At 42.3% G+C, this 113,809-nt stretch overlaps 6 protein-coding genes and 1 pseudogene across 6 annotated transcripts; 5 read left to right on the top strand and 2 right to left on the bottom strand.

Annotated features, from left to right (window-relative positions):
- Nucleotides 1-1,439: 1,439 nt before the first annotated feature.
- On the top strand, nucleotides 1,440-13,301 carry LOC139377095 (pre-mRNA-splicing factor ATP-dependent RNA helicase DHX16-like; annotated as a pseudogene).
- Nucleotides 13,302-16,627: 3,326 nt separating this feature from the next.
- Nucleotides 16,628-18,496, top strand: LOC139380706 (E3 ubiquitin-protein ligase RNF183-like). The gene is made up of 2 exons (XM_071123649.1): nucleotides 16,628-16,796; nucleotides 17,423-18,496. Exon 2 carries the CDS (start codon nucleotides 17,528-17,530, stop codon nucleotides 18,464-18,466), a length of 939 nt encoding a protein of 312 aa, XP_070979750.1. The 5' UTR covers nucleotides 16,628-16,796; nucleotides 17,423-17,527; the 3' UTR covers nucleotides 18,467-18,496.
- Nucleotides 18,497-23,709: 5,213 nt separating this feature from the next.
- On the top strand, nucleotides 23,710-26,717 carry LOC139366022 (alpha-1,3-mannosyl-glycoprotein 2-beta-N-acetylglucosaminyltransferase-like). The gene is made up of 3 exons (XM_071103103.1): nucleotides 23,710-23,936; nucleotides 24,277-25,209; nucleotides 25,359-26,717. Exons 2-3 carry the CDS (start codon nucleotides 24,592-24,594, stop codon nucleotides 26,055-26,057), a joined length of 1,317 nt encoding a protein of 438 aa, XP_070959204.1. The 5' UTR covers nucleotides 23,710-23,936; nucleotides 24,277-24,591; the 3' UTR covers nucleotides 26,058-26,717.
- Nucleotides 26,718-27,539: 822 nt separating this feature from the next.
- On the top strand, nucleotides 27,540-36,156 carry LOC139366012 (SH3 domain-binding protein 5-like). The gene is made up of 6 exons (XM_071103092.1): nucleotides 27,540-28,272; nucleotides 28,462-28,524; nucleotides 28,742-28,870; nucleotides 29,090-29,254; nucleotides 29,798-29,971; nucleotides 34,004-36,156. The coding sequence occupies exons 1-6, from the start codon at nucleotides 28,033-28,035 to the stop codon at nucleotides 34,562-34,564; spliced, it is 1,332 nt and encodes a 443-aa protein (XP_070959193.1). The 5' UTR covers nucleotides 27,540-28,032; the 3' UTR covers nucleotides 34,565-36,156.
- Nucleotides 36,157-36,788: 632 nt separating this feature from the next.
- Nucleotides 36,789-87,799, top strand: LOC139366006 (gamma-aminobutyric acid (GABA) B receptor, 1a). The gene is made up of 24 exons (XM_071103081.1): nucleotides 36,789-37,132; nucleotides 40,444-40,530; nucleotides 40,783-40,847; nucleotides 41,328-41,466; nucleotides 44,839-45,024; nucleotides 47,358-47,375; nucleotides 52,267-52,427; nucleotides 62,570-62,704; nucleotides 64,105-64,275; nucleotides 64,943-65,044; nucleotides 65,327-65,392; nucleotides 65,736-65,927; nucleotides 66,566-66,811; nucleotides 67,176-67,239; nucleotides 68,059-68,136; nucleotides 71,081-71,231; nucleotides 71,721-71,853; nucleotides 72,140-72,256; nucleotides 73,584-73,691; nucleotides 81,810-81,903; nucleotides 82,558-82,685; nucleotides 84,353-84,481; nucleotides 84,777-84,920; nucleotides 85,345-87,799. The coding sequence occupies exons 2-24, from the start codon at nucleotides 40,452-40,454 to the stop codon at nucleotides 85,633-85,635; spliced, it is 2,997 nt and encodes a 998-aa protein (XP_070959182.1). The 5' UTR covers nucleotides 36,789-37,132; nucleotides 40,444-40,451; the 3' UTR covers nucleotides 85,636-87,799.
- Nucleotides 87,800-92,727: 4,928 nt separating this feature from the next.
- On the bottom strand, nucleotides 92,728-94,655 carry LOC139380699 (tumor necrosis factor-like). The gene is made up of 4 exons (XM_071123637.1): nucleotides 94,354-94,655; nucleotides 94,216-94,264; nucleotides 94,019-94,078; nucleotides 92,728-93,622 (listed from the first exon to the last, which is right to left on the bottom strand). Exons 1-4 carry the CDS (start codon nucleotides 94,543-94,545, stop codon nucleotides 93,183-93,185), a joined length of 741 nt encoding a protein of 246 aa, XP_070979738.1. The 5' UTR covers nucleotides 94,546-94,655; the 3' UTR covers nucleotides 92,728-93,182.
- A 12,206-nt stretch (nucleotides 94,656-106,861) lies between these two features.
- LOC139380689 (lymphotoxin alpha (TNF superfamily, member 1)) lies at nucleotides 106,862-112,145 on the bottom strand. The gene is made up of 5 exons (XM_071123625.1): nucleotides 112,023-112,145; nucleotides 111,867-111,909; nucleotides 111,533-111,568; nucleotides 111,292-111,324; nucleotides 106,862-107,619 (listed from the first exon to the last, which is right to left on the bottom strand). The coding sequence occupies exons 1-5, from the start codon at nucleotides 112,143-112,145 to the stop codon at nucleotides 107,243-107,245; spliced, it is 612 nt and encodes a 203-aa protein (XP_070979726.1). The 3' UTR covers nucleotides 106,862-107,242.
- Between the last annotated feature and the right edge of the window lie 1,664 nt (nucleotides 112,146-113,809).

Genomic DNA, 113,809 nt, shown 5'->3' with positions numbered 1-113,809 from the left:
CTATCACAGTTCCTTCCCCATGGTTTAAAAACCCCATCATTTGTTTGCTCTGGAGCTCAATCTCTTTGTAAATGCCATGTTGGTAGATCTCTGTTCTTCATAGATTTCAGTAGCTCAATCTCTTTGTAAATGCCATGTATGTAGATCTCTGTGTTTCACTCTCTCATTGTGTCTTAACCTCTCTTTTGTTTGAGCACCTCCATATCACTTTGTCATCTCCTGTGAGTATTGTTTTTGCTTATGGTGTTTGCTGGTGGGGAAAAGGGGAAACCAAGACAAGTCGCCCATGGGCATACACTACCCGTAGGTAAACTTTGTTAAAAACACTAGTTAGAACTGGGCGGACCACCCACTGTATTTTTGGTTAGTTAGTTAGCTGTTGTTAAAGTAGGCTAGTCTAGCTTAGGGGTGTTTTTGCATATTTGTTTCTTTCCTTGGGTCCAGCTCAGCCCCTTTTCCTGCTCCCCCATTACCGTGTGTTTATCAAATAAACCTTGAGTTTGACGGTAGATTTCAGTTGTCCTGGTTATTACGTTCACACTTTTACTTTGTCACAATTATAATTTGCATGAGTTATGTTACGCGTCTCATTACCATCCCCCCCCCTAGACTGTCGGGCCAAAAGGGATTCGTAACACTATGTTATGAATAGTTTCCTCTTCAGATCGCCAAAGAGAAAATAAAGGAGAGAAAGAAAAGCTACAGGGCTTTTACTGGAAAGTTCCTACTAATGCTCATCCAGCGGATCTTTTCCGTTTTACAATTAAGCAGTGCCGCACGAGGGGGTGTGGTATTGGCCAATTTTCCACCGGTAAGGGCTGTTTACCGCCCTTTGCCGTGTTATATTGGCCATATACCACAAAACCCCCGAGGTGCCTTATTGCTATAAACTGGTTACCAACGTAATTAGAGTATTACAAATAAATGTTTTGTCATACCTGTGGTATATGGTCTAATAAATATATGTTACTGCTCTAATTACATTGGTAACCAGTTCATAATACCTTAAAGTTACCTTGGGGGTTTGGAATATGGCCAATATACCATGGGTAAGGGCTGTATCCAGCCACATCGCATTGCTTCGTTCCATAAGAACAGCCCTTAGCCATGATATATTTTCCATATACCACACCCCCTCCTTCCTAATTGCTTAAATATACCCTTGTGTAGCATAGGAATCTTGCTGTGGCAGCCATTCCCTGCTACATCATCACCATTGCTATAGAAGTTCCCCATTTATATTACATTTTATATACCTAGCACAGGAGGTTGGTGGCACCTTAATTTGGGAGAATGGGTTTGTGGTAATGACTGGAGTGGGATAAGCAATTATTATGAGCCATTTTCCCCTCAGCAGCCTCCTGTGATACCTAGTACTATGCAACTCTCTGTGTACATCTATACCGTAGCTAACTGATTTTGTCTCCCTATTAGTAAAAATGGCAAACCTAGAGCAATGGGTGAGCGACAGTCTGCACGACATCCTCGGCCTTAGTGACAGATGTCGCCCAGTTCATGATCGGCTCTGCACGTAAATCCTTGAGCGCTCAAGACTTTGTGGCCCACCTCAAGTCGACGGGCACTATCGACATTAATCAGAGAGTGATCGCCTTTGCACAGGAACTATATGATAAGGTCAAATGATTTGCTTTCTTTGTATTGAACTGGATGCTTGTTTCCTATTTTTGACCGTGGTTATTATGACCATCTAGTAAGGACTTTCCGTCTGTGTTTCAGATTCCTCGTAAACAAGTCGTTGAAAAGCCAGCCAGAGCGATAGAGCGACGTGTCATGGAGATTGAGAGGAAGAATCGAAATTACACCCTACTGTCGGACAGCGAGAGTGACGGAGAGGCGGTGAGGGAGAAGGAGAAGAAGAAAAGTAAAGACCGAGGCGATAAGAGGAAGCACCTCAGGAAAAGGGAGGAGAGTCAATCATCTAGTGAAGAGGAGACCCGTAAAAGGTAATCAACCTTGAAAGGGGTTTCATGTTGCTTGCTTGTGACACGTTCTACCAGCTTTCCTCTCTCTTGTTGCTTTTTAGCTAAATGTTGACAGCTGTATTTGACTTGTATGGACTTCAGGGAGACAGGATGCAGCTTCTGGAGTCTATGGTCTCATGAACTGAATTGCAACCATAAATACAATACAACAATGAAGCCAGTTACCCTAGAATATTTTGATTGTTTTCATGCTGTGTAGTCTCTAATTTTCAGCTGCTACTCCTCTGTGGCTTCAATGTCTGCTTGAACAAGCCTCCACTTAGATTGTGTGGTTGGAGTTTCTAAAAGGCCCTTCATCTTTCTCAGTAGTAAGCTGGGCCATGGCGACCAGAAGTCCACTAAGAAGGATGAAGAGGAGGCATCTCTCTTACACTAAGGTGCCTCTGCTGACCATCTGTTTAGTGGAATGGCCTCAGGACAAAAGATTGCATCCCCATTCTCCAACCTTCTCCCAAAGTGCGCACTTCCCACCGGGGATTTAACATGGAAACTCCCTCCGGTCAATGTTTAAACCGATCTAGAGCCTTTAAATCTGTGACAGGAAGTGAATAATTTCACTCGTGAAAAGTGCTGAATGATGCTAATGTACATCAAAGATGTAGGCCAATTATCTGTTCTTCTGTTGTACTCTTTGCTCTCTGGTATGGTTTGTTTACGACTTCCCTCTCTCTCAGGCTCCTGAGGCAGACTACCTGGAGGCCTGTGTTGTGTCGGTGCTACAGATCCACGTCACACAGCCCCCCGGAGACTGTCTGGTCTTCCTCACTGGACAGGTCTGACACACTCGCGCCTTGACCCCTCGCTTCAACGCTGACGTTCACATTACGTCAGCTATTACGTCACATCTGCTCTCGCTCAACGTCAGATCCTACATCGGTCACTACACATTAGCTACTACGTCACGTTACATCTGCTCTCGCTCAAAGTCAGATCCTACATCGGTCACTACACTAGCTACTACGTCACGTTACATCTGCTCTCGCTCAACGTCAGATCCTACATCGGTCACTACACATTAGCTAGGCCTACTACAAATCACACTACATCTACTAAATTACACTACATCTACTAAATCACACTACATCTACTAAATCACACTACATCAGCAACCATCTTAAGTCTATTCATTCTGTATGTGACTCTTTAATGTGTAGGGTGCCGTCTTTCAGATACGGGTGTTAAACGGGTGTCCTGACTCTCTGTGGTCACTAAAAGATCCCCTAGCACTTATCGGAAGAGTAGGGGTGGTAACCCTGGTGTCCTGGCTAAATTCCCGATCTAGCCCTCATACCGTCATGGCCACCTAATAATCCCCAGCTTCCAATTGGCTCATTCATCTCTCCTCCCCTGTAACTTTTCCCCAGGTTGTTGCTGTAAATGAGAATGTGTTTTCAGTCAACTTACCAGGTAAAATAAATACATGACACATACATTTCTGCCAAGGTGTCTGTCCTTACCGCTCTCCCGTCTCTCTATTTCCACAGGAGAAGATTGAGACTTGCTGTGAGCTGCTGCAGGAGAGATGCAGGCGTCTGGGCTCTAAGATATCTGAGCTCCTGGTGCTTTCCATCTACGCCAACCTACCTTCCGACATGCAGGCCAAGATCTTCAGCCCCACACCACCTGGCTCACGCAAGGTGAGAGGACCTCTTCTGTCCATTTAAACTTGTGCCACTAGGGGGTGCTCAAGGACCACTTTGGAAATATGTTTTATCCTCTGGGATCAAATAATGTTAGAAAATATGTATGCATTATTTTCCTTACCCAAATGGAAATCTAACCCAACTGAAGGAGATGGCTGCCTTTTTAACGATCCCGTAACCAATTGTGTTTTTTTCGCGTTTTATTTGTGACTTAATTTGTACATGATGTATTTTTTTTATTATGTGTGTTTTTACGTGTTTTATTTGTAACTTAATTTGTACATAATGTTTCTACCACCATGTCTTATGACCGAAAAGAGCTTCTTGATATCAGGGCAGCGATTACTCACCCCATACTGGAGGAATTCTTCTTCAACGAGTCAGACGGGAAGGATTTACTCCAGACACCCGACAAGGCCCCTCGTCCCCGTCATTCGCAGGAGGAAAAAACAGATATCGTGGACTACGGTGCGGGTGCCTTGTAAGGATCCGTTGCCGAGAGGGTAATCAACCTTTACAATCGGTCCTATTAGCCAACGAACAATCAATCAATAATAAAATAGACGAACTACGAGCACGTATATCCTACCAAAGGGACATTAAAAACTGTAATATCTTATGTTTCACCGAGTCGTGGCTGAACGACGACATGATTAACATACAGCTGGAGGGTTTAAGCTTTTTTCGGCAGGATAGAACAGCAGCCTCTGGTAAGACAAGGGACAACGATCTATCTATATTTGTAAACAGCTGGTGCATGAAATCAAAGGAAGTCTCAAGGTTTTGCTCGCCTGAGGTAGAGTATCTCATGATAAGCTGTAGACCTCACTATTTACCTAGAGAGTTTACATCAATATTTTTTTTAGCTGTCTATAGACCACCGCAGACCGATACTGACACTAAGACTGCACTCAATGAGCTGTGTACGGCCATAAGCAAACAGGAGAACGCACATCCAGAGGCGGCGCTCCTAGTGGCCGGGGACTTTAATGCAGGGAAACTCAAATCAGTTTTACCTCATTTCTATTAGCATGTTAAATGTGCAACCAGTGGGGAAACAATTCTAGACCACCTTTACTCCACACATACAGACACGTACAAAGCTCTCCCTCGTCCTCCATTTGGCAAATCTGACCACAATTCTATCCTCTTGATTCCTGCTTACAAGCAACAACTAAAGCAGGAAGCACCAGTGACTCGGTCAATAAAGAAGTGGTCAGATGAAGCAGATGCTAAACTACAGGACTGTTTTGTTAGCACAGACTGGAATATGTTCTGGGATTCTTCCGATGGCATTGAAGAGTACACCACATCAGTCACCGGCTTCTTCAATAAGTGCATCGATGATGTCATCCCCACAGTGACTGTACGTACATACCCCAATCAGAAGAAATGGATTACAGGCAACATCCGCACTGAGCTAAAGGGTAGAGCTGCCGCTTTCAAGGAGGGCGACTCTAACCCGGAAGCTTATAAGAAATCCCACTATGCTCTCCAATGAACCATCAAACAGGCAAATAGTCAATACAGGACTAAGATTGAATCGTACAACACCGGCTCCGACACTCGTCGGATGTGGCAGGGCTTGCAAACTATTACAGACTACAAAGGGAAGCACAGCCGAGAGTTGAGCAGTGACACAAACCTACCAGACGAGCTAAATTACTTCTATGCTCGCTTCGAGGCAAGTAACACTGATACATGCGTGAGAGCACCAGCTGTTCCAGACGACTGTGTGATCACGCTCTCCGTAGCCGATGTGAGTAAGACCTTTAAACAGGTCAACATTCACAAGACTGCAGGGCCAGATGGATTACCACGATGTGTACTCCGATCATGCGCTGACCAACTGGAAAGTGTCTTTACTGACATTTTCAACCTCTCCCTGTCCGAATTTGTAATACCAAAATGTTTCAAGCAGACCACCATAGTCCCTGTGCCCAAGACCACTAAGGTAACCTGCCTAAATGACTATCGACCCGTAGCATTCATGTCAGTATCCATGAAGTGCTTTGCAAGGCTGGTCATGGCTCACATCAACACCATTATCTCAGAAACCCTAGACTCATTCCAATTTGCGTACCGCCCGAACAGATCCACAGATGATGCGATCTCTATTGTACTCAACACTGCCCTTTCCCACCTGGACAAAAGGAACACCTATGTGAGAATGCTATTTTTTGACTACAGCTCAGCGTTCAACAACATAGTGCCCTCAAAGCTCATCACTAAGCTAAGTACACTGGGACTAAACACCTCCCTCTGCAACTGGATGCTGGACTTCCTGATGGGCCGCTCCCAGGTGGTAAGGGTAGGGAACAACACATCTGCCACGCTGATCCTTAAGACGGGGGCCCCTCAGGGGTGCGTGCTCAGTCGCCTCCTGTACTCCCTGTTCACTCATGACTGCATGGCCAGGCACGACTCCAACACCATCATCAACTTTGCCGATGACACAATAGTGGTAGGCCTGATCACCGACAACGATGAGACAGCCTATAGGGAGGAGCTCAGAGACCTGGCCGTGTGGTACCAGGACAACAACCTCTCCCTCATCGTGATCAAGACAAATGAGATGATTGTGAACTACAGGAAAAAGAGGACTGAGCACACCCCCATTCTCATCGACAGGGCTGTAGTGGAGCAGGTTGAGAGATTCAAGTTCCTTGGTGTCCACATCACTAACAAACTATCATGGTCCATACACACTAAGACAGTCGTGAAGAGGGCACGACAAAGCCTATTCCCCCTCAGGAGACTGAAAAGTTTTGGCATGGGTTCTCAGATCCTCAAAAGGTTCTACAGCTGCACCATCGAGAGCAGGTTGCATCACTGCCTGGTATGGCAACTGCTCGGCCTCCGACCGCAAGGCACTACAGAGGGTAGTACATACGGCCCAGTACATCACTGGGGCCAAGCTTCCTGCCATCCAGAACCTTTATACCAGGCAGTGTCAGAGGAAGGCCCTAAAAATTGTCAGACTCCAGCCACCCTAGTCATAGACTGTTCTCGGCAAGTGGTACCGGAGTGCCAAGTCGAGGTCCAAATAGCTTCTTAACAGCTTCTACCCCCAAGCCATAAGGCTCCTGAACATCTAATCTAAGGGCAACCCAGACCCCTATTTTACGCTGCTGCTACTCTGTGTATAATCTATGCATAGTCACATTAACTCTACCTACATGTGCATATTACCTCGACTAACCGGTGCTTTAAGTTAAGAAAACACATTTTCAATGTTGACTCTGTACCGGTACCCCCTGTATATAGCCTCACTTTTTATTTTACTGATGCTGTTTAATCATTTGTTCATTTTATTTTCTGTTTTCTACTTATCTTTTTATTTAAAAAAATGTGTTTTCTTAACTTAAAGCATTGTTGGTTAAGGGCTTGTAAGTAAGCATTTCACTGTAAGGTGAACCTATTCTATTCGGTGCATTTGACAAATATAATTTGATTTGATCACTTAAGACATCATTCTTCAGATTCCTGCCTCCGTGTTTCTCATTGTCTTGTGGATGTTCTGTATAAACACTATCTGATGTACAAAGTGTCCTCTCTGTTTCCTTAGGTGGTGGTGGCCACTAACATTGCAGAGACCTCTCTAACCATCGATGGGATCATATACGTCATAGATCCAGGCTTCTGCAAGAGGAAGAGCTATAATGCCCACACTGGGATGGAGTCTGATTGTCACGCCTTGCTCACGGGTAACACGCTAGCTTTGGTTTTTAAACGAGCCATTGCATGGTCATTGTCCTAGAAAGTATCATTCATGTGGCTCTTGTCGGGGTTATTGTACCGTGGTTGTGGAAGATGCCTCTTGCCAGTATTTCAAACACCCGTTTCTTTGACTGTCTTTTTGTAGATTTTGTTTTTAGTTCTCTGGACAACATTCTGACCATTTTGCTGACTCCATCTGTGTTTTGATTCACCACAGGCCTCAGCCAATCAGCGAGCAGGTCGTGCAGGCAGAGTGGCTGCTGGGAAGTGTTTCCGTCTCTACACTGCGTGGGCGTTTAAACACGAGATGGAGGAGTCCACCGTGCCCGAGATCCAGCGAACCAACCTGGGCAACGTAGTGCTCAAGAGCTTGGGTATGGAAAATATGCTTTATGGAACAAAATCATGTTACAGTGATAAGTCAGAAAACAACATGTTTTAAAAAGCACAGAAGTCCTCTTGAAGTCATCCACTTAAGTATAGTCTGTAGTTCACTATTATGAGTTTGACTTACTTGACTTATTAGTTTGAGCTCCTAGTTGAGCGAATGGCCTGGGCCTCATTATGAGTGTCTTAAACCCAGGTGTCGATATGTTTTACATTAGAGTGGCATATATTTTTTCCTGACAGGAATTAATGACTTTATCCACTTTGACTTCATGGACCCGCCCCCTCACGAGACCCTGGTGCTAGCTCTGGAGCAGCTGTACGCACTGGATGCACTCAACCACCTCGGAGAGCTCACCAAGGTAACTAACGCCGGACTGTCTATCAAAACAACGGCACCATTCCAATACTTTTATATCGCATTGTCACCGTTCCCTCCTCCCTTCCTTGTTAAATCAGTTGAATAAGAAAAAGGCTTCTACGGCTATCCCATCTCCATTTAATGTTGGAAATAAGACCTATAGTGATCCTGATGTTATCTCATGTGAATGTAATAACTTCTTGTGAAGGTGGGTTCCTCTCTGTCAATGAAAATCAAAAACATACGTTAAGGAACATTTCCCTTCTCTGCGTTAGTTTGATCCACCTGGTGTAATGGAGGTGATTGGTAACTTAAAGAAATCAGCAGCAATTAATGATAAGGTGCCTTTTTGGTGAAATCAGTGTCTTCCTCCGTTATTGAGCCTCTAACGTATATATCTTACTTCACCAAATCAATGCAAACTGGTATTGTTCCTAAAGATTTGAAAATTGCCAAAGTTATCCCCCTCTATAAGATCCAAGATCTTTTACAAATTATTGCACAATATCTGTACTACCATGTTTTTCTAAAATCCTAGAGAAACTGGTGTATAAAAGAATGTTGAATGTTAAACCAACACTGTATTATATATAAGCACCAATGTGTTTTTTGTAAAAAAAATTAAAAAACTACTTGATTTGGCTCTGTTATAACTTGAGGATAAAATATCTACAGCCCTGAAGAACAATGAATACGCTCTTAGCATCTTTGTAGATTTATCCAAAGCGTTTGACACAGTTGATCATGACATATCACTTGCTAAATTGTTTTCATGATTATACATGTGGCTATATAATTCCGTATATGATAGAGAACAAGTTGTATATGCAAATGGTTGTGCATCTACCGTACTTCCCATTCTTTTTGCTGAGGATACCAACTTGATTTTATCAGACAAGAATTTTGATTCAATAATCAACGAAGCCAACTCAGGCATGGGCAAATTTTCTGAATTTCCAGATCTTATCTGGAATCTGGATCTTATCTTTAAATGAAAAAAAAAAAATTGGGCTTCATTGTATTTACTGGTAAGAATAAGAAATATTTTTAAAAGAGCCAGAATCACAATTGGTGGGAATGAAATGGACCAGGTTTCATTTACTAAATTCCTAGGTGTTCTAGTTGATGAGAAGTTGTCCTGGAAATATCATATTCACTTTGTGTGCAGCAAAGTGGTGAAGTCCTTTGGTGTCATCAGAAAGGTAAGTGATTTGGGTCATCAGGCTTGCTTCCTAACACTATACTATAGCTTCATTTACCCGTTTCTCATTTACTTCAATTATCATTTACTTCAGCATTAATATACTCAAATGATGCACAGTCATCTACAAATATACATACCTCCCAGACAACTTACCTAAACCCTTCAATCGTTTACAATTTTTAATTGAACCTTTTATTTAACTAGGCAAGTCAGTTAAGAACATTCTTATTTACAATGCCTGGATTCGAACCAGGGCCTCTTGCACTGAGTTAAAGTGCCTTAGACCGCTGCACCACTCAGGAGCCCAAATCAATTCAGGTTAATTCCCAAATCGATAACCTTTCCCCTCCCACTGCCGCACCTCACATAGTCAATTCTCTAGCCGATACAGAGGTTTCATACTCTGGAATTCCTATCTTCACATTGCCAAAACATCATCATCCCTCAATAACTTCAAGCGTAGATTAGGGGTCAGCCCGATGAACCAAACTACCCAGTAGTCTCCTCCTTGTAGCCTAACCCCCACTCTTACACACATACACACACAATCAAACATGTTTTTTCTTGTATACTGAGTATATCATATACAGTTATAATTAGTATACTTTGTTTAACTGATTGAACACACTTTTTTTGTACTTATATTTGTGTATTGGTTTTTGTGATGAGGTTTTATCTGTACTGTTTTGTCTTTCCATTTATTCTTTGGTGCGAATAAATGTAACCTAAAAAGTGAAAATGACCTCTGGGAATTAAGGAAGGCTATATAATAGAGCAAATAGATTCCATCACCATTAGACAAGTGAATGAACATATTGGCTTCTAATACCTTAGAAAGGTGACTATTTGATGTGAAAGGTCATGTAATGTGTGTTGTGTTCCAGTTGGGCCGCAGGATGGCTGAGCTGCCGGTGGACCCTATGCTGAGCAAGATGATCCTGGCCTCAGAACAGTGAGTCTCTATGGCAATCCTGGTACTTGCCTGGAACAAATGATCATCTTGGAATTCATTATTCTTATTGTTCTGTTACCTTGCTCATCTTTCCCCTTTCTCTATCTTTCCCCCTCACTCAATACTATTGAGTGCCAATTATTCAACAGGACATGAAATACCTTTTGTTTTTCACTGAACATTTCCATCTTCCTCTGTCTCTCTAGGTATAAGTGTTCTGAGGAGGTGTTTTGACCATTGCTGCTATGCTGTCTGTGAACAACTCCATCTTCTACCGGCCCAAAGACAAGGTGGTTCACGCTGACAACGCCAGGCAGAACTTTGTGGTCCCCGGAGGAGACCATATGGTGCTGCTCAACGTCTACACACAGGTCAAGAGGATTGGGTTTGATAGTTAGGATAAAGATGTGATACTACCCCACTTTGTTGTTTTCACTTGTTTCATATAAGGTTTCAGGGTAGCAGTTCTGGGTCATGTTCATTTGGCACCAACTGTAAAAAAATAAATAAAAACGGACTGAAACATGGAGGGACTACCTGAACGTGTCCAATAAGAACTGCATTTTTGTTTTTCTGTTGGAAACCATTTTACCATGGTAATGCAGGAGAAGGCATCTAGGTTCAGCAGCGGGCTGATTTTTGTCGGAGCAGCGGGTCGGGGGGCCGGAACATAATGATTTGTACACTGCAAATAAGCAAGTAAGCCCAAAAAGAGGTTGTATTTGAAAATAATCATTTCATACCTTGATTACATTGAGGCACGATCACATGACTCCTTTGTGGGAATACTTGGGAACAGATGATCTATATTTAACTCTTTTTTTTTTTTTTTTTTCTGAATCCCTGGTGATTTTAGTATTTTTTGACCAAAAACTAAAATCCTAAAAAAAACACATTAAATAGTTGGGGGCTGAAAAGCCCCCCCTGTTTTGTCCTGATTTTGGAGCAAAACTCAAAGTTCTATGTCAGGGTTTCCCAAACTTGGTCCTCGGAACCCCAAGGTTTTTGCCCAAGCACTACACAGCTGATTCAAATAATCAACTAATCATCAAGCTTTGATCATTTGAATGAGCTGTGTAGCGTTAGGGCAAACGCTGTTCTATGTTTTGTTTTCAGTCTGTGATATTGACTGCCTCATTTGTCCCTCAGTGGCTGGAGAGTGGCTACTCCACCCAGTGGTGCTATGAGAACTTCATCCAGTTCCGCTCCATGAAGCGGGCGCGGGATGTCAGGGAGCAGCTGGAGGGCCTGATGGACAGGATCGAGGTGGAGGTGTGCAGCTCAGGCGGCGACATTGTGCCCATCCGCAAGGTCGGTGTGACTGTGAATGCACCTTAACCTCATGACAATGAACACACTATAAAATCGCTTCATCTTGTAAACCATACATTTTTTAAAAACACCCTCCTAGAGCGTAGACCAGTGTTTCCCAACCCCAGTCCTTGGGTACCCCCCCCCCCCCAAACAGCACACCTGATTCAACTTGTCAACTAAATATCAAGCCCTCCATGTTGAATCAGGTGCTTTTGTCTGGTGCTACAACTAAACGTGTGCTGTTGGGGGTACTGGAGGACCGGAGCTGGGGAACACTGGCCTAGACCACTTTGTTCCACTTCTAATTTGCTGTGTTACCTGACACCAAGCTCTTTGTTACATGTGTAGCCAATGTGTGAATATGCTTCACACGACATCTGTGTGCATGCCCCTTTAAACCAGTGACTGTGCAAATTTAGCAGCAGATCTGAGGGATTGAATGGACCCCTTTATAGGTGATGGGATTAGTTTTTGTCTGCTCATGAAAACAGTTCTTAAATCATGCCGGTTGTTAAATCATGCCGGTTGGGGAGGCAGGTTGAGTTCACTTAATATGCATCTGAATGGACACTCTGCTTTCCCAATTCCCAACTTCATCATCATAGTCCATCCTCCAGTGAAACTGCTACACAAGGACTCCCCAAAAGGCAGTCCGTGGGTTATTTTAATTGGAAACCCAAGTAATAAAAATAAAAAATAAATATATATATATTGTTTTAATAATTTTGAAAAGACTATTAAATCAACAGGAAATCATTTCAGTGGTTTTAATTATGGAAATCTGTTCCCAAGTATTTCCACGCATAAATAGATTGTATGAAATCAAGGTTTGAAAGGACTCTGTTTTTGTCAAATACTAAATCTGTTTGGGATTTTTGCCGTCAATTGTCAGTGTACAAATTATTTATTTAATAACATGATTTATTACAAATTATTTATTTATAACTGTTTTCCCCCCCTCCCCCACACCATCCACTCAAAGAAAAATTGGCCCATGGCTGAAAGTAATTGGGGACCCCTGTGCTAACCCCTTTCCCCAGTTCAGTAACAACATCACCACTCACTCTCTCACAGCGTGCACACATACATTCACTCATACATCCTCTTTGTCCCTCTCACTGATACTTCATTTAAAAATATGTATTTTGACCTCAAATGGACAACCATGTAAAATAAAGATGAAATAAATAGAAATTATCTCTCTCAGGCAGTGACGGCGGGGTACTTCTACCACACGGCGCGGCTTAGCAAGGGGGGCTACAAGACGGTGAAGCACCAGCAGACAGTCTACGTCCACCCCAACAGCTCCCTGTTCGAGGAGCAGCCCCGTTGGCTCATCTACCACGAGCTGGTCTTCACTACCAAGGAGTTCATGAGACAGGTCTTTGATCAGTACTAGTAGACTTGTGGTCATGTTTGTGTGTATGCTTCTCCGTGTGAGGCAGATCTGGAGTCAGATGGAATCAATCCACCACCGTGAAGGACAAAGTAAAACTTTAGGGGAGAGTTGTTGCTGTCTTGCCACTTGTTGTTGTTGTTGTTGTTGTTATTATTATTATTATTATTATTATTATATCAAGTGACTCCAGGTAGCATTGTCTTTGTATACAGTATTATATACAATGCCTTCAAAAAGTATTCAGACCCCTTGACTTTTTCCACATTTTGTTAACGTTACAGCCTTATTTTAAAATTGATTAAATAAATACAAATTCTCATAAATCTACACACAATACCCCATAATGATAAAGCGAGAACAGGTTTTGAGAAATTTTTGCAAATTTAAAAAATAACCAACAGAAATACCTTACTTACATAAGCATTCGGACACTTTGCTATGAGACCCGGAATTGAGCTTGGGTGCATCCTGTTTCCATTGATCATCCTTGAGATGTTTCAACAACTTGATTGGAGTCCACCTGTGGTAAATTCAATTGATTGGGCATGATTTGGAAAGGCACACACCTGTCTATATAAAATCCCACAGTTGACAGTGCATGTCAGAGCAAAACCCAAACCATGAGGTCGAAGGAATTGTCCTTAGAGCTCCGAGCCACGATTGTGTCGAGGCACAGATCTGGAGAAGGGTACCAAATAAGGTCTGCAGCATTGAAGGTCCCCAAGAACACAGTGGCCTCCATCATTCTTAAATGGAAGAAGTTTGGAACCACCAAGACTCTTCCTAGAGACTTGTCGGGATCGAGACAAAGATGAAAGGAGCAAAGTACAGAGAGATCCTTGACAAAGACCTACTCCAGAGCGCTCAGGACCTCAGACTGGGGTGAAGGTTCATCTTCCAACAGGACAACGACCCTAAGCACACAGCCAAGACAACACAGGAGTGGCTTCGGGACAAGTCTCTGAATGTCCTTGAGTGGCCCAACCAGTGCCCGGACTTGAACCTGATTGAACATCTCTAGAAGGACTTGAAAATAACTGTGCAGCAACGCTCCTCATCCAACCCGGATGATCTGCAGAGATGAATGAAAGAAACTCCCCAAATACAGGTGTGCCAAGCTTGTAGCATCATACCCAAGAATACTCAATGCAGTAATCGCTGCCAAAGTTCGCCTCACAAGTCTTCAACTGGCAGCTTCATTAAATAGTACCCGCAAAACACCAGTCTCAATGTCAACAGTGAAGAGGAGACTCCGGGATGCTGGGCTTCAGAGTTCCTCTATCCAGTGTCTGTGTTCTTTAACCCATGTCATATTTTATTTTTATTGGCGAGTCTGAGATATGGCTTTTTCTTTGCAACTCTGCCTAGGACGCCGGCATTCTGGAGTCGCCTCTTCACTGTTGAAGTTGAGACTGGTGTTTTGTGGGTACTATTTAATGAAGCTGCCAGTTGAGGACTTGTGAGGCGTCTGTTTCTCAAACTAGACACTAATGTACTTGTTCTCTTGCTCAGTTGTGCACCCGGGCCTCCCACTCCTCTTTCTATTTTGGTTAGAGCCAGTTTGCTCTGTTCTGTGAAGGGAGTAGTACACACTTGTTATTCAATACCAATCAAATGTTTGGACACCTGCTCATTCAAGGGTTTTTCTTTATTTGTACTATTTTTTTACATTGTATATAATAATAATGAAGACATCAAAACTATGAAATAACACATATGGAATCATGTAGTTCCCACATATGCTCAGCACTTTTTATCTGCTTTTCCTTCATTCTGCTGTCCAACTCATCTCAAACCTTTTCAGTTGGGTTGAGGTTAGGTGATTGTGGAAGCCAGGTCATCTGATCATCACTCTTTTTCTTGGTAAAATAGCCCTTACACAGCCTGGAGGTGTGTTGGGTCATTGTCTTGTTGGAAAACTAATGATAGTCCCACTAAGCACAAACCAGATGTGATGGAGTATCACTGCAGAATGCTATGGTAGCCATGCTGGTTAATTGTGCCTTGAATTTTAAATAAATCACCAGCAAAGCACCATCACACCACCACCTCCATGCTTCATGGTGGGAACCACACATGCGGAGATCATCCGTTTACCTTCTCTGCATCTCACATGGCGGTTGGAACCAAAAAGCTCAAATTTGGACTCATCAAACCTAAGGACAGATTTCCACCTGTCTAATGTCCATTACTTGTCTTTTTTGGCCCAAGCAAGTCTCTTTTTCTTATTGGTGTCCTTTATTAGTGATTTCTTTGCAGCAATTCGACCATGAAGTCCTGATTCACACAGTCTCCTCTGAACAGTTGGTGTTGAGATGTGTCTGTTACTTGAACTCTGAAGCATTTATTTGGGCTGCAATTTCTGAGGCTGTTAACTCTAAAGACCTTATCCTCTGCAGCAGAGGTAACTCTGGGTCTTCCTTTCCTGTGGCGGTCCTCATGAGAGCTAGTTTCGTCATAGCGCTTGATGGTTTTTGCGACTGCACTTGAAGAAACTTTAAAAGTTCTTGACATATTCCGGGTTGACTGGCTGTCATGTCTTAAAGTAATGATGGACGGTCGTTTTTCTCTGCTTATTTGAGCTGTTCTTTCCATAACATGAACTTGGTCTTTTACCAAATAGGGCTATCTTCTGTAAAGCACCCCTACGTTGTCACAACACAACTGATTGGCTCAAACGCATTCAGATGGAAAGAACTCCCACAAATAAACTTTTAACAAGGCACACCTGTTAATTGAAATGCATTCCAGGTGACTACCTCATGAAGCTGGTTGAGAGAATGCCAAGCCATGTGCAAAGCTGTAATCAAGTCAAAGGGTGGCTACTTTGAAGAATGCCAAATATTAAATATATTTTGATTTGTTTAACACTTATTTTGTTTACTACATGATTCCATTGGACCTCAATGTTGTCATATAAAACCGCATAATGGTGTCGCTGAACCATTGCAGATAGCCTTGAGTGCTTTTGGGTGGATCCTGTTTGTCTTGTCATTATGGTAAACCTGCATGTGAAGCTTTAGTCTGATGCCACAAAAACACTTTAGGTATGACAAGTACGCATCATGACATGAGCTGCAGTGCAGTGGACAGTTAGGTGCACTGCTTCAAGAGTCGAGTGGAGTTTTCCATGCAGCCGAACACTTCCCTGACCCCACAGCAGACAAGGAAACGAACACATTCCACATTGTAGTCTGTAGAATGTCAAAACGCTCATTTGGAATGTGGGATTTAAAGTAAGATCATAAACAACTTGTAGTGGCCATTGGAGATAAATGAGCATTAAGGACATGTTAATACAGTTTATGCAAAGATTGACGTGTCGTGAACTTCAAATGTTTACACACACAGACATGGAAAACACTGTCTGGCAGCGGTACCCAGACTACCCACATTACAGTTCTACAGGTTCCAGAAACTATGTACAAATACACACAATGAGATACAAAAACATCATGCGATAACAGTATTGATTTTACCCTCACATTCCAGAGATGCACACAAACTTGAGGCAGTGGTTTAAATGCCAAATAAACTGGTACGACTGGTCAGACGAGAGGGAGTGAGAGGTCGCAGATGGAAAAGGGAGGAATATAAAGAGGAAATACCGTACACAGATTTACAGATCGAGAGAGAAGGGAAAGGAGAGACAGCTAAGAGAAGAGGGGGAAAACTGGAGGAGTAAGGTCCACTTGGCATGTTATTGTCTCAATGGAGATGCAAGGGACTCACTGAATGGGATTTTCTCCACTGTGAAAGTACTCTATGAAGGAACATCTCTGACGGACAGGTACATGTCAGCTACCGCCACAGGTAAGTGTTCATGATCATGATGAACTTGTCATTGTGAGAACTCAATGTACCACACTCTCCCATACTCTTGCTTATCACTATTTGCTAATAGTTTGCAATGTTGTTGATGACTGTTACAACTAATGCAACTTTTGTTGAGTAACTGATACAAAATCCCATAGTGACTTCCTCTACTAGATAATGTGTTAAAGTATGTGAATTTAGCATTTTAGTAGCTCAAGCATTTTCAGCTCTACCGTTCAGAACACCAAGACTGTTTGAACATGTTCCTGGTCCATAAGTTCAAATGTAATTTACATTTGACACAGTCGTACAGACCATTGGCTGTCTTGTTTGTCAATGGCTCATCCATATCCACAAACGAGCAGAGGACATGGAACCCAGCATGACAACTCAAAAATAGCAATGGCTTGTGTAAATTGACTTCTAGTCAATAGATTGTATGGCAAGTAATGAGTTACAGTATATTCATAGACTAAACTATATTTCCCTGTCTTTACCTATTTGAGCAAGACAAGAGGTACTTTTTGTTGCGTCCTTGCTAGAAATGGAATGTGGTCTTTATGTTGCCTGAACTAAATTAGCTCTGTGACAAACCAATTGCCTTATCTCACATTCCCTCACAGCTCCTCTGGAGAGACGTGAAAAACCAGAACTTCCTGTCACTCTCCATCTGACTCAAGCCATCACAGCTACGTCTACCAGAGCACCTCTGCATATCTCTGTCCACCATGAGTGATGACAGGGAAAGACAGGGTGCCGATGGAGGCTGCGGGGCCAAACAGCCGCCCAACGTCAAACCCAAACCTGACAGCAAAGACAGCATCAAGAAGGAGAAAAAGGAGAAATCCACCAAGGTGCGTAGGTCCATGAGCACTGACTCAGAGAGAGGAGGGGGATCTGGGAGAAGGAGGGAGCGAAAGAGAGACAAAGGTTTGAGGAGAGAGCGTGGTAGAAGCGAGGAGAACAGGAGGCAAGACAGGGATGGAGATGACAGCAACCGGAAGGAGTCTGACCCCCAGGAAAATGACATGGAGGACACTGAGTGCGTGGTTTGCTTCTGCGAATACAACAACGTCTTTAAAACCCCCAAGCTGCTCTCCTGTGGGCACACCTTCTGTCTGGAGTGCCTGGCCCGGATCAACGTGACCTCCTTAGAGCTCAAGTCTCTTTCCTGCCCTGTGTGTCGAGAGCTCACCAAGCTGCCCCATGGCCGCAACCTGCCCCAGCTGGGCAACAACCAGGACATCTTCCGCAAACTCCCTCCAGAGATGCAGAGGGCGCTGTCCGTGCGCTTCAAGCGCAGCAAGGGCAAGCTGGTCCTCAAGAATCCCCCTCCTGGTACTACTAGCCTGGCCAAGTCCAGCCTCACCCTGCCCACTCTCAAGAAGCAGGACCGACAGGCCTCCAGCGACCTCCAGCTGGGCACCATGGACCAGGGCCTCGCCACTGTTGTGGATGTGGGTCGCCCCCCTAGCAGGGTCAGAGGTCGCCTGCGTAGGATGTTCCGCTCGGACCAGTGCTACTACACCGTGATGGCGTCCATCATCACCATCGCCGTGGCGCTGATGCTGATGGGCATCCTGGCCTTCATGGTCATGCCCAATGTGGTCCTCCACAACGGTAGAAAACCGCAGGAGGGGAATTCCAGCCAACCACAGGCCGGTTAACCAGGGGGTCAAATACCCTGAGGAAAAGAGGGGATGAGAGAGAGCGAGCACACTCAACTGGGGTCAATACATAACAAGGACCATGTTGTTTATGAAGGACTGATGCACAAGAACTACTAATGGGAAAAGTGTATCAAGAGTTATTTTTTTATCTACCATTTTGTCTTCCTTCCTGCAGTATACACATGAACAAGGAACATTTACCCAAATGTGAACGGGACAGCTATTGCAGTGAAGTGAGAGTGGACAATGGATGTTGTCTGGGGAAATGTAATTCATTAAAAAGTTGTGTATTATGTAATTGCACTGAAGTCTGCCATGGAGAATTATTTGATTACACTGAGCATTATCTTATTCTTTACATCGCAAAGTAAATATGTTCCGCTCATGATTTTGTTTTACATTCATTGATGTCTAACTAATGTGTGTTTACGTACAAAATATGAATATACATATGGAGTTCAAATAAGAATAATATATTTGTAAAAAAAAAAAAAGATAAAAATAACAATGGAATAGGTCTCTCTTGCCATAGCAGAGGTATCCTACCACCCTGAAAAAAACGATTACATTTCCAATAGGCCCAGTGCCATGTTACATGCCTTACAGTAAAACCAAATGTGCTGATTTGATTTCTGATAAGATCTTTGTCTGGAGTAACGTTCCATGACATGTGCACCTTGGTCGCACCTTCCTCTTTTAGTCCCATTAGAGAATCATTTTCTTTTAGTTTTCTTTTCTTTTTCTTGAATATACTATTTCCTGACAGGTTCAGTGTGTGTGTGTGTGTGTGTGTGTGTGTGTGTGTGTACTGTTTTAACATTTTACTGAAAGCTATGAGTATACAAAACATTAAAAACACCCGCTCTTTCAATGACATAGACTGACTAGGTGAATACAGGTGAAATCTATGATCCTTTATTGATGTCACTTGTTAAATCCACTTCAATCAGTTTCGATAAGTGGAGGAGACCGGTTAAAGAAGGATTTTTAAGCCTTTAGACAATTGAGACATGTATTGTGTATGTGTGCCATTCAGAGGGTGAATGGGCAAGACAAAAGATGTAAGTGCCTTTGAACTGGGTATGGTAGTAGGTGCCAGGCGCACCAGTTTGTGTCAAGAACTCCAATGCTGCTGGGGTTTTCACACTCAACAGTTTCCTGTGTATATCAAGAATGGTCCACCACCCAAAGGACATCCAGCCAACTTGACACAACTTTGGGAAGCATTGGTGTCAACATGGGCCAGCATCCCTGTGGAACACTTTCAACACCTTGTAGAGTCCATGCCCTGACGAATTTAGGCTGTTTTGAGGGCAAAAGGGGATATTAGGAAGGTGTTCCTAATGTTTGGTATACTCAGTGTATGTATCAGTGAAACAGTGTCACTCATGACTAGTTCTAGTTGTAGTAGCTATGTTTTCATTTCTATGGTTGTCAGTGTGACAGACAAGCCTCTTACCGTGCACCTTGCATGCAAGTCATTCAAAATGGAAAGTAGGCGGTGACATTTGACAGCATGATTAAGCGCATATGTTGTAAAACATGCAAGCGTTTTATTAATTGTTTAAGGAATATGCTCTTAATCATTAAAATATCCAATTTGTATGGTTACCTAAAAGTGAATATTGTGGTGAGGGCAGAAACAAGACTCATTTTGAAACAACGAAAAACTTTACTGATGCTTGGACCATCACTTGACCTAATCTGGCTATGCTAGTATGTCTTTGCCTTCTTTACAAGCAGGTGTTGGCATTGACATAAGTCTATTTCAACCACTGTTCACCAGTCCAACCTATAGTTAATTTTATGTTCTTATGGTAAATTCATCATGGTAAGTCATTATTACGGTAAACATATTCATTATAAGGTTCCCACTTTATAGTTCTATTTAGTGATGCTAAAGCAAGTAACTCTATGCACATACTGTAGGCAGGTACATTTTAATTACATAGCATTGATGTCTCCCTCTCTCTCTCTGTGTGTGTGTGTGTGTGTGTGTGTGTGTGTGTGTGTGTGTTTATAGGAGGGACATACAATAGGGCCAACTATTTCAGATTAGCTGTGTTTACATCTTCCCAGAAAGATAACACAACAATCCTTATTAATGTATTTTCAAATCTTTGACATTATGTAAGCCAGAGAGAATGCTATAGGTGTATAAATTGTCCATAGGCCATTCTATTCTAATCAATTTAAACCCGTTTTATGCAATCTATTTCAACTTTGTGCAGGGACCAAACCTCGTTCGCCATTCCTCGCAAAAAAAGTTTGTAGCCTATGGACATTGACCCACCCTCATTGACAAAGTATACTCACGACCCCGGCCCGGCAGAAGTGAACCAGACCCCGGTCCAGAAAGACCCGTGGCGCAAACTGGATATTGGCCTAACCGTGTGAGTGTTCGGGTTGAATAACTATGTCGTCAAACATGGATATGTTTTCCTCTTGAATTACAGTGCTTGCATAAGTTAATGGTAGATGTGTGACTGAATAGAATTAACATTGCGGACAGTCACCACTAGAATATCGGCAACGATGGCTTCTATCCCTTCTGCTTCTGCTTTGTCCGCTGTTCTACGGTGTCGTGGGAATATCCTAGCCAGGAATCAAGCAAACAAGAAGCGGCCTGCCACCTCCGGATACAACCTCGGATTGGCTTGTGGAGCGGTATGCGACTCCGTGCGGCCAAAACGAACTCCCTCAATATGGAAGTCCTTTTTTCAAGAACAACGACTTGAGTTTGGAAATTTAGTGTTCTTGGAATATAAACCTGAGTCGAACACCAAGACGAGAGATTATGAGTCGGTAAATTAGAATTGTCAACCAAAGATTTCGGAGCCAAGAATTTGTGCGCCAGGGGTCCCGTGCTCCTTGAATATGCCAAATGCCCAAAATAAAAAAATTACCCAATGTGAAAGAATTTTAAAATGACATTACTCGTAGGAACTATGAGAAAAAAAATTGGGACAAAATCATAGAAACCTCCCCTGCCGTTTTGAATGTGTCCATAACTTGGCACAATAAGGAAATAGAGGAAAATATGATCCCTGCTTTTATCCTAAATGGTTGGTCTACTCTGAAGAACAGATGCATATTTTTCACCGTGTTTGTGTCTGAAATTATGCACGTGAAACTGGGAGTGTTCTGCAGGTCCAGGCCAAATGATGTAGGTGAAGCTGCCATGGAAGGACAGACCACGATCAGAGGAAAAAGCACCTCTGTCAAAAGTATTGCTCAACAGGTGAGTGAAGAACATTGAGATTTCATAATTATGCCTCTGCCATAGCTTACTGTGCCTGAACCAATGAAAAGTGGTGTGCTATACCCAATGAAAACCATACCCCAATGTAATGACAAATATGTCCAAAACAATAGGCTTCACAATGTAGCCTATTTTTGTATGGTTTTGCAGGGTGAGTCATTGAATGGACAAAGTGGAAGTCCATTTGATTAACAGCCTTTGATTGACACCAATCTCCTGAACAATGGACCTCAGAGGGCAGTGCACACCCATACAGACACACACACACACACACACACACACACACACACACACAAATATGCATAGGCGACTCTTCCAGGCCCCAGGGTGGAATGTCCAATATGAAAACACACTGTAGTGTACCTGCTGTTTTAATATTTTCAAAGCCCTTTGTATGGGACTTCCAGAAAGGCGATGAACTGTGAGCACCTGACTTTGAGACACGCAGCACGATGACATGTTTTCTTATCAGTTGATAAGTCACTCAGTTGTTTTGACAATCACTTTGCTGTATGAAAGCCAAAGATTTCTGTTAGCTCTGAAGATTATTAGAAATTAACAAAAAATCTGATAGATTTTTTTCAATATTGTTCAGGAAATAATTATGCTATGAACTCCATCAAATCAATCTAACCCTCTTTTGATTTAACCTGATGCTCTAAATTGTTTGTAGTCTTTTATTGATCCTCAGGTTGCAGTGTATGTACACTGAGTGTACAAAATATTAGGAACACCTTCCTAATATTGAGTTGCAATCCCTTTTGCCCTCAGAACAGCCTCAATTAGTCAGGGCATGGACTACAAGGTGTCAAAAGTGTTCCACATGGATGCTGGTCCATGTTGACTCCAATGATTCGCACAGTTGGCTGGTTGTCCTTTGGGTGGTGGACCATTCTTGACTACACACGATACACACGGGAAACTGTTGAGCATGAAAAACCCAGCAGCATTGCAGTTCTTGACACACTCAAACCGGTGTGCCTGGCACCTACTACCATACCCAGTTTAAAGGCACTTAAATATTTTGTCTTGCCCATTCACCCTCTGAATGGCACACAATCCATGTCTGAATTGTCTCAAGGCTTAAACATCCTTGTTTAACCGGTCTCCTCCCCTTCATCTACACTGATTGAAGTGGATTTAACAAGTGACATCAATAAGGGATCCTAGATTTGACCTGTATTCACCTGGTCAGTCTATGTCATGGAAAGACCAGGTTTTCCTAATGTTTTGTACACTCAGTGTATAATTTCACACCTTATGAAATACAAAATGTTCCATGTATTGTCACGGACACAAAGGAGTTAGGAATCTATTATCACATGACTAAAGGTGCAAACAAATGGGTGTGTGATAGACTATATAAGCCTATCCTGTTGCATAACTATGCCAGGTTGCCTTACAAGAATGAGATCTAAGTCCAGTGACAACTTTCTTCTTTTGATTCTAGACAGGTGTCAACTGTGATTGTATAGTAACATTATATGTATCTTTATTGGCCTGAAGCCACATTTTGCCTTTTTGATGAATAACCAAGAATAATGGTATATTTTGTTATCTAGAATGTGATAGCCTATGCACGTTTAGAAGATCCTGAAATGTATGATAATTGATTGCATGTTGTTTCCATTAGTTACTGCAATGGTAAGTAGGCCTATGACCAATAAAGGCCTACAGCCCTTGTGCTGAATGGAATATTTTTGCATTTGTAAACACGAAAAACTCCTGTAAAAATAAACGATTATATTTTTTACCATGTAAGACACTCATGAATTATGAAAATATCTGGACTATAAATATTTTGGGGGAAATAAATTAACATTAAGAACACGATAAAACCTTGCTCCAAAATATATGTATCTAAAATAGGCTTAAGACTAGTACACAGTGTGATACAGTTTGATTATGAATTATACTGTATTCGGTCAGCCCTATTTGGTACAGTTGGATAAATTCTCAAGGTGACGGTTAAGGCGGGGCTTCCGGTAAAAATGTGCTATCCGGAAGTCTGCAGTCTTGTGAAAACATATGGCAAGAAATGAAGTTGATTTGATAACAAACACAATCAAAATTAAAGTGTGACATCGATACATTATTTCCCATTCACTTGCTTATTGATCCTGCATACTGTCATCGAAGAGGTTAGTGAAACGAAGGAAGAAATGGCTGCAGAGACCGAATGTGTTCTACGTTAAGAAGCTGGAGGTAAGTGCTAATTTCTGGGAACGAAATGTTCTGTCTAACATTAGCTTCCAAGCAATTCGGTCGAAAGATTACCTAGGTCCAATATAGTTCTTAAACAATGGATGGATTACTCAGAAAATAAAGTACGTCTCGCATTCCGGGGGTGCGTGACGAGAGCTAGCTACAGGTGAAAAAAAAATCAATTAGCCTAAGAATATCATCTTCCTAATGTGGCTTTCCCTCCAACTATCTACAGTGGGCCTATAGTTCATAGTTTTATACTCGATTAATGTAAGTGACAAGGACTTTGTTAAATGACTAGCTCTTGAACCCTGTGCTTTATCTATATCCATCATTTCAGATTGACATGGAAGGTATGAACTGAAGAACAGCACTTTCATCCCCTAACCAGCTCACCCACCTCCTGTCCAAGATGAATCCAGCTCTCCCTCAATTTTTCCCTCATACCTTATACATCTTCCTTGTCTTTTTTTGACTCCGGCTTTACCTCATTCTATTTACTTGCTTATGTGTTCATTACTTTACTACAAGAATATTTAAACTAACTAAGTGACCTCTCCACATGTCCTTTTTGCGTTCTGCATTCCTTTGGCGCAACTTGTTTTTTACAAACCCAGTCCTACAAACTTCCTTTCCCTCCTAAGTTGTTTGGGCCATGCTCCGTAAGAGAGGTTCTGCTATTCTCTGTGGTGTTTTTCTCTTTGTCGCCTGGAATGCCATCGTGGTCCTCTATCTGTGGGGCCGACCCCTGTCTGGTCGAGAGGAGAGGGAGATGGATGGAGGACGAGGAGGGGCTGATTTGGCTGGGGATGTGATCCACATGGCAGAAGCCTTTGAGGCAGAGCTTGAAATGCAGAGAAAAATCCTGCTTCAGATACAGGGTCATCGGTCACTATGGGAACAACCCAATGAGAATGGTGCCAGCAGAATTGGCCCCCCTCAAGTGGTCATTCCTATCTTAGTTATAGCCTGTAACAGGGTTACTGTCAAACGCTGCCTGGACAAACTCCTAGAGTACCGCCCCTCAGCTGAACTCTACCCAATTATAGTCAGCCAGGACTGTGGGCATGCAGAGACTGCACAGGTGATTGGTTCTTATGGCAGTCGGGTAACTCACCTGAAACAACCAGACCTGTCAGATATTGCCGTGAGACCAGAACACAAGAAGTTCCAGGGCTACTACAAAATCTCTAGGCACTATCGCTGGGCTCTCAACCAGGTGTTCAACTCTCTTTCACATTCCTCTGTTGTTATTGTGGAAGATGATTTGGAGGTAATAACTTTCTCTACTCTGACATTAAATATGTACAGAATGTGATAAAGTGAAATGTTAAATCCACTTGTTTTATGCTCATCATTGTTTACATCCTCTAGTTGCCAGTTGAACAACAAAAAAAACATTGTTTTTCATTCTCTCACTAGGTGGCACCAGACTTCTTTGAGTACTTCAGATCCCTTCACCCAATCCTGAAATCTGACCGGTCTCTGTGGTGTGTGTCTGCCTGGAATGACAATGGCCGAGACGGCTACGTCGACCCTGGTAAAGCAGACCTCCTGTACAGGACAGACTTCTTCCCTGGGCTGGGTTGGATGATGCTCAAGGAACTCTGGGTAGAGCTGGAGCCCAAGTGGCCTGGTGCATTCTGGGACGACTGGATGCGTCAGCCAGATCAGCGCAGAGATCGAGCCTGTATTCGACCCGAAATATCCCGAACTTTAACCTTTGGGCGGAAAGGTGTGAGCCTAGGCCAATTTTATGACAAGTACCTACGCTACATTAAACTGAATAGTGAATTTGTGCCTTTTACCAAGCTGGATCTGGCTTACTTGAAGGAGGAGAAATACAAGGAGATCTTTGAGAAGCAGGTTTACAGTGCGCATTTGGTCAAATATGAAGAGGTCCAACGGGGACAGTTAAAAGGAGCGGGTCCATTTTGTCTGCACTACTCAAGTAAAGATGGTTTCAAAGTGTTGGCCAAAAACCTGGGCGTGATGGAGGACTTGAAGTCAGGGGTCCCACGGACAGGGTATCGGGGAGTAGTCAGTTTCCTGTCAAGGGGAAGGAGAATCTTTCTGGCACCCCCTCCGGGATGGAGCAAATATGACCCAACCTGGAGTTGATGACAAACACAAAGGACTGAAGAGGAAAGGGCTCTGTACGTTACATCTAGTACTATGGCAACAGAAGTGAGACCAATGAATGCCAGATGTGGACCTTTGGCTTTAAGCTATAGTGAGACCGTTATGACAGATGTCTATCCTTTGTCTTCCATTTCTGATGTTTGATTTTCTCCTCATACTTCTCAGGTTTTTTCATACACTCAAATGAATATATTTTTGCAATGTGGGGTTGGGATAGTAGGGTAGGTAGAGAGATATGTCATTATTTTCAGAGATTTCTTTTTTTTATATACTCTAATCATGCACATGAAATTCAATGCAACATCCACTTTGATTATTCTCAATCTTGTATGCAATTTCTGGCAGCCTATCTGTTACTAATTTATGTCAGATGAAAAATATATCTGTGATGTGTTCAATAATGGTGGTGGTCAACTCGTGATTTGTCCTAAAGTATAATTGCTTCACAATATTTAGTTCATCTTTTGGAGAACTGTTTTTTTTTGTCATGTTTTGACTATTTTAACCTGGTTATTATAGTGCTTAATGTTTTTCCCAAAGAGATGGCTACTGAAGTATGTATTTATTTAAATGCAAGACACACATCACAAATGCTGTATGTTATGTAATTTTGGGAATTAAATTCTACCAATCACCTCTGATGTTTGCTGTTTCTTTGCCATATTAATATACTGTATATACACACCTGCTTTTTCCATGACCGACTGACCATTTCGGTACATCCGCAATAACATCTGCTAAATATGTGTGTGACCAATACATTTTTATTTGAATCCAGGTGAAAGCTATAATCCCATTCAGCTTGTGAATGGGCAAGACAATGGTTAAGCGCCTTTGAACGAGGTATGGTGGCAGGTACACCGGTTTGTGTAAAGAACTGCAACGCTGCTGGCTTTTTCATGCTCAACAGTTTCCTGTGTGTATCATGAATGGTCCACCACCCAAAGGACATCCAGCCAACTTGACACAACTGTGGGAAGGAGGGGTGCAACTCAATATTAGGAAAGTGTTCGGTATACTCGGTGTATATATTTTTCAAATGAATGATCTCCACCTCACATAAGGCAACTAAATACTGAACAATTTAAACAATTGCCCCACCCTTCCCCCAAAACACGTAAATATTTTACTATAAATTGTGCCTTCCTGTATTATACTTGTGTTAAAATGTTAATTATATTCTACTTAGCCATTTACTTTATGGTCGTATTATTTGTTATTGTGCATTGTCGAGAAGGAACCTGCAGGTAAGCATTTCGTTGGATGGGGCATACCATGTGTATCCCGTACATATGTCTAATGGTTTACCATATAAAATGAATGAATTACTTAATTTGTTATTACGATAGAAATTGACTTACAAACAAAATGTTAACAGACTGCCTGGGCAGGTTGGAGACTTCTAAAAGCAAGTCTGGCTACGGAACCCTTATGAGTTCAAACCTAAGATGAGGCATGGCTACGGAACCAATAAGAGTTCAAACCAAAGGACGAGGGAAGCGTTCTCTATTTACCTTTTGTTTTGCTAGCTAAGAACAGAGCCGAGGTTAGCTAGCAAGCAAACAGTGGAGGGAGAGATGGAGAGACTACTGGTGATGAAAAAACATTATTTGTTGTCAATTAGATTTCATTTCAATGTCCATTATTTGCAGTCAATTTATTTTAAATAATGTTTTGTTTTCATGCAACGTAAGGTAGCTTTATAGAGCTAGCTACTGTACTGGTAGTATCGTCACGTCGTTAGTCTCCTGTGTTGTGGCTAAACGAGCGGGATTGAATGATAGTCTGGCTTTGCTGTCTCTCAAACTAGTTTTCCCCCTATGGTCCTAATCAAATTCTCACACATACAAAACGCAGTTAGTAACTGGCTAGAACACATAGCTAGTTGGCTAAAAAGAGAAGCAACTTTACCGTTATTTGGCTAGCTAACGTTAGCTTGCTAACTGGGCCTGGAATGGAGCCAGGTGATTTGCGTGTGAGCCCAGCCGGCTCCGGAGACCCCGAAGTGGGCGAATTGAGGGAAGAGACGCCTGGTGCGGATGCTGAGGTGAAGGGCGGGAAACCAAATGACAAGGAAATTAATGGAGATACAGCTGAAACGGTGCTAAAAGAGAAAGACGAGTGTACAGAGAAAGAGAAGAACGAAGGTGAACTACACAGCCCATATGAAGAGGAATTGGACCCCAGAATTCAGGTGGCGAAAAATTGACCGAAACCTTTTATAATACATTTTAATCTCAATGGGATTTCCTGGTCTATGAGACGTAGCCAACGTTTTACAAAATTAGTTGCATGTATGATATTAACTGATTGTGTTGTTACAAACCAACTAATCAAAGTATCTGCTTCCTTCTGTGCTCCCTCATATATTTTCTGTTTCCAGGAGGAGTTGGAACACCTCAACGAGGCCAGTGTAAAAATCAACCAACTAGAACTGCACTTGGATGTAAGTGGATATCATCACTTCTCCCATGATAAATCTGGCCCCAGACATCGCCCCTTTCCGTACTGATCAGTTTTTTTCCAAATAATCAATCGTCAGTTCATTTTCAATTCTAATAATATGCTGTAAACCCATTGTTAATCTGGAAAATATGCTTTAAATTATCAGAAATGCCCATTACAATGAAATCTGATTAGGAATTCCTTTTGTATATGTGTAGGATGCCAGATCGGGTTATAGGAAGATCCTCACAGACTCAGCCAGAAAACTGAACGCCCACAGCTCCCAGCTTGGTACCTGCATCGAGAAGGCCAGGCCCTACTATGAGGCTCGTCGACTTGCCAAGGAGGTACTGTTGTACATGCACTGTGGTATTTGCAACAACAAATTTCAAGAGTTCTTTATCACTGAATCAAAATATGGGACTCGGTGCAGTATTTGCCATTCACCTGCTTGTCCCACTTTTCTCAAATCTCAACAACAGTTTGATCGTTTGTCCCACGTGGTTGGTTGCTGTGCAACTGCATGCACTGTTTTCTCAGTATCTGATTGGCTGTCCCTCTCACAGGCTCAACAGGAGACCCAGAAGGCGGCGCTGAGCTATGAGCGGGCCGTCTCCATGCACACGGCTGCCAGGGAGATGGTGTACGTGGCAGAGCAGGGCCTCATGGCCGATGGCAGGAACACCCTGGACCCCACCTGGCAGGAGATGCTCAACCATGCTACCTCCAAGGTAACAGGGGAAATCCCAGATACCGCTATAACTGCATCAATACAAAATAAAATGCTAAATATGTTCATCAGTTATGTGAGCGAGTTGATATGGTATTCATTTAATCAGTATTTCCCTTACAATCCCCACCCCACTGCCAAGTAGCTATGTTCCCCCATGACTAAAACTGGTTTAAAATTAGTTTGGCAGTTAGCCTTGTTTGGCAGGATACTGGTCAACTATGCTACCTCCAAGGCAACATGGGAAACCGCAACTACCAGTGTAAGCAGTATTCCAGGTTATGTGTTGCATTCTATATCATTCCATCAAACGTGATCAATGTATAGGCTATTTGAGGTGGCTGATATGGAATACATTGAATCAGTATTTTCCTTACCATTCCCCACCCCCTGGGTACTGTAGCTATTTTCTCCTATGCCTAAACTCTATTTTTAATTGGATTGCTTTCAATTAGTTAGGCAGTTTATTTTGTTAGGTTGGTGGGGTTTAGGATACTGATTGTTGTGTTTTCCCGTCTTAACATTTTGTATGGTTGTGTGCAAGGTGAACGAGGCAGAGGAGGAGCGCCTACGCAGCGAACGGGAGCACATGCGTGTCACCCACTCTTGTCAGACGGCAGAGGCTCGAGTCCAGACCCTGCAGAAATCTCTCAAGAGGGCCATCGTTAAGTCCAAACCTTACTTCGAGCTCAAGGCCCAGTTCAACTACATACTTGAGGTACATAGATATATAATATACAGTGCATTTGGAAAGTATTCAGACCCCTTGACTTTTTCCACATTTTGTTACATTACAGCCTTATTCTAAAATGGATTAAATTAATTAATTCTACACACAATACCCCATAATGACAAAGTGAAAACAGGTTTTTAGAAATTTTTGTACATTTTATAAAAAACAGAAATAGGCACACACCTGTCTATACAGTGGGCTCCAAAATTACTGGCACCTCTGACTGGCAATGCACAAACAATACATAATCAAATATAAACAATATAAATATAGAGAGAAACTCGAAATACTGTACTTTATTAATGTTTCAATGGAACCCACCAAAATCATTTGATTTTTAATTAAATCAATGTCCTCCAAATCAAGGTTTCACAATTAATGGCACCCTTAAAGATTATTGTAAATAACATCTACCAAAATTTAAACCAGGAATTAAATTCCACTTATTTAAGGTGATCAAAGTCTTAAGGAACTATATTGAGCTATTACATCACTTCCTGTTTCACTAGGGTATAAAAATGAGGTAACACGCATGCAATATCCCTTTGTCATCCAACACCATGAAGGAAACAAAAGAACTGTCAGTTCAAAAGAGACAGATGTCGTGGACCTTCGTAAATCTGGTAATGGCTACAAGAAGATCCACAAATGATTGAATATACCACTGAGCATTGTCAGGGAAATTATACAAAAATGCAAAAGATATGGAACAGTTGAAAACCTCACAGGTAGTGGACGCAAATGCATTTTCCCCCCAGCATAGGGAGGAGGATGGGGAGCGAAGCAACAAAATCCCCAAGAATCACTGTGAAAGAATTGCAGGCCTTGGTGGCGTCTTGGGGTCACTAGGTTTCAAAAAGCACCATCCGACGCCACGTCCACAGGCTCTTTGGAAGGTTTGCCAGAGGAAAGCCCTTTCTGACCCCAAGACACAGATGCAAGTGCTTGGAGTTTGCCAAACGTCATTTAAATTATGTCTGGAAGAAGGTACTCTGGTCAGATGAGACCAAAATTGAACGTTTTGGTCCGATACAGCATTGGCATGTTTGGCGTCGAAACAGAGATGCATACAAGTAGAGGCAACTCATACCCACGGTGAAATATGGTGGTGGGTCAGTGATGTTTTGGGGCTGTTTTAATTCCAGAGGTCCAGGGGCACTGGTTAAGATTAATGGCATAATGAATTCCACCAAGTTGCCTCTGCCAGAAGGCAGTAGGTGGACTTTCAGACAAGACAATGACCCAAAACATACCTCAAGATCCACAGAAATGGTTCTGTGACTACAAAATCAATGTTCTGCCATGGCCATCTGTCGCTGGACCACAATCCAATCAAAAACCTGTGGGCTGAGTTGAAGAAGGCAGTTGATAAGCTCAAACCCAAGAATGTGAAGGATCTTGAAAGGATCTGCATAGAGGAATGGTCCAAAATCCCTCCAAATGTGTTCCTTAACCTTGTCAAACATTACAAATTGACTCCATGCTGTTATCCTTGCCAGAGGTATGTTGCACTAAGTACTATTTGAGGAGTTCCAATAATTATGAAACCTTGATCTTGATTAAATTGATTTAGTATTAAATAATTGTATGATTTTTGTTGGTTCCATTGAAACATTAATAAAGTACAGTATGGCCTCACAGGTGGCGCAGTGGTTAAGGGCGCAGTACTGCAGCGCCAGCTGTGCCACCAGAGACTCTGAGTTCGCGCCCAGGCTCTGTCGTAACCGGATGCGACCAGGAGATCCGTGGGGCGACGCACAATTGGCATAGCGTCGTCTGGGCTAGGGAGGGTTTGGCCGGTAGGGATATCCTTGTCTCATCGCGCACCAGCGGCTCCTGTGGCGGGCCGGGCGCAGTGCACGCTAACCAAGGTTGCCAGGGTTTCCTCCGACACATTGGTGCGGCTGGCTTCCGGGTCGGATGCGCGCTGTGTTAAGAAGCAGTGTGGCTTGGTTGGGTTGTGTATCGGAGGACGCATGACTTTCAACCTTCGTCTCTCCCGAGCCCGTACGGGAGTTGTAGCGATGAGACAAGATTGTAGCTACTAACAATTGGATACCATGAAATTGGGGAGAAAAGGGGGGTACAATTAAAAAAATAAATAAAGTACAGTATTTCTGAAGTTGGTATTTTGAGATTATATCTAATTATTTTAAAGTATTGTTTGTGCATTGTCAGTAATTTTGGAGCCCAATGTACAGTGCCTTGCGAAAGTATTCGGCCCCCTTGAACTTTGCGACCTTTTGCCACATTTCAGGCTTCAAACATAAAGATATAAAACTGTATTTTTTTGTGAAGAATCAACAACAAGTGGGACACAATCATGAAGTGGAACGACATTTATTGGATATTTCAAACTTTTTTAACAAATCAAAAACTGAAAAATTGGGCGTGCAAAATTATTCAGCCCCCTTAAGTTAATACTTTGTAGCGCCACCTTTTGCTGCGATTACAGCTGTAAGTCGCTTGGGGTATGTCTCTATCAGTTTTGCACATCGAGAGACTGACATTTTTTCCCATTCCTCCTTGCAAAACAGCTCGAGCTCAGTGAGGTTGGATGGAGAGCATTTGTGAACAGCAGTTTTCAGTTCTTTCCACAGATTCTCGATTGGATTCAGGTCTGGACTTTGACTTGGCCATTCTAACACCTGGATATGTTTATTTTTGAACCATTCCATTGTAGATTTTGCTTTATGTTTTGGATCATTGTCTTGTTGGAAGACAAATCTCAGTCCCAGTCTCAGGTCTTTTGCAGACTCCATCAGGTTTTCTTCCAGAATGGTCCTGTATTTGGCTCCATCCATCTTCCCATCAATTTTAACCATCTTCCCTGTCCCTGCTGAAGAAAAGCAGGCCCAAACCATGATGCTGCCACCACCATGTTTGACAGTGGGGATGGTGTGTTCAGCTGTGTTGCTTTTACGCCAAACATAACGTTTTGCATTGTTGCCAAAAAGTTTAATTTTGGTTTCATCTGACCAGAGCACCTTCTTCCACATGTTTGGTGTGTCTCCCAGGTGGCTTGTGGCAAACTTTAAACAACACTTTTTATGGATATCTTTAAGAAATGGCTTTCTTCTTGCCACTCTTCCATAAAGGCCCGATTTGTGCAATATACGACTGATTGTTGTCCTATGGACAGAGTCTCCCACCTCAGCTGTAGATCTCTGCAGTTCATCCAGAGTGATCATGGGCCTCTTGGCTGCATCTCTGATCAGTCTTCTCCTTGTATGAGCTGAAAGTTTAGAGGGACGGCCAGGTCTTGGTAGATTTGCAGTGGTCTGATACTCCTTCCATTTCAATATTATCGCTTGCACAGTGCTCCTTGGGATGTTTAAAGCTTGGGAAATCTTTTTGTATCCAAATCCGGCTTTAAACTTCTTCACAACAGTATCTCGGACCTGCCTGGTGTGTTCCTTGTTCTTCATGATGCTCTCTGCGCTTTTAACGGACCTCTGAGACTATCACAGTGCAGGTGCATTTATACGGAGACTTGATTACACACAGGTGGATTGTATTTATCATCATTAGTCATTTAGGTCAACATTGGATCATTCAGAGATCCTCACTGAACTTCTGGAGAGAGTTTGCTGCACTGAAAGTAAAGGGGCTGAATAATTTTGCACGCCCAATTTTTCAGTTTTTGATTTGTTAAAAAAGTTTGAAATAGCCAATAAATGTTGTTCCACTTCATGATTGTGTCCCACTTGTTGTTGATTCTTCACAAAAAAATACAGTTTTATATCTTTATGTTTTAAGCCTGAAATGTGGCAAAAGGTCGCAAAGTTCAAGGGGGCCGAATACTTTCGCAAGGCACTGTATATTGCAGTTAATATATATGTAATTTCAAGCTGTTATTGTAAGAAAAGCAGGGAAATGGTTGATACAGCGCTGTCATGTCCGTCCATGATCGCTCCTGTTGGTTATTGTTCCCTCTGGCCTCAAACCAAGGAGGAAGAAATATTGTATGTTGCTCTGTCTTTTCTCTCCATCATATTGGGTTTTCTGTGAGTTCAGGAGCACAAAACCAAAGTGATGCAGCTGGAGGAGCATGTGACCAAAGTGAAAAACCGCTACTCTGTTGCCCTGCACAACCTGGAGCAAATCAGCGAGGCCATCCACGCTCAGCGGGGGCGGGACCAAACCGATGGTAGACAAACCATGGCCTGTGGTGGGCGGAGTCCCCCTATTGGGGCGGAGTCGGACAGTGTGGTGTGTGGTGTCGAGGGCGGGGCATGTGGAGGAGGGGCAATGGAGACTGATAGGGTGAACAGAAGCGGCGTGGTGGATAAGAAAATTGGGCTGGTGGAGAAATACAGGGAGAGCGGAGGAGAGAGGCCCGAGACGCATGGAGAGAGAGCAGGGTCAGATTCCCTTTCCGTCTTCAGTCTGCAGACCATCGCTTCTGACCTGGAGAAATGCGATTCCATCGAACACCTCGGAGAATTTAGCGATGTGGGCAGTCTGCCTGGGGAGGATGGAGAGAATGAGAGAGGGGGAGGAAGGGAAAGAAGGGAAGGGCAAATGCAGCGCCAACAGCAGTTCCTGAAGCAACATCACAGGAGCTTCAGCTTGTGAGAGCTGTCCTTATCGCTTATAGTTTATCATTTGATAATAAGTGTCCGGTCGAGCTAGCTCATTATCCTGGCAAAAGACCAAAATATAAAATATGAGGAAAATCAGATCTGCTGTATCTAAAGTAACACATTTTAAACAGGGGGGTATGATATTCAGTAGTAGCGAAGCACAGGTACGTTGACAAGACCTGAAAATATAAGGAGCCTGACAGGTTTTGCATCATATTACAACACTACTGAAACTCCTAGACTGTACATGCCTCTGAGATTAGCTGCTTTACTTCCTTTATTCTGGCAATAACGAAACCTTAGACACGTATGTCCTAGTGCATGAAGGAACAATCAAAGTAAGAGACTACAATAAACATGACAACTGGGAGCCCTATTCAATCTAAACGGTAGTAACTGAATTTCTGGTGTAAGATAAAATCAATGTTCTTTTGCAACAAAAAAGTAAGTGTGTACGCTCCATTTTTGTTTCATACTGTAGATATGGTTTATTTTAGTACATAAATGTAAACGCGTATTGTAAAAAGTGCAAGAACAATTCGTTTTTTTGTACTTATTCTGAAAACCTGGTTTCAGGGTTCGAATAAATAGGACCCCAAAACAAACTAGAGAGTTACAAACTCCATTCTGACAACTTGCTTGATGACAGAAAGCACTCCAGACTATTTATTTTGACTTTTATTATATGTGTATTAGTATTCAGGTCTAACTAAACATTTTTATAAATTGTTCATAAAATATTACGCTGGCATAATATACTTACTTACTTGTTTCAATTTTAATAATTTTAAGATCCTTTGTTTTTGTATTTTTTTTAAATAAAATAATTTCCCTATATATTGTTTCTTTAGAGCCTCCTAGGTCGTAAACTGAAATGTGCCTTGTCCTTGACACAGTACTACGCAAACAAAGACAGCATAGCACTGGCTACAACAACACACTGTTCAGATCTGTGTATACAGTATTAAACTGTGGTCAACAGTTGAGAAATACTCCCATGAAGGACATGCTTTTGACCATATGTTTAATTTTAAATGTGAATCATCTATGAGTCATCCTAACTCTGTTTTGCCTGGACTTTTGATATTTATTTTATTAATTTGAATATGTTGTCTGTGTACTGCTTTGGCAAAGTGGAGGGTACAAGAAATGTAGTCAATGGATTAAATGTAAGTTTGTGTATAATTACACCATTTATAGAGAAAATAATGAAATGTACAGATTTATTTGAATGTCTTTGTATAGTTATTTTAAAGGGATCTTATTTAATGCTGGTTATCTGCTGTATTCCTGAATCGACCTCCGTCTCTGTCCCGCTCTTTACATACTTCCAATATATCCATCTCTTCCCCTCATTCTCTCAGCCATAGAAATAGAATGACTAGCAATTGTATTTCTATGCTTTCAACCCTTCAATCATTGTCCATTTGATGTCTTCCTCTTTATTTATTCATAAAGTGGTGCAGTAGTGTGATGTCACCCAGCTATATAGTACAGTTCACTGTTGTTATTTACATGTATGCAATATCAAACAGATAAACAATAAAATAAGAGGAATCTTGACTTTGCCATTTTAAGACCCAATATGTTGTATTTTGCAATATGTCTTCTACTTCATACTCTACTTCAACACTACCTAAGGATGAAGATGTGATACTACATTTCAGATTTAGAAGAAGAGGAGAATGTGGGGTTTGCAGAAAAAGAGAGAGAGTTGGGAGGAGACAGGAAAAGAGATTAGTTATTTTATCCCCCTGCTTCAATTATTCAACAGGATATAAATATGAAGGAGACGTGTGCTCTCAGGAATAGATGTCTGGAGAAGAGGAGGGAGAGGGGTACCAAATCCTGTATTATAAGAACATCTCTGGTGTTACTAACGCTGAAAATAGAGGCTCAATGTTGTAGAAACTATGTATGCCTGCTTTATTGACATAGGATCTGAAGGCTTAATACTGGCTTAATAAAGTGCATGTATTGGGAATCTTCCATATTTCTAATTGCGTATAAATACTTAACCGATTAGGATAACTCCATAACGCTTATCATAAATGTAAAACTCTTCGATTTGCTATGATCACGATTTGCTGGTGTGGCCCAATACGTAAACATGCATCTTGGAAAAGGAGATGTGTGCGTGAGAAAATGACTTTTACGCACCGTAGGCCTACCTACTTACGTCTCTATCATGACGTCGTGAATTAGCTGGAGATTGTAGGGAGAGAGCAAAAGGGAGGGAGTGTGAGGATTCGGTGTTTCGTCGTACATGGGGAAGCGATTGTACATAGTGCGTGTATTTATATGTACATTTTTCGTTTCCGACTTTTCACCATACGAAATTGAAGTAGATGGCAATAGACTGATTAATACGGTTGTTTTTGACATTCAATGTATACGCTATGCACGGGGACCGGGTTGCCATTTATAGCCATACAAACATAGCCATACAATACGTTGCAACGAAGCACATTTTACCAAATAATTCGACATTTGGGTGATCTCAAACGAGTCGCAACCGATGGACATACGGTCATCTTGACTGAGCGCGTCGAAAGTATTTGTAAGTACACATTATTACATGCTACAATATCTTACTCAGTATGCAACCTAAACAATGGTGTATAATTCTAAGGAATCAAGCTTGCATAAATGTGGCTGTTTGTATTATATTTGTATTCAGATGACAGGTCTACTCTAGCCTTTGGTAATTGTATTCTCGTAAATGACAGGTTTCGCCAAGCAGCAACGACTTTACATAGTTGTTTATTATCGTAGCATAATATAACACACAGTCCCATCTATTAATTACGTTAGTTTATCTTTAGATTTATAGTGCACGTTTTCAGTGAATGTATTAATGCTATGGGAATGAACGGCCACATTGAATTGGCATGAAATCCGAACTTCTCAAATCTGAATTCTGCAAACGGATATTGGGCTGGCCTTCTTCCATAGGCCGTCAAGGATTCCCGGCCGTGTCAACACGGACCAGCAACTACCGGTAGCCTACTGTTGGTGGTACCTTAAGAGCTACCCTCATTAAAGCGTTTGTAGGCAATATCAGTCCAGTGCACGTGTTTCGATGTTTAAATCCACCAGCGCACCATTGTAAACATATGGCTATTTTTGCATTGCTTTAGCATTTTTCTAATAGCATGTCAGATGTGGCTTGCTTAATAAATAAACTACATCTCTTGGATGGAATGTTGTGTGTCGCCGTTTTGGTCTCTGGTTTAGATAAATCTCTGTGATGCCGTGGGTGCTGCTGTCCATGGTCCTGAAATATGTTTCTCTATGCTCGTCCCAGTTGGAATCTTTTGTTCAGATACATCCGCTGTCCATGGTGCAGAAATGATTCTTTCTGCACCTAAAGATATAGAGCAGCTTGTTGATTTAATATAGGCCACTGATATTACCATTATATTTATTAAACTGGCTAGCTTGATATATTTTAATCTGTCTGATCCATACCTCGCTCACACAGTTTGCTTTTATGTATCTCAGTATGTGAGGAGTGTCTCCCACTGTGTTGTCCCTCTCTAGCTCGCTCGCTTGCTCTCTCTCTCTCTCTCTTTCTCTCTGTCTCACACATGCTTCTCGTTGCATTACCCACTTTCTCTCTCTCTCTCTCTCTCCGTGTTTGTCTCTTCCTGCATGCTCTTGTTAGTGCTCTAAAAATACACCATAATGCAAATGAAGTATCCAACAGTGTCTGTCTTCCTTCACTACCCTTCCCACCATCTGTCTCACGGTGGAGCTTTGTTACACACTGTCCTCTCTCTCTCTCTCTCTCTCTCCCCTCCTCCTCTCTCCATCTCTTCGTGTGACAACATGATGAAGTTGCATTCATTATTCAGCACTTCAAACGAGTGGCTATATTTAGGTGTATTTATACTTTAATACACACTCCTATGGCTGCTGTGTCGTCTGTGTTAGCACTGAAAGCACACCGTTGGACTGAGTGAGCGATCTTAACCTATCCCACTCCACTGTGGGAGGAGCTCATGAAATCTGTACATTATGCGCAGGGTTATGGCAGAGTGAGTTCTACTCTCATACTATCTCTCTATAGCGCATGGAGCCAGCACATATTAGTAACAACTAACACACTGGTCTTTAGCGGCAGAAGCACGACTCACTGAACTGCTGTAGGTGAGGTTTTTGTTCTAGATGAATAGTGTACATATGAAGGTTGGTGTATGTTGTTGTTTGGGCAGTTGTTTAGATGATAATCTGGGTTGTCATTGTCAATGGTTATGAATTACTTTACCTGTCAAAAGTTTTATAACACCTACTCATTCAAGGGTTTTTCTTTATTTGTACTATTTTCTACATTGTAGAATAATAGTGAAGACATCAAAACTATGAAGAAACACATATGGATGTAGTAACCAAAAAAGTGTAAAACAAATCAAAATATATTTGAGATTCTACAAAGTAGCCACCCTTTGCCTTGATGACAGCTTGAAACACTCTTGGCATTCTCTCAACCAGGTTCATGAGGTAGTCACCTGGAATGCATTTCAATTAACAGGTGTGCCTTCTTAAAAGTTAATTTGTGGAATTTCTTACCTTCTTAATGCGTTTGAGCCAATCAGTTGTGTTGTGACAAGGTAGGGGAGGAGTATACAGACAATAGCCCTATTTGGTAAAATACCAAGTCCATATTATGGCAAAAACAGCTCAAATAAGCAAAGAGAACCGACAGTCCATCATTACTTTAAGACATGAAGGTCAGTCAATACGGAAAATGTTAAGAACTTTTGAAGTTTCTTCAAGTGCAGTCTCAAAAACCGTCAAGCACTATGATGAAACTGGCTCTCATGAGGACCGCCACAGGAATAGAAGACCCAGAGTTACCTCCACTGCAGAGGATAGGTTCATTAGAGTTACCAGCCTCAGAAATTGCAGCCCAAGTAAATGCTTCAGAGTGTAAGTAACAGATCTCAACATCCACTGTTCACAGGAGACTGCGTGTATCAGGCCTTCATGGTTGAATTGCTGCAAAGAAACCACTACTAAAGGACACCAATAAGAAGAAGATACTTGCTTGGGCCAAGCAATTCGAGCAATGGACATTAGACTGGTGGAAATTTGTCCTTTGTTCTGGAGTCCAAATGTAAGATTTTTGGTTCCAATCGCCGTGTCTTTGTAAGACGCAGTGTGGGTGAACAGATGATCACCACATGTATTTCCAACCATAAAGCATGGACGAGGAGGTGTTATGGTGTGGGGGTGTTTTGCTGGTGACACTGTCTGTGATTTGTTTAGAATTCAAAGCAGACTTTTCCAGCATGGCTACCACAGCATTCTGCAGCAAAACACCACCCCATCTGGTTTGGGCTTAGTGCGACTATCATTTATTTTTCAACAAGACAATGACCCAACACACTGCCAGCCTGTGTAAGGACTATTTTACCAAGAGGGAGAGTGATGCATCAGATGACTTGGCCTCCACAATTCCGTGACCTCAACCAAATTGAGATGGTTTGGGATGAGTCGGACTGCAGAGTGAAGGAAAGCAGCCAACAAGTGCTCAGCATATGTGGGAACTCCTTCAAGACTGTTGGAAAAGCATTCCACGTGAAGCTGGTTGAGACAATGCCAAGACTGTGTGAAGCTGTCATCAAGGTAAAGAAAAGCAGTTGAATGAGTAGGTGTTCTAAAAAAAATGTACCAGTAGTGTATGTGTTTAAGACTGTCCCATTATGAATGTTGGTATCTCCAATGAACTTGAGGTTTTTGTTATGATATACTGACTGTACTTCTGTATAGAGGCTGTTGATAACTAACTTCCTTCTGTCTCTACCTTTCATTATCTTCTTATTTAATCCTTTAGTTTTTTTTTTCTCTCTCTCTCTCTCTCCCCAGATCCAGTAATGGCACAGCTATTGTTTCTTATAATTCTGTATGCTCTGCCATCTCTTGTTGTGGCCATACATAATTCTACAACTGGAGGTAATTATGGAGTTTGTGTGTGTACATGTGTGTGCAACGTGTGTTTGTGTAAGTGTGTTAGCAGTTAAAAATACCGTAGAGATTGCAAAATGACCTAAATGGAGCATCATCACAATGTTGCTGAATGCATGGAGGAAGGCGTTAGATGGAGTGAGGATTATAATTGGAGTGTAATACATCTCATGGCTGTAATGTAGACTACTGTAAGTGATTATTTTTCCACACATCATGTCTTTCTCTCATCCTTTTTAGGCTGTGCCATCATCCGTCCTCCCAGAGATGGAGGCATCCGCTACAGAGGCCTGACACAAGAACAGGTACAGTACTCTCAATACCATTGCAGTACACTCTTAGAATAAAAAGGTGCTATCTAGAACCTAAAAGGGTTATTCGGCTGTCCCTGTAGGAGAACCCTTTTGGGTTCCATGTAGAACCCTTTCCGGGGTTTCTACATGGAACCCAAAAGGGTTCTCCCGTGAGGACAGCTGAAGAACCCTTTTTTTCTAAGAGTGTACTACCACTGTTATCACAGTACTGTCAAAAGCCCTTACATTAACTCCTTTAATCATATCCAACCCTAGATAAAGTAGAAATAGCTCATATAGTTGCTTGTCAATTCTGACATTATCGCCCCTTTGCTTCTCTCTACCATGGCCATATCTAGTGGCAACCATGTTGTTGTTGTCCTAATCATAGCAAAGCATGGAAGCCTATAGGAAAAATGACTCATTGGTCAGGCGATGTACATATTTAAAGACAGCTAAACATCTATCTACGTCATCTATTGCTGTGTGCAGATTCGCAATGTGCAGATCCTACCAGTGGACTACGAGATAGAGTACATCTGCAGGGGGAACAGGGTCATAGTGGGCCCTAAGGTCAGGAAGTGCCTTCCCAACGGCACATGGACTGATATCACACAGCACAGCAGGTGTCGTAAGTACTCTCTACTTTATTTACAGCCAACCAGTTTAACTTCATTGCCACTCTATTGTCACTCTCTAAGGGTAAATTCCCTCTTCAATGCCTGTCAGAGTGAATTCCTGGATTGACTAGACTATATCACTGCCACTACTTAAGGATATCTCTGATGTATCATTGATCATTGTGCATCATCTGTGTTCATTTCATCAACAATAACTATGACAAAATATTTGTCAACAACCTATTTTTCCTGACGAAAACGAATGACGATAACGAGAAGCCATTAAAAATCGAAAACGGTCACAAATTAATTTTCATTTTAGTTGATGAAAATGTGACGATATGATAATTCCACATGAGACAAATTGGCATTCAATTTGACATGACGCTCATTTTCATCTGTTTTTTCCAATCATAAATATGCATGCCTTTGCAGAATATTTAATGCAATCCTCACATTGGCAGAATGAACGTCTTTCAGTTGCACGGTCTGATTGAGCCGCGGTGATCTGCCCAGCTCTCCCACACATGTCACTTCAGTCACTCGTCAAACTTTTTAACTGATGCATAGCCAGCAGGCCAGGACACTTCCATTGTAACTAACCTTAACTAGAAACAATGTTTAGTCTCTCTTACTTTCAATGTAGGCTTAGTTTTGCTTTGATCACATCAGATTGGAAGCTCTATTTTCCCATGTGCGCTGTTCTTCATCTGTGTTGATGATCTCACGGTCGGAAAATGTGAGCGCAGTTTATTTCAGATTGGAAATATTTAATGCTATTTGCTGAGTATTAGGACTATTAGCCGACCAGCTGGCTCTCTTTCTGTCGAACCATCTGGTTTCCGAGCGCCTCAGAACGGGACTTGACAGGAAGCCTATGGCAGGAGCGGACGAAACAACCACTGGTTTTAATTGGCTGATCTCTCAGCCTATCACCATCTACCGCAACCCTTAGAACCTCCCTCTAAGTGTCCTGCATCCGGGGGTAGTATTTTTTTGTGTGTGTTCGTGTGCAACGAAGAGAAAACGGTTAGCTCTTGCAACATGGATATGACAGAGTCTACTATATCTTAAGTGTGTAAACAGCATTCAGTGACATCAGTGTCTCTCGTGTTACAGGACGGCTAGCAGAGTTACGCTGGCTAGCTATTAGCATGAACGGCGATATGTGACGCACCATAACAAAACTTTTCTGCCTCGATTTGGTGCCACTCCTCACAGTCGTGTGATTCGCTCAGAATTTGAATCGATTATAATGTCACTCAGTAAATCCCAAACGGTCCCCACTGTTACTAGGCTCTATGCGTCAGTAATTGGAGCCTGGAGATGAGGTTAGGAGTACAGTAATAATTCTGGCATTGTTGGAAAGCTCAGATTCTCCCCCTTTTAAAGGAATCAGTTATTTACCCCCATCCAATGATTATGATTGGGAGAAAAGAGCTCTATGCCTAAATTGTTTAACCTGTAGCCAAGGTTTTGAAGTTTATATGATAAGTCATGGCTGACATTGGTTACAATTGGCTGCAATAGCAATGTGCCAGATATATTAGGGGATAGTATGTCTAGTTGGACAAGTCTGTCTGAATGTGCACATGATGGAAGTAAGAGGTAAATACATTATACATACAAAAGTATGTGGATGTAACAGTTTAGCTTCCGTCCCTCGCCTTGAACCACGGACCCTCTGCACACATCAACAGTCACCCACGAAGCATCGTTACCCATCGCGCCACAAAATCTGCGGCCCTTGCCGAGCAAGGGGAACAAATACTTCAAGGTCTCGGAGCGAGTGACGTCACCGATTGAAATGCTATTAGCGCGCACCACCGCTAACTAGCTAGCCATTTCACATCGGTTACATGGACACCCCTTCAAATGAGTGGATTCGGCTATTTCAGCCACACCCGTTGCTGACGGGTGAATAAAATCGAGCACACACCCATGCAATCACCATAGAAACATTGAATGGCCTTACTGAAGAGCTCAGCAACATTCCAATGTGGCACCATCACAGGATGCCACCTTTCCAACAATTCAGTTCGTCATATGTCTGCCCTGCTAGAGATGCCCTGGTTAACTGTAAGTGCTGTTATTGTGAAGTGGAAACGTCTAGGAGCAACAACGGCTCAGGCACAAAGTGGTAGACCACAGAAGCTCACAGAAAGGGAGTGCAACACTCACTACCGAGTTCCAAACTGCCCCTGGAAGCAACATCAGCACAATAACTGTTCATCGGGAGCTTCATGAAATGAGTTTCCATGGCCAAGCAGCAGCACAGAAGCCTAAAATCATCATGCGCAATGCCAAGCTTTGGCTAGAGTGGTGTAAAGCTCGCCTCCATTGGACATTGGAAAAGTGGAAACGTGTTCTCTGGAGTGATGAATCACACTTCACTATCTGGCAGTCCGACAGACTAATCTGGGTTTGGCAGATGCCAGGAGAACGCTATCTGCCCGTATGCATAGTGCCAACTTTACAGTTTGGTGGAGGAGGAATAATGGTCCGGGGCTGTTTTTCATGGTTCGGGCTACGCCCCTTAGTTCCAGTGAAGGGACATCTTAACGCTACAGCATATAATGACATTCTAGACGATTCTATGATTCCAACTTTGTGGCAACAGTTTGGGGAAGGCCCTTTCCTGTTTCAGCATGACAATACCTCCTGTGCACAAAGCGAGGTCCATACAGAAATTGTTTGCTGAGATTGGTGTGGAAGAACTTGATTGGCATGCACAGAGCCCTGACCTCAAACCCATCGAATACCTTTGGGATGAATTGAAATGCCGACTGTGAGCCAGGTCTAATCGCTCAAATTCAGTACCCAACCTCACTAATGCTCCTGCGGCTGATTGGAAGAAAGTCTCCGTAGCAATGTTCCAACATCTAGTTGAAAGCCTTCCCAGAAAAGTGGAGGCTGTTATAGCAGCAAAGGGGGGACCAACTCCATATTATTTCCCATGATTTTGGAATGAGATGTTGGACGAGCAGGTGTCTATATGCTTTTGGTCATGTAGTGAATGAATTATTTAATTGGAAAGAAATGCACTGACTAAAACAAGACAAAAATTGTCCAGATTTATTGTTGACTGATAATAACTAAAAGTAACAAAGAAGGAAATTATTAAAATGTGACTGACATTTATTTGAAGACTAAAACTAAATAGAAAAAAGAGGCCAAAATAAACACTGGTACCGTATTAGCCTGAGTGCCAGTCTGTTTTCTGCTCTCTTGCCAACTCCTTGTAGAATTGTGATGCCGTATTTGTTCCATAAGGAGTTGGCAAGAGAGCAGAAACACACTGGCAGTTAGTACATGTCATATAAATATGACTGCTGTCATTCCCACTAACCTTCCTCCCACTACTCTGCCCATCTCTCTCCCAGTGCTGCTGTGCCCTCGTGTGTGGACGTCCCTGGAGAATGGGAGGGTGGCACTGAAGCCCCCTGGGCCACCGGTGGAGGGCACCGTGCTGCACTACAGCTGCCATGCTGGCTTCATGCTGGAGGGCAGGAACATCACACACTGCACCAAGCTGGGCAAGTGGGACTCACCCAAACCGGTCTGCCTCTGTAAGTGTGGAATGGAATCCCAATCTATTCATGTTATTCAATTGTGATGTTTGTGTTGATATTATATGTTTTGGTTTAGCTTTGAAATGGAGAAACAACACACATACTCCATGGAAACATACATAGACAAACCTATATACTCTGAGTGTACAAAACATTAGGAATACCTTCCTAATATTGAGTTGCACCCCTTTTTCTCTCAGAACAGCCTCAATTTGTCGTGACATGGACTCTACAAGGTGTTGAAAGCGTTCCATAGGGATGCTGGGCCATGTTGACGCCAATGCTTCCCACAGTTGTGTCAAGTTGGCTGGATGTCCTTTGGGTGGTGGACCGTTGATACACAAGGGAAACGGTTGAGTGTGAAAAACCCATCAGCGTTGCAGTTCTTGACACACTTAAACCAGCGCGCCTGGCACCTACTACCATACCCCGTTCAAAGGCACTTAAGTCTTTTGTCTTGCTCATTCACCCTTTGAATGGCAAACATACACAATCCATGTCTCAATTGTCTCAAGGCTTAAAAATCCTTCTTTAACTTGTCTCTCCATCATCTACACTGACGGAAGTGGATTTAACGAGTGACATCAATAAGGGATCATAGCTTTCACCTGGATTCACCTGGTCAGTCTTTGTCATGGAAAGAGCAGGTGTTCCTAATGTTTTGTACTCTCAGTGTACATTGATATATTGTCAATATAGTTGTGTGTCCAGGCATGTATTCTACAATGGTGTATATGCTTTGTTTTGTGTGCAAATCATAGGTGTGTGTATAGGTACAAATTATAAATGTTCAGCTTTTTTGGATGAAGGTCAATTGTATTTCCTTGAATCCTCGCATCCTCTCTCCTTGCCGCCTCCTCAAAACACAACGGCGGAGAAGGTCAGAGGTTCCTCCCCTTGGTTCCTCAAGAACTTGGGAGTCAATCATATGTAACGAATGCATCGTATGAATGTACCATCAAATGTGAACTGAGGATTATTTTACCTTTTGTTGTTCTAAATTTGTTTGAGATTTTTTTTTCTTCATGGATTGATGCGCTATACGTGTTACTCATGACACATGTACAGTACTCCACGCTCCTTAAATTGACATCAGTATGTAGGCCTACTGTAGACTACTTTTACTGTATTGTCTGTATACCTTGTGGAAGTGACGGCCACTTCCGCTTCACTTCCGGGTCATGTCCCAAAATCTCTCTAATGGGCTCCAAGATTATATCACAAAATTAATTTCATATATATACAGTAAAAAAATCTCGACAAACAAATTTTAGAACAACAAAAGGTAAAATAATCTTCAGTTCACATTTGATGGTACAAGGGAGGATGCGAGAAATCCAGGAAATACAATTGACATTCACCCCCTTGTTCTGTGTACTTGTCTTAAACTGGGAGTTATAGTACTGTCACCTGGTGGACACAAGCCATATTTTATGAATAATTGTGTAATACCCCATCAATTTGACATCTGTTCTCGTTTTGTAGGCTAAGAGTGGGCTTCATATTTGTTCAAATGTATATGTGCTTTGGTATGAATTTACTTAAACATATTTGACGCCCAAGAAGAAGCACGAAGCCGAGAATTTACAACCATTTTATTTGAACTACACACATGAACTACATCTCCCACCAATCAGCTGTATATTTCTCTATTTTGAAAAGCTTGCAGGTCTCCATTTATTTGATATATTGTTTTCATTTTCAAACAGTACTGGCTGGCAAAAAAAACCTGCTTAATCTAATATACAAAACATCAGACGGCCCTGTAACTAACTGGTTCTTATCGTCCTTATCGCCAAGAGTGTGCAAAGCTGTCATCAAGGCAAAGGGTGGCTACTTAAAATATATTTTGATTTGTTGAACACTTTTTTGGTTATTGCATCATTCCATATGTGTTATTTCATAGTTTTGATGTCTTCACATTTATTCTACAATGTAGAAAAATAAATAAATGGAATGAGTTGGCGTGTCCAAACTTTTGACTGGTACTGTATATATATTAAATTAATTTTGTGATATAATTTTGAAGCCTATTAGAGAGATTTTGGGACATGACCCGGAAGTGAAGCGGAAGTGGCCGTCACTTCCACGGGGTATACAGACTACAGTAAAAGTAGTCTACAGTAGGCCTACATACTGATTTCAATTTAAGGAGCATGGAGTACTGTACATGTGTCATGAGTAACACGTATAGTGCATCAATCCATGAAGAATGAAACAATTCACAAACATCACACAGTGTTAGTGTTGCATTAACATACGCTACCAGTCACCAAATCATTTTGACTATTAACAAATGTAATTTTGTCTTTTCTATTTGCTTGCCACAGATGACAGAAACTACAAAGGTAAGAGAGATTGGTTTTGGTTGGGTTGTCTATGAATGTAAAAGCTTATTGAAACAAATGTTGCAAAAAGTTGTAATGCTTCTGTTAAGCACAAGAGGGCAGTGGTACATCATTTCTAGAGCAGGATGCCTTCTGCTGACCAGTAATTCTACTGGTGAAGGATTTAAACTGATTCGAATTAGATAAAGGGAAATTATAATCTTGTCAACACCACATCGTCCAACTGAATGCGTTCAACTGAAATGTGTCTATTGCTTTTAATCCTAACCCCTCTGAATCAGAGAGGTGCAGGGGGGCTGCCTTAATCGACATCCACGTCTTCGGCGCCCAGGGAACAGTGGGTTAACTGCCTTGCTTAGAGGCAGAAAGACAGATTTTTACCTTGTCAACTCGGGGATTCAATCCAGCAACCTTCCGGTTACTGGCACAATGCTCTAAGCACTAGGCTACCTTGCCAAGAGTAGAAATGACACAAAATATGTTATAGTTAAATTGTTGTCCTTGTGGCATTGACAAGATGATTATTTGTTTGTCATTTTTGTTGAAGATTATTGCTTAATTTAAGAGGCTACCTATTATATGCCTGTCTTAAAATACTGGCGTAACACTTTTCAACTCCTCTTTCAGATCGTACAATATCACTAATAATTATTTAATGATTATTATCAACCATTAACAACAACATTACTCACACATTTCAACTTAGTCCTCTCCTGCGCCAACCTGTCCTAACGGTGCATAGAAAGCAAATTTTCTTCCAAAATCTCCATGAAATGTGAACCAGGCTTACTCTCTCCTGTTATCTCTCATTCACTCTCTCTCTCGCATTCTCTCTCTCTCTCTCCATTCCACTTTTCACTCAGTGTGGTATCAACACCCACTTACTGCCTTCTCAGCTGGGTAAAGGTTAACACCCTGCCTGTCTGTGTCTGTGTGTGGAGGTGTGTGTGTGTGTGGGTGTGTGTTAGCAGCAGTCAGAGGAAGTCAGAAAAAGCATTCTCTCTTCTGTGATCTTAAGCCCTGTGTTCTTATAGGTTAACCAGAATAGGGATTCCTGTACCACACTGGATCCCACCACTGATACAGTTGATATAATAGATAGCTCTGGCAGAGGTGTTGCGACAGCGTTTAGTTTCTAACGCTGTGGGCGACATTTTAGTCATACATACGAGCACAGATCTGTACAAAAATAACGTAAAATTATAATCTGCTTCGTGATTTAATTTGAAGCTTTTCTTTAACGATGTGCCTTATAAGGAGGAGATTATTTAACCAGAGTTAAAGGGGAAATATGTAGTTGCTACATCCACTTTTGGATTTATACAGTACATGTATTGTATTGATTATTGAAGAATATCACTTATAAATGTCATACCACATCAGAACCCAAAATACAGTATAATCTTGTTTTACTCCATTATTTATAAACAATGTAATTGTAAACAAACACTATATAGCCTAAAAACATGATATCATGGGTAGTAATATCATGGGTAGTCAGTCCCTGCTTCCATAGCTCTGTCTATCAATTTGAGAGTGGTTACATTTCTCCAGCCCCATCCCTCAGTTATTTACCAAAACCAGTGGCAAGGTGACCACTTTGATTTTGTTTTTGTTTGAATAGCAGATTGCCCCTTTAAGTAAACTCTACGATGTGCACCATGCACGCAATCCAACTGAGAGTTGCTAGCAGTATTTGGAACTAGCATTATATTATTTGCCATAACGTCTACTCAAAATGTTGTTTTTTCAGAGTGCTCTTGTTGTGACAAATGTCTGCCCCACTATGTGTTGTTCGGTGTTTGCTGGCATATAGACGGCCGCGTAATGGAATAGCATTTAAATATCAGGTGTGAATAATACATGGCATGCTGCGAAGTTCAGACAGGTGATCTATGAGACAGAGGAGTTTTACGTCATTGTGGGCTACAGATGGCTCAGTGGGTTAGAGGTTGGAACACGCATGGTGCTGGCTGGCAACACAAGGGCTGTGAGTTGAATTGCCACCTTTGCCAAGTATACTCAATAACAGTTAGTAGCTTTGGGTCTGCTATTGACTATTACTGTATTCAGATGCAATTCTGTAGTAAATCCATTCCACTGTAATCGTACTGAGGTGGAGGAAGGTGGCTATTTCTCCATCACACAATCTATCTCAAAGTGCACAATAAGAGTATTTATACAGTGATATTACATAGAGAACCTAAAACCAGCCTAATTATTGAGCAAAGGTGGAATGCATTTATAGCATTGGGTTTACTCTCTAGTCCCCAGAGTGCCAGTAGCTGTTAGCCGTGGAAGAGGTGGAGTCATGGGAGGGTAGCATTTTCTGACTAATTCTATAATTCTATTATAGCTGGTTCTAATTCTGTTATTCATATTGGCCTACTGGGGGTATGAGAGCCCTGTCTAAGAGCTGAGAGTGAAACGGTGGTTGTGTCCCAAATTGCACCCTATTATTTAGAGTACACTACTTTTGACCAGAGCTCTACTTTATAGGGAATAGGGAGGCATTTGGTATGCGGTCAGTGCTGCATTGGCTGATTAAAGGGCAATGAGAGGAGGCTTTAAAACCTCTTCGGGATCGGTGTACCTTCCACGGGACGGTTGAGCTAACGTAGGCTAATGTGATTAGCATGAGGTTGTAAGTAACAAGAACATTTCCCAGGACATAGACATATCTGATATTGGCAGAAAGCTTAAATTATTGTTAATCTAACTGCGCTGTCCAATTTTCAGTACTTATTACAGTGAAAGAATACCATGCTATTGTTTGAGGAGAGTGCACAGTTTTGAACATTAATAGTTATTCATAAACAAATTAGGAACATTTGGGCAGTCTTGATACAACATTTTGAACAGAAATGCAATGGTTCATTAGACCAGTCTAAAACTTGGCACATACACTGCTGCCATCTAGTGGCCAAAATCTAAATTACAGTTTTGCTGGAATAATACATAATGGCCTTTCTCTTGCATTTCAAAGATGATGGTACAAAAAAAATACAAAATAACAGTTTTTTTTTCTTTGTATTATCTTTTACCAGATCTATTATGTTATATTCTCCTACATTCCTTTCACATTTCCACAAACTTCAAAGTGTTTCCTTTCAAATGGTACCAAGAATACGCATATCCTTGCTTCAGGGCCTGAGTTACAGGCAGTTAGATTTGGTATGTCATTTTAGGCGAAAGTTGAACAAAAGGGGCAGATCCTTATTAAAGTGGACAGATGGTTCAAACAGCAGGTATGCTGTAGCCTGTACAGTAGCAGATCTTGGCTATATATCACACAGACTGACTCCAGGTCAGCTTAAATGAAGGGAAAAGGAGAGCAGGGAAATTGATGCACTGACTGGTCCCACTGCTTTTGCTGATTTATCAAAGTAGCCCTTGATGCATTTTATGGTCTTTCTATTGGCTTGTGGCTTGTGTGAATGAATGTTCTTTCATTGGTTCATGTGGTTGAGAATCGATTTGGCTCACTTTCAATCTAAAGTCTATGTTGATTTGATATTCAAATATTTGATTTATATCAGTGTACCCTCAACTTTATCTGAGAAAATAAACTTAGTCATATAATGATTTGAATAATCTATTGCTCCCAAAAGATGAATTAGAGAGTGACAGATACTGAGAGTGTGCCAATACTCTTTGATTGTAGAAACAAGGTGTTGCACACTTCTTTGATTGTAGAAACTATGTTTTGCACACACACACGCTCACACGCACACACACTCGCACGCACGCACACACTCACACACAATTAAAAAGTTGGTAAATAGGCACTGCAGTTTATAGTGCCCCCTTAACCATCCCCCTGTCTCACTTGCTCTCTCGATGTCTCTACACATTCACCGACTAGCAAATATCATCAGAGTTGTCCTCGCTCATACACACATGCACACACACAGACGCACACTCATAGCCTCTGCTGCAGTGGATGATATACAGTTCGCGTATCATTCCTGGACACTTCGTTTCATCCTCTACAATTGGAAATACGGACAGATGTTGCACGGACAGATTATTTTAAAATCCTGAAATTACGCACAGTGCGCTTTGCTTTTATTAACCAGAGAATAAGGACAATTCAAACGTTATTCGTAACCCGGAGCTCATTTTCTGCCGTCTGGACTGGTCGCGCGCGCAAACCTTTCTGTGCAAAATCATGGCGATCATGAATCATTAGAAATAACCGACTAGCATTATTTTAATGTCTGTCCAATATTCTCAATCGCGACGGAAAGGGAAACTATCCTGCCTCATGAGCTTTTACAGCACTTGGAACAAAACCATTCAATTTATTTGCTGAACCCAATTAATTGAACACTTCATTTTAGGTTTTGGAATTATTGAACTCTGCCTGCTGAACGACAAAAGGAGGCAAACGTGGTTTCCAAACAAGTTATACCATATTTATAAATCCAACATTCAACGTTGATAAAAACATTAACTATTTGGATTGTATATCATGGACCTCTGCACGGACAAATTATACATCGAAACTATTAGTCCACTGAAATAATATAAGAGCAGGCGAGCTAGGCTATTTCTTATTTTTTTCTAACAATCATTCACTGTATGTTAGCGAGGCGAACACGTGAATCCACTTTTTGGAGAGCGCAAAATTCTTGCAATGAAATGCTATTGCGATTCTTTGCAAATTCACCTCGAGGCTCTCTAAACTTTTAATTACAACATAATCTCCTATTATTCTAATACGAACCCAACTCCACTGCAACATTCGGATATCGCTTCAATTCAAATTACCTGACCATGGCGGTAATTGGAAAAAGTCTGCGGCAATTATCGAGTGTTGCGTCCGGCCATATTGCACTTCGAGCATCGCTCACCTTACTTCTCCTCTCTTGGCCGTGCCCGTCCCTAGGCAAGAAGAAACTCTACATCGGAGCTCTCTTCCCCATGAGCGGCGGTTGGCCGGGCGGCCAAGCATGTCTCCCCTCTGCGCAGATGGCTTTGGATCTGGTAAACAACCGGACGGATATTCTGCCGGATTACGAACTGGAGCTGATATACTATGACAGTATGGTGAGTAGATGTTGGATCAAATAGATCCATTGTTGTAGTTAAAAAGTGATAGTCACATAATCAGAAGAGAATACAAATTTATCTTGGTTTTTCACAAGTCTCTAGACCAGTTGAAATTAAATTAGACCAGTTTGTGTCCATGTAATATTAAATACATGAACACTTAATTTCTATTTCAGTTACAGCCTTTCTTCTTTACATATGTCTCTATACATTGTTAAAACTTGCCAACATGATATTGATTTCCAGCAGGCATACTTATTTGAATGTATTGCCCTTGTAGCAGGTGGGTACAGTAATGTAACAACTCAGCAGCATACTTATTTAATATTGTCAAGGGAGTTATGTACCAAAAGCCAAATTATATTACCCCTTTTAGAATTGTTGCACAGTTGCCCATTTCATTTAAAAAAAACAAGGCAACAGTAAACATGTCATCCCCCACAAAAGATGCAGCGTCCCCCTTGGGCCAATTGAGATAAATCTCGCAACTAACACATTTCAGTTAATTACCATAGCTCCGGCTTTAGGCCAATTAGTGTCATTTTGTAAATGCGGGATCTCTATGGCAAGACGCATCATTGTCGTCAAAATAGCAAGACCCAAATCTCGTCAAAATCGGCCTAGTGCTGTCTGAGATATTGCATGTGGCTAATGTACGAATGGACAGAGACCGATCCACAGTCGCCTCCCCGATTTCATTGTGGTGGACAATAAACTAAACTAATGCCAAGTCAGACACTGATATTGGCTTGCTGCAATTCAGCACCAAGGACAGCGTCAGCGGACAGCCACAAAGCATCAGCTAGCTGCTAAATTACGAAGTGGGAGGCAATAACTGGGGCAGGAACAGTGGGAAACATATAGATGTGTAGTGAGTGTATAGTGCTGACATTTGAAAATGCCTATATGATGAATGATTGATGAGAGACAAGCAGCGGGTGTTTTGTTAATTTAATAGCACAAATATTTGGCTCTATCATTTCCTGGTTAGTCACTGGAGCTTAGTGGTCAGCTAGTGGTCAAATGGGTCAGTGATGGTCAGCTATATGTGACATCTTATCCCCAGGAGACCTCTGCAGTGGCATTCTGTCCACTGAAGAAATGTCCCTTGTGCTTTGACATATAGACATTGGTCTTGACATATAGACATTGGTCTTGACACATAGACGTATAGACATTGGTCTTGACATATGGTGACAAATAGCAAAACCTAAATATGGTTCAGATTGAATTACGGCATTAGACACTAAGTTTAGAGCATCATTGTTTTATACATTGATTTTTTTGATTGATCTTGGTCTTGACATATAGACATTGGTCTTGATATATAGACATTGGTCTTGATATATATACATTGGTCTTGACATATACAGTACCTTGCGAAAGTATTCGGCCCCCTTGAACTTTGCGACCTTTTGCCACATTTCAGGCTTCAAACATAAAGATATAAAACTGTATTTTTTTGTGAAGAATCAACAACAAGTGGGACACAATCATGAAGTGGAACGACATTTATTGGATATTTCAAACTTTTTTAACAAATCAAAAACTGAAAAATTGGGCGTGCAAAATTATTCAGCCCCCTTAAGTTAATACTTTGTAGCGCCACCTTTTGCTGCGATTACAGCTGTAAGTTGCTTGGGGTATGTCTCTATCAGTTTTGCACATCGAGAGACTGACATTTTTTCCCATTCCTCCTTGCAAAACAGCTCGAGCTCAGTGAGGTTGGATGGAGAGCATTTGTGAACAGCAGTTTTCAGTTCTTTCCACAGATTCTCGATTGGATTCAGGTCTGGACTTTGACTTGGCCATTCTAACACCTGGATATGTTTATTTTTGAACCATTCCATTGTAGATTTTGCTTTATGTTTTGGATCATTGTCTTGTTGGAAGACAAATCTCCATCCCAGTCTCAGGTCTTTTGCAGACTCCATCAGGTTTTCTTCCAGAATGGTCCTGTATTTGGCTCCATCCATCTTCCCATCAATTTTAACCATCTTCCCTGTCCCTGCTGAAGAAAAGCAGGCCCAAACCATGATGCTGCCACCACCATGTTTGACAGTGGGGATGGTGTGTTCAGCTGTGTTGCTTTTACGCCAAACATAACGTTTTGCATTGTTGCCAAAAAGTTCAATTTTGGTTTCATCTGACCAGAGCACCTTCTTCCACATGTTTGGTGTGTCTCCCAGGTGGCTTGTGGCAAACTTTAAACAACACTTTTTATGGATATCTTTAAGAAATTGCTTTCTTCTTGCCACTCTTCCATAAAGGCCAGATTTGTGCAATATACGACTGATTGTTGTCCTATGGACAGAGTCTCCCACCTCAGCTGTAGATCTCTGCAGTTCATCCAGAGTGATCATGGGCCTCTTGGCTGCATCTCTGATCAGTCTTCTCCTTGTATGAGCTGAAAGTTTAGAGGGACGGCCAGGTCTTGGTAGATTTGCAGTGGTCTGATACTCCTTCCATTTCAATATTATCGCTTGCACAGTGCTCCTTGGGATGTTTAAAGCTTGGGAAATCTTTTTGTATCCAAATCCGGCTTTAAACTTCTTCACAACAGTATCTCGGACCTGCCTGATGTGTTCCTTGTTCTTCATGATGCTCTCTGCGCTTTTAACGGACCTCTGAGTCTATCACAGTGCAGGTGCATTTATACGGAGACTTGATTACACACAGGTGGATTGTATTTATCATCATTAGTCATTTAGGTCAACATTGGATCATTCAGAGATCCTCACTGAACTTCTGGAGAGAGTTTGCTGCACTGAAAGTAAAGGGGCTGAAAAATTTTGCACGCCCAATTGTTCAGTTTTTGATTTGTTAAAAAAGTTTTAAATATCCAATAAATGTCGTTCCACTTCATGATTGTGTCCCACTTGTTGTTGATTCTTCACAAAAAAATACAGTTTTATATCTTTATGTTTGAAGCCTGAAATGTGGCAAAAGGTCGCAAAGTTCAAGAGGGCCGAATACTTTCGCAAGGCACTGTAGACATATAGACATTGGTCTTGACATATAGACATTGGTCTTGACATATAGACATTGGTCTTGACATATAGACATTGGTCTTGATATATAGACATTGGTCTTGATATATAGACATTGGTCTTGATATATAGACATTGGTCTTGACATATAGACATATAGACATTGGTCTTGATATATAGACATTGGTCTTGATATATAGACATTGGTCTTGATATATAGACATTGGTCTTGACATATAGACATTGGTCTTGACATATATACATTGGTCTTGACATATAGACATATAGACATTGGTCTTGATATATAGACATTGGTATTGATATATAGACATTGGTCTTGACATATAGACATTGGTCTTGACAAATAGACATTGGTCTTGACAAATAGACATTGGTCTTGACATATAGACATTGGTCTTGACATATAGACATTGGTCTTGATATATGCATTGGTCTTGATATATAGACATTGGTCTTGACATATAGACATATAGACATTGGTCTTGACATATAGACATATAGACATTGGTCTTGATATATAGACATTGGTCTTGACATATAGACATTGGTCTTGACATATAGACATTGGTCTTGACATATAGACATTGGTCTTGACATATAGACATTGGTCTTGACATATAGACATTGGTATTGATATATAGACATTGGTCTTGACATATAGACATTGTTCTTGATATATAGACATTGGTATTTTTAAGACACATCACCTCATTAGCTTTAACACACAGCCATCCTTCCCACTGGGTTTCCATATCAATCATACTACAGGACAGATGCCTCCACTACACCCGGGCATGAAACAGTTAACTGTGCTGTGACTGGTTAGGGAGCAGCGCTCGCTTTGTTCTGATTGGTGTAAAAGGCTCTGCAATGGAATCCCATTGTAAAGAATAGGGGAGAGGAACGTTGGCATGGCAACACAGTTACCATTGAAGCAAACAGGCTTCATATTTTTCTCCTTTCAATTAGATAATAATATGGATGAATAGATAATGTTGATGTATACATGTCGAGATTCAGGGTTTAAAAATCATATACAAAACATGACGTTAGGTTGTGGACATATAAAATATACTGACTATACATATCATTTAACTTGAAACAGCTTTGTGAATCAATGGTACTGGCCATAGAATACAATATATTCTAAAATCTAGAATTCCGGAATTTATGGAATTCATATCACCCATTGGTTGATTTATGGTTCTCTTTTTGTTTTGACAAACCAATAGATTTACACCTTTGTGACAGACCAATACATGACTAGAACCAAATCAATGAACATGTCAGACAGTGAGACTTTCTTGAATGTAGCCTGCAGGTGCGTGCTAGTGTACAGTTATTGCTAATTACAGTTGGGTTTGATGATCACTTTGACGATCAGTGGATTGTGAACGCTTCACACCTGGCTGTAATATTAATGAGCAGCTTATGGCATTAAGAGTGAAATTATAGGAGATGGAATTGAATACGGCTACTATTTACTTTCAGTTATTATCCAATCAACAGCTTTTTTTGGTCAGTTACCAAACATCACCCAGGCAATCATAACTCACACTCTGTTTGAGCATGAGATTTAGAAATAAGAATCACCATCATCCAATTGCTTGTCTTCTTAATTGCTTTATAATATCAAAAATGAAGACGTGCTCATACAGTGGTCTTGGCTTGAATGTATAATGATGTTCAATAATAGGATGTGTTCATCTACTGTAAAGGTCACAATAGTTCCAGTGAAGCTTTCAAAGTGTGATCCGTTTGCCTTGGGTAAAAAAAAAAGAAGAGATGACTCATCAAATATAACATGACATAATTAGACGCTGAATAATGAAATATCAAGAAGACTTTAGTGTAGATGAACTTCAACACTTACACTGTTTATTTGCAATGCGGCATATGTCTGGCTTTCAGTGCGGCAAGTAGCCTAGTGGGTTAGAGCCAGTAACTGAAAGGTTGCTGGATCGAATCCCCGAGCTGACAAGGTAAAAATCTGTCATTCTGCTCTTGAACAAGGCAGTTAACCCACTGTTCCCCGGTAGGCCGTCATTGTAAAATAAGACCTTGTTCTTACAGTGGCAAGAAAAAAGTATGTCAACCCTTTGGAAATACTTGGATTTCTGCATAAATTTGTCATAAAATGTTATCTGACCTTCATCTAGGTCACAACAATAGACAAACACAGTCTGCTTAAACTAATAACACACAAACAATTATAAGTTTTCATGTCTTTATTGAACACAACATGTAAACATTCACAGTGCAGGGTGGGGAAAGTATGTGAATCCTTGGATTTAATAACTGGTTGACCCTACTTTGTCTGCAATAACCTCAACCAAACGTTTTCTGTAGTTGTGGACCAGACCTGCACAACAGTCAGGAGGAATTTTGGACCATTTCTCTTGCTGAACCGTTTCAGTTCAGCAATATTCTTGGGATATCTGGTGTGAACTGCTCTCTTGAGGTCATGCCACTGCATCTCAATCGGGTTGAGGTCAGGACACTGCCTGGGTCACTCCAGAAGGCATATTTCTTTCTGTTGAAGCCATTCTGTTGCTGATTTAAAATGTCTTGATAAACTTGGGAATTAATTTTTCCGTTTGCTGTCCAGGCCCCGAGGCACCAAAGCAACCCCACCATACTTTACAGTTGGGATGAGGTGTTGATGTTGGTGTGCTGTACCTTTTCTTCTCCACACAGTGTTGTGTGTTCCTTCCAAACAACACAACTTTAGTTGAATCTGTCCACATAATATTTTGCCAATAGCGCTGTGGAACATCCAGGTGCACTTTTGCAAACTTCAGACGTGCAGCAATGTTTTTTTTTTTGGACAGTAGTAGCTTCTTCCGTGGTGTCCTCCCATGAACACCATTCTTGTTTAGTGTTTTACGTATCGTCGACTCATCAACAGAGATGTTAGCATGTTCCAAATATTTCTGTAAGACTTTAGCTGACACTCTAGGATTCTTCTTAACCTCATTGAGCGTTCTGCACTGTGCTCTTGCAGTCATCTTTGCAGGATGGCCACTCCTAGGGAGAGTAGCAACAGTGCTGAACTTTCTCCATTTATAGACCATTTGTCTTACCGTGGACTGATGAACATCAAGGCTTTTAGAGATACTTTTGTAACCCTTTCCAGCTTTATGCAAGTCAACAATTCTTAATTGAGATCTCTTTTGTTCGAGGCATGGTTCACATCAGGTAATGCTTCTTGTGAATAGCAAACTAACATTTTGTGAGTGTTTTTTATAGGGCAAGGCAGCTCTAACCAACATTTCCAATCTCGTCTCATTGATTGGACTCCAGGTTAGCTGACTCCTGACTCCAGACTCCAATTAGCTTTTGGAAAAGTCATTAGCCTAGGGGTTCACATACTTTTTCCAACCGACACTGTGAATGTTTAAATTATGTATTCAATATCGACAACAGAAATACAATAATTTGTGTGTTATTAGTTTAAGCACACTTATGTTTGTCTATTGTTGTGACTTAGATAAGGATCAGATCAAATTTGATGACCAATTCATGCAGAAATACAGGTAATTCCAAACGGTTCACATACTTTTTCTTGCCACTGTAACTGACTTGCCTAGTTAAATAAAGGTTCAATAAAAATCTATCTAAAAAAAAATTAAAAATCTGCTTGTTTGTTTGTGGCAGTATAGGGAGAGAACATTAGACTATTTACAGCACATTGCGATCTATACACAGACACACCACTCACCCTCTCTAGACCGTTGCCATGGTTATATCAAAGCGGAGACTGATAACTTTGATCAATTATTAACTGTGGTGGAGGGAGACAGAGGTAGAGAAATGGCGTGATGAGGTGCTCTCTGTGTAGGGGTGCCGTTTTTCGGATGGGACTTTAAACTGGTGTCCTGAATCTGTTGTCACTAAAGATCCAATGGCACTTATTGTAAGAGTAGGGGTGTTAAGCCCTGCGTCCTGGCTAAATTCCCAATCTGGCCTTCACACCATCACGGCCACCTAATCATCCCCAGCTTCCTATTGGCTCATTCATCCTCCCTCCTCTCCTGTAACTATCCCCCAGGTCGTTACTGTAAATGAGAGTGTGTTCTCAGTCAACTTACCTGGTAAAATAAGGCTTAAATTAAATTTTAAAAATCTATAATTTCTACTTTAATTGGTGGCTGGAACATGATAGGACTCAATCAGGGACCAAAATTATTATGATTTCCACACGGTCCACATGCATGCTCGTGCACACGCATGCATGGACACACACACGTGTATCACATTCATGTATGCACCATTTAACACCACGACTCAAGTGGTACAAGATTTAATTACAGGGGGAGATTTAGAAATTCACAGTGACTTGAGATAAGACATAAGATCCTACTGGTCCTCTTATATATTCACACTTCTTTTATATTATTAAATCTGAATGCAATTCAAGAGAATAAAGCAGATCAGCATATGTGGCTTCTTCTCCTATTCTTTATGTGGGATTGGTCTCTCATCAAAGTCTGATGGGCGGATAGATTGGATGCTGGAGTAGTATCGAAGTAATGCTAACTCTGACACTAATATTGGGTTGCACCGTTTCAGCACCACAGGCAGTGCATGTGTGTGTGTGTGGAAAAGAGGAGGGTTATACATCCCCTTACAAAAACAAAACTCATGGTTTTCGGACACGTGTGAAGTTTCACATGTACATTTTGTACATGTGTTTTTCCCCTTATAATTTATTTTAAATTCCCACTTCCAGCTACATCTGGTCTCCCATCCAGGGACTGACCCTGCTTAACTTCAGAGGCAAACCAACAGTAGGGTGCTTTGTATCTGTAATGAATTTGCAACTGGAAAAAAGGCAGGGAAAGCAAAGACCAGAGTAACATAACCAAAGGAAGGGAAAATGTCAGGGAAGAGGGAGGAATTTTATTTAATTGCATTATCATCATTTTTTTTAAACGGAAAACTATTATTTTGCGTTCATTTACATTTCATTGGCTTTCGCATTTAAAAATGATTTTGTTTGGCTATCAATAGTTTAGGGTTTATGTTTTGCATTCAATATCATTCTTTTTGTTTGTAATACTAAGAATGTTGTTCTGGACTACAGACGTTTTGCTTCATATTAATGGCACAAACGTAGCTCACTCACTAGAGCAGGGTTGGACAACCCTGGACAATGCCGCAGGCGCTTCATGTTTAATTGATGTAAAAAATGTATCACTAGCCACTTTAAACAATGCTCCTTAATATAATGTTTACATACCCTACATTACTCATTTCATATGTGTATATACTGTACTCGATACCATCTACTGCATCTTGCCTATGCCGTTCTGTACCATCACCCATTCATATATTTTTATGTACATATTCTTCATCCCTTTACACTTGTGTGTATAAGGTAGTTGTTGTGAAATTGTTAGGTTAGATTACTCGTTGGTTATTACTGCACTGTCGGAACTAGAAGCACAAGCATTTCGCTACACTCGCATTAACATCTGCTAAACATGTGTATGTGACAAATAAAATTGGATTTGATTTAGATTTTTTGATTTAACCAATCCTCTAGATTGTAGGATGTAATCTAGATATGTGTTGAATTTAGGCAATCACTGAAATGATCAATTAGCTCAGTTGGTTCCAATGTGGTGCCAAGTTAGAACAAAATCCTGCAGCACTCCAGGAACAGGGTTGCCTACCCCTGCACTAGAGGATTGCACCATGTAACAACGCTGTTACTCAATTAGAAGTGTTTAAAGTGGCAGTCCTTAATTCAAACATTAACAAAGTGTTCTCCTTGCCACAGTTTCGGTAAACAGCTGAGGGTTGGAGCTGGAGAAATGCAACCACTCTTATATCCATAGGCTACATAGGAATGTTTTTCATATGTCAAGCGGCACATCCTATTCTCACGTGAAAGTTTTCATATGTGAACCACAAAATTTCACACGTCAAACTGCAATTCACATGTGAGGTGAAAACATGTTATTCTCCTCACATGTGAAGAGGTGGTGCTAACATCTACATTTAATGTACGTGGAAATGTGGTTTCACGTGAAATTTAAGCTCAATGTGAAAACGGCTATTTTACATGTCAAACTGCAAATTTGACATCTATTTTTGTTGTTGTAAAGGCCGGCATCTCCAGTAGTTCTCTAGGGCAGAGAAAAGGCCTGACACGTTATCAGATGGGACAGGATAGAAAAACGTCACTTTCTCTTCCGTTGTGATCAATTGGACTTGGTGGTGTCATGATATCTAGATTACATCCTACAATCTAGAGACAGTAGCATTAGACAACAACGTTTTTAACAGTCAAACAACCATCATTGAAATCAACAGGCAATTTTTGCATCCAACACATTTGCTTCTTGAGTGCGCTATTTCCATCTCGGAAAACAAATGGAGACAAACCAACACACAAATCAGAGCCCATAAGGTCCGTTGTTAAGTCAGTTTTCCACAACCAGATTGCTTGTGACACTCAACTGCAATTCATGGGAGTTCTGTTTCCTCTCTCTCCCCCTCCACAGCAAATCACCATTAAACATGTCAGGCTGATTTAGATCGGGCCCTATTGAGGACTGGAATAGGGATGGTTTATTCAAAACCTTGTTGACAGACCTGTGATGGATCATTTGTTCATGATTGGACCACCTCAAGCTTATTTTACATTCATCCGAGGCTTTGATTGTGTTCTGTTTGTGATCTCTCCCTCCCTCTTTGTGCAGTCATATTTTCTTCCTGTCCCTTTTTGGACAGCGTGGTCGATTTAACTCTCTCTCTCTGGCCATCTTTTCCCACTTTTATACTGACGCTCGATCAGGCTGAATATCGATCGCTGTTCTGTTATTCTCTTTCTGATATTCTTCTTTCTTCCCCCCTCCCTTCTCTCTCTCCCTCTCTCTCTACCCCTGTTCTCTACCCACCCCTTCACTTTCTCTCCCACATATCTCACCCCTCTTCTCTTCCTCTCTTTCCCCCTATTTCTCTCCTAATCTTCCTCCTCTTTTTCCTCCCTCTCTTTCTCCCTTCATCTCCCCCTCTCTCCCTCACATCTGTCTCCCCTTTTATTTCCCACCATCTCCCCCATATCCCCTCCTCCCTCCATTTTCCCCCTGTCCCTCTTCCTCTTTCTCTCTCTCTTAGTGTGACCCAGGGGAGTCCACCAAGTTGCTCTATGATCTGCTCTACACAGAGCCCATCAAGACAGTCCTGATGCCCGGCTGCAGCTCCGTATCCACACTGGTAGCAGAGGCTGCTCGCATGTGGAACCTCATAGTGGTGGGTAGCTACTGTGTGTGTGTGTGTCCCATTCTCTCTCTCTCTCTCTCTCTCTCTCTCTCTCGCGCTCTCGCTCTCTCTCTCTCTCGACATCTAATAATCAACCTTAAACTTTAGTCAACCTTTTTAGCCAAGTAATTAATTGTGAACAAATGAAATCTCCCTATCTATCCTTTTCTCTCCTTCATTAAAAGCTCTATCTCTTTTTGTTTTATTCTTCACTCCCTCCACTTGTCAGCAACTAGTGCCCTGGGCCTGTCTGCTTGATTTCCTCTGTTCTCTTCCTCTCAGCCTCCTTGTTCCCACTCTAGCTGTCTCCCCCCTCCCTCCTCCATCCCTCCCCTCACACACACACACACACACACACACACACACACACACACACACACACACACACACATATCTATATATATATATATATAAAAAGGGATCTGGCTCTTTAGTGAGAGAGTGTACACCACCACCAATCGCCACACACTTATTTCTGTCTCTGTTCAACCCTCAGGAGGAGTATCTCTCTGCATGTCAAACAAGCCTATCAGAGAGGGAATAGAGCCAAGGACCAAACAGACCAGAATCAAGGGACTTCTGGGTGCTCCAATTGTCGGCTGTATTCGGATCTCCCAAAGCCTAGTGTAGCAACTCAGTCTACATTTAAAGCCAATCTCATTGACCCAATACAAGAAAAAAGGTCATACCGGCACTGTGAAACATTTTAAAACATTTAGCAACGGAAAACAAAAATGTGTCTTTCTTGTTGGACAAATCCAGTTAATCCCTTCCTGTGATAGTCCATTTGGTGCATAATGAACACGACCCTGAACCAACTCATTTTGAGGCTAGTGTTTCAGGTCGTGAAAAAAAGCACATTGGAGTACTTCTCTTCTGCTTCCTGCAAAGTGGTGTTTTATGAGCCCCTGTGCCCCGCCGCTTTGCTCCATTTCCTTCAATTTCATTCTCCCGTGTGTGTGTCACCCCTAATGCTGGAGCTGTTTTCCACAGGCTGATACCATTGTCCCCCTGACTGCACTCAATTGTGAGCTGGCAAACTGAATTCTACTCTACATGTATTGTCTGCTGTCCATGTATTGGGGGCTCCACTACCTCTACATACACCAGGACATTTGTTTACGCTGGGACTCGATATTGTACATGACGTTTGACATTTGACATTTATCATCAGGTCTCTACCTTCTTCTTCTCTCATTCCCTGATGTCAGGGTGCCGATGCTCTGAACACCGAAACCAAAGTCATGATAGATATAGAACATGAGACCCCCTTCGCCTCTTAATTCAATTGAAATCAGTGCAATAAGTTGCATTGGTACGGAATACATTGGGACTGTATATTGCCTGGCTGTGTAGTGTTTTAAATGTTTATCTCCCTCTCTCTTTCTCAGCTGTCCTATGGCTCCAGCTCTCCAGCCTTGTCCAACAGGAACCGCTTCCCCACCTTCTTCCGCACCCACCCCTCGGCCACCCTCCACAACCCCACCAGGGTACGCCTCTTCCAGAAGTGGAAGTGGACAAAGATCGCTACCATCCAGCAGACCACAGAGGTCTTCACTTCGGTCAGTACACTCTCTCCGTCTATCTCTTCTCTCTATGTCTCTCTCTCGCTCTCTTTCTATCGCTCTGTCTCTCTCTCTGTCTCTCACTCTGTCTGTCTCTTTCTCTCTTTCTTCCACAGTCTCCTCTTCAGTGACTCTCCCTCATCTTAATGAGCAAATGAGTGTGTGGGAGTGGGTGTGTGCGTACGTGGGACTTATATGCAGTATGACAGTCTTTTAAGTATTCAATCCCACAATTGATCGTGGATTTGTTGGAATAATGGTGGTGAGCAACCGGGTGGATGATGTGGCACTTGGGTTCTTTCCTCTAATGGAGGTTAACTCTATCGCTCCTCTTTCCCTACGTCTTTTCCCTCTTTATCATCTCCCCTTCTTTCTGCCTCTCGTTTTTCTCTCTTTTCCCACCTCTCTCAAATGATCTTTCTCTTTCTCTCCCTCTGTCCTTTATTATCTCTTTCCTCCTTTACTCTCTTCTTTCTTGGTCCATTTCAATTTATTGTGCCTTTCCTTTCTCATTTTCTCACCCCTTCCATCTTTCTTTCAATCTCGACCCCCCCCCCCCCCCTCTCTTTCGATCTTCCCCATCGCTTCTCTCTTTTGTCTCTCCTTCTCTGTTCTCTCTTCCTTCTCTCTTTCTATCTACCCTCTCTCTTCTTCTCTCATATAGACTCTGGATGATCTGGAGCAGAGGGTGAAGGAGGCTGGGATTGAGATCAGTGTGAGACAGAGCTTCCTCACCGACCCGGCTGTCGCTGTCAAGAACCTCAAGGTGCTTTGATGAAATATTCAATGGGGGGGGGGGGGGGCTGCTGTTGCTTTCCCCTGCTCACAGCTGCGCCTGTTAGCGAAGTGAGGTAATTTAATACAGGAAATGAATACAGGAGGCTAATTAGCACTACCAACTGCCAGGCTGTGAAGTGCCGAGGTAGCCGAGGTTGTACCATAGAATTGGAATAGTCAAAGTGTAAAGGCTTGTATCATTATTATTGAACTATGCGAATGTATTTTCATTACCATGGCTTAAATCATTGTGCTTCCTGTCATTGAATAGCGTCAGGATGCCAGAATAATTGTGGGGCTCTTCTATGAGACGGAAGCCAGGAAAGTCTTTTGCGAGGTGAGTGTTTTTCATTGTTTGACCTCAAGATATGTTGAGCATTAAATCATCAGGCTATTTGTAGTTATTGATCTCTATTGTATCTTGAACCTCTGTCTGAACAAATTACCATTTTTATTTAATTCTAATTTGTACTGTGGTGATGATGTAGCCTTGAGAAGCAAATAATATTTTGGTGTAATTAAGAATCATTTAACAGACAATTAAGTGTTTCATCTTCTTATTTTCTGTCTATTTTCCAAATCTTTCTCTCTCTCTCTCTGCCCTTCTCTTTTTTCCTATTTTCTCTCTCTTTCGCTTTCTCTCCCCTCTCTCCCTCCAACTCTCTCCCTCCATCCTCTAGGTATTTAAGGAGAAACTGTATGGGAAGAAATATGTGTGGTTTCTGATTGGTTGGTATGCTGATAACTGGTTCAAGATCAAAGACCCGTCCATCAACTGCACCATCGAGAACATGACAGAGGCGGTGGAGGGCCACGTTACCACGGAGATCGTCATGCTCAACCCCGAGACCGTCCGCGGAGCCTCCAACCTGGTGAGAACATCTGGGCCGGATCTCATACTGATCCAGGATCAGGTCCCCCAAGTCCATGTAAGGTTATTGATTATGATCCGCATTCCAACGTGGTGAGCAACATCTGCTCTCCATCTGGTCATGTCGTCCCTTCAATTTCACACGCTGCCAGCTTAGCTGCTGATTATCTTCATATACCTTCCTCTACCTGCAGAGCAGCGGCTTGATGTGCTTCTGCAATAGTACACTCTAGGGGCCCTTTAGGCTTTTCCACACCACATGTTTCTTAGCCCAGGGCAGAGACACATACTTAGACATTTATATGAAATAAATGTCCCTGGCCCAGGGCTATCCCTCATAAATATTCAACTTAGGTGACAATGGAACTCTGTGATTGGCTAGCCCCAAAAAGCTGGCGTAAGAGCTGTCTTAGCCCTGAGCTAAGTACAGTACCGTTTGATTTCAAAGGCTAGTAATACGTAACTAGTAATACGTAACTAGTAATATGCCTAAATATAAGTTGACCCTAATGCAACTAACATAGTGATTCTAATTATAGAAATGTCACACTAATGAGTTTGGTGGACAATAATTCCGTTTGAAAGCCACACGAATGGTGACGCTCATATATCAACCTTCCCGATGTCTGGTCCAATCAGACCTCTCAGGAGTTCCTGGGGGCGTTGATGAACCGGCTGGGGGGTAAGAACCCGGAAGAGACAGGGGGCTTCCAGGAGGCCCCTCTGGCCTACGACGCTGTCTGGGCCCTGGCCCTGGCCCTCAACAAGACTGTGGCCCCTCTGAAGGCCAAAGGCCGCAGGCTGGAGGACTTCAACTACAACAACCATGACATCACAGCAGAGATCTACCGCGCCCTCAACACCAGCTCATTTGAAGGCGTGTCTGTGAGTACAGGAGGGAGGGCCATCCAGTAGAATATACTAGGGCCATGTTCATTAGGGCACAAAATGTTTGAAAACCTTTTGCAATGGAAAACGCAAATGAGTGTTTCTTATTATACAAGTCCAGGTAGTCCAACCCTGGTTGGAGGATTAACACACCTGATTCAACTACTAAACTTATCATCAAGCCCTTGGTTAGTTGAATATGGTGTGTTAGGAATGGGTTGGAGCAAAAGCCTGCATACCCTATTTGTCCCAGGGACCGGATTAGAGAACCCGTGTGTAATGTATGTATTGGCTCATTCAATAAGTCTGAATGGAAGACAGTAGATTTCTGACTTGATGTAGCACTTTTCTTCTCCTTCAGGGCCATGTGGTGTTTGATGCCCAGGGTTCCAGGATGGCGATGACCCTTATTGAGCAACTGCAAGGTAAAGTCATCTGTCACCATTTCAACCATATTTCAGACTTTCCTTGTTCTGGATATCCTACAGTAGTTTTTTTTTTTTTTAAATGAGAAAGAATCATTGACATTCTGTTGCGGAGCGATTGAATGTCAGCCAGTCCAGATCAAGGCTGTCTGCTGAAGCTGTTCTTACTTTCCCTCCGCTCTCACCCGTGTTGATTTGAGAGCAAAGCGGGTTTTTTTGGACAGGCAAATTGTGTTTATTTCTAAATGTGTCGAGTCAAGACTTCAGTCTAATTGGAAGAGGCCTGGACCGAAGCTAAAGTGGCATATTATTGTGTACCTCTGTTCTTTTTGGAGCCCTAATGGATAACAAAAAATAATAATCCTACTTGCCTGCCTGCACTGGGTGGCATTTTGCGTGCTGCCATGCTAGTGACGAGGTGGGGTAATTGGGTTAATACATTGAAAGCCTTGACTTGAATTTGTGAATTATTCTCGTCAGTATTCATGGTTAAGGATGCCACATATTCATTCTCTCCCTCTGTCTTTCTTTCCCTGTGGTAGCTCTGTGTCGGTACCTCTCTCTGTGTCGTCTCGATCTCTTCGTTCCACTTTTTCCCCTCTTCCCTCTTTCTCTCTCTTTGTGGGTCTGAAATGTTCTGCCGTGCACTTCCGTAGACTTCTTTTCATAATGATGTTTTGATCTGTCGTTCTTTTTCAAAGTGTTTCTTTTGCTTGTTGTCGTTTGAACCCTTCATAACCCAAGGACATTATGTAGGCTGGAAAGAAAGAGGATCTGAGAAGATGTTAATTGAACTATCTTCTCCCTCTCGCTGTGTAGGAGGCAGTTATAAGAAGATTGGATACTACGACAGCTCTCAGAAGAATCTCTCCTGGTTCGGCAACGATGTGTGGATAGGTGAGGCGGAGTTGATTACGTTTGTCTTTGTCAGGCTTCCTGTGTATGTCTCTCGCTCTCTGTGTGTGTGTGTGTGTGTGTGACTGTCTCACTGTGAGTCATCTATGTAACCATCTATCTCGTTCCCCTCACATTAGACCTACTGTTACGCCTTCTCTTTCTCTAAGCCCGCGCTGCCTCCATCCATCATTTCCATGTCAGACAAATCACCACTTCTGGCTTTAAAAGCAATCATTTGGACCCTCATCCTCCTTCACCCAGAATTAGTTTACACCCACAGCCCAGTGGCCAGACCATGGCAGTCAGGAAAGCCTGACCCCACCTACACTTCTTCACTTTAGGAAAGTTCAACATCCACCACAGCCACAGAGCGTGACACTGTCTGCAGAGAAATGCTGTTACTGTCGATTTGCTTCAGCCACACCAAGACAAATGTTGTAGTTCAGTTGTTTACCGGCCCAGCCCTCCCTTGAGAGGTGACACACTTGTGCCTGGGCTCAGAATTACTGCACCGCTAATCAATCGTGCATGCTGGGAGTCCAGAGAGAGGGCACCGTTGTAGACTTTTAAGGAAACAATTTGTTTCCAAGGCTTAGCTTAGCCTCCGAGGGGAGCGGGGCCAATGGGTCCAATCAGAGACGACTATATGGTGACCTGTGTCTATCTCTGTCCTCCACAAGGCCGACTTACTGTAGGGCTGAGTTTGGTGGTCTTACTGTTCTGTAGTGTGACAGGAGTGAGCTTGGTGTGATGTAGGTTTACAGAGGTGAGGATGGTTTGATCCAGAGGTGATGGAGGGGAGTCTAGTTTTCTGGAGTGTGATAGAGGTTAGTTTGCTATAGAGGTGACAGTGTTAAGATTAGTTGACCCGCACACTCTTAGAAAAAGGGTTCTAAAGGATTCTTCAGCTGTCCCTATTGGAGAACCTTTTTAGGTTCCATGTAAAAACCCTTTTTGGTTTCAACCATTTTGGGTTCCATGTAGAAGCCTCTGTGGACAGCCAAATGACCCTTTTGGATTTTAGGTAGCACCTTTTATTCTAAGTGTGTACAGTAACAGAGGTGAGTCAAGATTACTGGTGAGTCGCAGCCCAATGGGCAAAACTGGTTGGTCATTTTCCACGTCATTTCAACAACAAAAAACTTTATGACGCTGAATCAAAAAGTCATCAACATTTTTTCACCCAACTTTGATCCTAAATCCAATGGGGGAATTCTTTGTTGATTTCATGTTGAATTCACATTAGTTGACAACTCAGTCAAATGTAAATCAACACTAGACATTGAACTGATGTCTGTAACCAGTGGGAGAGTTGAGGTTAGTTTGTTATAGAGGTGAAGGAGGGGAGTTTAGTTTGCAATAGAGGTGACAGTTTCGTTTTTTGCTATAGAGATGACAGAGGTGAGTTTAGTTTGTTCTTGAGGTAACGGAGGTGAGTTTAGTTTGTTCTTGAGGTAACGGAGGTGAGTTTAGTTTGTTCTTGAGGTAACGGAGGTGAGTTTAGTTTGTTCTTGGGGTAACGGAGGTGAGTTTAGTTTGTTCTTGAGGTAACGGAGGTGAGTTTAGTTTGTTCTTGAGGTAACGGAGGTGAGTTTAGTTTGTTCTTGAGGTAACGGAGGTGAGTTTAGTTTGTTCTTGAGGTAACGGAGGTGAGTTTAGTTTGTTCTAGAGGTAATTGAGGTGAGTTTAGTTTGTTCTTGAGGTAATTGAGGTGAGTTTAGTTTGTTCTAGAGGTAACAGAGGTGAGTTTAGTTTGTTCTTGAGGTAACGGAGGTGAGTTTAGTTTGTTCTAGAGGTAATTGAGGTGAGTTTAGTTTGTTCTAGAGGTAACGGAGGTGACCCCTTGTTGAATTACTCCGTCACTTTCTTTCTCTCTTCGCGGTCGCCCCTAACAACCACTTCAGCTCAGCTGTCTTCCTAATCACTGTGGCAACTGTTACAGAGCTTGGTCTCCATGGAAACACCCTGTTCTGATTCCTTGATCAAGGACGGAGGAAGGTTTAAACAGTGCAAACACATCAGCTGACAGGACAGTGCTCACTCTCTCATCAATGCACACAGGAACACACCCATCTTCTCACAGCCGTTACTCTGTTCTTAGACAGGATGTCTCAGATGTCACTTTAGGCAAGTCAGTGGTGTGATATCGCTGAAACCGTCAAACCAAATGTGGGCGCCCTGGTATTGTGACACCCCTGGGGCTCGACACTGTGTCACCCTCTTCCTGACATGGACACGTCACCACACACTGACACAAGTCCATGTCACTGTCACCGCCCTTACATAAGGACACAGTGACACCCACACCCCGAGAAGCTGTCAGGATCTGCAGGCAGAGCTGAATTTAGACAGACAGGAGGATACAGAGAGAAATCAGAGACAGATAAAGTCAGTCAGCTGCACTTTCAACCATCTCCTACCTTGAAAAAACCAATGCTTATTTTTTGGTTACTTTGTAGTTATGCACATGTTTTGAGATATTTAGGGTGAACACGTCCTGATTTCCACATCTGTCCTCGTTTATTCTCAATTTCTGTACCTTCTTGGTCATTGAATTAAATCATTGGTTACTGTGTAACTTGATTGTGCCAATTTCATTTGATCCTTTAGGTTGGTGTCTGTAGAGGTTACTGAGCGTAGTGCCCTCCCTGTTCAAATTCTGATTTTGATCTTAATTCAAAACACAATTGTCCTTTTGCCCTGTTCTGTTCTGAGTGACATCAAGTACAGTACAGTAGACTGTCTGTCTCTTTAAGGCATGGATGGACTAACCTCTGCCCTGCCTCTTTCTTTCTTTCTTTCCTTCCTTTCTTTCTTTCTTTCTTTCTTTCTTTCTTTCTTTCTTTCTTTCTTTCTTTCTCTCTCTCTCTCTCTCTCACTTTATCTCTCTCTCTCTCTGTCTCTTTCTCCCTCTCTCTCACTCTCTCTCTCTCTCTCTGTTCAGGTGCCGGGCCCCCGGCGGACTCAACAATAGTCATTGAGGAGTTTAGGTACCTCTCTCAGAAGCTGTTTGCTGCCGTGTCTGTCTTCGCTGGTCTGGGCATCCTGCTGGGCATCGTCTGTCTGACCTTCAACATCTACAACAGCAACGTCCGGTAAGATTATAACTTTATTTCCCCTCCAGAGGGAATTTATCTCGCACATTTAAGCAACACTGTCATCGTAGGCCGTCATTGTACATAAGAATGTGTTCTTAACTGACTTGCCTGGTTAAAGGTTCAATTAAAAAAAGATAACAGCTAGAAAAATAGCTAGCAATTCATCATCAACAATTCATCGTCACGCTGGGTCGAGTATGACTGTCTTCCTGGTGGGTCCTGCTTGTAGGTCTTCAGATGGCTGTGGGCAAGTGATAGTCACGTCTATGTCGACCTTTGGCGTTACTGTTTCCAATCCATGCAGAATGCCTTGTCACTTTGCATTCAGTGACAAAATATGCCACGTTTATGACATTGTTTTGATGCTGTTGTGACAAGTAGTTCCAATGCAGTGTTACGGACAGTGCACGTGAAACAGTCCCTTTGTGGGTTTCTGTCTATATTCTCTGGCCTTTCTTCATACCCTCTTTGTGTGTGTTGTGCCAGGTACATCCAGAACTCCCAGCCCTACCTGAACAACATGACGGCAGTGGGTTGTATGATGGCCCTGGCTGCTGTGTTTCCCCTGGGGATCGACGGACACCACATCCACAGGTCCCAGTTCCCTGTGGTCTGTCAGGTAACGCAGCTAAAGCCGTGGGAATGGGTTGTTATTCTGGTGCTAGAGTAGAGGGATGTGCTGTGATGGCTTGTCAGGGGAAATTATTTCTCTCTCTGCCTCTGTTTCTCATATTCTCTCTCTCTCTCGCTCTCGCTCTCTCTCTCTCGCTCTCTCTCTCTCTCTCTCTCATTATCAATTCAGTTGTTGCTTTATTGGCATAATACAAATTGCATTTGCATTGCCAAAGCATAAAAAAAGTTAAATATTGAATCAACAAAATCTCTCTCTCTCCCTCTCGGTCTAGTTCCGTCTGTGGCTGCTCGGCCTGGGCTTCAGTCTGGCATATGGCAGCATGTTCACCAAGATTTGGTGGGTACACAATCTCTTCACAAAGAAGGAGGAGAAGAAGGAGAAGAGGAAGGTAAGCCTTTTAGGAGGGCCAGAGGAGGGAACAGGGAAGCTCCAGAGTCTACAGTACTGAATGTGTGGTGTTGGCAGATAAAAAAATACATAAGCCGCTGGGAGATGTGCTTTGCTCTGCATGTTAAAGTATCTCTGTATATCCTCTACTGTGGGATATACTGCAGTACAGTAGAGTCGAGTACAGTAGAGTCGAGTACAGTAGAGTCGAGTACAGTAGAGTACAGTAGAGTCGAGTACAGTAGAGTCGAGTACAGTAGAGTCGAGTAAAATAGAGTACAGTTGAGTACAGTAGAGCAGAGTAGAATACCGTAGAATAGAGTACTGTAGAGTAAAGTAGAGTAGAGCAGCGTACGACAGGCTTGAAACAGACAGGAGTAACACAGACACACGTACACGCACACAAATGCATGCACACGCACACAGACACACCCACTCACTCACACAGAGAGATACCTTCACACACACTCACTCACTCTTACCCGTGATGCTCACACTATCAGCTTGATTACGCATGCATGTGTGTGTCCTTTCTAAGATAGTGTGTCCTGAAGCTAGGGAGACACTGCGAGTGTGTGATGTGTTGTGGGAATTCTTCTAAGACCTAATCAGGAGAATGAGAGATTAGACCATTTATGGAGCATTTATGAATATGTATGAGTATTAAAGTTCTATGTGGAAATCCAACCTTCGGGGGCTTTATTAGTTGAGCCAATGCAAGACGAATCAGGTTGACTTTCAACTCTCTTTAATGGCCGTGCAAGGGCAATTTGCCAAAGAGCTCTGTGAAAGTACTTTAAAAAGTTTCCAAGTCAGAATATGCAGTCAAATCATTTCATGCACTTGGAGAGAAGAGGTGACAAGGTCTATGCGATACGGTTTGGTTATGTCTGGGGTGAACGGTTGCAGGGCTAGAAGCCAGTCAGAATGAAGTGATGGAAAATGAAGAAGCATGTTGTTTATTTTGCTTATATCATTTTTTGGGGCCAAATTTCTTCTTGATATGTTACTCATTCAAAAAACACTGTTGTGCATATAGCATCCACTGCCTAGAAACTCCTCAATTTACACTTAGAATATTTCAACAGTATTGTCTAAATGCTAATGAATTTATGTGTGCTTTATTTAACCAAGGAAGCCCATTGACATGAATCTCTTTTTAAAAGGAGCTCTAATAACTTAAGTATTCTGTGCTGATACACGTATACAATGCTGTACTCTGTTGGCATTTTATCTACTGTATGCTTGAGCCCTTTTGTCCTTGTTTGTGGACTCACTGCATTACCCTTGGTCCTTGGATTGTGATTGGTTCTCCTGTATCCCTGCAGCACCTGGAGCCATGGAAACTCTATGCAACAGTTGGAGTGTTACTAGCCATAGACGTCCTGTCACTCATGATTTGGCAGATTGTGGATCCTTTACACATCACAGTGGAGGTACAGTGACACTGTCGTATCGGTCACACCCCTGGACCTTTTCCTAATGTTGTGTTACAGGCTGAATTCAAAATGGATTCAATTGTTGTTTTTTTGTCACACACAATACCCCATAATGACCAAATGAAAACATGTTTTTAGATTTTATTTTGCAAATGTATTGAAAATGAAATACAGAAATATCTAATTTACGTAAGTATTCACAACCCTGGGTCAGTACTTTGTAGAAAGAAGCACCTTTGGCAGCGATTACAGCGGTGAGTCTTTCTGGATCTCTAGAGCTTTCCACACCTAGATTATGCAACATTTGCCCATTGTTCTTTTCAAAATTCTTCAACTCTGTAAAATTGGTTGTTTATCATTGCTAGAGATCCATTTTCAGGTCTTGCAATAGATTTTCAAGCAGATTTAACTCGGCCACTCAGGAACATTCACTGTCTTCTTGGTAAGCAATTCCAGTGTAGAGACTATATACAGGGGGGAAAACGGTACAGAGTCAATGTGCTGGGGCACCGGTTATTTGAGGTAATACAGTTGAAGTCGGAAGTTTACATACACCTTAGCAAAAATACATTTAAACTCAGTTTTTCACAATTCCTGACATTTATTCCTAGTAAAAATTCCCTGTCTTAGGTCAGTTAGGATCACCACTTTATTTTAAGAATGTGAAATGTCAGAATAATAGTAGAGAGAATTATTTATTTCATCACATTCCCAGTGGGTCAGAAGTTTACATACACTCAATTAGTATTTGGTAGCATTGACTTTAAATTGTTTAGCTTGAGTCAAATGTTTCAGGTAGCCTTCCACAAGCTTCCCACAATAAGTTGGGTGAATTTTGGCCCATTCCTCCTGACAGAGCTGGTGTAACTGAGTCGGGCTTCCTTGCTCACAAACGCTTTTTCAGTTCTGCCCACACATTTTCTATGGAATTGAGGCCAGGGCTTTGTGATGGCCACTCCACTCCAATACCTTAACTTTGTTGTCCTTAAGCCATTTTGCCACAACTTTGGAAGTATGCTTGGGGTCATTGTCCATTTGGAAGACCCCACTCATGTCTTGAGATGTTGCTTCAATATATCCACATAATTTTCCCTCTTCATGATGCCATCTATTTTGTGAAGTGCACCAGTCCCTCTTGCAGTAAAGCACCCCCACAACATAATGCTGCCACCCCCGTGCTGCATGGTTGGGATGGTGTTCTTCGGCTTGCAAGCCTCCCCCTTTTTCCTCCAAACATAACAATGGTCATTATGGCCAAACAGTTCCATTTTTGTTTCATCAAACCAGAGGACATTTCTCTAAAAAAGTACGATCTTTGTCCCCATGTGCAGTTGCAAACCCTAGTCTGATGTTGTTATGGCGGTTTTGGAGCAGTGGTTTCTTCCTTGCTGAGCGGCCTTTCAGGTTATGTCGATAAAGGACTCGTTTTACTGTGGATATAGATACTTTTGTACCTGTTTCCTCCAGCATCTTCACAAGGTCCTATGCTGATGTTCTGGGATTGATTTGCACTTTTCACACCAAAGTACGTTCATCTCTAGGAGACAGAACGCGTCTCCTTCTTGAGCGGTATGACGGCTAAGTGATCCCATGGTGTTTATACTTGCTTTGTATTGTTTGTACAGATGAACGTGGTACCTTCAGGCGTTTGGAAATTGCTCCCAAGGATGAACCAGACTTTTGGAGGTCTACCATTTTTGTTTCTCGGCTGATTTCTTTTGACTTTCTCATGATGTCAAGCAAAGAGTCACTGAGTTTGAAGGTAGGCCTTGAAATACATCCACAGGTACACCTCCAATTGACTCAAATGATCTCAATTAGCCTATCAGAAGCTTCTAAAGCCATGACATCCTTTTCTGGAATTTTCCAAGCTGTTTAAAGGCACAGTCAACTTAGTGTATGTAAACTTCTGACCCACTGGAATTACTGCAGTGAATTATAAGTGAAATAATCTGTCTGTAAACAATTGTTGGAAAAATGACTTGTGTCATGCACAAAGTAGATGTCCTAACCGACTTGCCAAAACTATAGTTTAACAAGACATTTGTGGAGTGGTTGAAAAACAAGTTTTAATGACTCCACCCTAAGTGTATGTAAACTTCCGACTGAGGATCTGAGGACCCATGCTAAATCGTTTCAGTCTCCTGAGGGGGAATAGGCTTTGTCGTGCCCTCTTCACGACTGTCTTAGTGTGTTTGGACCATGATAGTTTGTTGATGATGTGGACACCAAGGAACTTGAAGCTCTCAACCTGCTCCACTGCAGCTCCGTCGATGAGAATGGGGGTGCTCGGTCCTATTTAGTCCACAATCATCTCTTTTGTCTCGATCATGTTGAGGGAGAGGTTGTTGTCCTGGCACCACACGGCCAGGTCTCTGACCTCCTCCCTACAGGCTGTCTCGTCGTTGTCGGTGATCAGGCCTACCACTGTTATGTAATCGGCAAACTTAATGATGGTGTTGGAGTCGTGCCTGGCCATGGAGTCATGAGTGAACAGGGAGTACAGGAGGGGACTGAGCACACACTCCTGAGGGGCCCCTGTGTTGAGGATCAGCGCGGTGAATGTGATGTTACCTACCCTTACCACCTGGGGGCGGCCCGTCAGGAAGTCCAGAATCTAGTTAAAGAGGGAGATGTTTAGTCCCAGGGTCCTTAGCTTATTGATGAGCTTTGAGGGCACTATACGCTGAGCTGTAGTCAATGAATAGCATTCTCACATACAGTGCCTTGCGAAAGTATTCGGACCCCTTGAACTTTGCGACCTTTTGCCACGTTTCAGGCTTCAAACATAAAGATATAAAACTGTATTTTTTTGTGAAGAATCAACAACAAGTGGGACACAATCATGAAGTGGAACGACATTTATTGGATATTTCAAACTTTTTTAACAAATCAAAAACTTAAAAATTGGGCGTGCAAAATTATTCAGCCCCCTTAAGTTAATACTTTGTAGCGCCACCTTTTGCTGCGATTACAGCTGTAAGTCGCTTGGGGTATGTCTCTATCCGTTTTGCACATCGAGAGACTGAAATTTTTTCCCATTCCTCCTTGCAAAACAGCTCGAGCTCAGTGAGGTTGGATGGAGAGCATTTGTGAACAGCAGTTTTCAGTTCTTTCCACAGATTCTCGATTGGATTCAGGCCCGGACTTTGTCTTGGCCATTCTAACACCTGGATATGTTTATTTTTGAACCATTCCATTGTAGATTTTGCTTTATGTTTTGGATCATTGTCTTGTTGGAAGACAAATCTCTGTCCCAGTCTCAGGTCTTTTGCAGACTCCATCAGGTTTTCTTCCAGAATGGTCCTGTATTTGGCTCCATCCATCTTCCCATCAATTTTAACCATCTTCCCTGTCCCTGCTGAAGAAAAGCAGGCCCAAACCATGATGCTGCCACCACCATGTTTGACAGTGGGGATGGTGTGTTCAGGGTGATGAGCTGTGTTGCTTTTACGCCAAACATAACGTTTTGCATTGTTGCCAAAAAGTTCAATTTTGGTTTCATCTGACCAGAGCACCTTCTTCCACATGTTTGGTGTGTCTCCCAGGTGGCTTGTGGCAAACTTTAAACAACACTTTTTATGGATATCTTTAAGAAATGGCTTTCTTCTTGCCACTCTTCCATAAAGGCCAGATTTGTGCAATATACGACTGATTGTTGTCCTATGGACAGAGTCTCCCACCTCAGCTGTAGATCTCTGCAGTTCATCCAGAGTGATCATGGGCCTCTTGGCTGCATCTCTGATCAGTCTTCTCCTTGTATGAGCTGAAAGTTTATAGGGACGGCCAGGTCTTGGTAGATTTGCAGTGGTCTGATACTCCTTCCATTTCAATATTATCGCTTGCACAGTGCTCCTTGGGATGTTTAAAGCTTGGGAAATCTTTTTGTATCCAAATCCGGCTTTAAACTTCTTCACAACAGTATCTCGGACCTGCCTGGTGTGTTCCTTGTTCTTCATGATGCTCTCTGCGCTTTTAACGGACCTCTGAGACTATCACAGTGCAGGTGCATTTATACGGAGACTTGATTACACACAGGTGGATTGTATTTATCATCATTAGTCATTTAGGTCAACATTGGATCATTCAGAGATCCTCACTGAACTTCTGGAGAGAGTTTGCTGCACTGAAAGTAAAGGGGCTGAATAATTTTGCACGCCCAATTTTTCAGTTTTTGATTTGTTAAAAAAGTTTGAAATATCCAATAAATGTCGTTCCACTTCATGATTGTGTCCCACTTGTTGTTGATTCTTCACAAAAAAATACAGTTTTATATCTTTATGTTTGAAGCCTGAAATGTGGCAAAAGGTCGCAAAGTTCAAGGGGGCCGAATACTTTCGCAAGGCACTGTAGGTGTTATTTTTGTCCACGTGGAAAGGGCAGTGTGGAGTGCAATAGAGATCACATCATCTCTGGATCTGTTGGGGTGGTATGCAAATTGGAGTAGATCTAGGGTTTCTGGGATAATGGTGTTGATGTGAGCCATGATCAGCCTTTCAAAGCACTTCATGGGTATTGACTTGAGTGCTACGGGTCGGTAGTCGTTAGTGTTCTTGGGCACAAGCACTATGGTGGACTGCTTTAAACATGTTGGTATTACAGACTCGGACAGGGAGAGGTTGAAAATGTCAGTGAAGACACTTGCCAGTTGGTCAGCGCATGCTCGCAGTACATGTCCTGGTAATCCGTCTGGCCCTGCGGCCTTGTGAATGTTGACCTGTTTAAAGGTCTTGCTCACATCGGCTGCGTAGAGCGTGATCACACAGTCTTGCGGAACAGCTGGTGCTCTCATGCATGTTTCAGTGTTATTTGCCTTGAAGCGAGCATAGAGGTAGTTTAGCTCGTCTGGTAGGCTCGTGTCACTAGGCAGCTCTCGGCTGTGCTTCCCTTTGTCTATAATGGTTTGCAAGGCCTGCCACATCCGACGAGCATCAGAGCCAGTGTAGTACGATTCGATCTTAGTCCTGTATTGCCGCTTTGCCTGTTTGATGGTTCGTCGGAGGGCATAGCGGGATCATAAGCTTCCGGGTTAGAGTCCTGCTCCTTGAAAGTGGCAGCTCTAGCCTTTAGCTCAGTGTGGATGTTGCCTGTAATCAATAGCTTCTGGTTGGGGTATGTACGTACGGTCACTGAGGGGACGACGTCATCGACGTACTTATTGATGAATCCAATGACTGATGTGGTGTATTCCTCAATGCCATCGGTGATATCCCGGTACATATTCCCATCTGTGCTAGCAAAACAGTCCTGTAGCTTAGCGTCTGCTTCATCTGACCACTTTTTTATTGATTTAGTCACTGATGCCTTCTGCTTTCACTTTTGCTTGTAAGCATGAATCGGGAGGATAGAATTATGGTCAGATTTGCCAAATGGAGGACGAGGGAGAGCTTTTTATGCGTCTCTGTGTGTGGAGTAAAGGTGGTCCCGAGTTTTTTTTCTCCTCTGGTTGCACATTTAACATGCTGATAGAATTTTGGTAAAACGTTTTTCAGTTTCCCTGCATTAAAGTCCCCGGCTACTAGGAGCACCGCCTCTGGGTGAGCGTTTTCTTGTTTGCTTATGGCAGAATACAGCTCATTCAATGCTGTGTTAGTGCCAGCCTCTGACTGTGGTGGTATGTAAACAACTACGAAAAATACAGATTAAAAATCACTAGGTAGGTAGTGTGGTCTACAGTTTATCATGAGATACTCTACCTCAAGTGAGCAATAGCTCGAGACTTCCTTAGATATCGTGCTCCAGCTGTTATTTACAAAAATACGTTGTCCGCCGCCCCTTGTCTTACCAGACGCCGCTGTTCTATCCTGCCAGTGCAGCGTATAACCAGCCCGCTGTATGTTGATAGTGTCGTCGTTCAGCCTTGAAAGTTTAGATATTACAGTTTTGAATGTCCCCTTGGTAGTTTAAACTTCAGCGTAGGTCATCTATTTTATTGTCCAAAGATTGCACGTTTGCTTGCAGAATGGAAAGAAGTGGGGGTTTATTCAATCGCCTACAAATTCTCAGAAGGCAGCCCGCCCTCCGGCCCCTTTTTCTCCGCCCCTACGCAAATCACGGGGATCTGGGCTTGTTCCCAAGAAAGCAGTATATTGTTTGAGTCAAACTCATCAAACTTGTTAAAGGAAAAAAAATGATTCTGCCAGTCCGTGGTGAATAATCGCAATCCTGATGTCCAGCAGTGATTTTCGGTCATAAGAGACAGTAGCAGCAACATTATGTACAAAATCATTAAAAAAATAAGTTACAAATAAACAAACAAAAAACACAATCGGTTTGGGGCACATAAAACGTATGCCTTCTTCTCCGGTGCCAACCCACTGTTCCCCGGTAGGCCATTATTGTAAATAAGAATTTGTTCTTAACTGACTTGCCTAGTTAAATAAAGGCTAAATAACAAAATGGTGGAGTAATAACATTGTTGATCTATCCTCAGTTTTCTCCTATCACATCCATTAAACTCTGTAACCGGTTTAAAGTCACCTTATGGTGAAATCCCTGATTGGTTTCCTTCCTCTCCGGCAACTGGGTCTATTGATACACCATCCAAAGTGTAAGTTAATAACTTCACCATGCTCAAAGGGATATTTAATGTCTGCTTTTTAAATTTTTACCCATCTACCAGTAGGCTTTTTTTGCGAGGCATTGGAAAACCTCTGTGGTCTTTGTGGTTGAATCTGTGTTTGAGATTCACTACTTAACTGAGGGACCTTACAGATAATTGTATATGTGGGGTACAGAGATGAGGTAGTCATTCAAAAATCATGTTCAACACTATTGTTGCATACAAGAGTGAGTCCATGCAACTTTACTACTGAACTTATTTAAGCTTGCCATAAAAAAAGGGTTGAATACTTATTGATTCAAAACATTTCAGCTTTTAATTTTCTCTTCATTTGTAAACATTTCTAAAAACATAATTCCACTTTGACATCATGGGGTATTGTGTGTCGACCAGTGACCAAAAATTGAAATGGTATCCATTTAAAATTCTGTCTGTAACTCAACAAAATTCAATATTAAAAAGGTACTCACACATCTGAGCTGTCTTTTTTGAGGGGGCATGGTAACCGAAGAAATAAGAAACCCACACACCACTCTTGATAGTATCACTGTTCTTTAGTAAGCTTTTATGTATTGGCCACACGGCCTTCGTCAGGCTGTAACACAACAAGATGTGGAAAAAGTAAAGGGGTGTGAATACTTTCTGTATGCTATGTGGCATTAGCTTTCGTATGTTAGCACTGTCACATGTCTGGTGTTCAACAAAATATTATTTATTTGATGTCAGTCATCTTGTTGTTTGTTTACTTTCTACTTGTCAGTTTTAAAGTTAATAAATTGCGGATATCACAACGGGAATGTCTTTCACTCTGTCTCCCGTTCTCTCTCACTTTCCCTCTCACTTCCTCTCTCTCCCTCGCTCCCTGTCCCTCGCTCCCTGTCTTTCTCTCCCTCGCTCCCTGTCCCTCGCTCCCTGTCCCTCGTTCCCTGTCCCTCGCTCCCTGTCTCTCTCTCCCTCGCTCCCTGTCTCTCTCTCCCTCGCTCTCTCTCCCTCGCTCTCTCTCCCTCGCACCCTGTCCCTCGCTCCCTGTCCCTCGCTCCCTGTCCCTCGCTCCCTGTCTCTCTCTCCCTCGCTCCCTGTCCATCGCTCCCTGTCCATCGCTCCCTGTCCATCGCTCCCTGTCCATCGCTCCCTGTCCCTCGCTCCCTGTCCCTCGCTCCCTGTCCCTCGCTCCCTGTCCCTCGCTCCCTGTCTCTCGCTCCCTGTCTCTCGCTCCCTGTCCCTCGCTCCCTGTCCCTCGCTCCCTGTCTCTCTCTCCCTCGCTCCCTGTCCATCGCTCCCTGTCCCTCGCTCCCTGTCCATCGCTCCCTGTCCATCGCTCCCTGTCCCTCGCTCCCTGTCCCTCGCTCCCTGTCCCTCGCTCCCTGTCTCTCGCTCCCTGTCTCTCGCTCCCTGTCTCTCGCTCCCTGTCTCTCGCTCCCTGTCTCTCGCTCCCTGTCTCTCTCTCCCTGTCTCTCGCTCCCTGTCTCTCTCTCTCCCTGTCTCGCTCTCCCTGTCTCTCTCTCATTCTCTCTTTCTCTCTCACATCCTCCCCCCACCCTCTCTCCGAGTAGAAGTTCACTAGGGAGGCCCCTAAAGGAGACTTGGATGTCCTGATTCAGCCCCTCCTGGAGCACTGCACCTCAGAGAAGATGAACACATGGCTCGGTATCCCTCTTCTATTCCCTACTCCTTCTCTCGCTCACTCCCTCATTCCCTCTTTTTTTCACTCTCTCACTCCCTCAATCCACAGTCCAAATTAAACACTCCTCGTATCTCAGCCCCCCACATTAGCTCTTCCTCTCTTGTTTTTGTCTGACCCCACTTTTCTTCCCCTCCTCTCACTCACTCAAGTCAGTCATTCCCCGCCTTTATCTTTCCCCTCATACGCTTTCATTTTATCTTCTCCTTTCATCTGTCTTTCTCTCACTATCACCATACTGCCTCTCTTCCTGACAGTGGCAGCTCTTCTGAATGCATTATACTATCAAATTCAAATAATATGGGTCACAAACTGTGCCATTGCCCCATAGCATTCCCTCTCTGTGCTATGCAAATGTATTGTCACCCCATTGAGCGACGTAATGAAAGAACAATGGACACTTGGACAGAAGAAATAAAGGGGGAATATGCATTTCCTTCAGTCAACTGCCTAACATCACTCTATCGTCTTCGCTTTCCATCTCGCTCTCTCATTCTCTATCTCTCTCTCTCTCTCTCTCTCTCTCTCTCTCTCTCTCTCTCTCTCTCTCTCTCTCTCTCTCTCTCTCTCTCTCTCTCTCTCTCTCTCTCTCTCTCTCCCTCCCTCTATCTCTCCACCAGGTGTAGTGTATGGCTACAAGGGACTACTGCTGTTGCTGGGGATATTTCTAGCCTACGAGACCAAGTCTGTTTCCACGGAGAAGATCAATGACCATCGAGCCGTGGGGATGGCTATTTACAACGTGGCTGTGAGTCTCAACCATCACAGGGGGAGTGCTCTGGTTTCCACTCTGCATTTTAGGCAGTCCATCGAGCGAATGATCTCCAAGCAACAATTAACTATTGGTAGAACGATAGCAGGGGCTAGACATTGTCTCTGTGTGGACATGAGATTCAATGATTCGTCAGTGCATAATGATGACATACTGCTAAGACTCATTATTTCTGGTGGTAAGCATGTGCTCATAAATGTATTTTTGGAAGACATATTTTTGGCATAAGGCAAAGCATTAGTGCTATACTTAAACAATAATTTGAATTTGATTTGAATCGGTGAAGGATCATCACCAATAGATAGCAGCGATAACATACCATTGCACCATCTAAGTGTTGCAAACAAGTAGCCATAGCCATTCGGTAATCCTCACACAGGTGTAATCCTACTCACACAGGGGTAATCCTACTCACACAGGTGTAATCCTACTCACACAGGTGTAATCCTACTCACACAGGTGTAATCCTACTCACACAGGTGTAATCCTACTCACACGGGTGTAATCCTACTCACACGGGTGTAATCCTACTCACACGGGGGTAATCCTACTCACACGGGGGTAATCCTACTCACACAGGTGTAATCCTACTCACAAAGGTGTAATCCTACTCACACAGGTGTAATCATACTCACACAGGTGTAATCCTACTCACACAGGTGTAATCCTACTCACACAGGTGTAATCCTACTCACACGGGTAATCCTATGCACACAGGGATAATCCTACTCACACAGGTGTAATTCTACTCACACAGGGGTAATCCTACTCACACAGGGGTAATCCTACTCACACAGGGGTAATCCTACTCACACAGGTGTAATACTACTCACACAGGTGTAATCCTACTCACACAGGCGAGCAAATCCATTAAATGTCTGGTAATGTAGACTATTGCTGGAAAAAAACAAACACTGCTCTTATACGGGCAAACATTTTTATAACTTTAGCTTTAGGCTGGGTTTCTATTTCTGCTCAACAATGTGCAAACATTTTAGTACTCTCTGAACAATGATTTACCTAATTGCCAGAATTTGCCCAGATTCCCATCTCAAAACAGCTTAATGAGGAACCAAAACACTTACGACTGCAAACCACCCACAGTTTTACATTTTTTGACTGCGCATTTGCTGTGGGGCGGTTGTGCAATTATGAAGTACATACAGTCGGTTTTTTTTGCAAAGCAAAGGAAAGAACATTTAATCGATCAATCATTCATAAAGCTTGATGAAATTGTTAAACACAGCTGCAGTTCCGGACAAAGGGAAGGCATAGATGTTGATTTCACCATTTTATTTAATTGTGTGTATTTCGTGGTGTAATACACACAGATTAATTATACATTTCCCTACATAAATGGTGCCCTGTATGAGATCGACTCCTTTAAAATAAATCTGCAAAGGCCTCCTTGTTGGGAAGCAGAGAGCTTTTGTAAGGCTTGATATTGTGATGATGTGCCAGTATGGTACTGCTAACCTGCTACTTCATCTATGACTTTTTAATGATGTTTTCATATTGGGAACCTCGTTGGAATGATAAGCAGTTGCCGAGCGCTTTTTGAGATCTTATTTTCCTCTTTCACCTCTCCCTTGATATTTACCTCTTTGTTTCTCTCCCTCTCTCATCCCCCCTCGTCTCTGCAGGTGTTGTGCATGATCACGGCTCCCGTCACTATGATCCTCACGTCACAGCAGGACGCTTCCTTTGCCTTTGCCGCGTTGGCCATAGTGTTCTCTGTCTACATCACGCTGGTGGTGCTCTTTGTGCCCAAGGTACACTATACTGTGTAGAATAGGTCTGCGTCCCAAAAGGCACCCTATTCCCTTTATAGTGTGTTATTTTTGACCAGGGCTCTGGTCAAAAGTAGTGCACTATATAAGGAATAGGATGCCTAGGACTCTGAGTCATTTAGCAGCAGTATTTAATGTACACTTGCATCAGCACTCGAAAACAAAGTCTCAATACTTTCCTCAATGTTAACATTTCCAAATTCACATATAGTAAGTATATGGTTCTTCTCTGTCTCTCTGGCTGTGCAGAATAATGTTATACTCTATTCTATTCTAGATGCGCAGGCTGATTACGCGTGGTGAGTGGCAGTCGGAGCAGCAGGACACGCTGAAGACCGGCTCGTCCACCAACAACAACGACGAGGAGAAGTCTCGCCAGCTGGAGAGAGAGAACCGTGAGCTGCAGAAGATCATACAGGAGGTACAGTACACGTGCTTTGATACACCTTAGCTGTCAACATAGAATCACAATACATCTAGATTGAAATATGTCTAATACATTTAAAGTACATCTGAATTATTGGAACTAGTAATCAATCATTCAACCAATCTTTATCATACAGGTGGTACTACAATACACACTCACTTTGATACCTTAGATATCAAAATACAATGCATCTATTAAAATACATCTAATATGTCTGAATTATTTGACCAACCAATCAATCTTTCCAATCATTAATTTTGTTATATTTTACTAAGAGATACATTTGGTTTGATTAAAACATGATTGCTACATAAGGAATACATGTCTAATTCATGCTCAGTGAATGATTTATAAATGATTCAGCTTTACCCATGAGTGTCCAGTATTAATAAGACCTCTCCCTCTTCCGTGCTCTCAGAAAGAGCAGAGGGTATCGGAGCTCCGCAACCAGCTGGTTGAGAGACAGGCCCTGCGCAACCGACGACGGCCCTCATCCGGCACCAATCAGAACCACAGCAACCCGTCCCCGCCCTCTTCCCAGCCAGACCCCAAGTCTCTCCTGCCCCCACCCGGTTACCCCAACCCCGCGTCGGACAATCACTCCTCCTTACCCCCCTCCTTCTCCAACTCCTCCAACCTGTACCAGGCGGACAGCAAGATAAGTCGCAACCACTGTCACAACAGCCAGATCCCCCTGCTCTACAAGTGAAGGGGGTGGGGGGGAGGGCTGGAAGAGCGCAGAGCACATGGAGGAACGAACACACATGGAGGCACTGTGACTTTCACTTGTTATGGAAAAAGAGCACAAGCTACTGACATTGACAGAGTGAGTGGAGGCACACGACGGCAGAGGACTTTTCCATTCACTACAGGCTGCTGTGAGGCGAGTCACCCGGGGTAACACCAGTCTTTCTCACAGTCAATCTCACTGTGGGGACCTGAAGCACTTATGACTAGTAATATGAGTTATTGAATAAGAGACGAGCACATCCCAGAGTAACCCTCAGTCTACTTGTGGAGACAAGAAAATGGACAGATCTCCCCTTTTCACTCCTCCTCTTTCCTCCTTCCCTTTGTTTGTTTTCTCGTTCTGTTGTGCAGATGTATCTAGGATCTCCGGGAGGACTTTGTGTACTGTGTGTGTTTGCTCCTTTTTGACTCCCGTCTCTATTTGTCTCTTTTTGACTCCCATCTCTGCCTATTTGTCTTCTGTTTGTTGAAATAGCGAAGCACCTGGTAATTGATTAATATTGTTATTGCATAATGTATGATATGTTATGTCATGGATTCAGTGTTGTGCCCTATATCTATTTAGTTCAATAGTTTTTTTTTTTTTGGGGGGGGGGGGGGGGGGGGGGGGGCTAAAGGGGTGGAAACTGTTCAAATGCAATTACAGTGGAAAAAACAGCACAGTTTCCCTGTGGATTCAATATCAAGACGCCATCTAAACTCAGTGTAAAGTCATCCTAACTGACAGTGAATTGCCAACATTATAGCCATATGCAGTAGAGGGTTTTGGAATGTGCACCCACATTTTGGGACAATAGCAAGAGATTTGTGGATGTTTTGCTGTATACATATTCAAGTACAGCTTTGTATCTTCAATCACGTTTGCTGTTATATGCTCTTGAATAGATGAAACCCATTTGATAAGAAACGAGTGTAATGTGATATGTAACCTAATACATTTTCTATGGATCATCTTTTTGAACGTTTTCAATTGGACTTGAATGGATATGTTCCGGCGATTTGAACTTTCTTGGACACATCAGAGATATTCAAAGGTAGCTCAACCTCCTAAAGATTTTAAACGGCATATGTATTATGCATCAGTCTTCCAAGCCTTTTTGATTTTCTTTGTCTTTAGGGAAAAACAGATTTTAGTGACAATCTGTATATAAATGTAAATGTGAGGGTACATGCCTGTCACCCGTTGGTCTTATATTTGACGTTTCTTTCCGAATTGTCCCTCCAATTTTAGCTTTGTACAACCACATTTGTGAATGTGATGACGAAGAGTATATGTAAAGGATTCTGACATGCGTCTACGACAGTTAATATATATATGTACAATCTCATTCGTTAGCAATTCGTCCAAATGTATGAAGCAATGATATAACGCAGCTTTATTGGCAAGTTACAATACTTTTACAAATAGCATTATCTCATGTTGCACTATAGTTCAAGACGTAACAAGGTTTCAGGTCAGGATTTTGTTGCCGTTCTAATGACATACTGTAGCTCAGGGTATAGGAAAGTGAGATATACAACCTCTCCATAGGAAGTTATTGGATGAAATAGTCCCTATTTATTAACTGTACATGGACGACATTGGGTAATATTGTAATATATGTATGCGAAGATTATTTAGAGAAATATACTCTTGCACATGTATGAATATACACTGAGTGTACAAAACATTAGGAACACCTTCCTACTATTGAGGTTGCAGCCCCTTTTGCCCTCAGGATGGCCTCAAGTCGTCGGGGCACGGTCTCAAGCTGGTGTGCCTGGCACCTGCTACCATACCCTGTTCAAAGGCACTTTGTCTTGCCCATTCACCCACACAATCCATGTTTCAATGGTCTCCAGGCTTAAAAAATCCTTCTCCTCCCCTTCATCTACACTGATTGAAGTGGATTTAACAAATGACATCATCAAGGGATCATAGCTTTCACCTGGATTCACTTGTTCAGTCTATGTCATGGAAAAAGCAGGTGTTCTTAATGTTTTGTACACTCAGTCTATACAACTGGATTTTAAGATATTTGTATACACTATATTTACAATTTTAAATGTTGATATATTTCAGATTATATGTATTCAAATATATGGATAATCATAGTAAAATAAACCCATTGTTTTTCACTGAATTTGTGTATCATGTTGTGTTCAATCGGACTAATAATGAACATAATTTCATGTAAACATCCTCATATACCCTGAAATACGACAGAACACTTCATTATACTTTGAATGGGTATTTTATGACAGACAATATGTGGTATCATAACCATGTCCAAAGGGACACGCATGTCACACATACAGCTGTTTTAACCACTAGATGTCACCATCAGTTAATGACACCCAAGGGATTCTGTTATCACAGTTTCTCAATCGCTTTGGCTCATTTTTTGAAACGGTCTTAACATTCTCTAAACTGTAAGTGCAATTGTCACAACAGTTTTATGGAACATCACAACTCTTTTGCATGCCTGCAAAATGTAGTAACTCACCCAAAACATTTAATTAATGCTTCAAAATCTAGTTATTGTGTCAGTAAATTGGCCAATGCCACCAAAATGAAACTTTTTTTTTTGTTCATCGTGTGAGCCCTATTGGTCAAAATATTTAGATGTTTTTTCACCATGGCAGTCAACCCTGGAAGTGTTTGTTATATACAAATGGCAGTTTTGTTCTACTTTTTTTGTTGACACTGACTGCTTAGTGTACTATACAAGAATGTCCGTTTTGTCTAGCGGAATGCTATTGTGTATCACACTGAGCTTTTTAGAGACCGATTTCAACAGTAGGTCGAAGTTTACTGGGGAAAGTCAATACTGTAGTACACAGAAAAAGGATATGCACATTTGTATGTATACAGTACACTTATTTTTGTAGCAATGTGTTACATGTAAATAGAAATTCACATTTGCATGTCCATTTTGACATGTAAAGTCATATATAGTGAACAGAAAATTTGCCACAAAATGACATCCATGCAACAACAAAAAATGTAAAAACCCGCAACATTGTAAAAAAACAATAAATTGTACCTCCTCATAGTATGTACCACTACAAGTTCCCACCTTCTTAGTGGACAGCCTGCCGCTCTTGTTGGTCTGGCCAGAGAATCGTCAACATCACACCTGGGGGGGGGGGGGGGGGGATATAGTTATCTCCCTGCGTGGCTCAACCATCCCCTGCAATGTCCTCACAAGCAGCATTCATGGAATCTAACCTTGTCCTAGATAGTTATACACTTTCCACCTCCATACTGAACAAGACCTATCGGATTCAGGAATGGGGAGGAGGGACCATTCCCAAACACTGTTGGGTCGGTGGAAGCTGACATTATCCCACACAATTACAGAATTTGCCAAATACAGTAACTCTTTTGTGTTCTGGCATTAGGTCTCTGTAAAGTGTGTTTAGGAAGGCCAGGAGAAGTTGGGTGTTATAGAGCACAATGTGTGGAATGTGTGCTCATTCTCAGAAATGGCATCACACGTAATACTGCCCCCACGTTGGCCTGGTGTGCCAATTCTAGCTCGGTGCCCAATGAGATTGCGGCCACGTCTCCTGCCTTTAGCCAGATTGAACCCAACCTCGGCCACAAAAACAAGAATGTGGGTCATTTCATGTCCTTCCAGCTCCATTATTCTCTACATAGTAACACAAAAACAAAATATAAACTTATGCTATGTAAAACTATTCTGGAATCAGACAGTTTAGTAAAGTATAAATGTTTTCTGTTCTTATGAGTATCTACGACTTCAAGAAGTATATACAGGCATCATTAAAGTAAAGTACAGTAAACCTACCTGGTTTACCTGGACATACTTGTAATGAATACTCAGGGAGAAAAAGGTGTAGATGTTTATTAAGCCGTTGCAGAAGGCAGGAATCATGGTCACATGCAGGCAATGGTCAAACACGGGTAGGTAGTCAAAAAACAAACAATACCTCAACCATACAAACAGAAAGAACTGAACTGAATAGGGAGCTGATGAGACCAGGTGAGAAACGAACACAGGTGAAATCAATGAACAAAAATGAAAGACAGGGCTACGTTCCAGAACACAAAGAAACAGGGCTACGTTCCAGAACACAAAGAAACAGGGCTACGTTCCAGAACACAAAGAAAAAGAACACAAGGTTGACTAACAAAAGGAAAGCAGAACCTGACAATACTGGTACCGCAGCTCCTTCACTATTCCTCTCAAATGACAACTTGAAGAGTTGTTTCATAGTCATTTTTTTTTTCTCTCCAAAACTCTGTCTATAATGGAAATGCTGACAGAATTGATATTTGCAAAGATATTGTTGTCGTTTATGATTGCACTTTGGATCTCTCTTAGCCTGATGGAATTGTTGGCTATGACCATGTTGCACATTTCTTGTTCTTGCTGAATACTGCTGCTCTGCCACCAGCATGAGGCCATTGTGCAGTCTGAAATATGACATGTAGAATTCACAAATATATCATGTTACAGATAGTACATTGTATTCAAATTGTGCTGTATTACTGTATTACTGTGTATTCCTCATACTTATCTTACGGTACAGTGTGATTTTCAGTCTTGCATTTACCTTTACAACAGTTGCTGTATTGTTGTGAATTAAATGCTGTAACAAGAGTAAAGAAGGAGTACATATTTACCTGTTTTCCCTATGGAATGTTTGCCCAATGGATGACTCTGTGGACCTGTTTACATTAGGCTGTACTCTCCGTCCAGCCTCTTCCATTGTAAGACCGTGGTTTATGACATGGTCCACAATGTGGCTCTGATTTCATCAGGGACTTTTATTCTTTGCCTTCTACCTCTTCCTCTATTATGTCTTCCCCTAACACCACCACCACCACGCATTCTTACACATCTTCTTATTTCTCCTCCACGAGCATGTAGCTGCTGTTCAGGGTTGTGTTGTTTCTCCATGTTCAAAAATGGTAGTGATTGTGCTGTGGGCAAGCTCCATATATATGCTTCCAAACTTGATTGGTTGATTGGTAAGATTGTGATTCCTATTTCATTACTATGTCACCCACCTGGCAGGTAATTTGTCATGGCATAGATATTTATGGAATATACATGTATGTCTGACAGATTTTGGTAATTTAATGGATCATTTTACATGTGACGGCTCACATGATAAAAGAATGTTTCGAAGTTGTGAAGAGTATGACAATTTCACTGAGAATCAACTCATCCGGATTGATCAGCAAGCCATGTGCATGTAGTTATTGTGCAAATTGTAGACAATTGTACTTACTCTGTTGCACACGTGTGCCAAAACATGCAATTTGCTTAAATGAATAAGAAATTCAAATCTGGTGTAAACAAGAAACTAACTGTTCAGAGATTTGAACTTAATGTTTTGAAAAAAATAATTCTCGTTTTTGAGCCAAAGCGATTGAGAAAAATTGTAATCTAGAATTAAAAGTAATTTCAGTCCCATTACTAAGAGCCTCTGTGTCAATCATACAATATGCTTCCACTTCATAATTTATTGACCGATTAACCAATGGGTATTGGTGTCATTTCTTATCAAAAGGCAATATGAACTCAAAGATTGAGATCGCAATATGAGCTGAAAGTGAAAGGCAGACACACATGTTACACAACAGCCAGCTGCAAAGGGTCATGGGAAATGGCAATCTCATCTTGGGACAATAGTTGTATTATTTCATTTTTTAAAATCTTTATTTAACTAGGCAGTTAAGTTAAGAAAAAAATATTATTTACAATGAGGCCCTACCCCGGCCAAACCCGGACGACGCTGGGCCAATTGTGTGCTGCCCAATGGGACTCCCAATCCACATCTTTCTTTCTTTCTCTCTGAGGAGGAGGACCTGAGCCCTAGGACCATGCCTCAGGACTACCTGGCTTGATGACTCCTTGCTGTCCCCAGTCCACCTGGCCGTGCTGCTGCTCCAGTTTCAGCTGTTCTGCCTAAAGCTATGGAACCCTGATCTGTTCACCAGGCGTGCTACCTGTCCCAGACCTGCTGTTTTCAACTCTTTAGAGACAGCGGTTGAGAAACTTTGAATGATTGGCTATGAAAAGCCAACTGACTTTTACTCCTGAGGTGCTGACCTGTTGCACCCTCGACAACCACTGTGATTATTATTATTTGACCCTGCTGGTCATCTATGAACATTTGAACATCTTGGCCATGTTCTGTTATAATCTCCACCTGGCACAGCCAGAAGAGAACTGGCCACTCCTCGTTGCCTGGTTCCTCTCTAGGTTTCTTCCTAGGTTCTGGCCTTTCTAGGGAGTTTTTCCTAGCTACCGTGCTTCTACACCTGCATTGCTTGCTGTTTGGGGTTTTAGGCTGTGTTTCTGTACAGCACTTTGAGATATCAGCTGATGTAAGAAGGGCTTTATAAATCAATTTGATTTGATTTGATTTTGAATGTGATACAGACAGGATGTTTGTGGGACAAACACATTTTCTCATGCACATACAGTATTTCAGCTCAGATGTTTACAGCCCCATCCACCCACACACCTGACTGACTGAAAACCTATGATGCTTTCGAGGAGGAGGAAGAAAGTCAGTAGGGGAATCCCCAGGCATGGCATATGTGGGCCATCTCACCTGACACAGCAGGAGAAAAAAACACAAAAGGGAATTTCCCTTGTTTTGGTCTGAAGTTATTGGGGAGGCACTTTGTTTCACAGTTTCTGGTGCAAAGCTGCTCAAGAACAGATGTAGGGCTTTAATTCAATCTGCATTGCAGAAGTTCAGCGTTACAGAGTGATTGAAATTTAAAGGCAATGTTCCCCCTTTAGCGGAGACTGCATTTACTGTAAACGCTGCAGATGTCGGGTCAATCTGAAATGACCTTTACATGTCTATCGCAGAGTCTGTAACGCTTCAAATGTATAGAATGAATAGAGCCCTTAGTGTTCATTTACTGCTAAATTCAAAACCTATTTACCCTCAACCACATAAGACAGTTAGATATGTCCAGACCCCGCCCCCCCCCCCATGCCCCTCCAAACTGTACAATTAAATATAATCAAACTTTGAGAAGATTTGGAATTTATTAGTTGATTCAAGCACTCTGAATATGTGACAAATAAAATACAACACAATCACATTTAAATAAACATTAGTACATCAGTACATTAAATAAAATAACTTAATATTGTAGTACTGTATTCTGATAGGCCTAGTATAGGCTACTGCTAGACTTATGTGAATCAAGATAACTTATACTACAGTACTCCACAGTAGCCTATTGTATTTTCAAATAAATAGTAAATATCCTGTTTTTTAAGTTAATATAAATAACCCGAAGTCATAATATTATTTGGTGCAAAATCTACAATAGAGAGAATGGACAATCATGTGTGGACAAACAATAATCATTTCTCAAACTGTTGCAGTTTACAAAAATAACCATTAAGATTAGACCAATCTCCTTTGAGATGGCTCAGTTACCATAAAATTGCAACACTAAAATAAGAGTTTTAACATAAAACTGTTTTAACAAATATTCATCTCTGGCCTGCCTCTCTCTCATCACAGTGCAAACACACCAAAGAAGTTCTTGCCCTGCTCAGGCTCCACGTCGGTCAGTCGATTGGTCTCAGTCCACAGTTTGTCCCCTTCATTCAGCTGAAACACCGCACCAAGGTAAACTGCATTGTACCAGCCTTCGCCAATTTTGGACTCAGCATCACCGTAGTTTTGTTGACAAACTGACCTTACCCCGCTAAGAAGATTAGCATTAACCCCGATGGAGTCCGAATAGCGCCAAATAATGTGACTCAGAGGAGTGGTATGCTCGCCCGGGCCATTGCACTTGACCCTAAACGAAGCCTGGCTGTAAACGAAGAAGAGCCCAGTGTGTGGGATGAGGATTTGGTTCCCCTGTAGCTCGAACCCGCCCTGGGAAAAAGCCTGGCCGTCATCCTTTCTCCACTGCACGGTGTCAGCGGAAAGATTAGGATTGTATTCACCTGGCAGTAGAAGGAAGAAAGGTTCATTGTTACAACTTTGAGGCCCCAGGATCCAACTGGTAGCTATTTCTTCTTACAAAGCTCTTATCAATTTGCTCTGGTGGCAACAAGAGACAAGCTAATGATTAAGCAACTTCTTTGCTTCCTTGTGTTATGGTTTCGTTTTTGTCAATGGGAATGTTTGAAAATAAATCCCAGGGCTTCTCCAATAGAAACACTTACTAGCCCACTAGACACCGTTTTAAACATTAAACCTTATTTTTGAATGGGGATGTTTAAAAAGAATCCCCTAGCTTCTACAATGGAAAGACACTAAGACATGCTAGCCCACGAGACATTTGCTAACCTTCAACAGACACAGTCAAGGCTGGCTGCAAAAGGCTATAGGTCACTCACCCTCTAAATGGATGGCTGCTTTTGCATTGCCGGCAATCTGCTTCAATGTATGGTGGGTATCTGAGGGAGAGAAACATATTAGCCATAAATAACACAAGCAAAAGCCATGACGTCGCCTACAACCGTAACCTTTGATTAAAGCAATTATAGTGAGAAGCAATTCAATGAAAATGGGCATCTGTCAATCAAATAATCACCTTTTGCACCAATGAGTATCTCCAGTTGAGGCTCCATTTCGTCCTGCATCTGTGAAATCAACCAAGAGGATGTTAGTTGGTTGTACGGTCCTCTACTTCAGAAATGTGGTAAATATTGGCCCCATTAGAGTGCCTTACCGTTGACGGTCTTCCATGCTGACACCATGCAAAGAGTAGGGCTGCTGCTGCACATAGAACTGCTATTAAGAGGACCCCACACAGCCTCCATAGCCAACCTCTGGAGGCCTTTCCCTCAGCGACAGCTGTCACCGTTGTGTTGTACACAGGGCCCCTCTCCATGTCTTCAGGTGTCATCGCATACCCCTCCATACTGCTGTTGAACAAGGTTCAAACTCTTGACTCTTGGTGGCAGTGAAAAAGTCTAGCGACTGAATATTTGCCCGAATATCTTCTAAATATCTTTTTTTGTTTTGACAGAGTTGTAGCTTGATAGGTGTCCTGTGTTTTGCTCGTTTGTTAGAATGGACTTCTGCCAGAAGCCCTGTCGTTTTTATGCTCGGCCTGCTACTAGCACAAAATGGGAAACTCCAGTGATGTCACCCAGTGAGTGGAGACATAGCAGAGTAGCAGCAGCAAACTGGCTGTGGAAAGATGGTTATGGTTCAAAGGAAAATAAAATCCACAGACCAGCTCCACCAAACTGGGATTCCAATGGGTAGGTGTGGTTGCAGGATGGGGTTAAGGCAAAACAGGACGTGCAACTTGAACGTGAATTACTTGTGCAACGATGTAGTTTTTTCTATTTGGTAACCAGAATGTACGGCAACTTCTCAGCTATATACTGAAACTGCATTTACATAAAACAAGGAATTCTCAATAAGTCACCCGTATAATTATGTAATTACACAATGCGTTTGAATAAACTCCATGGTATCTTTGCTACTTAATGTAAAGTGTAGCAAAGCCACTTACAGTATCTTGACTTGAACTTTAGTTTGTGATTTCTATTCAGTCTCATTCACCAGCTGTTTGTAATACCAAATGTCTAGTAATTGTCATACATTTCAAATAGTAAACAATTATGATATTTATTGATTACATAGTACTTGTTGCACTGAAGTTATTAATAACTGGATGTAAATGAAATGCTTCTACAGCTACACAGTCACAATACATTTGAGGGTATACAAGGATAGGCTCAGGAGAAACAATAAATACTCACGCAAAACTTGTAAACATCCCTCTTTTTGTTTCGGAACTGGTTTCGTACATAACCCTTTCCAAACCCCTAAACAGGTTTTTGACTTCTCTTTATTGACCCAATCTGGCTTCCTTATTTCGCTGCCCTCCCTGACTGGTTGAGCGAGTTCGGAGCAGAACGCGGTTTATTTGTGGGATTTCCATCACCCATACACTACCTGATCTGAGTTTTGTTTGCATATTGTTTCATCTAATTTCTGTTTCTGTTAAATCAGTTATCAATTAGTGATGAAACAAGCAATATATACCTTCAAAACATGGTTAAAACGATAATTTTGATATCATATTTGGAACGTATTTGCATCCATAGCTCTGTCTAAGAATGTGAAAGTGGTTATACTTAAGTTTGAATTCTCTGTTGTTTCTTGCTTTATTCTTTATTCATGTTTTATTGTTGTTGTAAGGGGTATTGAGGCTTTTGTTAAATGCACTTTAAATAAACTGTGATTTGATGATTTACATTTCGCCAGTCCCAGTCCTTGGCTGTCTACCAAAACAAGTAGCTGGGGTGACCAGACCGAGCCGCAGACTGCAGCTTCAATGTAGTGTATCAGGGCAATGTATCACCGCTGATAAAGGTAGCTTGGAGTATTGTCCCGTAACACTGTTTCACATGCACTGTGCCACTGTTTCCTTACGTATTCTTATGTGCAAATTCAAGCAATATAGGTATGACCGTCAGGGAAGTATGGAGTATTTCACAATGTTTTATGTATAGTCATTCAGTCGTTATACTGATACATCTCTCAGATTGATTGATTTATTCCTACATTAGTGTGTAGCAATGTTTCCAAGACTATTACTACCTGCAAAATACACGCCAACCGCAAGATCTTGGAAAGAGCAGGGAAGCAATAGGTAAAACTTCAGTGGTGAGCTGAAATATAATACAGGAACCTCTCATACTGAATTCTATTGAGGATAGAAAGACCTTTTCATTGTGAGGAACTTAAGTATTGTGATAAAGGGAGGAAACATCTACCTGAGACTTCATATCTCAATGCCCTTCTTTCTGATGTGCCCTTGAGCATGAAATTGAACCCCAATTGCTCTGAATAAGCATGACTGAAATGTAAAAAGCCTTCCATCACCCTTTAAGTAATGATACATCTGGCCCTATATTGGATTCACCTATCGGTCGGTAACTGATAAGGTTCAAACCTGGGTCTCCCACCAGAACAGTACATTAGCCTTACTAGTCTGGGCATTGGCTTGGGGTCACAGGGTTCAAGTCTCAGGCAAGTTTAGGTCTCATTAGGGCTCATCCTCCTGTTGACCTTATTCACAGAACCAACGGGATATTTCACGTCCAGCCAAGTTACCTCAGGGATTACTTCTAAAAACAGAGAAGCAGGCTTTTTCTAGGTTTTTGAACCAGGTACCTGTTTATGTTCTAAGAAGGTAGCGACACACCCTTAGAGGTGTAAGGTGGGTGATTCATTCTCTCATTGCCTGAAAGAGCAATTGGGTCATTGTTGGTATTACCTGTATATGACCTGAGGCTGTACATGACCTTTTACCTAGTTAATGTCTCCTTGCTGCCGCCCACAGGACAGTGTCCACTCCAGGCATATAGATGTTTTCCTGTCCAGTGATCAATAGGTCTGTAAATTTGATGAATAGCTTATGTCACTGTTTGTCTCATGGACATCACCATTTCTTGTGCATTTGTAACTTGACATGGATTCATATACTAGAAATAGAGTATTGCTGACAGAAAATATATATTTCACTTCTGATCTTAATTTGAGATTGAACCTGAAGTTCTATTTGTGTGATCTCTCTCCCAGTTCCTACACTCTTTGCCACCTGCTTCCACCTTCCTGATCAAGCAATTTGAAAAAAAAAATCCTAATTCTGAAAACATTTTTGTAGTCAAATGCAGATCATCTCATGAGTTAAGGAGAAAGAAAATAAATTGTGACCCACACACTCAAATATTCCAACATACTGTATAATGTGACCTTGTTGTATACACAAACATTCAAGCACCCTGGCTAGCAGTTAGCACAGTACATTAAGTCGTTGTAGTGGATGATAGTGTCAGTGACTTGCAATCAAGGTAGGCAGGGTAGGTAGGGTAGGTAGGGTAGGCAGGGTAGGCAGGGTTGGCAGTTCTTTCTCTGTGATAATCTAATGAAAAAAAAAGCTGCTATGAAAAGCACCCCAAAAAATACAATGATATCAACAACAACAAAAATATATCTAATGTTTTTTCTCAATGATTCGGGTGGTTGTTATGCTCAAAATCTCAAAATGTGCTACAACTACATAAAAACATCAGGAAAGACGCTAGATTGTGCATGCCTTCCTTCCCATCCATTGAATTCCATTCAAATCGTTGACGAGCGCGGATGTTCTTGACTCCAGTCACTGTTGATGGACAGGCTCAGCTGGGTTTTTTTTCACCCCTTTTTCTCCCCAATTTCGTGATATCCAATTGGTAGTTCCAGTCTTGTCCCATCGCTGCAACTCCTGTACGGGCTCGGGAGAGGCGAAGGTCGAGAGCCGTGCATCCTCTGAAACACGATCTTGCCAAGCCGCACTTCTGGACACCCGGAAGCCAGCCGCACCAATGTGTCGGAGGAAACACCGTACAGCTGGCGACCATAGTCAGCGTGCATGCACCCAGCCCGCCACAAGGAGTAACTAGAGCGTGACGGGACAAGGACATCCCGGCCGGCCAAACCCTCCCTTAACCCGGACGACGCTGGGCCACTCATGGGGCACAATAGCCTCGGGTTGTTGGAGCCATCTTTTGTTTGGTGGACTTGGCCTTAATAAAGGTTTACTTGTGAGTAAATGTGGCTTTGATAATAGTGGCCTACCCAGCCACTGACCTCACCGCACGCCACTATACTGTGTCTCATGGTCCTCACATGATTGAAGGCTCATCATCTGTATTTGTCACGTAGTTCATTCATAGGATCTGTCTGTAGATAAATGAATGTTAGCTACTCGGAATGTAACTGTACTTAAGGATGAACTGGCTGAGAAAAGCAGGAAGTAGGTCCTGAAAACAGGAGATGAAATTAAAAATGCTCAGGAGGGAAACCACAACAGTAAGGAAGTGATAATCAACTATTGCTTTGATTCTTACGACAGAAGAAGCAAATATCCCTGTATTGCAGATCAGCAAGGACATCCCTTTATTTCATCACCAAAGCTGATTGAAAGGATTACATCAAACAGGAGGGATGGAGGTAGATTTAGTTCATTTCAGACGATGGTGAGTATCCTCTTGCGCTTTAGAACATGGATGAAATGAGAGCTTTCCTAAAGGGAACATTTTGAATGTTGCCAGAACGTCCTGTAGAAAATGTTTGCATAAAGACCAGTAAGGGACTTAAAGACCAGTGTAGTGGCAGTAGTCCAGACGGGAGATGGCAAGTGCCTGGATTAGGACCTGCGCCGCTTCCTGCGTGAGGTAGGGTCATACTCTACAGATGTTGTAGAGAATGAACTTGCAGGAGCGAGTCACTGCTTTGATGTTTGCAGAGAACGGCAGGGTTGTCCAGGGTCACGCCAAGGTTCTTTGCACTCTGAGAGAGGGACTCTGTGAATGTCCTCAGGACGTCCCTTGTTACCCGGAGTTACCGTATAGTCCAGGACAGGATTAAAATCTACACCGTTTCTAAGTGGCATACAGTAGAATAAACTGTACAAATGCCAAATCACTCTATACATGTACATTTGCCATTTTTATAATTTAGCAGACGCTCTTATCCTGAGCGATTTACAGTTAGTGTATTCATCTTCAAATACAGTAGCTAGTGGGAGAACCACATATCTCAGTCATAGTAAGTACATTTTTCCTCAGTGAAGTATCATTCAGCAAAGTCATTGATTGTAGGCAGGAAAAGGTCAAGTGGAAGTGTTACTGTAGTTCTGGGGGGGGGGGTTATTTAAGAGACTCTTTGAAGATGTAGGGTTTCAGTGGTTTTTGGAAGATGGGCAGGGATTCTGCTGTCCTAGTTTGAGGGGGAAACTGGTTCCACCATTGGGGTGCAAAGACAGAGAAGTGTTTGACTGGGCTGAGCTACCCTCCCGTAGGCCAAGAGACCAGAGGTGACAGAATGGAGTACTCAGGTTGGGGTGTAGGGTTTGAGCACAGCCTGAAAGTAGGGAGGGGCAGTTCCACTTGCTGCTCCGTAGGCAAGTACCATGGTCTTGAAGTGGACGTGAGCTTCGACTGGAAGCCAGTGAAGTGTGCGGAGGAATGGGCTGACATGGGAGAACTTGGGAAGGTTGAACACCTGTGGAATTCTGGATAAGTTGCAGTAGTGTGATGGCACAAGTGAAGAGCCCCGCCAATGGCAAGTGCCTGGATTAGTTCCTGCTCCGCTTCCTGTGTGAGGTAGCGTCATACTCTATGGATGTTGTAGAGAATGAACTTGCAGGAGCAAGTCACTGCTTTCATGTTTGCAGAGAACGACAGGGTTGTCCAGGGTCACGCCAAGGTTCTTTGCACTCTGAGGGAGAGACCGTGAAGTTGTCAACCGTGATGGAGAGGCCCTGTAGCGGCCAGACCTTCCCCCGGAGGAAGAGCAACTCCGTCTTGATGAAGTTGAGCTTGAGGTGGTGGGCCGACATCCAGGCTGAGATATCTGCCAGGCACGCAGAGATGTGTCTCTACACTTGGTTGTCAGAAGTGGGAGAAAAATAGTTGAGTGTCATCTGCATAGCAATGATAGGAGACAATACGGTGCGTGGGTAAAATCACTGGGAAAGCCAAGCCAGAAAGAATTAACATATTACAACCTACGTGTTGTGATAATTGTGTTGTTTGCTCTGTAACCTGTTAGTTCATATACCTTGGGACCGTGATATACAGTGCACTCAGAAAATATTCAGACACCTTGACTTTTTGCACGTGTTACAACCTTAATCTAAAATGGATTAAATCGTTTTACCCCCGTCATCAATCTACACACAATACCCCATAATGACAAAGCAAAAACAGGTTTTTCGAAAATGTTGCTAATTTATTACAAATAAAAAACTTATACTCAGTACTTTGTTGAAGCACCTTAGGCAGAGATAACTGCCTCGAGTCTTCTTGGGTATAACGCTACAAGCTTGGCACACCTGTATTTGGGGAGTTTCTCCCAATATTCTCTGCAGATCCTCTCAAACTCTGTCAGGTTCGATGGGGAGGGTCGCTGCACAGCTATTTTCAGGTCTCTCCAGAGATGTTCGATCGGGTTCAAGCCCCGGCTCTGGCTGGGCCAGACAAGGACATTCAGAGACTTGTCCCGAAGCCACTCCTGCGTTGTCTTGGCTGTGTGCTTAGGGTCATTGTCCTGTTGGAAGGTGAACCTTCACCCCAGTCTGAGGTCCTGAGCGCACTGGAGCAGGTTTTCTTCAAGGATCTATCTGTACTTGGCTCCGTTCATCTTACTCTTGATCCTGACTAGTCTCCCAGTCCCTGCCGCTGAAAAACATCCTCACAGCATGATGCTGCCAATATCATAGTTCACCGTAGGGATGGTACGAGATAGTTAAATCCTGGTTTCATCAGACCAGAGAATCTTATTTCTCATGGTCTAAGAGTCCTTTGAGTGCCTTTTGGCAATTCCAAACGCCATGTGCCTTATACTGAGGAGTGGCTTCCATCTGGCCACACAAGGCCTGATTGGTGGAGTGCTGCAGAAATGGTTGTCCTTCTGAAGGTTCTCACAACTCCAAAAAGCAACTCTGGAGCTCTGTCAGAGTGACCAAAGGCTCTTCTCCCGATTGCTCAGTTTGGCCGGGCGACCAGCTATAGGAAGAGTCTTGGTGGTTCCAAACTTCTTCCATTTAAGAATGATGAAGACACTGTGCTCTTGGGGACGTTCAATGCTGCAAACGTTTTTGGTACCCTCCCCTGTGCCTCGACACAATCCTGTCTCGGAGGTCTACAGACAATTCCTTCAACCTCATGTCAACTGTGGGACCTTATATAGACAGGTGTGTGCCTTTCCAAATCATGTTCAATCAATTAAATTTACCACAGGTGGACTCCAATCAAGTTGTAGAAACATCTCAAGGATGATCAATGGAAACAGGATGCACCTGAGCTCAATTTCGAGTCTCATAGCAAAGGGTCTGAATACTTATATAAATAAGGTATCTGTTTTTATTTTTATAAATATGCAAAAATGTCCAAAAACCTGTTTTCGCTTTGTCATTCTGAGGTGTTCTGAGGTGTTATGCATAGATTGATGAGGAAAGCAATTCATGTAATACATTTTAGACTAATGGGGAAATACGGAAGGGGTCTGAATACCTTCCGAATACACTATATAGGCCTAAGGACAAGAAAATAAGAAGAAACAGTGGCAGAATAAATTCAACCCCACCTTTGTTTTAATCACAAAACCGGAGAACAACCTCTGTCTGGTGAAGTCCAGAAAGCATATGATGTGGCTGTCCATGGTCTGATGTCCTAACCGACTTGCCAAAACTATAGTTTGTTAATTAACAAGAAATTTGTGGCGTGGTTGAAAAACAAGTTTTAATGACTCCAACCTAAGTGTATGAGTAGACCTTACAGTGAAATGCTTACTTACGAGCCTCTAACCAACAATGCAGTTTAAAAAAAATATGGATAAGAATAAGAAAAAAAAGTAAGAAGTCATTAAAGAGCAGCAGTAAAATAACAATAGTGAGACTATATACAGGGCGGGGTACCGGTACAGGATCAATGTGCGGTGGCACCGGTTAGTTGAGGTAATATGTACATATATAGTTGAAGTCGGAAGTTTAGATACACTTAGGTTGGAATCATTAAAACTCGTTTTTAAACCACTCCACCAATTTCTTGTCAACAAACTATAGTTTTGGCAAGTCGGTTAGGACATCTCCTTTGTGCATGACACAAGTCATTTTTCCAACAATTTTCCAACAACAACAGACAGATTATTTCACTTACAATTCACTGTATCACAATTCCAGTGGGTCAGAAGTTTACATACACTAAATTGACTGTGCCTTTAAACAGCTTGGAAAATTCCAGAAAATTATGTCATGGTTTTAGAAGCTTCTGATAGGCTAATTGACATAATTTGAGTCAAGTGGATGAGGACCTGTGGATGTATTTCAAAACCTACCTTCAAACTCAGTGCCTCTTTGCTTGACATCATGGGAAAATCAAAAGAAATCAGCCAAGACCGCAGAAAAAAAATTGTAGACCTCCACAAGTCTGTTTCATCCTTGGGAGCAATTTCCAAATTCCTGAAGGTACCACGTTCATCTGTACAAACAATAGTACGCAAGTATAAACACCATTAGACAACGCAGCCGTCATACCGCTCAGGAAGGAGACGCTTTCTGTCTCCTAGAGATGAACGTACTTTGGTGCGAAAATTGCAAATTAATCCCAGAACAACAGCAAAGGACCTTGTGAAGATGCTGGAGGAAACAGGTACAAAATAATCTATATCCACAGTAAAAACGAGTCCTATATTGACATAACCTGAAAGGCCGCTCAGCAAGGAAGAAGCCCCTGCTAAAAAAAACACCATAAAAAAGCCAGACTATGGTTTGCAACTGCACATGGGGACAAAGATCGTACTTTTTGGAGAAATGTCCTCTGGTCTGATGAAACAAAAATAGAACTGTTTGGCCATAATGACCATCGTTATGTTTGGAGGAAAAAGGGGGAGGCTTGCAAGCCGACGAACACCATCCCAACCGTGAAGTATGGGGGTGGTAGCATCATGTGCGAGTATGGGGGTGCTTTGCTGCAGGAGGGACTGGTGCACTTCACAAAATAGATGGCATCATGAGGACAGAAAATGATGTGGATATATTGAAGCAACATCTCAAGACAGCAGGAAGTTAAAGCTTGGTGTCGCGACTTCCGCCGAAGTCGGCTCCTCTCCTTGTTCGTTCGGCGATCGACGTCACCGGCTTTCTAGCCATCGCCACTCCATTTATCATATTCCCATTTGTCTTGTTCCATACACACCTGGTTTTCATTCCCTAATCACACTGAATGTATTTAATCCTCTGTTCCCCTCCACATCTTTGTGTGAAATTGTTTTGATGTTATGTGGGTATTTTTACACGCCAGACATTTGTTTATGTTCTGTGTTTTTGGCACGTTTTAGGTACTTATGTGCTTTCTTTTGGACCGGAATAAAAAGTGTGCCTGTTAACTACACTTTGCTCTCCTGCACCTGACTTCATTCACCTCCAGTACACACCCATAACACTTGGTCGCAAATGGGTCTTCCAAATGAACAATGACCCCAAGCATACTTCCAAAGTTATGGCAAAATGGTTTAAGGACAATAAAGTAAAGGTATTGGAGTGACCATCACAAAACCTGACCTCAACCCATAGAACATTTGTGGACAGAACTAAAAAAGCGTTTGCGAGCAAGGAGGTCTACAAACCTGACTCAGTTACACCAGCTCTGTCAGGAGGAATGGGCCAAAATTCACCCAACTTATTGTGGGAAGCTTGTGGAAGGCTGCCCCAAGTTAAACAATTTAAAGGCAATGCTACCAAATATTAATTGAGTGAAATAAAAGCTGAAATAAATCATTCACTCTACTATTATTCTGACATTTCACATTCTTAAAATAAAGTGGTGATTCTAATTGACATAAGAAAGGGACATTTTTACTAGGATTAAATGTCAGGAATTGTGAAAAACTGAGTTTAAATGTATTTGGCTAAGGTGTATGTAAACTTCCGACTTCAACTGTAGGTTGAGTTATTAAAGTGATGATAACAACAGAGAGTAGCAGCGATGTAAAAGAGCGGGGCAATGCAAATAGTCTGGGTAGCCATTTGATTAGGTGTTCAGGATTCTTATGTCTTGGGGGTAGAAGCTGTTTAGAAGCCTCTTGGACCTAGACTTGGCGCACCGGTACTGCTTGCCGTGTGGTAGCAGAGAGAACAGTCTATGACTAGGGTGGCTGGAGTCTTTGACAATTTTTAGGGCCTTCCTCTAACACCACCTGGTGTAGAGTTCCTGGATGGCAGGGAGCTTGGCCCCAGTGATGTACTGGGTCTTTCGCACTCTGTAGTGCCTTGCGGTCAGAGGCCGAGCAGTTGCCATACCAGGCAGTGATGCAACCAGTAAGGATGCTCTCGATGGTGCAGTTGTCGAACCTTTTGAGGATCTAAGGGCCCATGCCAAATCTTTTCAATCTTCTGAGGGGGAATAGGTTTTGTCATGCCCTCTTCACAACTGTCTTGGTGTGCTTGGACCATGTTAGTTTGTTGGTGATGTGGACACCAAGGAACTTGAAGCTCTCAACCTGCTCCACTACAGCCCCGTCGATGAGAATGGGGGTGCTCGGTCCTCTTTTTCCTGTAGTCCGCAATCATCTCCTTTGTCTTGATCACGTTGAGGGAGAGGTTGTTGTCCTGGCACCACACGGCAAGGTGACCTCCTCCCTATAGGCTGTCTCGTCGTTGTCGGTGATGGGGCCTACCACTGTTGTGTCATCGTCAAACTTAATGATGGTGTTGGAGTCGTGCCTGGCCGTGCAGTCATGAGTGAACAGGGAGTACAGGAGGGGGCCGAGCACGCACCCCTGAGGGGCCCCTGTGTTGAGGATCAGCGTGGCGGATGTGTTGTTACCTACCCTTACCACCTGGGGGAGGCCCATCAGGAAGTCCAGAATCCAGTTGCAGAGGGAGGTGTTTAGTCCCAGGGGCCTTCGCTTATTGATGAGCTTTGAGGGCACTATGGTGTTGAACGCTGAGCTGTAGTCAATGAATAGCATTCTCACATAGGTGTTCCTTTTGTCCAGGTGGTAAAGGGCAGTGTGGAGTGCAATAGAGATTGCATCATCTGTGGATCTGTTGGGGCGGTATGCAAATTGGAGTAGGTCTAGGGTTTCTCGGATAATGGTGTTGATGTGAGCCATGACCAGTCTTTCCAAGCAGGGTAGCCTAGTGGTTAGAGCGTTGGACTAGTAACTGGAAGGTTGCAAGTTCAAACCCCTGAGCTGACAGGGTACAAATCTGTCATTCTGCCCCTGAACAGGCAGTTAACCCACTGTTCCTAGGCCGTCATTGAAAAAATAAGAATTTGTTCATAACTGACCTGCCTAGTTAAATAAAGGTAAAATAAAAAATACATAAAAAGCACTTGGCTACAGATGTGAGTGCTACGGGCCGGTAGTCATTTAGGCAGGTTACCTTAGTGTTCTTGGGCACAGGCACTATGGTTGTCTACTTAAAACATGTTGGTATTACAGACTCGGACAGGGAGAGGTTGAAAATATCAGTGAAGACACTTGCCAGTTGGTCAGCGCATGCTCGCAGTACACATAATGGTAATCCGTCTGGCCCTGAGGCCTTGTGTGTGTTTTTGCAAGTAGAAAAAACATGTTGACACCCTACTTGTAGAGAAACGCCAATGGTATCCTTCTCTCTTTCATGTTGACGAAACAGTGTCAGTCTCCCCATAGCTACATATTGACAGATCCTCTCCACGTCACTTGGTAGGAGCAGCCTGCCAGGTATTATGCAATCCTATAGTGTGCAGAGCCTGAGACGCCCAGCCCAGGCAGGGTTAAAGGAGGTTGAATACAGTAGCGGATATGTGAATAAGTGTGTACAATTGCAGATCTCTGTGGAGAGACGACTAGAAGAATAGGAACTATGACTAATCTGAAACTGACAACTTTGTGGCTTCCTGTTTTGAGGGTTTTCAATTGCTAGTTCCTGTTTGATTCTCTTTGTACAATGAGCATCTAAAGTGTCAGTGCATTCCCACTGGGCACAGACTTCAGTTCAATGTTTAGTTTTTATTTACATTTGGTTGAGTTGTCAACTATCCTGAATTCAACGTGAAATCAACAAAACATTTCACCTTGTCATTTTATTTAGGTTAAAAGTTGGGTGATTTTTTTTTCTCCAAATCCAATCAGTTTTGTACTTTGATTAAACATCATCACATTGATTCAACCATGTTTATGCCCAGTTGGTTAGCTTTCGGGCAGTGATAACTCAGTACTGACGTGTGTTTCTGTTACATCAGTTTTCTAATGCTAATAGGTACAGGTATTTTCAGACCTAGTTTGCATGTCTCTGAATAAACTGAGTCTGTGATAGTAGCAGAATCCATCACAAGAGTGACAGAGAAGGACATCTGCCTTTTCTCTGTAGTGCGGTAGCGCCACCATGTGGTAAGTGCTACCTCCCGTTTGGCTCAGTTGGTAGAGCATGGCGCTTGCAATACCAGGGTTGTGGGTTCAATTCGCACGGGGGACCAGTGGAGGAGAATGGGAGTTGAATGCTAAATTACATCAATGCTAAATTACATCAATATAAACAATGGATGTGAATAGTGGCATACTTAAACTGTAAGTAATTTTGGCATTGACAACAGCTGATTAGATCAATTGACGCGCTGTACCAAAATGAATAAACGGTGGGAGTCAAAGCAAGTCGCCCATTAGATGACGCATTCGGAGTACTATTTTAGAATTATTCTTTATTTATTTTTGCATACTATTTAGTACAGTTGTATGGGTATTCAGACACGACCACTGTATCCATATCAAATCTATTTACCATCTATAATATCTAGCATCGACTAATTCACATCATGATAGATACCATTAATATCACAAGAAATCACACACACACACACACACACAAATAGATAGTTTGACAAAGTATTCTGTTATCTCATTATGTAATCAAATCTGTTCAGCAAAACATACAATGCATAACAGTTACAGTTTCCACAAAATAAATTCAGTTTAGTAACTACCACACACTTTTTTAAAACTATGTTTTAACAGCTTTTTTTGGTTCCATCTTGAACTAAGTCTCAATACAAATGTCTGTTGGCTCAATATGGGGGGAGCTGATATGCCCCCCAGTGGGTATTCTCTACCCCATACCTAAAACTATTATTCTTGGATGTTATCTCAAGGCTGAGACTGTTACCTTGTTGGAGCTTAACCATCCTGGACATGAATACAGTTCCCTCTTTCTCTCCGTGATACACGGCTTCACTCAGTCTCCTTCGCTGGGTCTTATTCTGAATGCCATTTTTGAACAGAGTCACCTTCCTCTTCTCCTCTCCCCCGGTGTGCCTAGTGAAGGTGACCTGGACATAGATGTAGTAGAAGCCTTCAGATGTGATGTAGACAGAGTTGTCGCGGAGGACGAGGGAACAAGAGCCACAGACGGTGGCATCATGGTCATTCTCCCAAGATAATGTTCCTTCTCATGAGACAGAAGGAAAGAAAAGAAAAGAGAATAAAATAAAATATTAAAACGCTTTACATCATATCAATGGGTTAATATACACTACATGACCAAACGTATGCGGACGCCTGCTCGTCGAACATCTCATTCCTAAATCATGGGCATTAATATGGAGTTGGTCCCCCCCTTTGCTGCTATAACAGCCTCCACTCTTCTGGGAAGGCTTTCCACTAGATGTTGGAACATTACTGCGGGGACTTGCTTCCAGTCAGCCACAAGAGCATTAGTGAGGTCGGGCACTGATGTTTGGCGATTAGACCTGGCTTGCAGTCGGCGTTTCAATTCATCCCAAAGGTGTTCGATGGGGTTGAGGTCAGGGCTCTGTGCATGCCAATCAAGTTCTTCCACACCAATCTCGACAAACCATTTCTGTATGGACCTCGCTTTGTGTACGTGGGCATTGTCATACTGAAACAGGCAGTTTGGAACTTGGAAGTGAGTGTTGCAACCAAGGACAGACAATTTTTACGCGCTACACGCTTCAGCACTCAGTGGTCCCGTTCTGTGAGCTTGTGAGGCCTACCACTTTGCGGCTGAACCGTTGTTGCTCCTAGACGTTTCCACTTCACAATAACAGCACTTACAGTTGATCGAGGCAGCTCTAGCAGGGCAGAAATGGAACTGACTTGTTGAAAAGGTGGCATCCTATGACGGTGCCATGTTGAAAGACACTGAGCTCTTCAGTAAGGCCATTCTACTGTCAATGTTTGACTATGGGAATTGCATGGCTGTGTGCTCTATTTTATACACCTGTCAGCAACGGTGTGGCTGAAATAGCCGAATCCATTCATTTTAAGGGGTGTCCATATACTTTTGAATATGTAGTGTATGTTTGTGCATATATTTTAACAGACAGGTGGCAAAATATTGAATAACTACACTTTCAATACCCCTTTAAAAACTCTGTATACAGTGCCTGCGGAAAGTACTCAGACCCCTTGACTTTTCCACATTTTGTTACGTTACAGCCTTATTCTAAAATATATTTTTTCCCCCTCAGCAAGATACACACAATACCCCATAACGACAAAGCAAAAACAGATATCTACAAACAGATACCTTATTTACATAAGTATTCAGACCCTTTGCTATGAGACTCGAAATTGAGCTCAGGTGTATCCTGATCCATTGATCATCCTTGAGATGTTTCTACAACTTGATTGGAGTCCACCTGTGGTAAATTAAATTGAATGGACATGATTTGGAAAGGCACACACCTGTCTATATAAGGTCCCACATTTGAAAGTGCATGTCAGAGCAAAAACCAAGCCATGAGGTCAAACGAATTGTCCATAGAGCTCCGAGACAGGATTGTGTTGAGGCACATATCTGGGGAAGGGTACCAACGATTTTCTGCAGCATTGAAGGTCCAAAAGAACACTGTGGCTTCCCATCATACTTAAATGGAAGAAGTTTGGAACCACCAAGACTCTTCCTAGAGCTGGTCGCCCAGCCAAACTGAGCAATCGGAGGAGAAGGGCCTTGATCAGGGAGGTGACCAAGAACCCATAGAGTTCCTCTGAGGAGATGGGAGAACCTTCCAGAAGGACAACCATCTCTGCAGCACTCCACCACATGACAGCCCGCTTGGAGTTTTCCAAAAGGCACCTAAAGATTCTCAGACCATGAGAAACAAGATTCTCTGGTCTGATGAAACCAAGATTGAACTCTTTGGCCTGAATTCCAAGCGTCACGTCTGGAGGAAACCTGGCACCATCCCTACGGTGAAGCATGGTGGTGGCAGCATCATGCTGTGGGGATGTGTTTCAGTGGCAGGAACTGGGAGACTAGTCAGGATCGAGGGAAAGATGAACGGCGCAAAGTACACAGAGATCCTTGATGAAAACCTGCTCCAGAGTGCTCAGGACCTCAGACTGGGGTGAAGGTTCACCTTCCAACAGGACAACGACCCTAAGCACACAACCAAGACAACGCAGGAGTGGCTTCGGGACAAGTCTCTGAATGTCCAGCCAGAGCCTGGACTTAAACCAGATCAAACATCTCTGGAGAGACCTGAAGATAGCTCTGCAGCAATGCTCCCCATCCAACCTGACAGAGCTTGAGAGGAACTGCAGAGAAGAATGGGAGAAACTCCCCAAATACAGGTGTGCCAAGCTTATAGCGTCATACCCAAGAAGACTTGATGCTGTAATCGCTGCCAAAGTTGCTTCAACAAAGTACTGAGTAAATGGTCTGAATACTTATCTAAATGTGATGTTATTATTATTTCAAAAAAAAATGTTTGCTTTGTCATTATGGAGTATTGTGTGTTGATTGATGAGGGAATAAAACAATTGAATACATTTTTGAATAATGCTGTAACATAATAAAATGTGGAAAAAAATCAAGGGGTCTGAATACTTTCCGAAGGCACTGTACGCTGCAAAATTATAATGTATTTTCACAGAGAGTAATTGTATCATTGTCTTGGGCTTAGTGCGTTGCCCGCATCTAAACAGTTACAGTAGATGGGTTGATTGCGGGTCTTTAACACCACTTCACAAAGGAGCAGACGGGGAGGGGGGGGGGGGGGGGTTAATACACCTACCCTCAGAATAGCTCAATGTTTAATGAATAGATGTTATATTTGCATAATGTTTTCAATACATATATCTAATTTTCTGATGAATAAAGATACATAACATCTTGTTGATAAGAGACATACAGTTACGTTGGACTGTGTCGTAATATGTTCTGCTCATGGTTAGTAAGCATGTTATATATCTTGGCCCTTCCAGCCCTGCGGGAGGGCAGCTCCCGCTCAGCCCAGTCCAAGCTCTTCTCTGTCCTGGCACCCCAATGGTGGACCCAGCTTCCCCCTGAAGCTAGGACATCCTGCCCATCTTCTGAAAACATCTGAAACCCTACCTCTTCAAACAGTATCTTAAATAATCCTCCTCCAAACAGACAAATAATGGCGCAGTACAACAGTGATATGCAGAACGGCATCTTGGAACACACAACCCGTCGATCCTTGTCAGAGATGGGCTATTGCAGCAAACGACAACACCGGGTTCCACTCCTGTTAGCTAAAAACAAAAAGAAGTTGCTCCAGTGGGCACGCGATCACCACTTGACAATGAGGAGTGGAAAAACATTTTCTGGAACGTGAGAGCGAGTTCAGTTTAATTGAGTGGCCTGCGCATTCCCCAGACCTCAACCCAATAGAGCCGTGATCTCCGTGATGAGATGGAACGGGCTGTTGGCAGCATGAATGTACCACCATCCAATCTACAGCCACTGCGTGACACCATTGCGTCAGCATGGACCAACATATCTGTGGAACGTTTCCGACACACCCCGAATAAGTCAGGCTGTTCTGGAGGCAAAGGGGGATCCGATACGGTACTACATGGTGTACCTAATAAACTGACCGTTGAGTGTATAGAAATATTAGGTGTATCACAACCATTGTGTCAAATGTGTTAGATCAGTTGTACAACCTGAGTGTGTACAGGGCCCTAGTCTTGTTTAGTGTAACTGACAAGTTCAGACAGGCAGCAGAAGATCCAATGTTAACTCATGCATTCCATGAATTTAGGATGCAAAAAGGAAACTGCAACAAGCATGGAATGTTAGGCCCAAAAGTCCTTACCTATAAACTAGGAAAGGAAGTGTTTAGCTTACCCATGGTCAGCTGGATATAAGAGGGACGGGGAGCTGGAAAGCAACAAAAAAAAGCCCATTCATTTTCCTGTTTTGATCCATCTTGTAACATTTACGTGTTACTCTCTGCTTGTGCAATCTTATAATGTCATCTTTCTCCAGAAAATGCATCAATGATCTGAGTTATATTGCACACAGTGCAATGTTTAAACACTAGACATTCAGTGATAATCAGAAATGGAAATATCAATGCTTTACTTACCCTTTGATGAATTCAATTGAGCCAAAAAACTGCCATCTGCAAAAGATAAATAATATTTAAAGTCATTGTCCTATATATATATATATATATATATTTTTATCCCAGCCCCTGTCCCCACCGGATTCTTTTTGACTTTTGATAGGCCGTCATTGTAAATAAGAATTTCTTCTTAACTGACTTGCCTATTTAAATAAAGGTTAAATTAAAATAAATATACTGTTGTTGAATGTCTAATATGGGATAGGAATGATATTACAGTGCCTTGGTCAATATTATGACTTACAGAACAGAAAAAAACTATTAACGTCAGTATGTGTAACCCAGTACAACTTACTTGTAGGGGGCTGGTTTTCCTCCTTTGATTCAGGTAAATGACTCTTGGAGAGAGAAATTACATAGTGACACCTTGAAATCATCATCAGTCTACCCTTATGTATCATCATCATCACCATATCAGAGTCTAGCTATCACTGATGATAATTGGACATACCTTGTCAGATGAGTTTATTTGCACTGTTGTGAGAACTGCGACCATAATCCCCATAGCGACTGTGAGAAACCCGCACCACACATGTAGCAGCAGGTATTTGGAGGTGTGCTGTTGGCTCTTCATCCTCTGGGAAACACACACGTACCACAAACCACTGAGAGCCGTCCCAATTCACTCCCTACCACTTCCCATCGGCCCTAATCCTTATCTAATCCAACGTTCGCAGATCTGAAGGGTCTAGAATAGATATAAAGCAGGCGGGTTGTAGATCTTCCACCATAGGCTACTGCTTGAGTCCGAGCACCTCAACATTAGGCTCCCTTCTGAATAACATTTAGTTTAGATTATACCCCACTCTGGGATTTCACCTACATAGATTATTCCCCTCTTGAACCCTATGTGCAGTGAGGTTTGCTACTTATATTGGCTCAAACAATAACGTGATAAATGAACTCACTACCAGAGAAATACACTAAAATAATTTGTAGTAAACATGCAGAGAGTGGTATGTACTGTGTGACTGTGACAAGACATTACGGCTGTCACTTAGTGTACTCTGGTATGCTCAGTTGGACATGAATGCATCAGTCACAGTGACTAAGAATAGTCAAGATAATAATAATAATTTTTTGGGGGGTACTTATATTTGTCCTGTTACACACTTGTACAAGATACAAGTCATTGTGAAGGTATGCATAGTGAGTGAGAGAATGATCTGTCAATGATCAATGTGACCGCATTACCTGTCATATGGTATAGGACATGAGACTGGGTCCATCATATTGCCTATCACAGTCTCATTATTGAAAATGCCACTAAATAGTCATACAACAACCACCGTTTTTGGACCAAATATGACTGTGGAGCCATTAGACTATTACTGTGTGATGATAAAATCGGACACTACTGTTATCACCAAGTGATTTTACATTTGGTCACATTTTCCTCATCCAAACATCCTATAATTAAGTCTAAGATTAGGAATTTCACATAATGAGAAAGTATTGCAAATACAATGGTCCACTGTCCACAATTCTGTGTTACCACAATTTACATACACATCGTTAATAAATAAGTAGCTTTGATATGAATAAAATGAAACACATTGACCAGGATCTCAACTCACCTAGTGTGTCTTGTATTGTCCTTGTACAAACAAATCTGTCTGCTGCATACCATGCTGCATTACAGAGACATGTTCTTTAGACAGGGTTTCCCCCCTTCCACAGGAGTTGAGGTTTGATGCGATGGGCTTTTTTTCTTCACTGTGAGTTGTGGTTGGAAAGAAAGGAGGGAGTGAAAGCAAAGCATCATGGACTAAAACAACCACCTCAAAGTCTAGGTTGACTGTGGTCACATTGAATTAGCAACTGATGATGTCATATTCTTCTATGAAAATGTATTTTAGCCTGGTCCAAGATCTGTTTATGGTTCTGCCTACTCCATTGTCAAGCCAGGCAGAAGTTGCCAAAGAGCAGTAACAGATTGTCACAAAGGCTATGATTTATTTGATTTCCCCACTGTGTTGAGAACGTGTTTTTTTTTATGTCAACAAAAAAATGAATTTAAACAATCAATAAAAGCAGGTATTTGATCCATTATTTTATGTAATACTGTAGATAGTGTTGTAAAGTAACTTTCTGACAGCACCCTTTTTGATAGCAACAAAACCTGTCATCCATATTGGCCAATTGTAGAAGTGCTCAGAAAGTGACTTTTTAGACCTGAATGCGAAAACATTAAATAGATAAAAGGTGAATATTATTATTAAAAGGTGAATTTATTAA

The sequence above is a fragment of the Oncorhynchus clarkii genome, chromosome 2, assembly GCF_045791955.1.
Source record: "Oncorhynchus clarkii lewisi isolate Uvic-CL-2024 chromosome 2, UVic_Ocla_1.0, whole genome shotgun sequence".
NCBI classification, from domain to species: Eukaryota; Metazoa; Chordata; class Actinopteri; order Salmoniformes; family Salmonidae; genus Oncorhynchus; species Oncorhynchus clarkii.
Note: the sequence above shows the minus strand (reverse complement) of the source record. Positions and strands in the feature narration are given on the sequence as shown.

What these genes read in the sequence shown, in the direction of transcription:
- LOC139380706 (XM_071123649.1), top strand. Translation starts at nt 17,528, where the DNA reads ATGAGTGATGACAGGGAAAGACAGGGTGCCGATGGAGGCTGCGGGGCC.
- LOC139366022 (XM_071103103.1), top strand. Translation starts at nt 24,592, where the DNA reads ATGCTCCGTAAGAGAGGTTCTGCTATTCTCTGTGGTGTTTTTCTCTTT. An exon ending in TTGTGGAAGATGATTTGGAG is followed by an intron (nt 25,210 to 25,358) that starts GTAATAACTTTC and finishes TTCTCTCACTAG; the next exon opens with GTGGCACCAGACTTCTTTGA.
- LOC139366012 (XM_071103092.1), top strand. Translation starts at nt 28,033, where the DNA reads ATGGAGCCAGGTGATTTGCGTGTGAGCCCAGCCGGCTCCGGAGACCCC. An exon ending in CTCGTCGACTTGCCAAGGAG is followed by an intron (nt 28,871 to 29,089) that starts GTACTGTTGTAC and finishes TCCCTCTCACAG; the next exon opens with GCTCAACAGGAGACCCAGAA. An exon ending in AGTTCAACTACATACTTGAG is followed by an intron (nt 29,972 to 34,003) that starts GTACATAGATAT and finishes CTGTGAGTTCAG; the next exon opens with GAGCACAAAACCAAAGTGAT.
- LOC139366006 (XM_071103081.1), top strand. Translation starts at nt 40,452, where the DNA reads ATGGCACAGCTATTGTTTCTTATAATTCTGTATGCTCTGCCATCTCTT. An exon ending in CCACAGAGGTCTTCACTTCG is followed by an intron (nt 64,276 to 64,942) that starts GTCAGTACACTC and finishes TCTCTCATATAG; the next exon opens with ACTCTGGATGATCTGGAGCA. An exon ending in TGGCTATTTACAACGTGGCT is followed by an intron (nt 82,686 to 84,352) that starts GTGAGTCTCAAC and finishes TCGTCTCTGCAG; the next exon opens with GTGTTGTGCATGATCACGGC.
- LOC139380699 (XM_071123637.1), bottom strand. Translation starts at nt 94,545, where the DNA reads ATGGAGGGGTATGCGATGACACCTGAAGACATGGAGAGGGGCCCTGTG. An exon ending in AGCATGGAAGACCGTCAACG is followed by an intron (nt 94,265 to 94,353) that starts GTAAGGCACTCT and finishes TTGATTTCACAG; the next exon opens with ATGCAGGACGAAATGGAGCC. An exon ending in GATACTCATTGGTGCAAAAG is followed by an intron (nt 94,079 to 94,215) that starts GTGATTATTTGA and finishes TCTCTCCCTCAG; the next exon opens with ATACCCACCATACATTGAAG.
- LOC139380689 (XM_071123625.1), bottom strand. Translation starts at nt 112,145, where the DNA reads ATGAAGAGCCAACAGCACACCTCCAAATACCTGCTGCTACATGTGTGG. An exon ending in GGAAAACCAGCCCCCTACAA is followed by an intron (nt 111,569 to 111,866) that starts GTAAGTTGTACT and finishes TATCTTTTGCAG; the next exon opens with ATGGCAGTTTTTTGGCTCAA. An exon ending in TCAATTGAATTCATCAAAGG is followed by an intron (nt 111,325 to 111,532) that starts GTAAGTAAAGCA and finishes GTTGCTTTCCAG; the next exon opens with CTCCCCGTCCCTCTTATATC.